General features: G+C 35.8%; 7 protein-coding genes and 1 pseudogene across 7 annotated transcripts; 6 read left to right on the top strand and 2 right to left on the bottom strand.

Moving 5' to 3' along the window:
- Positions 1 to 3164: 3164 nt before the first annotated feature.
- Positions 3165 to 13290, bottom strand: LOC132544215 (uncharacterized; annotated as a pseudogene).
- A 13940-nt stretch (positions 13291 to 27230) lies between these two features.
- Positions 27231 to 35752, top strand: LOC132544188 (uncharacterized). The gene is made up of 4 exons (XM_060207755.1): positions 27231 to 27537; positions 27959 to 28026; positions 33533 to 33869; positions 34846 to 35752. Exons 1-4 carry the CDS (start codon positions 27231 to 27233, stop codon positions 35145 to 35147), a joined length of 1014 nt encoding a protein of 337 aa, XP_060063738.1. The 3' UTR covers positions 35148 to 35752.
- A 228-nt stretch (positions 35753 to 35980) lies between these two features.
- On the bottom strand, positions 35981 to 49103 carry LOC132544110 (eukaryotic translation initiation factor 3 subunit J-like). Its single transcript, XM_060207677.1, has 9 exons — positions 49082 to 49103; positions 48917 to 48996; positions 47000 to 47033; positions 46596 to 46699; positions 43866 to 43971; positions 42716 to 42816; positions 42536 to 42593; positions 42040 to 42113; positions 35981 to 38995 (listed from the first exon to the last, which is right to left on the bottom strand). The coding sequence occupies exons 1-9, from the start codon at positions 49095 to 49097 to the stop codon at positions 38867 to 38869; spliced, it is 702 nt and encodes a 233-aa protein (XP_060063660.1). The 5' UTR covers positions 49098 to 49103; the 3' UTR covers positions 35981 to 38866.
- Positions 49104 to 49590: 487 nt separating this feature from the next.
- Positions 49591 to 54660, top strand: LOC132544208 (protein FAM221B-like). Its single transcript, XM_060207776.1, has 7 exons — positions 49591 to 49671; positions 50262 to 50412; positions 51371 to 51511; positions 51851 to 51961; positions 53061 to 53264; positions 53760 to 53879; positions 54408 to 54660. The coding sequence occupies exons 1-7, from the start codon at positions 49621 to 49623 to the stop codon at positions 54605 to 54607; spliced, it is 978 nt and encodes a 325-aa protein (XP_060063759.1). The 5' UTR covers positions 49591 to 49620; the 3' UTR covers positions 54608 to 54660.
- Positions 54661 to 59735: 5075 nt separating this feature from the next.
- Positions 59736 to 79558, top strand: LOC132544114 (aldehyde dehydrogenase, mitochondrial-like). The gene is made up of 14 exons (XM_060207681.1): positions 59736 to 59897; positions 63050 to 63154; positions 69247 to 69387; positions 70126 to 70205; positions 70513 to 70562; positions 71060 to 71121; positions 72454 to 72582; positions 73015 to 73128; positions 73322 to 73424; positions 73939 to 74123; positions 75262 to 75426; positions 75854 to 76011; positions 77797 to 77911; positions 78530 to 79558. The coding sequence occupies exons 1-14, from the start codon at positions 59778 to 59780 to the stop codon at positions 78560 to 78562; spliced, it is 1560 nt and encodes a 519-aa protein (XP_060063664.1). The 5' UTR covers positions 59736 to 59777; the 3' UTR covers positions 78563 to 79558.
- A 7645-nt stretch (positions 79559 to 87203) lies between these two features.
- Positions 87204 to 89474, top strand: LOC132544186 (protein toll-like). Its single transcript, XM_060207754.1, has one exon. It carries the CDS (start codon positions 87204 to 87206, stop codon positions 89472 to 89474), a length of 2271 nt encoding a protein of 756 aa, XP_060063737.1.
- Positions 89475 to 94961: 5487 nt separating this feature from the next.
- Positions 94962 to 110094, top strand: LOC132544102 (chondroitin sulfate proteoglycan 4-like). Its single transcript, XM_060207670.1, has 3 exons — positions 94962 to 95025; positions 100202 to 104830; positions 107558 to 110094. Exons 1-3 carry the CDS (start codon positions 94962 to 94964, stop codon positions 110092 to 110094), a joined length of 7230 nt encoding a protein of 2409 aa, XP_060063653.1.
- Positions 110095 to 121941: 11847 nt separating this feature from the next.
- LOC132544119 (stomatin-like protein stl-1) lies at positions 121942 to 130206 on the top strand. Its single transcript, XM_060207686.1, has 11 exons — positions 121942 to 122051; positions 123012 to 123152; positions 123896 to 123995; positions 124393 to 124451; positions 125387 to 125519; positions 125891 to 125947; positions 126595 to 126687; positions 127268 to 127366; positions 128237 to 128316; positions 128835 to 128963; positions 129539 to 130206. Exons 1-11 carry the CDS (start codon positions 122025 to 122027, stop codon positions 129695 to 129697), a joined length of 1077 nt encoding a protein of 358 aa, XP_060063669.1. The 5' UTR covers positions 121942 to 122024; the 3' UTR covers positions 129698 to 130206.
- The last annotated feature ends 13973 nt before the right edge of the window (positions 130207 to 144179 follow it).

Genomic DNA, 144179 nt, shown 5'->3' with positions numbered 1-144179 from the left:
ACATGGAATCAGTCGTTTCACCAATAATACACAGCAAACTGATACAAAAAGAAAATTAAATATGTTTTAATGTAATCATCCTATTTGGGTATGTAAATGACAGCAGCGTCTAAACAACAACAACCGATCTAAGTACATGTATATCTCAACGAAATAGTCTGACCACGCTTGGACATTGCACAATGTAACGAGCCGAAACATACATTATATAAAGTCCTATTAAAGTCGTCTGGTCTCTGTTATCACTATATGAGTATTGTAAATGTTAAATGTCTTAAAATATGCCAAAATCTAAAATTTTAAAAAGTCGCAAAATTTATTCCGCTAATTCAATCTCAGAACGTCAAACAAACTGCATCCTCATGATAAATATCGTCCTAGTACATTTTAACTATATACTGGAATATAACACAATTTGCAGCGAAACTTAAATCAAGCAAAAGTTGACATTAAGAAATAAAATATGTAAAAATTCTAATATCAAAATAATTAAAAATCGGAATTTGATTAATGAATCAAACAACCCAAAACACCATCAACATCATAATACAGGTGTATAATTATACACCGTCAGCATCCTAATACACGTGTGTAATTATACACCGTCAGCATCCTAATACACGTGTATAATTATACACCGTCAGCATCCTAATACACGTGTATAATTATACACCGTCAACATCCTAATACCAGTGTATAACTATACACCGTCAACATCCTAATACACGTGTATAATTATACACCATCAGCATCCTAATATCAGTGTATTAACATCCTTGTATACCTAATATACTTGTTTAAATATACACTATCAATATCCATATGTTAGTTTTAATCAATAACAAATTTGGGGGGGGGGGGGGGGGGTGGCGACCAGTCGGCAAAGAACTGACTCTTTACTGTACACACATTGCGATTTACTTATCTAAAATGTTCAGTCACATCCCGTGCTTTAGTTGTCGTTCTCCTGGATCACTCCTTGTCTACTATGCCGTACTCTAGCTGCTTTGCCGACAAGATTAGGAAACCACATCCGTGATATATATATACATAATATACTTGTATAGATATACACTAGAACACTTTATTACTTGTAGTAATCCGTAAACGAAGAAAAAGTTCTAGTTTATAAAGGTAATCCCATTTTACTCTGCTTAATGAACCGTACAACCTAAAGCTACTCTCAGCATCCAAGTACATATATCGATGCCGCAAAACTTATACAAATAAAAAAAAATGAACAATTAGCTAAAGGGACAATTCAGTCAACCGTCGTTTTTTTATTTTTTTTTTTTATTTCAAGTAGAATCGGAAGAATACATATCCAGATGAAAAAAATTCGTATATGAAAGTTATATGTTACATAGCCACTGTCTGGTGTGATCAGTTTAATTTTTGAGAAAGCCCGTGCCAAATATAGCAAGAATCGTCATATAGCGCGAAATGGCGCGCCCTCTGGCGGGAACAAAGGTGCTTGTAAACAAATCCATGCGAGTGGAGGAACAGAGTGATGCGCGGTAATATAAATCTTTCTCGGGGTTATGATTTACCTAGATATGTTGCATATAATACGTTCCATCCCTCATATTTTTGTCCTACAGTGATAATAGTTTATTTTTCGTATCCATTTACTGTGACTTGATTTACTCGCTCCCGCTTGGGGTTGGAAGTAATTTTTATTGGCGTTTAAGCATTTCATATAATTTTTTTAAATATGGTAAATGTAATATTGTGCCAATATAAGGACATGAATAGTACATAAGGAGTACAGAACTACAATTCCATGAAAGATTTTCCGACATGAAAAAAATATGTGAAAATTTGACTAATGTGTCCCTTTAAAATAAGTAAAACGAAAACAATAACTGCATAAAACTGACCAGGTTATTATATGGATATATTTGAAATAAATGTACACTTCTTCAATAAGAAACGTAAAATATTTCATATTAACTAACATTAGAGAAAAACTAGTTAATTCAATGAGTGCATGTATACATCTATGAGGAAATATATTAAAGAATAACGATTTAAAAGTTCAAATTCGTCCCTTTTATATACTGATATCGTGGTTATACTTTGTATCGTAATGAAATATATTAGTACATAAATCACCACGGTCAATACATACCAAAATGTATGTTTCATCGACAATGCAGTTACTTAAAGAAACATACATATGTAACTTGGACAGCCTGCTCACCAACCTCATAAACCGGAGTGACTGTGATGTTGTAATCAGTGTCATTAACCGGAGTGATTGTGATGTTGTAATCAGTGTCATTAACCGGAGTGACTGTGATGTTGTAATCAGTGTCATTAACCGGAGTGACTGTGATGTTGTAATCAGTGTCATTAACCGGAGTGACTGTGATGTTGTAATCAGTCACATCAACCGGAATGAATGTGGTGTTGTTATCAGTGTCATACTCCGGAGTGATTGTGATGTTGTAATCAGTCACATCAACCGGAATGAATGTGGTGTTGTTATCAGTGTCATACTCCGGAGTGATTGTGATGTTGTAATCAGTTTCATCAACCGGAGTGATTGTGATGTTGTAATCTGTTTCATCAACCGGAGTGATTGTGATGTTGTAATCAGTGTCATTAACCGGAGTGACTGTGATGTTGTAATCAGTGCCATAAACCGGAGTGACTGTGATGTTGTAATCAGTCACATCAACCGGAATGAATGTGGTGTTGTTATCAGTGTCATACTCCGGAGTGATTGTGATGTTGTAATCAGTTTCATCAACCGGAGTGATTGTGATGTTGTAATCTGTTTCATCAACCGGAGTGATTGTGATGTCCTAATCAATTACATAAACAGGAGTGATTGTGATGTTGTAATCAGTTTCATCAACTGGAGTGACTGTGATGTTGTAATCAATTTCATCAACCGGAGTGACAGTGATGTTGTAATCAGTGCCAGTAACCGGAGTGATTGTGGGCATACAAACGAATATAAAGAAAAAAAAACCTACACAAAAATGAGTTATTCCTACGTGAAAGGGAAGGTCTATCTTTAGGTGAGTGGACGAGTCCATGTATGATAAACGTTAAAGAGGTACGGGTATGTATCTAAGCTAATGGATGAATCCAAGTCTGATCTAAATGATGAGTAACTTCTTGAGTCCCATCCTAATTGAAATGATGTGCCCAATTCTTGGAATGGACTAGTTTGTCGTTAGGACCAGAGTTTGTGTTCAGGACCAGAGTTTGTAGTTAGAACCAGAGTTTGTGTTCAGGACCAGAGTTTGTCGTTAGAACCAGAGCTGTTTCCGCTTTACGTGAAGGAATGGAAGTACAACTGTTTTAAAAGTGTGATGTCGTCGAGGGTTAGAATTTTTTTCATTTCGATCAGAGGGCATTCAATGTAAATTTTCTTCATGCCATGTAACGTGGATAATGCTCTTCCATAGCTGAAAATACGAGAAAATTCAACGCATGATTTATCTTTACTTACAAGTACAATGTTTTTATAGTTCATATTTAATATAAATCATAAGATTATATATAATCCTTTTTTTTTGTCTTATATTCCATTCGCTAACGATTTATATGTGTAAATATAATAATATGGTCATATGATATACTGTGAAAAAAAGGAACATTTTTGTCTACTTTCAATATCAGGAACCGAAAATAAATGTGTGTAATTTAAAAAGTGTTATCAATAATTTACGAAGAACTAAATTTGTATTTCTGGTGCAACATCTACATTGTGATACATCATAGCAAAACAGTGAATTAAACTGCACCATACAGCTGTTTCATCCTTCTGGGTTTCGTTTGTTATTTATGGTGTTTAAAAGGATTCGATCTACCAGAGCAAAAATTTGCCATAGCCTCTAAAATTAATAAGACTAACACGTAAATCTTGGGGTGGGTACTAGCATCCGGTACGGTACTTACTCCTGTTTCACGAGCTGACCTTCGACCTCCTCAGTACATTTCAGAAAGTGATCTAAATTTTCAGGATCAAGCCCTGCAGTTAACAAAAAAATATTAAACAACAATAACACTTTAAAGTTTCTGCTGTCAAAACCATACATACAAATAAAAGTCAAAATAATTCCACCCATATGTCGAAACCTTACCAACTTGTCAATAGTCCAAACCATACCACACCTGTCAATAGTCCAAACCATACCTCACCTGTCAATAGTCCAAACCGTACCACACATGTCAATAGTCAAAACCATACCACACCTGTCAATAGTCCGAACCATACCACACCTGTCAATAGTCCAAACCATACCACACCTGTCAATAGTCCAAACCATATCACACCAGTCAATAGTCCAAACCAAACCACACTTGTCAATAGGCCAAACCATACCACACCTGTCAATAGTCCAAACCATACCACAATTGTCAATAGTCCAAACAATACCACACCTGTCAATAGTCCAAACCATACCACACCTGTCAATAGTCCACACCCATACCACACTTGTCAATAGTCCAAACCATATCACACCTGTCAATAGTCCAAACCATACCACACCTGTCAATAGTCCAAACCGGTACCACACCTGTCAATAGTCCAAACAATACCACACCTGTCAATAGTCCAAACCATACCACACCTGTCAATAGTCCAAACCATACCACACCTGTCAATAGTCCGAACCATACCACACCTGTCAATAGTCCAAACCATACCACGCCTGTCAATAGTTCAAACCATACCACGCCTGTCAATAGTCCAAACCATATCACACCTGTCAATAGTCCAAACCATACCACATCTGTCAATAGTCCAAACCATACCACACCTGTTAATAGTCCAAACCATACCACACATGTCATTAGTCAAAACCATACCACACCTGTCAATAGTCCAAACCATACCACACCTGTCAATAGTCCAAACCATATCACACCAGTCAATAGTCCAAACCAAACCACACTTGTCAATAGTCCAAACCATACCACACCTGTCAATAGTCCAAACCATACCACACCTGTCAATAGTCCAAACCATACCACACCTGTCAATAGTCCACACCCATACCACACTTGTCAATAGTCCAAACCATACCACACCTGTCAATAGTCCAAACCATACCACGCCTGTCAATAGTTCAAACCATACCACACCTGTCAATAGTCCAAACCATATCACACCTGTCAATAGTCCAAACCATACCACATCTGTCAATAGTCAAAACCATACCACACCTGTCAATAGTCCAAACCATACCACACCTGTCAATAGTCCAAACCATATCACACCAGTCAATAGTCCAAACCAAACCACACTTGTCAATAGTCCAAACCATACCACACCTGTCAATAGTCCAAACCATACCACACCTGTCAATAGTCCAAACCATATCACACCAGTCAATAGTCCAAACCAAACCACACTTGTCAATAGTCCAAACCATACCACACCTGTCAATAGTCCAAACCATACCACACCTGTCAATAGTCCAAACCTGTACCACACCTGTCAATAGTCCAAACCATACCACACCTGCCAATAGTCCAAACCATACCACACCTGTCAATAGTCCAAACCATACCACGCCTGTCAATAGTTCAAACCATACCACACCTGTCAATAGTCCAAACCATACCACACCTGTCAATAGTCCAAACCATACCACACCTGTCAATAGTCAAAACCATACCACACCTGTCAATAGTCCAAACCATACCACACCTGTCAATAGTCCAAACCATATCACACCTGTCAATAGTCCAAACCGGTACTTCACCTGTCAATAGTCCAAACCATACCACATCTGTCATATGTCCGAACCATACCACTTCTGTCATATGTCCGAACCATACCACGCCTGTCAATAGTCCAAACCATACCACACTTGTTAATAGTCCAAACCATACCACACCAGTGAAATGTCTAAACCATACCACACCAGTCAAAGGTCGAAACCATGCCACGCCAGTCAGGCAGGGTTCAAAGGCGGGAAAACAATATTTTGTTCCAAAATGCTACTCCTTTATAATGTCTGGGTAGATTTCAACCAAATTTGGCCTCAGACATTATCAAGGAATGGCAATGATATCAAACATGCATGAAGTGAGCCTGAGATTGTCCTGACCAAATCTTTTTTCGCTTTGGTCCAAAATCAAACATATCTCATGTTGAACAATTAGTCGTAATTACTTCTCTATAATATAGTTTCATTCACACCAATGAGAAAAATATTTGGAGTTTTGATTTTTTAAGGAAAAGAAAGGAAACGATTTGTTGTTATTTTTTAACCTGATGAAAACTTCAACATGGCTAAAAACAGTAGCCATTTAGTAACATGGTTATGCAAATGTTTCTTTCAACAGAAGTAATTTCATAAACTTATTAATAACAACAAATGAACGTTTATTGTACAGTTTTTTACTATGCTTACGCGTGTAAAATAAAAATGATTGATATCCCATATATGTAATAATAACTAAACTAACCTCCACTCAGAATATCAGTTTCCGGTACAAATCCCCTGTCCAACATGTTTGTAATTTCATCCTCAGCAATCACCCATGGCAAGGCAATAGTATCTTCGTTTTGAAATGTCATAACAGCACGACGCAGGTCACCTAAAATTCACTAAGAATATGTCATCACGTTTTCAGTAAAATGTCTTCAAACTCAGTAACACGAGTTGGGACTTGTATCGAGTTATCGACTTTTCATATAAACAGTTTGTCTATATCGATTTATTGTCTAAAGAATATCTATGGAATCCTAATTGTCTGGCTAACCGTTTTAAGTTTGTTTCCTAACAGTAGTTGTGCCCTGTTACAAATGAAATCAAACGAAAGGGAACTTCGCGCATTGGTCGAGCAAATAATTCTAAATAAATGATATATCGTCAACAACCTTTCAATCATCGACAAAAACTATGTGATATTCAAATTCCGATATGGACGTTTTTGCTTTAGTCCTCTACTTGTCGACCACTGTAGATCGGATACCTAAAACCTTTCCAAAAGAGTTATTTTACTAAAACAAATATCAATATCTTTAAAAACCGCATTGGTTTAGTATTAATCTAACTGACCTTACATCTGTCTACTCTCAGCCTTAAAGCAAATGTTTCCCCAGCTAATTTTCATGTTCAAATTAAATATGGTGTATAGATATAGAGGTAATTTGAATCAACATTATCACATATCATACTACCTCTGATCGCTTATTTAGCTGTGTCCTTAGGTATGACGCTTTATCATATTTGCTTTAGATAACACGCGACTGGCTTCCCGTATTTTGTTCAGTTAGGTAGCCACCACCTTATACAATAAGACCCCACCCTAAAATTACCCTGGCTGTTTCTGGGGCCATTAGCACACAAATCTGTTTCACTTGAAAGTAAAGTCGCTAAATCGCCCACCCTTAACAGAAAAGTCTCTTTCATTTGGCCGAACCCATTCTTGAATAATCCATTTATGTGTTTATTATACCCAGTGGAAATCAGACAGCCTAGAAAATATTTCTTTTTATAAGGGACATGCATGTGAATTACATTGTTTTATTACCTTGAAAAGATTGGAGCCTCATGTTGTTTGTTTCAGTCTTGTCATCAGTGTAATGGCTAGATTGCCAAGGCCCTGCTGTAACAGTCAAAATAAGTCCGATCAAATAAAGATGTCATCAATACGCGCATCTTATCTTCTTGTTACGAAAAAATAATCTAAAACGTTATCAATGAGAAGTACCAGTTCTGATCATAAATGCATTCCGTCATTTCCTAATGATTCACAGGGAGATAACACGTGTTTAAAGCTTCGAACAGGAGAAAAATGTGTTAAAAGATATGTATTTGACTACCTGATACCTTCGAACATGGTAATGTCCGGGCCTCTATGTAGGTTTTTAAAATCAGGTGACGTCAGGAACAGACTGGAATCGGGGCACTAGGGGTAGCATCCCAAAAAGCAGTCCTCGTGAGAGGACAGCCACTAATCAGCTACAAACTCCAATTATGAAAGACACCCTCAGAGTCTACCGAGAGGGAGGGAGGATGAAAGACTCACATGGACAGATTTTATGGAATCGGCACGGACTGCCCAATCGACAGCACCATGAACAGTTACCTGTTCATGTGGCAAGGTCTGCAAGAACCAACACGGTCTGCGAATTCACCAAGGGAAATCTGGTTGCCAACGTGTGAGGCCACGTGGACAGCGCTCAGCCGGTATGACTAGTGAGTACCTCAATCCGGATTCAACCCACAATATAGAGGAACTCTCCGTCCACGAGACAATGCAGGATGTCTTCAAGAACCCAGAGGTGGAGGAAGAGGAACCCCTACAATTTCTACCTATGTCTCCAGGAGATTGAACCCAGGAAGCAGAGCGGGAAACGGTTTTGGATATACCACGCCAAGACCTGGCCACAGGGAAAATAAGGATCAAGTGGCCCCAGGCACTTGACAAGAAATCATGGAAAATCCTAGACGAGGACTTAGATACCATCCTTGAAGCATCCATGCAAGTTCCAGTGAACCGGTTTGGAGTAGGGGAAGCTAAGGTAATGAAGGAACCACCAATGACAATCCCGCATTGAGAACCTGAGAATTGAACTCATACAGCTGAAGCGAAGGTACAGACAAAGTCCACCAACTGAGCGTCTTGGACTTTTCCAGCTGAAATCTTTGCGGAAAGCTGAGAATACAAGGAGAAAAGCACGGAAGAGAACCAAGAAGATATTGGCATTCACAGCCAACCCATACAAGTTTGGATAAAGAGTGGTCAGGGACACTAGAAAACCCAATGGAAGAGGTTGAAATATACCTGCACGAAAAACACTCTGATCCCAGAAGAGAAGACGCACTTGGGGACTGTGAACGCATAGAACCAGCAGCGCCTCCAGAGACAGAGCTCGTGACTTCAGAGCCAACAATTGGAGAAGTGAAGGAAGTTATCAAGAAAGCAAGATTTGTTTCAGCTCCCGGACCCAATGCCATCCCGTACAAAGTGTTCAAGATGTGCCCACTTCTGCTGAAGCGGCTATGGAGGCTCCTCAAGGCAGTCTGGAGGAAAGGTGAAGTACCAGAAGCCTGGAAGGAAGCAGTGGGAATATTCACACCCAAGGAAAAGAACTCCAGGAATGTCAACCAGTTCCGGACCATCTCATTACTGTATGTGGAAGGTAAGGTATTCTTTGCTATCCTTGCCAGAAGATTGACATCATTCCTGATAGCAAACAAGTACATCAATACCTCTATCCAGAAGGAAGGAGTTCCCGGTTTCTGCGGTTGTGTATAGCACAATAGCGCCATCTCCTAGCTCGTACGCGAGGCGAAGGCAGGGAAGATGGACCTCACAGTAGTCCGACTCTTACGGTTCCATTCCCCACCAGCTTGTCTACACAGCCCTCCAACACTATCATGTCCCCAGCCATTTACAAAAGATCATCACCAACTATAGACGGGATCAGGCTCCGGTTTACTGTTGGTAACCAGTTAACGGGCTGGCAGAAGTTGGAGAAAGGGATGCATAATCTGCGTGGTACTCTTTGTCATGGGAATGAATCTGATGATCAACGCTGCCCTCAGAGAGACCCGTGGACCAAAAACGGAATCAGGGTTACATCTATCATCCGGCCGAAAGTTCATGGATGGCCTTACCCTCACCACAACCACCCATGTACAGGCAAGATGGATGATGACAGCCCTGACAGACGTCGCATCATGGGCCAGGATGAAGTTCAAGGCCGCAAAGACCATATCTCTAATCATGAAGAAAGGGAAAACGTCAGATAGGTTTACCCTACGAGTACGGGACGAGGATATCCCGTCAATCAAGTGCCTTGGGAAGAGCTTTGATGGAAGTCTGCAGGACAGGAACAACGTCAAGAGGCTTGAGACCCAGGTGGATGACGGACTGAAGAAAATTGACCGCAGCAACCTTCCTGGAAAGTTTAAAGTCTGGCTATACCAGCACGCCCTACTACTAAGGCTAATATGTCTAATGATGCTGTACGAGGTACCCAGCTCGACTGTAGAAGCTCTAGAGAGGATCATCATCCGTCAACTGAGAAAGTGGCTAGGAATTCCACCTAGTTTCTCCAGTGTAGGCCTGTATGGAAAGAGCAACCAGCTTCAACTCCCGCTATCCTCGCTGGTGGAGGAGTTCAAAACAGCCAAGACGAGACTGGTCCTCACCCTGAGAGATTCCCCTGATGAGCAAATCCGTGAAGCAGAGATTGTTACCTGTACAGGCAGGAAGTGGTCAGCGACAGATACTTTTAGCCAGGCGGAGAGCGTACTCATGCACAAGGACATTGTGGGAATTATCGCTGTCGGACGGCAAGGGATTGGTGAAACCAAGACACTTCTGTGGAGCCGGGCAGCCCAGGACGAGAGACGAGCCATGATACAGTCAGAACTCAGGAGAACAGGAGACAACAGAAGGCAGGCTAGAGCGGTGGAGTTGGGAGCACAAGGAGCATGGACCTTAAGCTGATCTGGGAGGACATCTGGAAGTACGAACCGTTGAGGCTGTCCTTCCTCCTCCGGTCAGTTCACGATCTCCTACCATTCCCAGCTAGCCTCTGCCTTTGGGGGCTGACAACAGACCCATCATGCAAGCTCTGTAACCGCCCTGGAACTCTAGAACATGTTCTGTCTTCCTGTTCCACAGCACTGACACAAGGACGATACAGATGGCGTCATTACAAAGTGCTCAGAGAGGTGGCTGACTGGCTGGCAGTAGAAAGGAAGAAGGAGCGGAGGAGTAACCCCCAACAGCGTCACATCAACTTTGTGAAGCCGGGTGAAACCGCCAAGTCACAGCCAAAACAGAAGTCATCGATCCAAGTAGCACCACAGGTTGGAACATGGAGGTGGACATACAAAAGAATCTTGTGTTTACTGGCATTGTCAATGATCGAGCCAACAGTACCATGGGAAACAAGATGTGCAAAGGCCTACGAGAGGCAGAATGCCAAGTACACAGAGCTGTGGCTGTTCCCCATCGAAGTAGGCGTCAGGGGATTCTGTTCCCAGTCTGTGTGCCGCCTGATGGCAGAAATTGGGACCACTGGCAGGGAAAGGCGCAGGACGATCCAAAGACTGAGCCAAGCTGCAGAGCGCACGCCTAGCTGGTTGTAGCTACGACGCGAGAAGTGATGAAAGCTATCCACCTCCACAACGTAGACGGCGAGCACCATGCTGATGATGGAGGGCGATGAGCAGACTACTGACGACAGCCCACGACGAATCCAGGGTCTCTGGCCGGTGGTACCCTGGGGTACGCTCAACGGGCCTAGGGAAACTGGTCAGGGACAGAAGACACGTCACAGACTCAGTAGTATGTTTTTCACTTATTATGCTAATATTCTACATCATAACATGTTTTATAACATACGACTCACTACTGTTAAAGAAGGCATTAAAACAGAAAATAAAAACCATTGGATGGGTAAAATAAAGGGCATAACACAATCATTATCATTATTTAAGAAACCTCCGTTATTAAGATGATCTCACAATGAAGAGCAATACTATGTGGTGTCATGGACCATACTAGCAGTGAATTTCACCTCACTAATCAGATCACTGACTAATCACGAAGTCACATAAAGCGTTTTCCATCACATGAAAAAACAATGAAACTATATTTTTGGAGTAAGCTATTACAATTGCACTTACTATAAAACACTCTTATATTGAGTTACATATTTCGAATTATCAAAGGTTGAAAATTAATCTTTACCCGTAGACTGTCTTAGGTCAGAAAAAGCTTGCCGGTTACCAGCCATGTTTTTCCTTTCCTGAGAGGTTTCTAAATCCCGAATCCTCCGTAGATGACGATCGTGGTCTGAAATAAAACAAAATCATACTGTTTGAAAACGAATGAATACAAAACGCATACATGCTTATATTACATAAAAATATCTATGGATATAAAGCCATATGAACGCTTGTGTTACATATGTCAAAACTATCCCTTGTTCTGATCGGATAAGATCGTGCAACCGATGAATATCATATTAACAAATGCGCTGCATGTTTCTAAGTTTAGAACAGCAGTCAAATTTGTTGTTGCTTTACGTTATATTAACAGCCAATGTCATTTAAGGACATGCCAGGTTTGGGTGGTGGTGGAAAGCTGAGTTTCCGGAGAAAAGCCACCGACCACATAGACCTCGGACCTGCCATCCAGAGGTGGAGGGCAGGAGATAAAGACGGTCAGGCGCCTTCACCACCCACTCGGCCACCGCGATTCCTCAAGACAGAAGAACCATAAATATAAACAAAAAATAAACAATTGTTTTGATAATTATGTATTTGTCTCAATATTCAACTTTTTAGATAAGACTATTTCATAATATTTACAATGTAATAATCTAGTTACCGGGAGAAATATAATATGGAAATTAAAAACCTCGCTTAAGGTCTCTAATCAATCAATATCATACACATGTATAACAAACTCTACGCTGTTGAATATTTATATTTTTGTGTGAGCACTGACAACTTTTAATATTTTTCATATTGTCAAAATAAGAGAGAAAAAAAGAATCAACGGAATCCTGCATCGTTGATTTTCCGAGAGGTGGTGTCACCTAAGATATTGTTCGTCCTTGTGATATCACACCTCGAATAGGAGGAAACCAATTTCATATGAGAAGAAGAAAAATATTAAATAAACATGTTACTTAGTTTATTTAGGTTCATGCATCATTTGAAAGCAATAAACATATTTACCTATTCGTCACTTAGATATATCGACAGTCAGACATTACAACAAAAAGTTACTGTAGTTTTCAAACACAGACATAAGATTGTAAATAAACGACGGTTGGAACAAAAAAGCAATAAGATCTATTACATCTGGATGGACGGATTGAGTGTTAGTAACTATCGATGTGGACGTCACTATCCTTAATTACCTGTAAAACTTCCTTTTGGTTGTGGTACAAGACCACGAATACATTGGAAAAGATCGTTTGCCTGCCCTCCCTGAAAAAAAGATAGCAAGACTGTCTTTAAACATATACCTTCTAATTTTCCAAACCATTCCCCCCTCGTTTATTATACATATTAAACAATGTATAAAGCACTAAGGATTTGTGATTATTTCATATCTGTACAGCTTTGAAATACGTATACACCATATGGAGCTTGAAAGGTATTCATACATACCGAATACAGAGGTATTTCTAGTTTCAATTTCTTTGTTTCAATGGAAACTACTTTCGACTCATGCATTATCAACACTCTGTCAACACTCTCTGGCTTTTCTTCCCTCCAGAAGTACATCTGATACGGCGTCTCCCCCTGGAACTGGGACTTCAAAATCATTAGACATTCCCTATCCAGACAAAGATACATGGTCTTATCTTTCACTTCAGTCGTTTTTGTTGTCAAATTGTACAAGGACAATCCACTAACAGATCCATTGAAGAGGGGTGAACATTCTTTAAGAACTTTCCTAAATTCTTGCGCAGTTGCCATAAATTCTTTGTAAAGTATATACGACAGTCGTCTGAGGCCGTTCAGGGATAAAACCAAAATTTTTGCATTGTCAGGACATAGGATGTGTAGAAGTCGGATTTCATGGTTTTCCAATACATATGACAACACAATTTCATAACCAGACTTCGTGTTTTCAATCATATTGAGATTTGCGTATCTGATCTGTGCACTCGTTATTATCCTGTCGCCTATAAGTACTATTTGTTTCTCAAAATCCAACAACAGTGTTTCTTCTTTCGACAGCTCATGCTCCTTAACTACTACTGTGTGTTCTTCCCTTGCAGAGAACTTTGCCTCGTGTAGAAGAGCTGCCGCTGCATCCTTCATCTTGAAAACGTAATATTTAAGTAAACAGTGAAAATTAGTCTGATCCATGCTTTGTTTTCTTATTTTATTTTAAAAAACAACAATAAACACACTATACATTAAAGTTTCAATTTAGTCAGAGTATTTGGTAGTGGAGATGAAAATACGTTTCATTTCAGAAAGATAATTTTTTAGTCGATATAAAATGTGTTTCATTTCAAACATGTCATATACGTCATAGATAAACGCTTAAGATTTGAACAAAATTAGAATTGAAACAATGATTTTGAAAGTCGCTGACGGATGTGATTATAACATGAGCGACGCATTCTGGACGTAACTGCAAGTTAACATATTTTACGTATTGTAGGCTGACATCCACACCTACTACAGCAGTTAGACTTGCAGGTAAAATCTCTACATTTCCAATATAATAGATGGATAATTGTTATATGAGGCAGTAGTAAGTGTTTTCCTTGTCAGCTTGTAAAGGCTTAATAGACTTAAACCTTAAAGAATCGAAAACAAAAACGAACATAAGACATTCATATATCGTGTAAACATCAAACAATTAAACAAGTTGATCAACAGATATTTCCTTTTTATAACTATTAATTAATCTGTTTGTGCATATTTCAGCCAACTGTCATAAGGTGGTACATTTGATAAATATATGTGCAAATATGTAATAATAATAAAAGTTAAAAAATCGTGTTGCCGTGATGACGGTTTACCAACTGCGAATACCGTAAAATAGATGTTTTTATTATAAAGATGAAAATACGGCGTTGTAAATCATCGCATAGCAAAAATAACTAAACTATTTGAAAGAAGTACCTCTGGGCTGCGTAAATTGTCTGGATTCAACATAAAAGCATCCATTTCCTCCTTGCTGTATAAAACAGAAATGGAATCTAGCTGTCCCTCAGGTTGTCTCTCTGGATTTTCCTGATGGTCTTGGGTCTCCATGGTTTCTGTTTCAGCTTCCGTCTCCATATGATTTGATTCAGTACTGGGTTCCTTAATTTCGCTTTCTTCATTGTTGAATGTGGCTTGTGTTTCCTGGTCCAAGTCCATACTGAAAATCTTCTTAATATAAATATCCTGTTTATATATTATACTGACTGTATCTTAAAGCGACTATAATGTTAAAAAAACCACTACGAGAAAACGATATAAAACGTTCTATTTTCCAATAGTTACTAAACTAAGACTTTCTGTTAATTACTAAATTAAAAGTCACTGCAACCATCTTTTAATGCTATCTAAAATATAAAGAATGTAAAAAGTGCGGTCTGGATCTAAGTCATACATTACCGATCGTAACCCTGATGCCGCGCATGCGTATCAGTCTAGAAAGAAGCAATATGGCGGACGCAAATGCGAAAAAGCGACGAGGACCTAAATGTTACCTTATAGAAAGTGTCTGAAAGCGTAAGAGGAAGGAGTCAGGCCAAAAAAAAGAGGACAGGCAAGAATTTATATTAGACAGGAGATCGATAGATCGAGAAAGAAGAAGGAGGATCTTGGACTGAATACGGAATCGGAATTTGCGGACGTTAGCCCTACAATTATAACGTATCCGTCTGTCATTGATTATAATCCAATATCCAGCGTTTGACGCGTGAATATGTTATAAACAACACTACTAAAAGTGTTATCTGATAAATGTTGAATGAGAATAGTTGTGTTATTCGCTTGGATTTATTATCGACAACGTGTGTTTGTTGATAAACACTGGACCTTTACATAGAGCCCTGTGAAAAAGTAAGAATACGACCAGGTCTTTCGGGAAGGTAATCGTTTTCTACTTCATCGAAGACACTAACCAAGTAACACTTTATCAAATCAAATAAGCAATGTCACGTTTTCAAATTCATAGGCCATGATTACAACAACGAAAAAAGCAGGTAAACAAACGAGTATCGAGTTTGTCTAACACCATATCACAAAAGGAAATAAAATACATTCCAATTTGACAAAGACGGCGACATCAAAATTTTCAGCTTTTCCATAAATCATATAAATGAAAGTTTATAGCGTTAGAAAACATTAAGAATATGATTAAATGCGGACATTTGTAGTAGGTTAATCAGATATAATGTACAGTTCTCTGTTTTAAGTCTTATGATATTAATCTGAGCCCACCTGTACTGCTTTATATACAGTTGGATATTGTAGGAAATACTTAAGACGTTTATGGGTTGTATCAACATCTTATAATATCTTACTCAGAAATACTTCCGATATTTTAAAGTTAAACACTTGACCACGACACTGAGAACGTTTCTTTAACTGAAAATTAAGCTATTTGTTTCGTTTTGTATTCAATCGCTCAGATGTTAAACAATTAATTTCATATAAAAGGTTTATATTAACACTCCTTACATACCTTCAAAACTTTCACTCGAAATACAAGTAAACCAATGTAAAATACTGCAGGCAGTGTCAGTAAAACAAAACCGAAAGTAGGAAATCCCATGGAATTTCCTATACGATGCGGTGTACACACAAATAACTACCGTGCCAAAGGTGGCCGTCAACAGAGAAGTCAATGACCCCGAATCAATTTTGCCGCTTTATCGTCATAACCGAGCGTTCCAAGGCCCAGTTGTTCTTGCATAGACCCTGGTTTTCAGCAGGTGTATCTAGATACCTTGTACACTGGTTAATCGTTCATGATTTAATGTTTGTATGTGGAGTGGACTAGTCTGAAGTCCCATTATAAGCTATTTATTATTTTTCGCAGATGCAGTTTGCATACTGGTGCATTTCATATACTTTAAACTCCGCTTTATTTCATCGCAATATTATAAAGACGATAACATGCTAAGACATCCCCCAAAACAGCTATAGGGGCCCTTATACTTTAAATGTGTCCAGCCATCGATAATTAACGGAGGAGACTGGTGATATTAATCACTTAATGTTCTTAAATAAATACGAAATATAGACGCAAATACGAAAAAGCGACGAGGACCTAAAAGTTACCTTACAGAAAGTGTCTGAAAGCATAAGAGGAATGAGTCAGACCAGAAAAGAGGACAGACAAGAATTTATATTAGACAGGAGATCGATAGATCGAGAAAGAAGAAGGAGGATCTTGGACTGAATACGGATTCGGATTTTGCAAAGCTGCTGCCTGACTGGTTAGCTTAACGTTAGCCCTATAATTATAACGTATCCGTCTGTCATTGATTATAATCCAATATCCAGTGTTTGACGCGTGAATATGTTATGAACAACACTACTAAAAGTGTTATCTGATAAATGTTGTATGAGAATAGTTGTGTTATTCGCTTGGATTTATTATCGACAACGTGTGTTTGTTGGTGACTACAAAGTGGGACCAAATTGGGGGTATTCGTTCTAAGTGTAAAAACATGACGGTACTGGTATTACTTTAAGAATATAACAACCGTGATGATAAACATAGAATTCATAATAAACAGTGCAATACATATTAATGTGTACAGACAAGATAGCAATTCCTGTGCATTTCTGCACAATGAGTTTTTTTTCTTTTCCTATTGTATTTACCCCCTTTGGGCCCCACCAGTTTAGCGCCCGCGATTGACATAGATAATTCTCGCACAACAAAGCCAAAACAAAAGGAATTACTAAGATTGATTATTAAAAAATACATATCATAACACTATAGAATGATTTACTGTAAATAAGAATAAGCAGAAAGGCGAATAACCAAGTGTCATACATAAGACATGTGCGTTTGTTTACCTCGTAATCCATTTTTTCTTTGAGGCGGATGTAAATGACTTCGTTACGTGACAAGCCATGTGACCCACTCGGCTTTCATCGTAATAAACCGAGCGTGAACATGTTTAAAAACAATGGGCAAGATAAACAATGTTCCGACGCCGAAAATATGTTCAAAAACAACAAATCCACGTCATAGGCGCGTGTACCACTTTATTATGGATATATTTTATTATTCATAAGCCGAATTCTCCATTTCGCGATGTTGAAATCTAAGGTAATAGCCGCTTTAAGATGTGATTAAGAAGTTGCAGAAACAAAAATAAATACTGACTTGTAAACAAAATGTTAATAAAATCTAAAAATTATTTACATAGAGCCCTGTGAAAAAGTAAGAATACGACCAGGTCTTTCGGGAAGGTAATCGTTTTCTACTTCATCGAAGACACTAACCAAGTAACACTTTATCAAATCAAATAAGCAATGTCACGTTTTCAAATTCATAGGCCATGATTACAACAACGAAAAAAGCAGGTAAACAAACGAGTATCGAGTTTGTCTAACACCATATCACAAAAGGAAATAAAATACATTCCAATTTGACAAAGACGGCGACATCAAAATTTTCAGCTTTTCCATAAATCATATAAATGAAAGTTTATAGCGTTAAAAAACATTAAGAATATGATTAAATGCGGACATTTGTAGTAGGTTAATCAGATATAATGTACAGTTCTCTGTTTTAAGTCTTATGATATTAATCTGAGCCCATCTGTACTGCTTAATATACAGTTGGATATTGTAGGAAATACTTAAGATGTTTATGGGGTGTATCAACATCTTATAATATCTTACTCAGAAATACTTCCGATATCTTAAAGTTAAACACTTGACCACGACACTGAGAACGTTTCTTTAACTGAAAATTAAGCTATTTGTTTCGTTTTGTATTCAATCGCTCAGATGTTAAACAATTAATTTCATATAAAAGGTTTATATTAACACTCCTTACATACCTTCAAAACTTTCACTCGAAATACAAGTAAACCAATGTAAAATACTGCAGGCAGTGTCAGTAAAACAAAACCGAAAGTAGGAAATCCCATGGATTTTCCTATACGATGCGGTGTACACACAAATAACTACCGTGCCAAAGGTGGCCGTCAACAGAGAAGTCAATGACCCCGAATCAATTTTGCCGCTTTATCGTCATAACCGAGCGTTCCAAGGCCCAGTTATTCTTGCATAGACCCTGGCTTTCAGCAGGTGTGTCTAGATACCTTGTACACTGGTTAATCGTTCATGATTTAATGTTTGTATGTGGAGTGGACTAGTGTGAAGTCCCATTATAAGCTATTTATTATTTTTCGCAGATGCAGTTTGCATACACTTTAAACTCCGCTTTATTTCATCGCATTTTTATAAAGAGGATAACATGCAAAGACATCCCCCAAAACAGCTATAAGGGCCCTTATACTTTAAATGTGTCCAGCCATCGATAATTAACGGAGGAGACTGGTGATATTAATCACTTAATGTTCTTAAATAAAATTCATTTTTGCGACCAGGTCAATGGACAGTATTTTCGTATAGGCACATCATTAGTGACCCCTGGTGTGCCTCGTTACATTTTCTCATGGCGGCATGTTAATAACTGCATAGATTCTGCTCTCTGAAATGCATTTATATAACTTAGATACCTGAGCGATGTTATATCCATGTACGTATTGGACAGTTTTACACCATCCCATATAGAATAGGTACACCAGATCAGATAAGAATCTCTAACCATGTAGAAACTGTGAACCATACCCGTATCGTAATGATTGAACATTTCTGTAGTCGGGCAGTTGTAGTCGTCACACAGAAGACGTTACATCAGAGGGCCTGTCCACGACCTACGACAACTTGTGACCAGAAGCAGGACCACTAGAATTCTCTGTTTCCTTTGGTCAAGGAAGTAAAGAATATTTCAGGTAAAACAATTATACTCATCGATCTTGTAATACAGTCGTTTATGTTACCATACCCTTAGCACCACTGACGAGAAGAACGAAACAGATGTATGATGCAGTTCAATTAATCATCTGCCTCTACTGTATTTAATTCTTTATTTTGAAACTGAAATAACTTTAATAGCATTTTATGCATTTCTATTATGTACTGTTCAAAGGTAACAACAAAGATGTACAGATTTAAGCACGAGGTTGCTAAGGGTGAAGGAAAATCCATAGAATGGTTAACAATATCCTTTCAAACAACTCTTTTTAAACATACTTTCTCTGAAATTAGGTGGTGTAAACCATTTTCATATTTGTTACATTCTAATTTTGTTGAACGCCTCTCTTTGGTAAGTCATCTTTAGTGTTTCATTAAGATTTAATATACAGATTGTAAAGGTAGCTAAGAATTTATTAAAATACCGTAACAACTGAGCGTTTCTTTAGTCTATAGAAGACAAAGAATATCGGTGAAACTGATGAATCCTCCCCGAAAACAACATTGCACACAACAATTTAAGAAAGGACGAAATTAACTAATCAATGGACTGGTTTCAGGTACTAATTTTGGCACACTCTACATCTTCCTAGTATGACCACTGTAAAAATCAATTATCGTAATATAAATGAAAGCCAAATTATGTTACGGACATAATATTTTAAGGAAAGACATTCATTCTGTAATGAAGGAATTGAAGGCACTGAATTTGGTATACTGCATATTATTTTAGTATCATCGATGTATACACCAAACTTCATTATTCTAGTTTTAATGCAAACAAAGTTGTGCTCCGGACACAATATTTAACATAGGCATAAACTCTGTTATTGAGGGATCGCAGGCAGGCCTTAACTTTGGCACTCTACAAAATGCCTTTTGTATGCCCAATGTATAAACCAGTTTCCATGACTCTTGCTGAACTCTGGGCAAAGGTACGTTACGGGCGGACTAACTGGCGACTATATGGTCTCCCTCCTCACCTAAAAAACATTTTCACATTAATTTCGAGTCTCATAGGTTACAACAATTTAAGGCGTCAATAACGAGTTCTGTGAAAGTTATGTGATTCTAAATGTGTGTGAGGAGGTTTTATTCACTTAAGTGTCCTTTGTACAATCTACAAGACAACCACATCTGACGCCTGACCGACATTCCTTTATTTGGGTGATTAATTCTGCATAAACCGCTTATTTCGATATTTTCCTACAACAAAACCAACATGGACATCTTTCCACCAAACTCCATGATAGGCGCGATGATTTCAATTTCCCTATTATGAATTTTCCATTTCCAACCCCAACATATGGTGGCTGCATGTCGCAGTTGATTGGATATTTAAAGGCCTGTTCTCAACTTACAGAAGAAAGCTCGATCTTGGATTATGACTACTGTAACTGCAGAAATTTTCGCGGGGTGGGGGTGGGGGAAAATTCGCGATTTCTATAGGTAAACTATTAGCATAGGGTCTATTTTCGCGATCTAATGCCGTTCGCGTAATTAGTGATTTTTTTTTAATCAGTAAGAGTTGTCTTCCCTGACCTTGCTTGACAGAGATCTCTTATTGTCTGCCTTCTGGCACTTAGAATTCATACCTTTGTACAAGTACAGTGTATGTATTAAACAATAAAGTGTGAATACATATCAGGGTACTTGTTGTCTTTCATTACAAACTCATTCTCCGCAAATGCTGTCAGTCCTTTGGGCACTTGTGAATTTATACCGTTCGGTGCAGTCTTGTGTATATAATTTGTTGCGTATGTTTACATGTTGATATTTTCTTGCTGTTTTCCTGATCAATGCTTTCAACTCATGGTATACCTTTAAGAAACAATTTAACAAAGTTTGAACTTATGACCGTACAATCCTTGTGAGTTCATCATGTTTTACTTCTCACCACTTCGATGTTAACAATATTTTGTATATCCGGTCCAACGTACAGTGCCGATGATGACCACACCTTACATAAACGTCTTATTTATCATTTCCCTGAATCAGTATACTTTGGGAAATACTATGTTAGCGAGGCTTTCTCATCGGAACAAAAAAAGATCATTATATAAGTCATTTATTCATAAATCATAATTGTATTCAATTAACATTATACAAGTGATAAAGGCTATAAAAAGATGGTAGAAAAATTATCAAAATAATCATGGGTTTCCAAAGGCAAACTCCTAAACATAACAACAGGAAATATATGATGTTCTTAAAATATGTATAAATAGCAATCTGCAAAAAGTGAATATTATCTTATTTGAAAGATTAAATTATTCACTGAGCGATATACCAGCAAACAAACAATAACGCTAAAGCAATGTATCAAAGATACGCCTCTTTAATCATCTATTTATAGAAACTCTGAACTATTTCAGGCCAATCTTTTGGACTCTCTAGTCTACATTGAATTAAGCGAATCAAATTGGATCTTCAACTGCACATCAATCTCAAAAGTCCATATATTTACATTCCAATGCCTCATCGGTAAAATGCCTGCGCGATTGGATCAACAAACACGGAAATTTTATCCGATGTTCGGCGATAACATATTTCCAAGAAATGATTCAATATAACACTTTCAACACTTAGTCCTAACAATTCATAAAACAAGAAAATCAACATATATCTGGTACATAATTCTTCGGACAAAATAAAGAAACACTTCAGATTCAAGAAGAAAACAAAATAAACATTTTGACAATAAATTCACATAATTCACCGTGTGACTTAATTAAAGGCGTCATTTCCCATTTATAAACAAAAATTTTAAAAAGGTGTACAATAAATTTAACATATTCATTTTATGTACATAAAAGGGTAAAAAATAAAACAAAGGAAAAACCAAAAAAGAACAACAAAGCGAATAATGTGCAAATTGTATACAAATTGTTGGTCGGCAAAAAATGTTCATAGATACGCGATCCCCAAATTATTGAATGGGAAGTGGATATTTTAATATATAACTCCAGACAAATTTTAGCAGAAGCTGACATCTTCCGTGCTTAATACAACAAAACAGTATATAAAATAAATACATCATGTTACTTAGTTTATTAATAATGCATTTTCCTTGCTAAGTAACTTAAGTTAAATCCGTGATGACTCCGTATAAGATATCTTAATAGACAAGTATTCATTACATAGAGGCAGTATTTAACATACACTTGATTGTAACAAAGTGATTGTCATTGTTAGGGACAGCTCTTAAACACTATAAACTACTGTGAAATAATTAATTTTCAAGGGTGGTTTAAATGCGTTAATTTCGTGGGTATTCTTAATCAACGAATCTATCTGTCCAGGAACTGTTAAAATTAGTATAAGCATATTTGAGATATACCATTCCATAAAATCAAGTGTCCACGAAATAGTATTTTTTCAAAAACCATGAAAATTAGGCTCCATAAAAATGTATGATGTGATGGTACTACACGTGTTATTTCGACAAGAGTTAGATAGACAATTGTCAGATTATGACAGTCAACATTTTGTTATTTTCGATTGGTTCTAATTGTCAATATTTGTCAGGTTGAAACAAATTGTGAAAAACTATAGCCCATTTCAAGCACAGGCACTCGAGGCCAGGATATTATTTTTTAAACGTTGATTTTTGTTTTAGCACTCATGACTGACGTTATTTAAACGAAATATCAGCAGAATTCAAGTTTATGTGCCGGTTGACAAATCCGAGGTCCACGGTCATTAAAAATACACAAGGCAAGCAACTCCAGATTTTAAAAAATCGACCCCTCGCTTGGAAACTGGCTCAAAAAAAGTAGTTATGATAAGTTCCTTGTAAAACAATATGTATCCGTAGGTAGTGTGTATATTTACCTTTTATTTGGTGCATAACATTACAGGCAACGAGAAATTCACAATACGTACATGAGATTAACATCTCAATAATCGGAGATTTTATCGTCCATGTAATTATCTTTGACGGAAGTAACATGCCATTTCAAGGGCGGTCACTCCGACTTTTTGGGAGAGGAGTTCCGGATAGCACTATACCAGTGAACAGGTAAGAAAGGTTCCGATGTCATTACGCGCGTAACTTCAAAATAGATATTTTTATTTCTACAAATACATTTGCGGGGATGGAAAAATAATGGCTGGGCATTTAAAAAAAAAATAGAAAAAAAATCATTTAATTTAAAATTTCTAAGTTAATATATTTCCCCCACGATATTTTTCATAAATTGCGCCCTTTTTTCATTATCTGCATGATTTTTTTTTTCTATTTTTTTTTGAAAAAAAATTCTCATTACCGCCAGCTTGATTGAAATTTGATGCATTCTGTATAATCCCTTACCATGATATTGTATCCGAGTTGGCAACTGTGGACTTTCTTTGCCCAGCCATTATTTTTCCATCCCCGCAAATGTATTTGTAGAAATAAAAATATCTATTTTGAAGTTACGCGCGTAATGACATCGGAACCTTTCTTACCTGTTCACTGGTATAGTGCTATCCGGAACTCCTCTCCCAAAAAGTCGGAGTGACCGCCCTTGAAATGGCATGTTACTTCCGTCAAAGATAATTACATGGACGATAAAATCTCCGATTATTGAGATGTTAATCTCATGTACGTATTGTGAATTTCTCGTTGCCTGTAATGTTATGCACCAAATAAAAGGTAAATATACACACTACCTACGGATACATATTGTTTTACAAGGAACTTATCATAACTACTTTTTTTGAGCCAGTTTCCAAGCGAGGGGTCGATTTTTTAAAATCTGGAGTTGCTTGCCTTGTGTATTTTTAATGACCGTGGACCTCGGATTTGTCAACCGGCACATAAACTTGAATTCTGCTGATATTTCGTTTAAATAACGTCAGTCATGAGTGCTAAAACAAAAATCAACGTTTAAAAAATAATATCCTGGCCTCGAGTGCCTGTGATTTCAAGGTGTTCATCATCCTCGATACTCCTGGGGTTACGATCACTTTCATCTCTGCACCATTGGAACATGTCATGACAAGAAGGCACAAGCGAAGCAATTTGGTGTCAGCAGAAAAAAAGACCAATCACAAGCTGATACGCTCCTTTTGAAGATTTCAAAGGAGCGACAACTAACTTCGAAATCGTGTGATATCAAAGGATCTAACTAGTCCTTTCGTCCACAAGGTGTAGCACATTCAATTTAGTCCAGGGGTGCAGAGAGCGAAAGTTATCGTAACCACTGGTGTATTGAGATGGGTATTCATACCAATTTTGATTATATGTTCTGATAATACTACAAGAATTTGAACCAAAGGAGAAAACAACATTTACAGCATTCAGTACAGCCAGGAGTACGTAAATATACAATGACTAATATTTAATAGTGTGAAATACTTGAAGGCCGATCATCACGTAATCTTCATAGATTTTAGTTAATACGACACCATTATCTAGGTATGCCGCGTTACAACTTACTAAGTATCAGTATGTCATACTGGTGCAGTTTGATTATAAAATCGTATCACAATATATTCACCTTCAGCATTAATCGGTCATCGTATCGTTCAGGTACGAAATGTATGTTATTTATAATACTGTTTGAAGCTTCATCTTGACACAATTTTGGTCTTGACAGAAATTGATACTATCAACACGCATATCAATTCACGGAAGAATGCCTTGTACTATGAATTTTCTTCATAAGAGACTTTACCTCCTCGTATAAAGATACGTAAAAATGATTATTAAAACTACAAACAAAAGCACAAGGATTAAAATCGTGTAGAAACTGTATAGGAAGTACAAGACTGAAATGGTCGAGACAGTTAAGGTAAACAAAGTTTTTACATTGACTGATTTTTGTACTGCAAACAGGACCGAATGCCGGGTGACACCAAAATATTCTGCTCCCACATTCACATTGATAGTAAAATCCGGACATCGCACATAAGCGTGCAGAAAGACGGCTGCCAAAACATAAAGAAAATAGCATTAGGGCATGCCGATCCAATAAATTATCAATATACCAGGAAACTCGAAATGTATAGATATTATCTTGTTATAAGAAGTCTAAAATGAAGACATATGTACAAAAACATAACAACAAATGATGTGAATTTCTATTTATATATGCCGTTTAAAAATTGTAAAAATTCTACAAATGACACATATGCAAAAAATACGTTTCAATACAAATGAATTGTTATTAGTATAAACATAATACAATCGTTTCGTCCTTTCATGTCAGTAATGTTAAGGACTTGTAAAGGTTTAACAGTTTCTTTGAATTCTTATGAGTCGAACACAAAAATGAATGCAGGTTAAAAGTTTATGATATACAGACTTAATTCCCTCTCTCATAGTAAAGTACGTGTTGTGAATCGTAAGAGTTGTATTGGTATGATATTAAGGTTTATTTGTGTAATGCACTTGCTATTTGAGGAATTCCATTGCTTTTCAAAACAAAATAAGCAATGATCTATACTACACCACACAGCTGAACTTGTCAGTGATGCAAGGAACCTAAAGTGTCCAAATCTAGGCAGTTCGGCATTAGAATATTGTTAAAATTAAATGTTTATCCATAGAAATAACATAGCGGTATACTTACAACACATCGAGACAGGTATACCCCATAAATTCAGGTAAACAAGATACCATAGGGAGGTCGATTTATACAAAGCTGTTGAGAGTAAAGGTAGGACTCCAAGCAGTATCGTAATGGAGAGTGATGATTGCATTTGACTTGTGCAGCACAGGTATGCGATGATACAAACTATGCTTGCATTTAACATAAAACCAGTTTTTCCTCCGATGAAGTCATTAATTAAAATACTCCTGTAAAATAAAAACAATGTCGTGTGACGAAAAAAAAGGTATCGGGATAATCTTAAACGTATAGGCAAATAATTTTCTATCATAACAAAGAAGAGTTTTTTCAATATATGTTCCTTTTGATTTAGAATGTGACCTTCAGGAATGCGCAGTAGGATATAATAATTAGATGTACTCCATATATAGAAAAAGCAGTATCTATTTGATGATTTATCAAATGGAAAACATGCTCCTGCTGTACAAAATTAAGTTAACGATACATGTTTAATGGGTGAGTGTATAAAATGCTGAATATAAATATGATCCCTGTTCAATCCGCTATTTGTAATAACATGTCGCGCTTCAAGCAGAACGCTTTAAGTACCAGATATGCCTTGTCCTGGATATAGTACTATTATAATACTGTTTAGACTTATAATGATACAAGTGCTTTAGAAAATGTGAAAATTTCTTTGACTATCGACATATTTTAAAATTCTAAGAATTAAGACACGGTATATTTGTGTAAAGTCTATTTTCGTGTTGGTTTTATCGCTGATATGTACTAATCAACCCCCTTTTACTCTATCACCGCTATTTCAAACATCAAACGTTAACATAACATTTACCCGCATCGTATCATTGAAATATTTCCAATGGAAATTAAACAAATTATGCTCGTAAATATAGATTTCCTATATAAACTATAGTAAACGTTACCCCCTTTCCACAGGATATGTGAGACCCTGGGGCGTGAAATTCACAATTTTAGTAAAGTGCCTTAATATGCTTCCTTTCATGAAGAGCATTTGATTCCACCATATCTGTGTCTTGAGGAGAAGATTTTTGAAATCTGAGTCAATTTGACCCCTTTCAGCCCAATATTGCTCATATTGGTGAGGACCAGGCTAATATTAGTCATTTTTTGTCATAATGTTGAGGGCCTGGCTAATATGAGTCAGTTCTCTCATACTCGTTAGGGCCTGGCTAATATGAGTCAGTTCTCTCATATTGTTGATGGCTTGGCTAATATGAGTCAGTTTTCTTATATTGTTGATGGCTTGGCTAATATGAGTCAGTTCTCTTATATTGTTGATGGCTTGGCTAATATGAGTCAGTTTTCTCATATTGTTGAGGGCCTGGCTAATATGAGTCAGTTCTCTCATATTGTTGATGGCTTGGCTAATATGAGTCAGTTTTCTTATATTGTTGAGGGCCTGGCTAATATGAGTCAGTTCTCTCATATTGTTGATGGCTTGGCTAATATGAGTCAGTTTTCTTATATAGTTGAGAGCCTGGGTAATATGAGTCCATTTTTTTTTTTTTAGATTGTTAAGGGACTAACTTAAATGTCTAAGATTCTCTCCTATTGTTGTGAGCTTAGCTTGCATGTCTCAGATCTCTAATATTGGCGAGGGCCTAGCTGATATGTTTCAGCTTCTGTCATATATCTCTATATTTTGTGACACAACCTCGTGGAATTTTTACCGATAAAATATTATCAGACAGGGGCTATCCCAATTAATCACCTCCTCTCTGAATTGTAATCTGCGATCACTGAACATACCATATTATGTCTCAATAACATCTATTAATATAAACCTTTTTATTATATTTCGTTAAATATCGTATGCATTCTTATGCTTTCTATATTGAAATGTGATACATGACACCGGACTGGAATAAACATATTGTATCGTGTTGTATATTCCCCTAACAGCCACCTACATACATGTAGATATAAGGAAGTATATCAAGCCTCGTGTATTGGTCAACGTGAAAACGAAAGTAAGAAGATTGAGGAAATTTGGTTTATCCATATCTAAAATTTCGTGGAATTTCTGGTTTATCAATATTTTAAAGATGTTTTTTGAATTAGTATCATGATGAAAGATAATATCTGGATGATTAAACACGTTAATATAAGATAACCTCCAGTCATCCCACGATTAAGTGTATAAGAACGCTGAAAGCGTTCATTTTAGATACTTTCACTTCATATAATAAACATTTAAATGTATACTTACAAAATAGTCAAACATTGTGTTATCAGGAACATTAGAACATAGTTTGTCTGGAAATACACCAAGTTTTTCAAGATGTTTGTCTTCGATGTGGCTCTCTGATTTGCGTCAAATGGATTAGGCACGCAGAGTTTCGCTGGACTCAAAAAGAAATCTTCTCTCATAGGTGAAATAGTCGCCCCCATCTTGATACGATTGAATACCTGTAAATATTTTGTAAACATACATGTAATTCTTAAATATCCAGAGTTATTTTTCTCTTGAAAATAGGAAGTTTTATGAAGCAGTCTATATCCTTACCTGTAATTATCTCCTATTGTTCTACTTTTCACACCTAGTCTCACCTGGTCAACAAAATACCTTACCTGTATACCCCAAAAATCAAAATGTTGGCTAAGTGAGAAGACACCTAAATATTATACTACGTAGATTTTTATTTTAAGAATGGTTCTATTTTTAGAATTCCCTGAACACCAACTCTGCCTATGACAAGTTTCCATAGGAGGTCAGTTGTGATGATAGTGAGTCATATAGTCTGGTGCAGAATTGTTGTACAGGTAACTTGTACAGGTAAATCAGAAAATCAAGTTCTGATAACTGTTCAGAAAACTGTTAATAACTGTTAACTAAAGGAATCAAATATATTTATTAAAACTGTTCCAATCCCAAGCTGTTCAATAGGAAATGTCTCAGCACATTTTGGAGAATTATCATATTACAATCTACGCTTTGAAGCATCAATTTCTCATTGCTTGATTTATTACTTAACTTTTGTCATATACATTAGTTAATCTCGTACTTTTTTTTTCCAGTTTAGTGTAAAGTGTGTTAAATTTGAGTGATATTTTTATTTGTGTGGTTTGATAAAAGTACAGGATGACTAAAGCTCAAATCAACGATAAGTTCGCATAATGGATTCATCTACAGGCAGATTCGAAGGAACGACAACAGGACATTCATACCAGCTAACTCTGGAAGAAATCCACACGACCACGCCTCAGACCCAGTCAGTGTTGTAGCAAAACAGAGGGACATCGGACCATCTTGAATACCTGATGACCTATGTTGTTTTGTGTTTTCTAGTAGAGACTTATCTAGTACTTGACTATCAAAGGTTGCAAAAGGACATAATATCTGAATAAAGTGGATAATGTATTGCCATAGATAAACGAGTCAGTGCTAATTCAGCTTTATTTAGGGGTTTACTTTTAAATAATAGTTTATTTTAGTGCTATAATGTGCATATTGATTCACTATTATATGTATAAATATAAATTCAATTTAATTGCTTACATCAGTATATCAATGTGACTAGATGAATTTTATTTATTAATTAAACATAATCTTACATGATAATTATTAAATAATGAAAGATGATAATGAATATTGATATTTAATAACTATTTTGTAATACTTTTATATGCTAAAAATTGAGTTACAACTAATTAAGACAAATAGAAACTATATCTAGTTCCTTATTGATATGTAAGTATCCAGTTTACAAAATAAGTTGACATTCATAGTTGAAACAGACTTTAACTTTAGCTTCAAAGGATTCCCTATATAAACACCTTCCTTTCAAGTTGGCAGAGTTGGTGTTCTGTTAATGAGCCGTCTGTTTATCCCACATAGGTGACATTTTTTACAATCAAACGAGGTGTAATATTTTTTGACGATAAATGTTACATAATCTGCTTAAAATGTAGATCCAAATTCTCGCTCCATTTCTCTCCGAAAAAGGTGCGACAGCGCCCAATAAGGATACGTTCTAGTGAATGGACAACTCACAATTTCGCCTGCAACAAGTCATTTCGTCACAATATGTGGTCTTGATTATAATTTAGATCCTTCTTCTCATTCCACTTAAGAATGAGATATAGGATAAACACTGAAATCAGACTGGCATGTAAATATACTCTAAGTGTTGTCGACATATTGTGACGAAATGACGTGTGCAAAAATAAGATTATGCAAGCTTTTTCGCCAATATTCGTTCAAGTTTAATATTCGGTAATAGGTATTTTGAACGACTAATGCAAAAGTTCACCAGAACACGACTCCTTATGAAATATTGGATGTTGTCAGAGAGTAATGGATGAGAATTAAGATGTGCATATAAACCAGAATATTACTACATATAATGTCACTGTACCAATCTTGGAACAGTATCACAATGGGACTTTATTTATTCGGTGTATCATTTAAACTTAGAAAAACGGGTGAATAATAGTTTAAAAATTGAATAACTTTGTAAGCAAATAAATTAATTTCACATACCTAACATTAAAAACGAAATGTAAAATGTATACAATAATTGTGGGACTTACTTTACGATGATTTTTTGAACAGATCAGTGACATTAAATATTACTAAGGCATAAAACAATTTTAAAATTAAGAAAAATATGTGAAATTATTGTCAGCTATTTTGATATAGAAGCTTATATAAGGTGCTCTATTTAGGTACTGTCGTCAGCTCAGAAATGGTTGTGTGAGATAAACACGGTTATCTCTAAAAACGTTCAGAATTACATAACAAGTATTGATGTAACATATACATATTATAAAATGATGATGATTTTTTAAAGTGTCCCAATGAGGGTCCTGTGTTTTTTCAGGCATATGTTTTCACAAAACAGAAAACTTGTCAAAACAATAATTGACTGTACGATTCAGTGATTAACCTGCTGGCAACTGATATTTAGTGAAAACATCAGATTGTTACTAAAGAAGTTTGGCGAGAAGGCAAAACATCGTTCTGATAGGATAAGGAAAACAAACAAAGAAAGTGGTAAAAAGAATCACTAACCATGAACAAGTACCAGGAGAATAGGATCACTAACCATGAACAAGTACCAGGAGAATAGGATCACTAACCATGAACAAGTACCAGGAGAATAGGATCACTAACCATGAACAAGTACCAGGAGAATAGGATCACTAACCATGAACAAGTACCAGGAGAATAGGATCACTAACCATGAACAAGTACCAGGAGAAAAGGAGCACTTGTTCCGGAGGAGTAAATCTCTTTTGTCTCATCGACGACACCTGCTATGTAATTATTTTTTTTCAAATGATAACATGATAAACATCAACAGATAATACTAGCAAGCAAACAAACACATCCAACTTCATATCACATATAGAAACAGAAGGTTTCGCTATGAGTTCGTTACGAACTGTAAAACTTCCTCTCCATTTTTATCAATCAGTTATCTTGAATTAATTATTCTATCCGAGGGTCTCACTAGAAATGTGAATATTGGTACAAGTGATTTATAGCAAAGTGTCTGTCTAAAGCAAGAAGGAAAATATAGAGGAAGAAAAGGGTCAGTATTATTGAATCGATAAATGACAATATCTTATGTTAAGATCTTATATGTATAAAACCTATCAGCATATCCGCCAATCTGTATGAAAACCATTTCTAGATAATAACCCTCTTGCTTCCCCAACCTCTACCATTTACATGTATGACGCAGCTAATTCAATATCCAAGAGCTTGTGCCAGATATTATGATTTGTGTGCAAGATAAGTCCAAAGTTGACAGATAAACTCATGATCACATCACAGCTAGGGATTCGAGCGAGTTCGTGCCACAGAAACACACGATCCATATACTTTTATATATGAAAATAACATTAGCGTTCCGTCATTAATTCCGACATTAATTCAGACATACTGTGCATGTGTGTTATATGTGCTATAGCTGCACGTGTAGCATTTGCATTGTCGCCTGTACCAGCTGTTTGACGAGTGTTTTGAAATGTGTGAGTGTGTTCTGAAGGGTTCTGGTAGGACATTGCATATTTTTGGTACTTGTGACCAAGAAGATTGTTTTCCGAATGCCCTATGGTCCTACCATATGTGGTATGTCTGCTGTGTTGTGGTATGTGAAGGCTACGTATGGAGAAGTTTTCATCTTGGTAGCAACCAATGCTTGCTTTCATTGGGAAATATTCTATCTCATTTTGTGATGTGCTGTATCGAGTTACTGGGTAAGTAGACTACTGTATACAACGTGATTTCGTTGCTGTATATCACCAACTTGACTAGGCCTGACCGCATCAACAATTTAATCCTTTTCTCTTCATGTAAACATTTATTTCCATCTTGATTTTTCTATATGTTGACATTCTATCGATTTTCAACTTGATTTAAGATTCTAACATTAACATGTCGATATTGTATTTATATGTAGCCCAGAAAATATGTGTTTGGGGTATTAATCTTACATCACACCGGTAGCAGGAAGCATCAAGGTAAATATTGTGTTACAGTAACGATTCCATGTGTCAAAAACTAATTTATACGTTCATTGTAAACATATATCCACGTGAAATTTATTAATACATTATTAGACACTTATATCAGCAGCTGCGGTTAACATATCCGTTATTTTGTTCCTGTGAAATCATTGTAGTTTCCTACTTTCGTTTTGCATGTATATTATAAGAGTTACAGTACAGTAGGTCGAAATCAACATGGACAACGTAAAAGTTTGTTGTATTTGTCAATGTCTCTGTGACCACGGGTACTAGCCTTTTATCTGTCAATGAATTCAATATGGCTTAGGAAAATATTATTGATAAAGAGCCAAGTATTACAAGTGATGAGCTAAGTCTAATTTATTGTCAAATTACAAGTGCCATCCTCGCCAGTCGATACACTCCTTCTAAAACAAGTTTTATTATATGTGTATTGACAGATGAGGCAAGAGCCTATGGTTTAATTCAACAAGTTTATGATAAGAATATCGTCAAACGAGAGAGATACACTCGTTAAAACCATCAAACCAAATGATATTACTGAATATGTGGAAGCACTAATCTTAAGTAATTGAAGCCTCAAAGCGAATTTCTTACTTTACAGTGTATACACAAGTACATGTGATATCAGGGACGTATGTTGAGTAATTTTCTGATGGACTCCTGTAAATTTTGTGATACGCCACTTATTAGTGTTATTTTTGTTAGGAAAATGAGCTTCACTTCTCACTATATGACAAAATGGCTCTGATCAGGCCAGTCAAAGCAAAGTCTAAACTAATATACCATAGCAACACAGGTAACTAACATTAGAAAACAAAGAGTAGAAAGAGAAGACTTCATGGCTCAGTGACACTCCCTCTGTATTTTACATCCCTAGTAAGACAAGTCTTAGATATTGATATCTGTATCGAAGTGGCATTATTTTGACATTATCTTGATTTGTTCGATATATTCTTAATTAGCCATGTTGGCTTAAAACTACATTTGGTGTTGTAGATGAGTTTACCCCTGGAAGCAAAGAAACTACACGCAGAACTTATCAATGAACTCAGTGGACACTTGCATCCAAGTTTGGAACTGGAATATGACAAGTTTTTAAACTCCCTTTCAGTTTACCTCAGTCCTGTTGAGAGACATAAAACTGCAAGCCTCTTTCAAGTGTTAGAAAATCTAACAAGAAAGGGAAAATTTGGTGTGGGCAATTACAGTGTACTGAAGTCACTTACGACTAATCCAGAAATTTTATCAGTTATACATAAATTTGAGCAAAAAATCTATGAAATTCTACATCCAGATATGTCCAAAAGTGTCAATGAAACAGACAATCCAGCTGGTAAGTATAATTATACTGATCTGTACTGTTGTAAGCCAAGGCATCTTGGGTGCCTCATTTACATTTGTGCACTCTACGTAAAAAAAATGTATTAAAGAGGACCACAAGGTGTTTAGTTTCAGCTATAAATGTATCTTTTTTTGTAATTATGGCTGCTGGCACAGAAAGCCGCTCTAGTTGTCAGTTAGTCAGCTTATAAAAAAACCTCTGATGAAGAACCAAGGCATGTGGTTCAGTGCTCCTATTCTGGGTGTGTCAGTGAACAAGACACTTTGCCCTTATTGCTCAGGATGAGGTAAGAGCCACTTACAACTATACGGAGACCCCACCTCAAAATTACCCTGGCAGTTCACGGGGCTATAAATCCAACAAAATTTTGACAAAGTCTGCACATTGGTGTTATTTCTATGTATTGTTTAAAAATTTATTACAATGTATGTGATGCCAGATATGGAAGTAGATACAAAATCATACCTGAAGCCATCTATGAAATTATCTAGTCATTGTGACATGTATTATTGTTAAATCTGTCACTCGGTTGACAAAGCCAAAACATTTTTTTTTAAATGCTCATGTACCAACCAAAGGATTACCTGGATAATTGTCAAGACTTATCTCTCTTCCACTACATTTCCTGCTTTGTCCCATTTCTCTGCCCTTAGGTCAGACCCTTTACACAAAATTAAGCACCTTTAAATCAAGATCCACTAGACTGAAATTTCACAAAAGCCTCTTCACCAAAACACGTTTTTTTTCTCTCTTTAAATTGGCAACAATCTTTACCTTTTCACAGCTGCAGATTTGAGTCAGGCCATATTGATTTATTTCAAGTTCCAGTTTTGCTTTGAAAATTCTTGTTTATTTCTCAATGACAAGTTTAAATTTTTCACTAACTACTGACTAATTTTAACCCAAGCTTTTGAGCGACCGGGATCAGTTCTGTGTTCATTCTATTATTCTAATCTATCCATTTCAGACAGACTTCAACTGACAGAGCAGGACCTTCAGCGTCTGGCCCCATGCTTTGGCAATGGTTGGCAGATGTTTGTTGGGCAGCTGGGAGTTGATAGTGCCACAGTGGAGCAGAAGCAGATGGAAAATTCTACTCATGTTCCTAGCCAAGTGTTCCACTGTCTACTTGTTTGGTACAGGCGGTGTCCCAAAGAAGCTACCATCACAAAGTTTGACCACATTTTACACAATAGTCTTGACATGTGCACAATTAACATGGACAAATATGAAAGTTTGAAAAAAGAAATAGAGAATGGACAAAGATAGAACCACTTTAAAAATTATGTAGAAAATTGTACAAAGTCAGGTTGGCTGGTGGAAATATATTCTGTAAGTCCATTACAATACACACACCCTTCCATAGCAAAGTAAAATGAAGGAGTGATTTCCAAGTTCACTGGCAGCAGCCATTGCTTAATAATTGTATATTTTCAAGGGAAGGGATGCCAATGAAGATGTGTGGAGAACAGCATAAGATGAAAACATTAGCTAACGATTAATCATGACTAATGAGATAAATATGTGTACCTGTAGATTAAATAATAACTGTCAAATTGGAATGCCACGAAGAAAGTATAACTTCATATCTTTGAAAACCTGTTTATTTTAGGAATCTTGGTGCCCATCACTGTTTGATCTCTCCCTCCATCCCCCTCCCCCAACTTTTTTTTGGCACTTCATCATCAGATGGTGGACTATTAAAGATGGCCTATATTTGTAATCTGTCCATCTGTAAACAATTCTTATCACTATTTCTTGAGAAATACCCGATAGCTCAATCAAAGCCTTTATATGTAGGTTTCCCTTGGTCTGTAGTTAAGCCCTTTTGATTCTAAAAATGAGTCAAAAAAAAAAAAAAAAAAAAATGACTGAAAGGCAGTTACCTTGAATTTTGACAAGGAAAGTTAGTTATTGCTTTGTCTTGGTAAAATCTTGATGGATGTTTCTCAAATTAAATATGTAGGACCCCCTTGGTCAGTCGTGCCCATCTGATTTTGGGACTGATAAGAAAAACCTGAGACTAAAAGCATGGGCCTATACCTATAAACATAAAAAGGTGTAAATACCAAAACACTTGGTGACAAAAAAAAAACACTGAATTTTGTTTCAATGATTTGTTTTATTATTAAAGAGTTTTGCTTTCATGTTTAGACTCTACACATATGAAAAGTTGTCATTTCAATCAGACACATTTCTATCAAAAGTAAGCAAACAAGTCTGAAGATGTTCCAATGCTTCATTAGCTGGGATAAATTCCCTCCCCCATGTAAGTAACCACCAGTCTACTGGCAAAGAGATGTTAATGCTGTTGGGTACGGTATGACCAACATTTAAATAAAGTTAGAGAAAAAATGGTCTCTAAATTCCATTCCCCCTTGCCAACTCCTTCACAAGTTCTTGAATAAATAATAAGAGAGATGGCAAGTTCTTATCAACTAGATTTGTTAGAATAATGTGTTACTTTATGTATTTACATTGTTATTCATATTCAACATGCCAAATCAAAACTAGGAAAAAATAATTGAATGTTGAAACATGCACCACTGTTTTTCTCTGTAGGCTCCATGTCTGATGACGAGTATAGTATAATTCAAACTGGATCCTAAAATTAGATATGTAAAAGAATATAAAAAAACACTTCTCATACAGGTTCAATTAATAAGCTTTGAAAAGATAATCATTTTTGAAATAAGGTAATAAAATGTCAAATGGGTAAACTTGGAACTTGCCATGGTGCAATATACATAGAAGTATTGCACAGTAAATCAAAAATACATGTACATGGAGTAAAATGAAACGATGAATTGTATGAATTTGGGACAAATCAATGGATGATTCATCATTCAGTTACGATCAAAAAGCAGTTCACACAAGTAGAAGCTGAATTTAAATAAGTTTGTCATGAAATATTGTGCAAAATAAAGCAAAATAAATATGTGCTTTCACATTTTGAACAAAGCAAACTTTACAATGAATTTGCATATATCATTACTTGTACCATTTTGAGATCACCTCTATTTTCTTTCCGAACCTCAGCAATATTCAATTGGTGAATGCTATGTGTTAAACATTCTTTTAATACTACTGTACTCCATGCAATACTCTGTAACTGCAAAGAATTAAAATGAAGCTTTCTGAAGGCAAAAAAGCTATACAAGATCAGTTCTACTTATAAACCGAGGCATTTGTTTTGGCAAGTGTAATAGTGACAAAAAAACAGGAAAATTACAAGGCAAACTTGACCAGTGAGAAGAAACGACCTAGTTTCTATAGGGAAGTACAATTTGAACAGTGAGAAGAAACGACCTAGTTTCTATAGGGATGTACCATTTGAACAGTGAGAAGAAACGACCTAGTTTCTATAGGGAAGTACAATTTGAACAGTGAGAAGAAACGACCTAGTTTCTATAGGGATGTACCATTTGAACAGTGAGAAGAAACGACCTAGTTTCTATAGGGAAGTACAATTTGAACAGTGAGAAGAAACGACCTAGTTTCTATAGGGATGTACCATTTGAACAGTGAGAAGAAACGACCTAGTTTCTATAGGGATGTACCATTTGAACAGTGAGAAGAAACGACCTAGTTTCTATAGGGAAGTACAATTTGAACAGTGAGAAGAAACGACCTAGTTTCTATAGGGAAGTACAATTTGAACAGTGAGAAGAAACGACCTAGTTTCTATAGGGATGTACCATTTGAACAGTGAGAAGAAACGACCTAGTTTCTATAGGGAAGTACAATTTGAACAGTGAGAAGAAACAACCTAGTTTCTATAGGGAAGTACCATATCAACTTTTAAATATCATGCATGTTGAATATGGCACAATCAATTCATTAATCAGCACTTTTAGAAATTTCTCAGAGATTCCTTGTTGAAAATCTTTGTGAAACGAAAATTCTGCTAGAAGATTCAACCCTATTCACTTCAAGCTATTAAAATCTTTCTTGAAACTTGGATTTGACAACTGGCAAACACTGAAGTGGTATGTCCTGTTTTCTTACCCAATGAAATGGGTTTTTCCTGAATATTTCAGATTAACAACTCGTCATCTACAGCTGAAGGATGTCATTCTTGCATAAATTCCCCTCCCAATAGATCAGTATCACAGAATTGTAAGGAACAGCTTTTTCTTCTAAAATCATCATCAAATCATTTCCAGGACCATCCCAGTAAGTAATAATGTAACTGAACCAAGACAAGTTTAACAACTTATTTTTCAAATACTGTGGGTTCCATCAACAATATAAAAGGAACATGATTGGACACTAATAAAATCCCAATAATTAATTAACCAAATTTAACTCTCCATCAACAAATTTCAAAGAATGGACAGTATTTGTTAGATTTGGTTTACAAGAACAATTAGCTGGAAAAAAATGACAGCACTTTTCATATACTCAAACCTTTAAAAAAATATTTCTCAAAAACAGCAATTGTTCTTTTTATCTGCTTTTTCTGTTTCAACTCAAATCTATCAAGGAGACAATGTAAAAATTAAGTAATGAATTATGTATTTAGGTAATTTCAGAACTCAACCTGCATATACATATAAGCAGTAAGGGACATTTTTCTTCCAGACCTGCATGGTATAGCTGTTGAAATACCCAGGAGTACTTTAACACTTACTCCCAAAATATTACTTGGTCAGTTTGAATTTTAATATATAGTTGATTTGCCTCTTTAATAAGAACTAAAAATTTGCAATTTTAATTCTTTAAAGATTAGATTTAGCAACAACTTTCTCACATGGGGCATTTGTAACAGATGGAACCCACAGAACACGGTGTAAACATGTGATTTGTAAACTAGGGTTTACAAAGTTTACAAACAATAATAGCTAAATGTCTTGGGGATCTTGGTTGTACACTGTCATTCCACATGAATCTATCTTGTTGGCAAGGGACCAATGAGTTTATAAAAATAAGGCTTTTTAAACTGGTTGCCAAGCAAGAAATATGAGCACATTATGAATATATGGGTGTTATATAAAGTCTTCATCATAGAGGTCATCATAATGTCCTGATGATGCAGCAGCTAGATCTCCGAAATCTCCATCTCTCTCCGACTTTATCGTAACTTTCATTTTCTTCTTTTCTTTCTTTTTTAATTCCTACAAATGATAAAAATAAATTTGAAATATAGAACCATATCTTTATTCACCTAAGGCTTACATGTCTAGTCTACTGAAAATAAAAATGAATGTAACAGAAACTCCTGTTTAACACTTGCTTACTCCGATAAGCTGGGGTTGGTAGCACACAGGAACACAAATAACATGTGAACAGGCAAGGCACCCAAAACCTTCAGAAGTCTGTAAAAGACAGTCTTCATCAAGCAATGATGTGAAATAATGGGATACTCTTAATATTTTGTAAATTTAAACCCCACATAGACATTTACTTATAGAAAATGGGCAACATAAGAGGTTTTGTTTTTTTGTTTGCTTTCATAAATCCATATAAGGAAAAATCAATAAGAAGCCCAATGGTCCTGCCACGCTTATCTGGTATATAAATACCAGTTAAATATCATGCCTCTAGGCCTTTCAGTTCATGATAAGAAGTCATTTAAATGCTTTCAAAAATTTTACCCCCTAGACCTTGAATATAGGTCAAGGTCATTTCTTTTTCCGAACTTTGTCGCGCTTCATCCTAGGTACATACCAGCCAAATATCAAACACATTGCTCACCTAGTGAAAAAACTAATGCCTTTAATAGTTTTTTTCAGTGAACAAACTTTGTTGACGAAGATAATGCAACACTTCCTTGTGAAACAGTACCACCATATTCTTTACAAAATTTATATATCTCACCTAGAGATGTAGAAGAGTAATCAATACAAATAAAGCTTGCAGTCAAGATTTGGTTAGTCCAAAGTTACTTAAAGAAGCAGGTCATGAGTTATAAATACCATTGTCTTGTTTGTTTAATGCATCACTGTCTTAGAAAATATTTCCATCAGCCTGGAAGATTGCCAATGTGATTCGAGTTTATAAAAAGGGAGATAAATCACTGGTTTCAAATTCTCGACCTATTTCACTCATTAGTTGTATTGGGAAAGTATTTGAAAAGTGTGTTTTCAAACATTTGTATGATTTCCTACATTCGAATGAATGTATTACTTCTTACCAGTCTGGTTTTACTCCGAATGACTCGTCTGTTTTTCAATTAACCGATATAATAAATGTTTTCTACCAGGCTGTTGATAGTGGAAAAGAGGTTCGTGTTGTATTCTGTGACATAAGTAAAGCCTTTGACAGAGTGTGGCACAAGAGTTTGCTGTTTAAGCTTAAACAAAATGGAATATCTCGTAATCTTTTAGAATGGTTCCGGAGCTACCTACAAGATCTAAGCCAGCAGGTAATTATTGAAGGAAGTTCTTCAACTACTAAGGAGTTACATACTGGGGTTCCAAAGGGCTAAATATTAGGTCCACTTCTTTTTATTGATTTTATAAATGACATAATAAATGATATTGATGCTCATATTCGGCTTTTTGCAGATGATACATCACTTTTCATGATCGTTGAAAATCCTGAGAGTGCAGGGACTATTTTAAATTCTGACCTAAACTAAATTAGTACCTGGGCCAAGCAGTGGTTAGTTAATTTCAACCCCAACAAAACTGAAAGTATGGTCCTTACTAAAAAGAGAACTGCTACAGCTCATCCTCCCTTATTTATGAATAATACCCAAATACAAGAAGTCCAGCAACATACACATCTAGGTGTAACTATAGATGGAAATTGTTCTTGGCATGCCCACATTACTAATATCCTTGCTAAGGCATGGAAAAGGCTAGATATTCTTAGAGGGTTAAGGTTTAAGTTAGATGGGAAATCTCTAGAAATTATGTATTTTTGTTACATACGTCCCATCTTGGAATATGCTGATATAATCTGGGGTAACTGTACCCAACAAGATTGCCAAGAACTTGAGAAACTTCTTACTGAAGCTGGCAGAATCCTGGCTGGAGCAACCAAATCTGCTTCATCCAATTCCATTATGCTTGAAACAGGATGGGAAACTTTGGCACATAGGCGTTACAAGCATAGAATGTTAACTTCATACAAAATATTTCATGGTGCTGCACCATTATACTTACAAAATTTGCTTCCTCCTATGATAGGAAATGCCCAAAATTATAATGTAAGGACCAATTCAAATATGCATCCGCCAGCAAGTAGGACAAATATCTATATGAAGTCTTTTTTTACCTACTGCTATTAGGGAATGGAATGGCATACCAAATAACATAAGAAACTCTCCAACTTTAAACACTTTCAAAAAACACCTTGATAAACAAATTATTAAACCTCTATACTATTTTGTTGGTGAACGCTGGGCTCAGGTACTGCACACACGTCTTCGTCTTGGATGTAGCTCTCTTATTATCTGATGCAGTGTGTACACTATAATCGAGCTAGAGAAAATACCCTGGATACATTAAATTTCAATTTATCACTGGAATTACTCATTCATGGTGACCAAAACCTGTCTCAAAATGATAATATCATCATATTTGAAAAGGTACAAAGGTACATCGTAGAGTCGGGTAGATTCTAGGTGCCGGATGGAGTTTCTTTGTGCTCTCTTTAACTCTTCCTTTCTTCTATCTTACCAACTTATGTTATCTACGAATGGTTTACATATTAACGGTCAGTGTTCATCAGTAAATGTTAAGTTAAAAAAAAAAATCTTTCAATGTGTTTAAGTAAATTGTACTATTGTAACTGTTTTATATTGGAGATGGCTTAATATAAAATTTCTTATCTTGTTACCAGATCCATTTTCAATTTTATAATTTGTGTATGTGTATGTTGTAAATGAAAATCTATAAATAAAATATTGTTTCAACAAAATATCAAACTTTTAGGCATTTTAGATCATGAAAAGAAGTCCTTTAAATGGTTTAACAAATTTGATCCCTGTAACCCTGAATATAAGTCAGTGTCATTTCTTTTTGCAAATTTTGTCAGGTTTCATCCTAAAAAACATACCAGCCAAAGATCAAAACATTTGGTCTATTGGTTATTGAGAAGAAGTTGTTAAAATGAAAAAGTTGCCGTAGCACGACATAAGCTCACTTGGCCCTTTGGGTCAGGTTAGTTAAAAATGACTAAATAAGGTTCAGTAACAATGAGCAATACATACTTTTTGTTGTTTCAATTTCTCTTGATAAATAGTTGTTATACAGCTTCCCACCTTTTTCACATCTTCTGTTTCAACTGAAAATATCAAATTGACAAACTAGTTTTGAAGGCACAGTAGGAAAACAAAATGTGTACCTTATCAAATACAGGTAGCTAGCTTATCAACATAGGTGCAAACATGAAGAAAGATTTGTTAAAGCCATGTACAAAACAGATAGTACACTATAAAACAATTTACATACAATATGGCCATCTTGATAAAAAAAAAAAAAAAAAATTGTTACATATACCAACAATGTCATTCCCACACTTTTATGGAATTCAACAGAATTTAATTTATTTTTGGTTATTATTTGGTTTCAAATGTAAGAAATCTAACTACACGACAGTTAAATTCTTGAGTAGTTGAACTTGCAAGTTCTTCAGACCAATTTAGATATCTAATTAACTTCTTGTCTTGACAAAAGTCGAGCAATATAAGCATTGTATATACTTACGTGTGACTACTATATCTGTAAATAACTTTTCTATAAAGGAAACATAATGTTTGGATTTCTGGAAGAGAAAGAAATGATATATTAGTACCAATTTACATTGCTCCTATAAAATTTTTCACACAATATCTGATAATTGTTTCATACTTCATATTGATAACTGACAAGAACAAATTAACTTACATCAAAGTATGTAATTTTATTTTTCAACGCCTCTTCAAATTCTTTATATTCTTCTTCTGTTTCTGGAAACATGGCATCTATACCAGTAATGTCACTTGTACCTGTAACAGAAAATTCACACCATCTCAAAAGTTTCAGATTAGAAAATGAAACACTATTCTAGAAAGCTTTCATACAGTCTTTTTTCACTATTAAACAGTCATGGTTAATTACTATGCTAATGTTGTGCACTTCATGTACCTGCAGAGATAAATTCACCCTGCATACAGACAAGTGCTTCAAATTTATATTAAAATTGAAGTTTCCACAGAACATCCAAACTAAAGACTATCCGAACAGGCAACAGAGGGAGACAGATCAAATGAAATCTAATTTCTATCAATGGTATCTTTTTATTTCAGAATTGAATTCAATGTTATGTTTCAATGAAAAAAAAAAAAGAAATGAACAAACCCTTCAACAGACAAATCCATGTGGAGCAATACTAAACAAACCCTACATCAAACAAGTTCATGTCCTTTGCTCCCCATGAAAATTTTTAAAAGTTGACGAATATGGTGATGTTTGTGAACTTGTGAGTAAAGTATCATGGCAATTAACTGGGAAATGAAATGCAGCCTATAGCAGTGATGTCAAATTTTTTTTTGTCAATTTCTATCTACAGTAACAAAGACCTAATTTACGACTGAAGATTGAAATGCCAACTCCTACAAATGGTGATGTTTGTGAACATATGTGCAAAGTTACCATGTCAATCAGAAAGAAATGCAGCCTGTTGAGCAGTGAAAATTGCATCAATCTCTAGAAATAGTAATGATGACCTTGTTTTTGACCAAAGAAAGTTGAAACATGAACTTGTGAAACAGCAGATGTTTGAGAACACACATGTGAAGTATCTCCACCACTTGCATTTTACAGTCAGTAGAGTGATGTTGTTTGGTACATGCATGAAATTAACGCACAAGCAGATTCCTATATATACCCTTGATGACTTTTGTAAGGAAGGTAAAACAACAGGTGAGCATCTGCTAGGCATAGTCTAACAAAGAATTGAATACTTCATCATCAGAAAATGTAACTAGTTTTTATAGGCAGTTTTTCCTTAAAATTCACAGTAAATATCGGGATAAGGACTAAACTCTGTATGTACCAAATGCTTCTTTTGCTAGTTTTAGGTCCGATTCCTCTTGGAGTTTCCTCTGTCGTAATTTTTCTGAAAGCTCCTCTTCAGGTGTTAGAACTCTCTGTTCCTCTTCCTGTAGAAACAAATAAAAAAAAAAAAAAAAAACAAAGGGTTTGCTTTAATAAACAACTTCAAAAGACATAATCATTCATGTACATTTTGGCAAACATTCCAGCTTACAAGCAAGCTGAATTACAGAAATGGTGGCCAAAATTTAAACAAGATCCTTGAGGGATCATGGCGCCAACTACTGTTTGATCTTTATATGCTCTTTGAAAGCTTGATCTTTCTTTTCTCTTTTTGCTCTTAATGATAAGACATTTGAACATTCCTTTGCAGAAATAGCGATGATAATTTTTACCTGCCAAATCCAAACTGGCCACCTGAAAGCTGTTTTGTTTCTTCTGATCAGTCCAAAAATCAAACGATTACAAGGAGAGACCAAAGGGAACATACATATGAAATTTGAGAGATATCCATTCAGTACTTCTTTAGAAATAGCAATAACAATCTTTACTAGGCAAAATCCAAGATGGGTGCCTGTCGGCCATTTTGTTTTTTTGATCAGTCCTAAACTCAAAGAGGCACAAGGGACGTAAAGGAACCTATACTTTAGAAATATCAGGCCAATGAAAAGTGAATTCAGAGACCACTTTTGACAAATATCTAAGGATGAATAGCTAAAAAAGTATGTTAAGAGTAGGGATGTCAATTTGACAAAAATTATTATTCAATATTTCATTACTGAAATATTTTGTTTTCACGTCAATTTCATATGGTAAGCAACTTTCACTTGAAGTGTGTAGCAGTCACACACCAGGACTACTGTACTGACCATGTTTTACCAATAAAATACAGAACAGTACCTACGGTGACTCAGCAATGTAAACATGTTGAACATAAGACATAACTAGTTATACTGAAAATACTAGTTATGAGAAATGAGGGCAATTTCTAGGCATGCGAGATTGACAAAAATGTGAAAATAGCAGGAAACTAGAACAATGACAGATCAGCAAGCACCCCCTCCCCACCAACCCTTAGACACATAAACCCCAGAAGGAAAAAGTATGATTTCTTTAATTGGCCAAACATTTTTTATTGCAGGGAAACTGATTTTTTTTATTATAAGTAACAGTGACCTTGACCTTTGACCTTCAAGACCGTTTAGCAATCCTAAGCAAACACTTTCAGTAAGGAATTACTGTAAGAAGTTTGGGTTAGATTGGCCAAAGCAAACTCTAGTGTTCACATGAAAACTTATTTTCTATTCATAGCAAGTGACTTTGACATTTGAAACTGAAAAACAACCCCATGCCAGCACTTTCAATAAAGAAGCACTTATGAAGTTTGAGCTTGATCGGCCCTTGGAAACTCAAGTTGTTGAACAGAAACAAAAGTGCTGTTGGACGGACAGACAGACTGATAAATGGACGGACACCGTGATTGCTATAGGGCCCTAAATATGTCACAGGAAATGGTAAGATATGAAGACACAAATATGGACTCTCATATTTCAAAACTTGGTAAAAAGTTGTTAAAACATATGACCTTTTTCAATATAACAATTGTAATAGTACTTCTTAGCATAAATTATTTCACTATTCATTATTTACAAAAATTGTTAAATCTGATTCTTTGAAATTGGCAAAGAATTTCTCTCATTAACATGTTCATCACTATGCTCATTGTCAACATAGCAATTAAAATGTCTGCGGGAAGACAATATCTGACATCCGATTTTACCATCCAAAAACATTGAACAGAATATTCGTAGACATCCCTAGTTTATAGTAAATGTGACATCTAGCACTTACTTGGGGAATACAGAAAAGACAGTGATGTATGGGTACCACAGATATATATCAAGAACCATTGAAAAGACATGCGGTGGTGAAAAGAGCTACAATTCTCACTTCCAACTAAATCAGATAATGTATCAATCTCTGATTGAGTTGGATGACACATAATTAACTTCTCTGCAAATGACAGGATATTCATGAAATTCAAGAGGATGACAAGACCTAATTATAAAGGAAATATGCAAAAATCTGTGACAATCCAATGCTTATCCAGGGCTCTCGATCTGCCAGATTTTGGGCCGAATTCCCAATGCAAAATAGTATCTTTTTTCCCAATTTAGATCCGAAGTTTTCCCTATTCTATGGAAAACACCAATATTTTTCCCAATTCTAAGGGCCCCGGGCCCCAGTCACAAAATGGGGTGTGACAGCCCTGTGATCGTTTTCACCTTGGGAAATATCTTTCCCTACATCAAGCTTTTGTCCATGATTTTCAACTGGTTCTATATGTTCACTGCCACACCCAATTATGGCTCTAGTTTAATACAAAGAAGGCCCTGAACCCAATTTTTTAAATTTTATTTCATAACCGTTGATAGGAAAAACAACATCCAAGTCACTTTTAAGCGTGACTGACTGCAAGACAACTTTAGTTATTGTGAAGCACCATTCATGTTCTTAATATACCTATATGATACTTCCCAATAACAAATTGTAAAGATTGTTAAAGATAGTTCATGAGAAGTACTCTTTTTTTTTTGTTTCACTGATGGAATAAATTGCGACGTCATGATTTCTTAGAAAAAATACACATCCCCTTTCCTTCAAATTTTTGGTAAAATTATGACAATTTGAATCGCCAAAATAAGCAAACATTTACATTTAATTTTTGTACCTGTGCTTTTATCTTTGCTGCTTGTTTTTCTGCAATTCTATCAGCTAATTTCTTTTTCTTTCGTTGAAAAGCTTTGGTTTCTGATGCCTTTGGATCTGCAGATTCTAAGATTGATAAAGAAAAGATAAACAATGAAATTCAGTATACTACAAGCTCCATGAGGACTAAATAAAGCACTTTTTAGCAATGAGGTAAGCCTCCTTTCCTTTTTTTTTTTTGTTTGGCAAGGGAGGGAAAGCTGATTTTTTAAGATTTACAGCTATCTATGTAGATGCATTAAGACTACAGACGATATTGGTCCCATTTTTTTTACAATATATCTAACTAGTCTTAAATTTGTTTTTAAGAAAATAATTTTTTCTTTAATATTTTTCAATAGGTTCTATCATTAAAGATACCCTCACCTTTTTTCTCCTCTTCTTCATCTTCCCAGCTATCCTGTAATAAGACATCATCAGTATAAATAATAGGAGAATTTACAATATTTCATCTTATACCTTCTTTTATACAAATCATGCAAGATTCCATATTAAATCTGGATTATATCAGGCAACAATACCTGTACTCTTCAAATGTAACTGAAAGGGTGCAGATATTGTATCAGTAGCTTTGAATTTCACAGTGAACATTTTTTGCGAATAAGTCTTATCAAAACACTTGCAAACGAGGGGAAAATATACCTGCATTTTCTTTATTGTTTTAACTTGGTACAATCTGGTAAGATCTGTTCTTGTATTGTTTCTAGGGTCTGAATTTTTGGTAAATGTTGTGTCTTGAAATATTGGCTGCATTTTGACTGAATTCTAGTCATTTCGGTACCAAGTTGTTTCGGTACTTGCATGGGACAAGAAGACAAACACGCTGCTCAACATTTCTCTTTCTTCAATGTCACCAAAATATAGCTTACATTTCAAGACACTGACCATATCTGCTCTTATGTATATAAGTTAAGTTAATTAGCAACTGACTATTATTCGAAGGGTGAGGGCAGATAATTACACAAATACTATATATTTCGCATACTATATATTTCGCAGGTATGTCGCCTCGATTGAAAGCTTCGCTTGTAGGGAGGCATCTTCTATCTTCTTGTTGCGATGTACTTGATGGGGAACTTAATTCTCCCTTACACCCTACATCGACTATGAGTCCTGGTTGCACGCGCACGGTTATTACAATTGTAGAAAAAATTGTACAAATTATAAAATATTAAGTCATATAATTTAGGAAAATGAATTTTAGGTCTTGATTAACATTAACTAACACGTAGTTGGTATTAAAGGACAAGTGGCAGAACAATCTCCAGACACCATGTCACTATATATTCTCACACAAGTTATACAAGGATTAAAAGGTAAAAACAGGGATGTTAATATAACAATGATTTGGGTCATATTTGTATTCCTAATTTACTCACTTGACCTCTGTTCATCTTGTTTCAAGTAAAAATGTCAGGCTATATTTTTTCATTCTTATATACATTGTTATCTTAGTACTGGGCAGTAACAGTCAAGTAGCGGGGCAATCCCCAAACAGCTTGACGGTTACACTAAACAGTGAACTTATTGGGATGATCCTTAAAGTGGGTGTTCAGCCTGGTTTTGAAGCTATTCACAGAGTTTGCTGTAATAACACTATCCGGCAAATAGTTCCACAAATTGATTACGCAGTTGGAGAATGTATTTTTGCAGGTATTGAGCCAAAACGGTCTTTTGTACAGTTTATTCCTGTTCCCGCTCGTAGCTGTGTTTCCTGGTTGTACAAACATAATTCCTGAGTCTATTTGATCAATTTTATTAATAATTTTAAACAGTTGAATCAGGTCAGCACGTTTCCTCCTATACTCCATCGTTGGGAGACCTAACGTCCTCAGTCTCTCACCATAGCCTGGCATAGGTCACAGGTTTCTCAGGGTTTTTTGCACATTCTCTATTAGGGTTTTGTCCTATATTCATTCCGGCCCACCAGTCAATGTCAATATCGGTAACATTAAGTCATATACACAAGTCCGTGTGCATGGACAGAAAGTCAACTGTATTGTAGTAATGATACCCACAGAAACTGCACATATTACTGAACTGTCACACGCAAACATCTGTCAAAACCGACACATCTTGATTAAGCCAAGATACCGAAACGGACAAACACTGTGTATGACATGTGAATATGTCGTTCTTTGAAAAAGAAAAAACATTATAACAATATCAAACATGTTTACATTCACAAAATTATTCTTGATCGATTGGAATGTGACTGAATTGGGATGAGGCATTACACGTCATTTTCCCGCGAGTGGACGACCTGACGTCTGTCATACCAACCTTCACTTCCTCAGCGTCCTCTCCCGCCCAGGCATCAGTAGTTGAAGAAAATCCAGCATTAACGTCAAAATCCTCTGCGTCTGTAATAAATATAATTCCAATAAAATATCCAAAACATATACGATACGCAAACCAGAGAAAATATGGTAACACCCATGTGCTTACCCCATGCGTCCGACATTTTGGTTTTTACGACGGTGTATCGAAATCCCGTGAGTCCGAGACAAGGATTTTGTTTTGAATCAATAGATCTATAGTTATTTTCTATTAGATTTAGGAGGTTTACTTATTCATTTTTATATGTGAAGGACAGTTTGTTAATAATTAACGACGCATTTAAGTCATAATCAATTTTGCTGTCCAGTGTACATTCATGATAAAGTGGACCGGAATAGAATTGTTATCAGTAGTCATTATCTTTCATTTTGTTTGTATTGAATTTTAATTACTATCAATATCACTTCCATATTTCGTGTGTTCAATGCAACCAACAGCAGAAATTGTAAAAAGGTGATTATCAATTTTAACTGCGTTATTATTTGAATTAAACTTAACACCTTCTCTAGGAACCTGTTAACAGTGTGACCCTAAAGTTATATATAGATTTGTTTACAAATGGACGACAGTGTTTATCTCAGGAATGCATTATGTTTGAAGAACGTTAGTTTTTTGATATCCACGATATTGTATAGTTAAAACACACCATGAATAGGAAGACACCTAAGAAACCAGGGAATGGAACAAAACCTAAACAGGTAAGTAACACTCTTTCGTCGACAAATTATATTCGTGGCCTACAGTTTCATTTATTTTTTTCAAGAGTTATTGCCCTTTAAGCATTACTTTACTTTTAAAAAAGTGTTTTCTCACATGGCAGGTTATCCTAACAAATTTTGGAAGAGTTAGCCTTTTCCCCTTCGATCTGTATAATTTCTAGAGATTTCACATCTGATCTCTCATTTAACTCTACCACTTTCAATTTTTTTTATTTCAAATTTTGATGAATTCATTGTGAATGGCATGATTTTTTTTTCTCATTGGCGTGTAAGTTAAACAAAGTTCCACTTTGCATTTATTTGTTTTCGTTTCCATACAATACTGTATCACTTTTTTAAATTGGTTAATTGTAATACAGTGCAGTTATTTAACATGTATTACCACACTATTTAATTCCCGAAATATATATTTTTGTATGTGTATGGGATACATGTGGATTTTTCTGTTTCATTGCACTCTTGTAATGACAATTTCCGGCTTTTTTTCACAACTTGAATTTCCATTACAATATTCACTGAAATAATAATTTCTATTCTGTTATTAACGTCACTTAGTGAATTGGTTGTAGAGTTCTAGTCAGAGCAATAGTGTAGCCAGAGGAGGAGTAGCAAGAAGTCAGGCTATGGTGGTGCGAGGGACAGGGGGACAGGCCATGCAACTCCCTAAAGGAATGCAGCCGGTCCCAATGAGAGAGGAAGGAGGCATGCTCATACCAGAGGGTGAAGTTGATTGAATCTTACAAGTTCGGATCTGTTCTGTTGACTTGAAATATATCTCAGTCCAAATGTAAGTTGGCTGGTCATCATGAGTCTTTATGATGCTGGCCAGCTGAAATTTAATACAAGGGTTTGAGATATTAAAGTCTACAGATTTGACCCATGTTTGATTATTTTTCTCACATACTGAAATGTACAAAGAAAATTGTAACATAATTACCCAGGTATATTTTATATACAACTTTTTTATACTATGTATTTCACTCATGCCAGGAGATGAGATAAATCTTCTCTGCATCTTTGTCTGAATAGAAGTCTTTTGTAATGGTTTAACTTACTGTGAAAACCCCTGTAATGTGCACAGAAATTAAAGGTCCAAATTAGGGAGTGCATACATTACGTGGCTATACAGAATTTTTCAAGTTTGTTTTCATGGTATATTGAATGCAGGAAAGTAACTTGGAGGTTAAACTGTCACTAAATGCTGGAAGATTGTGTCTTAAAACATATTGATTTATGTACATTTCTTATGCAGTAAGCAAGTTCTTATATTGGAAAAACTAAATTTTAGTGTAGAGAATCAATGGAATGGTGTTGTAGATCATTGGCCCCCTCCCCCTTTTTTATATTACTGAAAACTTTTCTTTTTCAAAATCAAATTTTTTCATGTCTGTATAATCTGTAAATATCTTTAATGTATCTATTAACAATAAAAATACATATGTTATGATATAAGCAATACATTGTTATTGAATTATAACATTTTATAATGTAAGAATATGTATTTATCATGAGACAAAAATTTGCACTAAGAACGATGGCTATGGAATTATTTGTTGTACTGATCTGTTGTCTTATATATTTATTCTGAAGTATGCTTTGAAGCTGGATATACATATTGACTGTTCTCCCAAATGTCAGTTGTCTGTTAGTGCATGACAACTGCCTTTTGTATTGTCAGGTTACACAATGAGGAAGATAGAACCAGCCAAAAATTATGATGTTGTATCATTCGCTAAGGCTATGAACCAAGATTTTGCCCCAAGACTGAAGAAATTGTTTGATCCAGAGACAGAGGCTGCCCTTGAAGCACAGAGGACAGGTAACTGGTGATGATATAAATTATAATTCTCCACAGTTTTCAATTTTTTAAAGATTAATTGAGAAATGTTAAATATATCAACTTGCAAAAAAATGTACGCTGTTGCTGTTGGCATAATCCTGTTTCTGATAGAATAATATAAGCTCATCCATAGATATTGCTATGCAGAAGAATTACTGAAAATTGTTAATTCATTTTCTGGTAATCAGTCAGACAGAGGAAGTCAGTTATAGACTGGAGATCCCTGTGGTTTAAAATGCTATTAATGGGATAAATATGTTATGAATTTTTATTTTAACAAACACTCCATGTTTTGTGTTGTTATTTTTTCTGACACAGGTATCTACATAGGATGGCGCTGTCCAGAATTCAAGCATGATTGTCAACGGGTGAATAAAATGTCCAAGTGCTTCTGTGGTCACTTGTTAGGGGAACATGCCCAATATACAGGTAATCTTAACACTGACAAGGGAGCTTGTACAATATCATATACAGGTAATCCCTGCAGTGACCAGGAAGCATGCACAATACATACAGGTAATTCCAGCAGTGACTAGTGAGCATGTCCAATGTATACAGGTCATCTTAGTAATGACTAGTGAGCATGTCCAATGTATACCGGTCTTCCTAGTAGTGACTAGGGAGCATGTCCAATGTATACAGGTCTTCCTAGTAGTGACTAGTGAGCATGTCCAGTGTATACAGGTCATCCTAGTAGTGACTAGTGAACATGTCCAATGTATACCGGTCTTCCTAGTAGTGACTAGGGAGCATGTCCAATGTATACCGGTCTTCCTAGTAGTGAATAGGGAGCATGTCCAGTGTATACCGGTCTTCCTAGTAGTGACTAGGGAGCATGTCCAGTGTATACAGGTCTTCCTATTAGTGACTAGTGAGCATGTCCAGTGTATACAGGTCATCCTAGTAGTGACTAGTGAGCATGTCCAGTGTATACAGGTCTTCCTAGTAGTGACTAGTGAGCATGTCCAATGTATACAGGTCTTCCTAGTAGTGACTAGTGAGCATGTCAAATTAATACAGGTCTTCCTAGTAGTGACTAGTGAGTATGTCCAGTGTATGCAGGTCATCCTAGTAGTGACTATTGAGCATGTCCAGTGTATACAGGTCATCCTAGTAGTGACTAGTGAGCATGTCCAATGTATACAGCTCATCTTTGTAGTGATCAATGTGCATGCATAATACATAAAGGTAAACCTAGCAGTGTCTAGGAAGCATGCATAATACATACAGGTTATTCCAGCAATGATGAAAGGATGCTATTAAAGCATATCAACATGAACACCATATATAATATATCATAATATATATAAAAAAAGAATCAGTCAACTTCTAAGCTATTTGCTGGTAGAGACTAGTCCTACTATTGGGAGAAACTCAGTTTTGCTACATGGCATATCTATGTTATTTGTTTGGAATATTGATGAATTTTAACAGTGAAAGCAAAATGTTCATACAAATTGGTCTAAACATGGATTGTTGTGGTTTAATATTGTTGTTGATAGTCTGTATATGAATTGTATTAATGCAGCAAAAAGTTTGCGAGTCAGGTGTGCTCAGGGTGGCTGTAAGTGCAGGGCCTTCGTATGGATACCTTCTCGACCAGAGGATGTGGGCGAGTTCTGGCACCAAAGACGCAGAGACTTCGATCCAAGCACATGGCGTGCAAAGTGCAGATGTAAACATACACATGAGGAACATGACCCTGCTGGCTCACGACGATGTATATTTAGAGGTTTGTTCTCCTTACACATGTTATCATATATTTGATATTAAACCTGTAATAAAAAAAATGTCAGGCACTTTCTTGATTATGTGGAATGGCTCGTTTTTATGCTTCCCGAAGGGAGAGCATATAGTCATGGCTTTGTCCATCCATCCGTCTGTGTCCATCTGTTTGTCCATCCATCATAATTTTATCAGGAGCATAATACAAAAACTACAAGAGGAAACAACATATAAATTCATAAGTAGATAGATCTCAATGAGAAGGAGGGCAGTGCACAAGAATCATAACTCTCTCATTTGCCTAGGTAAATTAAATTGAATTATGTCCTATTCAAGGAGCTTAACACATCTCTTACAGCCCTTGTTATTTCTTTTTTAGATTTTATATCGTCAGCTCATTTACAACTCCTATACAAAAGCAGTCACACATATTGCATTGGGTTATGTCCCTTAGACCTTATTTAGGTTTGTACATGTCGTGAACATTTAATCTTTTTCCTAGGTTGTTCTTGTGGACATTTCAACTCTAATTTCCTGTGTGCAGCATGTGATAAACACTGGGAAGATCATGAAACATTTTTTGAGAGTGAGCAAGACCGCATTGATAAAGAACTTCCTTATGGTAAATATAACAAAATTCTTCTCCACAGTTAACAGAGATATATGTTACGTTCGATATGTATGTTTGAAATCCAGCATTACATCCAACAAAGATTTTTGATTTATCTGTTTTCAATCTTTCAGTCAACATTCTCAATTCAAAAACTCAAAGGCAAAAGTTGTGTATTCCAGAAATCTCAAAAGAAATCAACATGTCAAGAATGATTGCCCGTTATGTTCTGATAAAAGTAGCAGTGAACTTTGGAATCTTCAAAAAATAAACTCAACTTTACCCTAATTTTGGAATCCTGAATCATTGACTCACCCTAGATGCTATCTTATTCAACGGGGTAGACATTCGTAAATCCATGTGTGACCCATAAATTGACTGGAGTAGAAAAATTCTGAGCTTAACATTGAAGTTGTATTGAACTTTTATTTTACTAAAGCTTATTTTGATGAAAAATAATTTGATAAAATATGATAATTCAAATCTTCCAAAAACGATGATGCACATTACAAAATATGTTCTTGATTTTTGTCAATAAAGGAGAGATGTACTTGCCATTTGCTGAGATGCCAGACTTGCGTAACATTGCCTTAACAGGAAGAGAGGATGACGACTCCCCATACAGGGCCCTGACCCAGGGGGAGGGGTCGATTCCAAGGAACCCCCGCCCTGTTGGAAACAATGCTCCTGTGAACTTTGGAGGAAACCCCAAAAGTGGCTTCAAACCAGTCTATGACTAAGGAATTAGCTATCCTTGCACCTAGATAGTTCCACAAAACCCTGTTTATCTTCACTGAATAGGATTGTTACTATTTTCTTACAATACCTGATGTGTTACAGGTTATATGACTTCTGTAGTTTTGTATCTACAGTTTATAATCAGCATTTTGTGTAGCAGATAATGGACTTTATTGATGTATAAGTCTCTATATATCAAGTTCTTCTGTGTCAAACCTACAGCTTTGGATTACTACAACTTCACAACTTCTTGTTGTTTCCACACTAACTAGGACATCACAACACATTATTGATGCTCTGAGGATGATTTCACTTCGATTGGTAAATTCAAAATTTAAAATTATATGGTGTTTTTAATTTGGTTGGGAAAAAAAGGTAGTTTCTGTGCCAAATTTTACGTTTTTCACAATAAGTGCTACATAGTAAAACCTGTAATTATAGAAAGATATCGGCAAGATATCATCATGCCTGTATACAAAGTGTAAATAGAGGAAAATACTGAACTGACTGTGATAGTATCACATAAGTCAGTTCATCCTGAAGACAACGTAACACTGTTGCCTCAAGTACAAACCCTCGATGTATGATAAATAAACAAATGTGAGATGGCCCTTTACATGATTATCAATCCATCAATCATGCGACACTTTTTGTCACCCTTCTTTTGAAAATGAAAGTCCCTTAATTTCACTCCAAATACTCTTTAAGTTATAATTGTCTCACTATTCCCCATAGAAATATTGCAGGTATAAATAAGTTGGTGCAGAGATAAAGATAAATCTGTGTACCTGTAGTATTGATGTTCGTGTGTTTAGAGCATTGTCTCCCGTGGTCTGTAATGAATTAGTAACCATTTTGCTGTTTTTAGCAGGTATGCTGAAATCTGAGTTCTTTTGTGAGACATTGTATAATCTTTCCAATCAGATCACAAGTAGACTGGTAGATTCTTTATTAATTTGTAACTTACAATGGTGCTGAACACATACATTTTATATAATATGCACATGATGTTTGTTGAAAGTTCATAGCCACTGCTGTCCGTGCCTTATAAATGGTACACTAAATGTAAATTTATAAATGCCCTTCACCAACCTGTAACATGAAAGTTATCAGGTGATTCAATATTCAACATCTGTCAAAGCTTGATGTAAAAAACTGAAAAGATTTATTTATAGAAAACCCTCTGTTGGTCCTTGGACTTAAAGTTGTTATGGAATTCATTGAAATAGCAAGAAAACTTTAAAATACCCCAAAAATAAAATTTGTTTCTGAATCTACAACTTAGGTCTTTTTTTTTCTGGCATGAAAGATATTATTTCTCCCATTGATAACATTGATAAGACAATGGAGTTTTTCTTCTTTTTTGTTATTGTAAAGAGAACTGTTATAGTTGTGTTCTATTATTTAGATAAATATTGAGGTTTTTATTACCAAAATATGAATACATATCTTTTTGTTTTCATGTACTTGTATTTAAATTCCGTCCTTGAGATGTCTGTGATAAATTTGTATTTTTCAATGTATTTTAGAAAACTTAAATGACATATACATTCCTTGTTTACCATGAAAAACAGAATTGCTGTTTCCCATAGTCCATATTAATTTGTTTTTATCTGAAGGTTACAGAACAAAAATGCTTACTGTTCAAAGGAAAAATATCCTGTCTTACAGATATATATTACTTGTGTATTATTTTGAATGTGTTTTTGGAGATCTAAATTGGTTTTAATCAAACTATTTTTTATCAAGAGTATGGGTACATGAGTAACTTTTGATTGTGATATTTACATTAAAACATTGGTTATATAGTTTTTATTTGTTTGTAAACAGGTTACTTACGTTTATGTCTGTTTCTTTACCAAGTTCTCTAAAGTATCAGTGACTTTACTGATCTCAATTACATCACATTGTCTCTGTTTTTTAATACTGTAAATACATTGTCATTTTCAATGGTAAATTAAAAAAAACCTAGTTCATTCTATTATTACTCCAATTACATATGTTCTTGTCTGATGTGCAATGTGATAACAGTGTGTCCTTAATCACTGATGCTGAAACAAGCTCATTTAGGTAGGATTAAGACCTATGTTTATTGTAACTTGGGTTATTTGATAACTGAATTGTACTCAGTGGAAAATTAAACCATTGTGTGAATGATATTTGTCTATTGTTAACAAATTTGGCATACATTTCTGATAAGTGCATGCTATGGTTTTTAATTGATAGTCCTAGTCCATTTAGTGAAGCAGATTAATTTAGACAAGGATCACATTCCTATTCAATTTGTGGAGTGAAGGAAATAAAGGAAAGCATGTTGATTCAAACATTTGTAATTTTAAATGGGCACAATTAAGTTATTAGACATTTCAATATGACACGCTAATGCACATTATTTGAAATATCTTTTAAAATGCAGTGCACATTCCAGTAAACAATTAAAAAGGGAAAAAAAATCATAAATAGCCATTTTTTGTTGATTTAGTCCAACTTTTTGATGGTATTTATACATGTTTATATAAGAGACTGTTTTGTTACCCAGTGAATAGATTTAACAAAACTGTAAGATTAGACATAAGTTTAAGAAATTGTTATTAAATATCCACACAAATATTTTTATATACAGTATCTACACATAGTATAATGTTGTAACCCTCCTGCTCAATAAACACAGTACTGCTACAATTTTGTGTTTCCTTTTTCCTTGTTTTGTTCAACAGGTTCAATCTGATCCGTCTGAACATATATCTACAGCTGTGAAATGATAGATAATGTTCCCAATTATGTTTGTTTCATGTTGGACAATTTTCACTAGCCATTGATAGTCTCTATCCAGCATTTCAACCAATGATGCTATCCGCGGCAAGTGTTTTCGTAATCGCCAGAGGTGAGCTTAGTTATACCGTGGCAGGTTTCAACTTCACCGAAACTTCATTTCTTAGCTAATAAAAAAAACCGCCTCAAAGACATACTACTTACAAATCCTAGTGAGAATTACCGACGTTACTTCCGACTAAAAAAGAAAGTTTTAACAATCAAACGTTACGGGAATTATCCTGCCACCAGGTAGATACACCAGGTACATGTAACTAGCGTGGGCTCTGATTAGAGAGGTGGAATTCAAAGCAGACCTGTGGGACTGTATAAAACTAGTTATAACTGCGAGATGATTGAACAGTGAAGCAAGAAATACAATCACGTGAACTGAAGAGGTTATTTTTGGGAATGAAAGAAAGTTGTTTTAATAGCCTGGTGGTCTTTTGTAAGGTTTCGCACTATTGTGATGTAGTTTATTAATCAAGAATTAAATTCACTGTTCATACCCCGACTATTTATGAGTATGAAAATAGTTCCTCTTAATAACTCCTTCAAATTCTACCCGTGTCATGTATGTTCCCGAGGGGACCGTGATGGCGGCGAAAGCGCGGTAAACGGCACCCATTCCGTGACCATTCCTGTCCGCGCTAGTGCGGTTTGGTGCGGTTGGGATCCCATATGTGCGGCACATTGTAGAACACCACCACCTGTAGAAAACACAATCGAACTTCTAAATTGATGTGAAGAGAATTCGAAGTTAATATTGATCGCAAGTGAGAATATGTTAAAGTGAAAAGGATGCGAGGATAATGTTAATTTTCGTGTCATTTGTATCTTGCCATCTTATCGAGAGAGAAAAAATCACACCGTATGCTGTAAATTCTTTATAATATACGTTTTAGGCATTTTTTCTTTTCTATACATTTTTTCTTGGAATATTAGTTAAAAGGAAAATGCTTTTCAACGTAGAGGACACCGAGTGTGTGAATTAGCGTGGTAGGGGTGTGGGGAGACTCCATGATTTCGGGTTGTAGAGGACTGTTTGGTATGGAGGGGACATATTTGGTATACTGTGGAGTAGACTTCTGAATGAGAGAATCAAGATCTATAATGAAAATGCTATGTCAGGGAACCATAAAATGCCGGCTATGCAATAATATGTCTTAATGTTAAACTTAGTAAAGATCGAAATCATAAATTGATTATAAAATGTGCCTTATCAATTCTTAGTTGATAAGAATATGCGGGGATAACACATACAGAAGACCCATATTATTATAATTCGAATTACCTACAACAATTTACCATTACTTCCTATAATTTTGTGATTAAATCGACGAGGTCTTGTGTGACAGTACTGGTAACTATGTTACCGAAGCACTTCAAAGAAGCTGGTGTCGAAATTTACACTCTTTAGACTAAACGGTTTTCTCGCGGTGATAACTTTAGATATTCTAACCTTTGTAAAGTGTCAGCATTAAGTACGAGTTTCAGTTCTGAAATTTCATCCATGTAATATGTATTGTCTTTGTTTTCGCGTCTCCTTTATCGTATAATCCTTTGCCGGTATTCATGTCTTTTTCAGTGACTTTTAAAGTGTTCGATTTGAAAGGATATCAGAAATCGGAACTGTACTCCAACATCAGAGGTGATAACCTCGCCAGAATAAAATGATGTAAACAAATACAGGGACGTGTGTACTATAGGTTTGTATTACGTGTCCCAAACGAATACGACCCCAAGATCTTTTCCTTCGTTTGCAATTTCAATCATGACTTTGTTCCCCTTTCATTGCCATGTTCTAAGTATATATCGACTTTGAGAGCCATCGAGTTCCAGTTTTTGACTCTCTGAGTAACTATTTATGATAAACTCGGTTGGGTTTTATATACAGAAAAAAATCCACATCAATCTTCCTCTGGAATAATGCTATTGTTTTAACATTATAAGCAATGGATGTGCATCAAAAATTTAATCAGAAAGAATTATAATTCAGATACGACAAATGCCATTCAAACCCATGACCATCGACATACTTGGGCATGCGTCGGCGAGCTTTCGACGTTAAAATGCATTATGGTTTATTTGAAATTTCTTTCAGCTAGTGATTCAGCATTAAAGCGATCTTAAACGCCATATCACGACTGTCCAGTTCTTGATTAAATGTAAGGACACGCGTTCCGTTTATCGCGTACCCGTACCTTGTACGTATTATGATATATGTGTTTGCTATCGAGACAAACAACTTTAGTAGTCGTTCGTACGTCACCGCATGCCATACGCTATTGCGCACGTCTCGTGAACTCTAGGCCTCATTTGTGACCTGTTAGACCAAGTGTTCAGCCGCACGGAAGCAACATGGCTCTTCTACAGAGACTTGTCACTCGCAGGGGAGTTTGGAAATTGCTGAAAACTCAGAAAGCATGCTTGTCAGCGGTTCCTCAGCCCCTGGTGAAACCTGATATAAAGTACGAAAAGGTAAAATAGTTTTCGAGTTGCTGTTGTGCAGCCCTGCTGGCACCCCAGCATTGGCGTCAGGCTCTTGTTTACATACTGTAAAATGAAATTAATTTCATATTTGTTTGCAAAATGTCATGTAGTGAAAATAATAGACTTTTTGAATGCGTTAACGCGACTGTTGCTTTTAATAATTTCTAAAACAGTTGACATGCACATGTAATTACATGTAGTGCATATGAACCCGAACGGGATCAACATGTTCTCCAGGCTGGCAGCACGATGTTTTGTCTTTGCTCGATCGACCACAAAACGTTTTACAGGGTACAGCACATTGCGACTAGTATTTAATAGGGTTGCAGACATACAGGTTTTCTACAGTTACATGAAACTATCGCAAAATTAGGCTTAATTAAAGCAAGAGTATTGATAATAATGATACCAGATTGAATGAGATATCCTTAACGAATTATCCCATGGTCATGACTGTGTTTATCAACATCTCTAATTATATCAAATTAAAGCGATATTTGGTCAATGAAAAAAATTGATAATTGTTACAAGATATACAATTGAATATGATTTGTGTCTGGCTATATATATATTTATTACGTCTGTGACTAGGAATAGAAAGGAGTTATGAAAAATACCCTGCCCCACTATGGTTGAACTAGCAAGTGTTCATTCTCCAAAATTGTTTTACTACATAAATCTTGATTGAAACAAGTCTTGTGCTTATGATTAAACTTTTAATTAACCATAAATATATTTTTATCCAAAAACCTGTTTACCTAAGTGTGTGCCTCTATTAGTTAATGAAAGTGCAGGACAGTATATCTTTTATATTGAAGTACTGCTTTTCTGAAAGGTGAAATTTTTTCACATTCAAAAGCGACTGACTTTCTTAAAGAAAAAATGCCCTCTTTAATAAATAATGCCCAATTGTCATTTCTGGAAAGAAACTCATGCTTATCCATGTCCATGCGATTTTCACTGCAAAGCATTTCTGGTGCAGCAAATGAAAATTACCTGACAGTTTGAATTCAGATGTTGTGAAATACCCTGCCATGTGGAAACTGTGGAAATCTCCCATGGTTTTTAAACAATCTTTTTCAGATATGATGGGCTCTATCAACATGACATGAAAATATTTTCTCATGAACGGCAATATGTTAGGAAGAGCTACTACCCCTTGTTGTTTTCATGATTTTAAACTTTTCTGAAAATCTTTCTCTCAGTTTTCAGCCAATTTCTGCATCAGCTTGATCATCATGCCAGGAAGTTGTGTTTTTCTTGTATAGCAGTTTGATTCCAATATATTTAAAAGAGTTATTGGCCCAGAATGTTTTAATGTTAATCTTATCTGAGAATCTTTAACAGATTTCAACCAATTTTTTTTCATGATAATAAATAATAAACTTTATTTATTTTACAACAATTGTGAAGTAAGTTTGTCTAACCTATATCAATCACTCTTGTTGGCTTGGATGGAAGTGCGAGAGGGGTCTTAGTGTGGGAGGAAACCGGAGTACCCAGAGAAGACCCACATGGTCGGGCAGGTGACCCCATACCTTTTCACATCCATTCTGGGAATTGAACCCCGGACGGCTAGGTGAAAGGCGAGTGCATTACCACTACGCCACCTGACCACCCTATAAATTTTTTTCATACTTAGTAAGCTTACCACTTTGACATGAAGTTTCGTTTTCCTGTATCTTAACGAATCATTTAAAATATCACTTTCAAAACTGCAGTTTATACACCAGTACACAACAAAAAATTTTCTGACTTATTAAATAAGTAACATTTAAGTCGGTCAAGGGCAGATAAGATCTTTCTGTGAAGTTTCTTCCTTCCCGAAGAATATAATTATGATGTTGATTTAAAGGACGGTCTTGGGACTGGGAACGGTGAACAGTTGATCTGATCTTCACCGACATGTAAGTCTCACATGTAGGTAACAGATGTGTGCGTTTCACAGTAAAAACACTGTATAAGCAGATCTATATCTCATCACAACAAACAGATCCTGACCCAAAAATATCCTGTGATATCACTTAGCTTGAGATTAAAATGTTTATATAATAACCTTGCTTCAGTTATCTGGTACAAATATGGGTTACAGCTTTATACACACAGATACTGGGTGATAATGTGTGAGTCCTTCTGAGATTGTGGGTTTTATCTTGCTGTCTAGTCTAAAGAAGGTTATATATCTAGAAGTACACGTTCAAGGTACTTGTGGTTCAAGGATACAAACATGTGTACTACACAGGTAGTTGGGTGGCCCAGTTGTAGCGCACTTGCCTTTCACCTAGCCGTCCGGGGTTCGACTCCTGAAACAAACGTGAAAAGTTAAGGGTCACCTTGCCCGTTACAGCTTTATACACATAGATACTGGGTGATAATGTGTGAGTCCTTCTGAGATTGTGGGTTTTATCTTGCTGTCTAGTCTAAAGAAGGCTATATATCTAGAAGTACACGTTCAAGGTACTTGTAGTTCAAGGATACAAACACGTGTACTACACAGGTAGTCGGGTGGCCCAGTTGTAGTGCACTTGCCTTTCACCTAGCTGTCCGGGGTTCGACTCCTGAAACAAACGTGAAAAGGTAAGGGTCACCTTGCCCAACCACGTGGGTTTTCCTCAGGTTCTACAGTTTCCTCCCACAATATGACCCCTCAAGTGCTTAATCAGGACCAACAAGAGTGATTAGTATAAGTTGAAATAACTTGTTTCACAATTGTTGTAAAATAATTAAGTTTATAGTTTTATAGTGTACTACACATTTTGGTGATAGTGAGATATATTTGACCTATAAACCATAATACCAATTACCTGATTTGATACAGGGGCTTTCATTATAACACTTCATTTTAGAATTTTGATACAGATCAAAATGATTTATGAATTTGAAAAGGAATCCTGTTATGCAAATAAAAGAGTGAAATATATACATTGACAATTACTGAAATTTTTCGTGCTTTTTATCTAACCTTCTTTTGAACTGACCAGGTGTTACATTTTATGGAGAAAAGCAAGTGCATTACATGCTCCTGTACCTTGTTAAAGAGTTGCTTTCCTTTGACTGGTGTTTTGTGATGATGATGATGATGATGATGATGATGATGATGATGATGATGATGATGATGATGATGTATTTTATTTATTCAGCTTTTCATCAACAATGAGTGGGTAGACTCCAAATCTGGAAAGACATTTCCAACCATCAACCCAGCGACAGGCGAGCAGATCTGTGAGGTTGCTGAGGGTGACAAGGTAGGTCTTCTCCAAAAGGTCTTGGTGATTGTTAAAAGAGATAAGGTAGATCTCCTCGAAGGTTTCTAAGATTTTATAGTAGTGGTTGACTGATGATTGAAAATAATAAAAAAAATAGTCCAGGAAAAAAAAACAAAAGAAAACTGATCATCAGTGCTCATTTTGAAAAAGACAATCAAAAATGTCCAGAAATGTTTGTAAATTTTCAGCTTTGTGTCATGAAACTTTTGTATTTTGTTATTTAACCTATAACCACAAAGTCTTGTTGATTCTTTGTTTTACTAACACATTCACTGGTAGTTTACAATTGATTTAGGAGATAAGATATGTTAACAACCATTACATTGGTGCTTGTGTTCAGCATTAAAATGTATAAAAATACTGACACAAATAGACACAATTCAGACAACACAAAATGGCAGATGGTACAATTGGCGATACTGCTCTCATTTATTTCCTACAAAAGTGCAATTATGTACTAAATTTAGAGAACCAGTTGAAATTGATAATTGATCAAGTTTGTTTTTTCAAGAATTGATTATGAAATGAAAGATAGGTCTTCTCCAAGGTCTGTGAGATAACAGTGGGTGACAAGATAGGTCTTCTCAAAGGTCTGTGAGATAACAGTGGGTGACAAGATAGGTCTTCTCAAAGGTCTGTGAGATAACAGTGGGTGACAAGATAGGTCTTCTCAAAGGTCTGTGAGATAACAGTGGGTGACAAGATAGGTCTTCTCAAAGGTCTGTGAGATAACAGTGGGTGACAAGATAGGTCTTCTCAAAGGTCTGTGAGATAACAGTGGGTGACAAGATAGGTCTTGTCTGAGGTCTGTGAGATAGCCGACTTTGATAACATGGGTCTTCTCATAAGGTCTCTAAGGTTGTAAAGGACAATAAGTCTACTCCAAGGTCTGGGTGGGAAGTTGCTACGGATAATAATATGGGTCTTTCCCAAACAGGAGGTTAATGAAGATGATAAGGCAGACCTTCTGCTAGTTCTGTGAGGTTGCTGAGGGTGACAGGTCATTTTTCCCCCCAAGGTCTATTATTATGACATAGGGAGGTATTGTAGGTTCTCTGCCATTTATCAACCAAAGATCTCGTACAACTCAAGATTTTTGATGCTCTCGATTCTCGAGTGGTCAATCAGGGAGAAATCAGCTTACAGGCTGACTGAAGTCTAATGTACTAATTTTGTAGTTGATTAAGAAAAGCTAACAACATAAAACTTTATCTTTCCTTTTTTGTAAGTTTTAAAACTCAGATTGTATGGTTAAAATTCTTCCAGGTTCGTTAAATGGAAGAAATTTGTAGGACGGCAGTTTTCTTTCAACTTGTTAATGCATGATGCTTAGTGATCTGCTGGAGTGAACACATGTTTATACATATAAACAGGCATGTACAATGACCTTTAAAGGTGAAGTTTTTCATCTCAGAAGGCAATACCTAATCCTCATTCAACTCGTTTCTACAGTTTAGAGATTCTCAAAAGGATAAGTGAAGTGAGGCATTTCTGATCTTTACTACTGTAAGTGACATTACAACGATTGAACAGCCCACAACAGTGTTAGTATAATACAGCTATTTGTAAAGTGTTCTGTGATACCCTGCAAACAAAGTGTACCTGTTAAAGAGATGTTTGTCATAGGAGTAAGATGTGGTTCTGACTCTTTATTTGTATCCGTTCACACACACATTTCATACTAATATAGATCTGAATCACTATGCCAAGTGCAATAACATCTAGGAATAACAGCCCGTCTAGGATGCAGAGAAAAGTGGCCTTAATTGGCAGATAAAAGGTTAAATTAATATGATGTTTATTACAGTAAAGGAAAAAAAAAAAACTAGATGCCTTATAGGAAAGTATTAAGGTTACCTTGAGACAGGATTGACTAGTTTAGATAGAGGCAAGTTTTGCCTGATGTTTAAAAAGTAAAATATCAGTTTCAGTATTATCTAATATTTTTTATTAAATTCATCTCGCAATTGCAAGTGTATGGCTGGTAATAGGTACACTCAGAAGTGTTGGTAGTAGAGGTAACAAGTCACTCAGAAGTGTTGGTAGTAGAGGTAACAAGTCACTCAGAAGTGTTGGTAGTAGAGGTAACAAGTCACTCAGAAGTGTCGGTAGTAGAGGTAACAAGTCACTCAGAACTGTCGGTAGTAGAGGTAACAAGTCACTCAGAAGTGTTGGTAGTAGAGGTAACAAGTCACTCAGAAGTGTTGGTAGTAGAGGTAACAAGTCACTCAGAAGTGTTGGTAGTAGAGGTAACAAGTCACTCAGAAGTGTTGGTAGTAGAGGTAACAAGTCACTCAGAAGTGTTGGTAGTAGAGGTAACAAGTCACTCAGAAGTGTTGGTAGTAGAGGTAACAAGTCACTCAGAAGTGTTGGTAGTAGAGGTAACAAGTCACTCAGAAGTGTTGGTAGTAGAGGTAACAAGTCACTCAGAAGTGTTGGTAGTAGAGGGAACAAGTCACTCAGAAGTGTTGGTAGTAGAGGGAACAAGTCACTCAGAAGTGTTGGTAGTAGAGGTAAGTTGGAAGATCCAAGGTTTGTGGTACAATATGCTCTCTACAGATGGCGGTTGTTGGTAGAGTGTTGCCCACACAACCATTTCACCTTAGTTGGAAGATCGAAGATTTGTGGTACGATATGCTCTCTACAGATGGCGGGTTTTGTATTCAGGAAACTTAGAAATAGTGTGTTCTATGCTGTCAAGGTTGTGTCCTTGGACAAGATATTTTACCATAATTACTTTAGATGCCCTGTGACGGGCCTCCCTTATGTTTTCAGCGAGTTAGCCATCAGCCAATATGAGGAGAGCCCACCTCAACTGACCAGTGCTGTTGGTGTTAAACCCAGCAAACGACTATTATGATATGTTTAACAAGATCAGTTGCAATATACACTAAATATGTACTAAGCAGGGTCATTCCAAATGCCACATGTATTTAAGGTTTATTGATATCAAATCATTTGGTCCATTTAACCTGAATGTAGAAGAAAATAATATATTCCTGACTCTAAGCCTTGCAAATCAATGTTAAATGCCTGAGAAACTATTTACTGAAGAAATCTATAGTGAGCAGTTAAATTGTATCTCACCTGCAATGGTGTTTATACCAAGATTCACTGATGCATAACATATGTCTGTAAATTGAAATTAATCATATGATATTAACCTTCTTACCTATCATATTGAGTACTTGACATTTGCACTTGTATAGTTACAGATGTAGTATTGTACTAGATGAAAGAACAAGAGCTACCATTTATTATATGATTTTTCACATTTCTAAGTGATAGTTAATGTGTATGATGAATTTCTATTTTTCCAGAGTGTAATCAATATTTTCATCTAATGATTAAAGAAATTTTATTTCTCCTGTGAACAGTTATATGTAGCTCTGTAAAGTGGACAGTTAAATGTGTCTGTAAAGTGGACATTTATATGTGGCTCTGTAAAGAGGACAGTTAAATGTTTCTCTGTAAAGTGGACATTTAAATGTGGCTCTGTAAAGTGGACAGTTAAATGTGGCTCTGTAAAGTGGACAGTTAAATGTGTCTGTAAAGTGGACAGTTAAATGTGTCTGTAGAGTGAAAAGTTAAATGTGGCTCTGTAAAGTGGACAGTTAAATGTGGCTATGTAAAGTGAAAAGTTAAATGTGGCTCTGTAAAGTGGACATTTAAATGTGTCTGTAAAGTAGACAGTTAAATGTGGCTTTGTAAAGTGGACAGTTAAATGTGTCTGTAAAGTGGACAGTTAAATGTGGCTCTGTAAAGTGGAGAGTTAAATGTGGCTCTGTAAAGTGGACAGTTAAATGTGGCTCTCTAAAGTGGACAGTTTAATGTGGCTCTGTAAAGTGGACAGTTAAATGTGGCTCTGTAAAGTGGACAGTTATATGTGGCTCTGTAAAGTGGACAGTTAAATGTGGCTCTGTAAAGTGGACAGTTAAATGTGGCTCTGTAAAGTGGACAGTTATATGTGGCTCTGTGAAGTGGACAGTGAAATGTGGCTCTGTAAAGTGGACAGTTAAATGTGGCTCTGTAAAGTGGACAGTTAAATGTGGCTCTGTAAAGTGGACAGTTATATGTGGCTCTGTAAAGTGAAAAGTTAAATGTGGCTCTATAAAGTGGACAAGTAAGTTGTAGCTTTGTAAAGCTATTAGTGAAAAACATATAAAGATAAGGGTAAAGGAGATATACCTGTATGCAAGATAAAACAATGTTAGATTGATATAGAATGAATTACATAGTAGCAAAATATATCACAATAAAATACATTGATATTGATTTTGCTGTTGATGATATATTCTCAATATCATTTATAATCTTTATTAATAAATGTAGCAAATATCATAAAGATTTAAATTTAAAGCCTCAGATGAAGTTTGTACATCAAAGGTGTCTTATTTGACAATCTTCAAACTTAATTTAATGTATGTAAATTCATTGTTCTGGGATAAATGATTTAGGGATATTGATATGAATATGACTCTAAACTTATCCAAACAATTTGAGGTCTTTTTCCAAAATAAGGAAAATTTTCAAACATTTTCAGAAGCTATAATGAGTGATCGATCCATTAAAAGCGGACAGTACAACAATAGACAGAAGTCCTTGACCGATATATTTTTAGAGATATAGAGCTGAAACTTGTGGCATACTGGAACAAAGGGACTGGTTAGGCAGGACAGATTTAGCAATATCAGTCAAGTTGACTGCTTTTTATCCTAGGTACATACCAGGTATCTAGTTACACTGAATATTGATGGTTGATGTTAGGGTTAGTTTAGAAGTGTTCCTGATTGTGGATGGTTACCGTGGTATGCATGTCCTTTCTTTGATACCTATTTTGAAGGATCCAGAGACCAGTACAGGTTGTTTAAGATTTTGCCCTTTATCTCAAATATCCAACACTGAAACTTAAATGAAATGCATTTTAATGTGTTGTCCAATATGACTGCCAGAGAAGCTAATAAAAGTTATATATAAGTATCTTTATTTGAAATTCTCTTCTAGATTTTTTAATCTAATTTTCAAATAAATAATTTATTCAATATTTAGGGCCCCGCATCGCGATGCGGGTGCCCTATAGTAATCACCTTGTCCGTCTGTCCGTCTGTCACGCCGTCTGTCTGTCTGTCCGTTTCGCTTTCCGCACGATATCTTGAGAAGGAATGATGAGATTTCGATGAAACTTGCTTATGATACTTGGTACATAAGTCCCTCGCTCAACTTCGATGTTCGCCAAATTCTGCGCATATTTAATGAGGCTGCTGCAATCTGATTGGCTGAATGTTTTACATGTCTGTCGGTTTCGCTTTCCGCACGATATCTTGAGAAGGAATGATGGGATTTCGATGAAACATGCTTATGATACTTGGTACATAAGTCCCTTGCTCAAGTTCGACGTTCGCCAAATTCCGCGCATATTTAATTAGGCTGCTGCAATCTGATTGGCTGAATGTTTTACATGTCTGTCGGTTTCGCTTTCCACGCGATATCTTGAGAAGGAATGATGGGATTTCGATGAAACTTGCTTATGATACTTGGTACATAAGTCCCTCGCTCAAGTTCGATGTTTGCAGAATTCCGCGCATATTTAATGAGGCTGCTGCAATCTGATTGGCTGAATGTTTTACAGAGAATATCTTCTGAAGGAATGATTTGGGATTTCTTTAAAACTTGCTTTGTGATACTTGGTACATAAGCCCCTCATTCAAGTTCAATGTTCCCTCTGTCCGTCTGTCTGTCCGTCCGTTTCCCTGTCTGTCGATCCATATATCTGTCCATCTGTCCATTTTCATTGGATTTTGATGAAAGTTGCTTTCAATACTTGACACCTGTCCATATATTTCTTAATATTAAGAAACTCAATCATAAGGGGTAGGTATTATGCGGGGCCCTTCCTCGACATTGGTCTAGTATTAACTATTCTGCAGTATGATAAAAGAAGTTGTAGTTTTGTCTGATTCACTCAAATTGATTACTTTAAAGATTTTGGAACCTGTGTTCCCAGATTGGCAGTTAACCCTGGTATTACTGTATGTTATGTATCATAAATTGTTTGACTTAATTTGATGCAGGCTGATGTAGATTTGGCTGTAAATGCTGCCAGAGAAGCATTTCGGTTAGGTTCACCATGGAGAACAATGGATGCTTCTCAGAGAGGCCATCTGCTGAACAAGCTGGCTGACCTGATCGACAGAGATCGCCATTATATTGCTGTGAGTAGAACTCTGATAAAGTTTTGTGCATTATTAGGGTGTTATTTTATCAAGGTCATATTACATATACTGTACAGTGTTTTTAGTCTTTCATATGATACATTTTCTCCTAAATGTCTAAATGTTTTTCAGTTGTCTTCTTATTAAATTTTGCATTTGTGTTAATAATTTAATTATCTTCACAAATTTGCATTTTCATTGCCAAATCTTTTAGTAACCCGGTCATGGTAGAGTGATAGAGAAGGTAGCTGTAATGGTAACTGAAATCAAATTTGCTTTTTGGAATTCATGGAATAATTTTGTAATGATATTCAGTAGAAAAATTGTTCAGAATCAAGCAAGTTTTGTGATGGAACTTAATTTCCTTTAAAGTCATTGAGTCATATCGTCAAGATCATGAAATTTAAACTTTGTATTAATGATTTATTTGCTTGTTATTGATAAAGCCAACCAGTGCAGTATAAAGTGTACTGGTTTTTTTAATTTCTTAAGGTTAACATGTCGAAAATCTAATTAAGTCATTTATCCAGAGACTTAGTCAAGTAAAAATTAAGTTTCATCAGAAACAAACTTTTTCTAAGGATTTTTTTTTAAAATTTTTTCAAAAGGTATTTTATTACAATACTTAAATGAAGATATTCTCATACTTTCACATTGCTATCTAATAAACTCATTGATTTGTACAAAATTTTGTTGTATAACAGATGAACTTAATAAATGTATAATGAAATGCTTCAGTCTCTGGAAACATTGGACAACGGTAAACCCTACAATATTTCCTATGCTGTTGACTTAGATCTGGTCATCAAGTGCTACAGGTAATATACTATAACTACTTTTATATATTTGCTGGTGTTAAGAGTTCACGAGGTTCACTGATCAAAAGAATTATTGTGAAACTAGGTAAATACACATTAAAGACTTTGGGGCTAAGATCACAGCTGTGATATTGTCAGGTCTATTGTATTTATATAGTAACAGAGGTTCTAACACGTCATCCATGACTCTTCTGAACAGTGATAGATATAGTTGGACTTATTACTAAGCTAGCTGTTGAATAAATGGAGTAGATAATAAAGTGAATTTGTCAAGAACTGGTAATTAATAATTATTGAACTGTTACAGATACTATGCTGGATGGGCAGACAAGAACCATGGAAAGGTTATCCCAATATGTAAGTATTTATAAATATATATAGGAGTTAACTGAAGTAATTTATATCTTAGTTCTCTCATTGTTTTTGGAGAATATATGAACAAAGTCTTCTTTATATGTACTACAAGTTATCTCTACCTTTTATATGTACAGTGATAATTCCTCCACCAGACACTGAATCTGTCCCTGTCTGTCTTTCTGCTATGCTTGCATCAGAGACGTATATATCACGTGATATATACGTCTCTGGCTTGCATGAACTTAAGTTTCTTGTTTCACAAAATATAAAGTTTATATATTAGCATGTATATGTATATGTATATGTAATACATGTATCACAATGATTAGTTCAAAAGAAAGTGTAGTTAATCATGTGTTGAAAGAGGTCTAAAGTGTATGATATCTATTAAATATTAGGAATACATGTACCATGTATGTACAGTGTACTCTCCCCTGGAAAATTGGTATGAATATGTTGGTGAATCCTGTTTTATATACATATATAATTACTGACAGGTGGTGACTTCTTTACCTACACAAGACATGAACCTGTGGGAGTGTGTGGACAGATCATCCCAGTAAGTAGCCAGTACTGTCCTGCACAGTGTATATATATGAAAACAATTTTCTCTGTGGAAAGCATTATGCAATTCTAGCTTTAGTTACAGGGATATTGTCTGCTGCTGTATAACTATTTGTAATATCTCACATGGTCTCTCCTTCTGTTTCTGGTATTAATTTCAATTACATGATGTCATATTGATCAGTTACTCAGCAATATTTTCACTTCACTTAAATCTTTACATAGTTCTGGATCTGCTGGTTACAGGTTGTGGTGACATTAAAACCACCTGTAATTGACTAGTCATGGTTGGTTGGTTGTGGAATTTTAATGAAGGGTAGGCAGCAACGCTTCAGATATCATGCTAGTAGTCTCATACATACAGTTTTTATGCTCATTCATAATGCAAATTTTAAATTTCTTGTACTGGTTGGTCGTATCTCTATTCAGTGTTTGATAGGCAGGTGGTGGGCATGATATAACTTATGACTGGAAATAAAGAACTTTATTGTAATCACAACAGAGTTTAGCGTTTAGTGTGGGAAGGCGAGGTGGGGGTAGTTTTACATGCTCTTTAAATTTCTTGCAGTCATAAACTTTTGCTTCTATCCCTTTAAAAGTACATAATACCTTGTATCTTATGTAGCCACAAGTCCTAAGGTGTACGTCATTTTCCTCATAATTTGAATGGTATTCATTACATGTGCATATGCAGGATCAGATTTGGTTTTCATTGTACATTTATATGATTTTATCCATTTTGCTCGTCCATTTGTTGGAAGGAATTTCTTGCAATAGAAACTAATCAACAACAGAATATGGTCTGGTCCTGCCAAATGCATCACAGATAGCAGTGTACGATAATTTTTGCTTGAATAAATATTTTGATACATACACTGTAATATTCAGGGATACAAAAGAACTACAGAACTTTCAGTGGTGACATTGGATACAAGTACTTACCACGATTATTTACTAACAAGCCTATGTTTGATAATAAGCCCATCCTTATATATTGTTATACAATAGAATTCTGTAATAAGCACATGTCTTTTAATATGCCGATCCTTATATATTGTTGAGTTGAATCCTGGAATAAGCAATCCCTTTTTGTTGTTATACAGTAGAATTCTCTAATAAGCCCATGTGTGGTAATATGCCCACTCATTTTTATTGCTTTACGATATTTCTCCTGCAATAAGCCAGGGGAGGCAACAGATCTGACTTAATCTCAGAGTTGAACTTATTACAGGACAATGAATTGTATTCATTAGCAATGTATATGGACAGCTTGTTACCAGACATGGGCTTGATGCTGGATAAGTACAGTATTAACTTTATTTTGTAGTGGAACTTCCCCCTGCTGATGCAGGCATGGAAGCTTGGTCCAGCCCTGTCCATGGGAAACTGTGTAGTAATGAAGGTAGCCGAACAGACACCACTTACTGCTCTGTACATTGCACAGCTCGCCAAGGAGGTACTCAGATGTTCAATTTAATATTTATTTGTTTTTATGTTTTGTTTTTAATCCAATCATTTATATTAGAAACAATAAACTTTATTAATTTTGTTTGTTGATGTAAATATACAACATACTTTTGTTTTTAATTGATACCCTCATTGAAACTTTTGTGTAATGAAAATGATGTATTGAACAGAACTATGCTGTAAATGCTTATTTAGGTGCATTCAAATGAAGAATTTGCAACAGTTGCTTTATCAAGGATAGAAACTGCAATTAGCGTATTAATATTTCAGCCCAATATCCTAATCACATTAAGTGCTGAAATAGGATTACCTCTAAATTGCACACACTTACAGTCTATACTGATGATTATAAAAATTATTAATTCTGGTAAGATTTGAATGTGAGATAGAATTACACACATCATGATTTCACAATTTTTAGGCTGGATTTCCTCCAGGTGTAATCAACATCATCCCAGGATATGGACCCACTGCTGGAGGCGCCATTGCTGAGCACATGGATGTAGACAAGGTCGCATTTACTGGCTCAACAGAGGTAGGCAGGAGGTGTGATGACTAAAACCATTCATCAATACATGTTATTTTTGGTTACAGCTTGCTGTATGAGCATTTCTGCTTAGTTCATTAACACTTGCTTAAAACCTAAAAGTCTATTGGAAATATAGTAAATATACCAGGTTTCAAGTCTGACATTACTCTCATGATTGGTGTATACTCTGTATCTTCAGGTAGGACAGCTGATACCTGTCATGGCAGCCCGTAGTAACCTGAAGCGAGTGACCCTAGAATTGGGAGGCAAAAGTCCTAACATTGTCCTAGCTGATGCTGATAGTAAGACAAAATAATCTGTATTTTTGAGCATGCATCCATCTCACTACCAATCGTTTGATGAAAACATCCATTTCATAATCATTATTTTAACAATTACATTAATCTGACAATATTTTTGTGTTATTTTCCAACTCTATCATTTTAGTTAATGCACCTTGAAATTCTGAATCGAGAAGCTGTGGGTTACTTAATTTTTTTCAGGACCTAATTGACCTATTTAAATATTTGCATTGTATCACATATTAGAGATAAAGCCAAACTCACCGAAAATCATTATTGTTTATTTCCCTATTTATTTTACTGATACAAGTAATAAGATGGTGTTATTTAGTAATGATTGTTTTTCAAAATTACATTTTTATGGTCGAATATAAAATTAAAGAGAAACTGCCTGCAGTTTTGGCTGACATTGAAGGAGTTACTTCTCTTTAGGCCTTGTCTGATGTCCAATTCTATTGACCAGCTTTTTTCTCGGTAAGATATGTTGGAATTTGTATTGAATCATCTTTTTCAGTGGCGCAAGCAGTGGAGAACTCCCATTTTGCCCTGTTCTTCAACCAGGGTCAATGCTGCTGTGCAGGATCCAGGACATTTGTGCAGGAAAGTGTGTATGATGAATTTGTTGAGCGTAGTGTTGAGAGGGCAAAGAAGCGCACTGTCGGAAACCCCTTTGATTCTGCAAATGAGCAAGGTCCTCAAGTAAGGAAAACTCAAAAATGTGATGTTAAATGACATGTCATTCTGTAGTTGTAATATTTGTCAGATACTGATAACAGGTGAAATGAAATGGTAAATAAATTATTTTGATCATTAGGGAATTTTTTTTAAGTATTGATTATGGTTGTGTAAACAGTAAATGATGAATCACAAATCGTTTCACTTTTAATCTTTGAATACATCTACTTTAGCTTTAGACTGTAAAATCACCTCTTCTCATACCTAGGATGTCAATCACATAAACCCAGGTTTCAGTAACTTCCTGTCACATATTTTGGGATTTTATCATAAATTTATATCCCCACAAACACATCTCCTCAATTTTTTATCCTCAACATGCAGTGTTATCTAGGACCAAATTGCTTCAGTCCTACATTTTTAGGTCATCTGACCAGAAGGGTCATGATGACCTATAGCCATCGTGCTTTGTCCGTCGTCTGCCATGCATGGTTGGCTTTGCATAATCTTTTGACATTTCAAACTCCTCCAGTGGGATTGAGCCCAAAATTGGTGGGAATGTTAAGGAAAGGTAGCCAGCAAAGTGTTGTTATTTTTCGAAACTTGGATATGGCAGCCGAGAGGCCATTTTGTAACATGATTGTCCGATCATGGTTTTTCTTAGCAACACCTGTTTCAAGCTTCTTCTCAAGTTTCACCGGTTGGATTGAGCTCCAACTTTATTGTCAAAACATAGGTAACACTTGTTACAGTTACTTACTCCTCACCAAAACTACCATTTGCATCATTAAGATTTAATCATTGGGAACTTAGGAGTTGTATGATGTCACTTGCTCATGTTTATGCATTTTAGACGAACATTTCTGTCATCAGGCTGACAATGCCCATTGGTGGGTTAAACCAATAGATTATAGCTAATAAAAAACAAGAAAATGAATACCTGGTTTGTTGTGATTGATGTACTCATTTAGACAGGAATATTAATAAAGTATAATACTGTGTGTTTAACACAACTTAATCACAGAAAACTCCATGCAATCTATAAATCACTGAACTTGATCGCTGGGAATTCCTTGTATTGTTGAACTCTTGATAGTAACCAAGAAAGAAATCTGTTTTGTGATATGTACAGTTTAGTAAAGAGAAATGGTGTTTGTGATAGGTGGACCAGGAACAGATGGAGAAAATCTTGTCTCTCATATCCAGTGGAAAGCAGGAAGGTGCCAAGCTTGCAACAGGGGGGAACCGTGTAGGTGACAAGGGCTACTTTATAGAGCCCACTGTGTTCACAGATGTACAGGACAACATGAGGATTGCCAAGGAAGAGGTTTGTGACATTAATCTCTTATCCATATATGGACATTGACCATTTATTGGCAAAAGAAACTTATGGCTGCATTTGATACGTTTTGTTGGTAATATTCATGGGAGATTTTTAAATTTCTGGTATTCATGGTTAATAAAGGTAGTGCAAAATTAAATAGGCGGTAGCACTCAAAATCTCAGAAAATATCTGTTATGCCGAATTTTCTAATGTATCATGATGAGGCATGCATGTTTTCATGCTTATCAAGTATTGTGTATTTAACAAAAATTTTGCATGGCACACAAGGTCTTATCTACATATATTAAGTTGATGGAACTATTAAATGTTCAGAACAGAGTGAGGGTATTGTTGTTTACATGTTCTTGCTATGTTACTTTTATCAGTGGATAGACTTATCTCCACAACTCCTACTGTATTGTTTTTCTAGATTTTTGGCCCTGTGATGCAGATCATGAAGTTTAAGACAATTGAGGAGTTGATAGAGAGGTCACATGACACAATCTATGGTCTTGCTGCTGCTGTCCACACCCAGAACCTGGATAAGGCATTGTACTTGGCCAACAGCCTGAGGGCTGGCTCAGTGTGGTAATGTTCTTAAAGATCTCTCCCGATACTGTCTAATAATGACATTTTAGATCCTCTGTCTACTTAACACTGACCTCCATGATAACAATCCTAGATCCCCTGTCTACCTCACACTGACCTCCATGATAGCAATACTAGATCCCCTGTCTATCTCACACTGACCTCCATGATAGCATTCCTAGATCCCCTCTCTACGTCACACTGACCTCCATGATAACAATACTAGATCCCCTGTCTACATCACACTGACCTCCATGATAGCAACCCTAGATCCCCTCTCTACGTCACACTGACCTCCATGATAACAATCCTAGATCCCCTGTCTACCTCACACTGACCTCCATGATAACAATACTAGATCCCCTCTCTACGTCACACTGAGCTCCGTGATAACAATACTAGATCCCCTGTCTACGTCACAATGACCTCCATGATAACAATCCTAGATCCCCTCTCTACGTCACACTGACCTCCATGATAACAATCCTAGATCCCCTGTCTACCTCACACTGACCTCCATGATAGCAATACTAGATCCCCTGTCTACGTCACAATGACCTCCATGATAACAATCCTAGATCCCCTCTCTACGTCACACTGACCTCCATGATAACAATCCTAGATCCCCTGTCTACGTCACAATGACCTCCATGATAACAATACTAGATCCCCTGTCTACCTCACACCGACCTCCATGATAGCAATCCTAGATCCCCTGTCTACCTCACATTGACCTCCATGATAACAATCCTAGATCCCTTCTCTACGTCACACTGATCTCCATGATAACAATACTAGATCCCCTCTTTACGTCGCACTGACCTCCATGAAAGCAATCCTAGATCCCCTGTCTACCTCACACCGACCTCCATGATAGCAATCCTAGATCCCCTGTCTACCTCACACTGACCTCCATGATAACAATACTAGATCCCCTCTCTACGTCACACTGACCTCCGTGATAACAATACTAGATCCCCTGTCTACGTCACAATGACCTCCATGATAACAATACTAGATCCCCTGTCTACCTCACACTGACCTCCATGATAACAATACTAGATCCCCTGTCTACCTCACACCGACCTCCATGATAGCAATCCTAGATCACCTGTCTACGTCACACTGACCTCCATGATAACAATACTAGATCCCCTGTCTACCTCACACTGACCTCCATGATAACAATGCTAGATCCCCTGTCTACCTCACACTGACCTCCATGATAGCAATACTAGATCCCCTGTCTACCTCACACCGACCTCCATGATAGCAATCCTAGATCACCTGTCTACGTCACACTGACCTCCATGATAACAATACTAGATCCCCTGTCTACCTCACACTGACCTCCATGATAGCAATCCTAGATCCCCTGTCTACCTCACACTGACCTCCATGATAGCAATCCTAGATCCCCTGTCTACGTCACACTGACCTCCATGATAACAATACTAGATCCCCTGTCTACCTCACACCGACCTCCGTGATAGCAATCCTAGATCCCCTGTCTACCTCACACTGACCTCCATGATAGCAATCCTAGATCCCCTGTCTACGTCACACTGACCTCCATGATAACAATCCTAGATCCCCTGTCTACGTCACACTGACCTCCATGATAACAATACTAGATCCCCTGTCTACCTCACACTGACTGATAGCAAAATTGATTAATTTGTTTTTAGTTAATTGAGATATTGATTATTGATAGGACTGATCTATTCTGAGTGAATAGTGATCTGTTTTTGTTTTGAAATTTTACTGTTAAAATCTATATTGCAGGGTAAATTGTTTTGATGTTTTTGATGCGGCCCAGCCCTTCGGTGGCTACAAGATGTCTGGTAATGGTCGTGAGTTGGGAGAGTATGGACTTGAAGCCTATACAGAGACCAAAGCTGTAAGTCCTTCAACTTTATCAGAATTGATTTATTCTTTTAGATTTCTTTTAATAACATTGCTGCTGTATTTTGAGGTTTGTAGTTCTATATTTGCGGTTTTATGAACAGAACTTCAGTTTTCAGGACAATGATGATCTTGGTCGTTGAAGGGGAAAAAAAGCAGTTGTAAAATTACATGCCAACTATAGAAGTTGGAAAATTTTATTTTTAAAAATTTGGTCTGTAGAAAGTAGATTTCATCTGTTTGGTCTAAGATAAGACTTTTCGTGTCATCATTTGGAGTAAGGTACACAATCAGAACATTTTGGTGCCAAATTGAATTTGTTCCATTTAGAGACAGGTATAAACAATATTTCATGGGCAAAGTTGGAGATATTTGGCAGTTTGTGGTTTAGTTATCCAAACAAGCAAGGAACAATGAAATTTTACACATTATAAAAAAGTTATGCCGACACACACAATTTTGTCTACGTTGTGTTGATATTTTGTCTGATGTAAGCGCTCTGTATAAAAAAAAAACTAAATTGATGCTGAGGCAAATTACACCTCTGTTACATCTCTCAAAAACATATCATGTCTAAACGTCGAGAAACAATTTTTTTATTTTATCATTTCAGGTTTGCATCAAAGTACCTCAGAAGAATTCATAAATTATGGAGCAAGCACCGGATCTATTCCAAAAGTGCATTTTTGTTTTCATTTTGCTGAAGTACTGTTTTATATTTCTGTTGAAAGCCTTCTTCAAGGACTAGAATTTATGACTCAAATCAAGTTTGGTGCAACACAAATAGGTATATTGAAAGATGTTTTATGATAAATTTATATTTTATGTGTTTGATTATGTGTAAGTTCAAGCTGTTAGAAGTAGTAGGATACCTTTGCAGGTCACCATTTATATTGGTAGGTGGTGTCAGTCAAACCCACACCAGATAGTGTACAAGATATCATTTGTCCAAGCAGACAATGCAAATAATTCTGAGGAGATGATGTACCTCTTGAAATGTAACACCTTTACATTTTTTTTAATCATAATTATGTTTCATACACTTTACTTTCAAAGATTTAATGTGTTGAAATAAAATATATGTATATAAAAAAAATTAAAAAAAAAAAATACGGTTTCTTTACTATGTTTCTGAATTATTTTACACTGTTTGATTCTACATTAGATTTCAATTTTAAACACCTAAATGTAGTTGTCATTCAGGGAAATTGGATCGCATATTATTTAGTAACCCATTAATTAGATGAGCTTAATGATTTTTTTTTTGAGTTCTTAACCTGATTATAGCATATCAGAGTATATATGTTTTAAGTTAAGTGGATATTGGAGTTTGACAATTGAATGAACACAACTACATATGATTAACCAAGAAGGTGTAGAATGTATAGCTGTCTTTTACAGCCATATCCTGGAGATATATATACGATGTAGGCTTTCTGGAACAGCCTTTTTGATTGTCTGTTTCCCTCCTTTAGTCACAACTGGTTGTATTCTACAGCTGATATGTTGCGGTCTTTCGACAATATGTGAACACTTAATGTTAAAGAGACGGAAAATTTACTGGAATGTCATAGATTAAAGATATATTGTATGTCAATATTATTTTCTATGGACTTTTTGAATGAAAATTGAAACATTCAAATGAAGTATTTGGTATTTTGTTGATCTTCTCAGTATTGTTAAGTCACAGTATTGGATGCCAAATTAGATGGTCACCACTTAGCAAGTCCTACAATCAAATCAATTCTAAAAACAAGAAATATACCTATGTTTATCTATTACACCCACGAGGAGCCCCGTATTAACTTGTGGAAATACTTGTGCAAGTAGCCTCTATTACTCAACCACTTCTTCTCCAGAAAATCCATCGAAGAAGAGCGTGATCAAATAAACCATTCCTGTCTTTTGTGTCATTTTTAGCTCCACTGTCCCCAAGGGGTCTCTTGCTCTAAACTAAATTGGAATTCATGATTTATTTCCAAGATATTTTGGTAACTAACTTTTTTTGCTCAGTTGGAAGATTTGTCTTGTAAACACTTCAGGTCATAACTAAGCATTTGATGGTGCATTACCCCATAAAAAATTTTCAAGAAATTATGTACTGTTGAAATTAACAGAGTTATCTCCCTTCTCAAGGTACTTTCCTGTGTAAACAGATCAGGTTTTCGTTTTACTCATGAGGTAAATATATCTTCAGTACCTGCCAAGTATTAATTGTTTTAAACTTTTTGAAATCTACTAATTGAATGTCTCTTCATGCAAACTTACAAAAATCATGATTGTACCCCTAGTTATAGTGGCTTACCAATGTTGAATGTAATGTTTAGTCTTTTGGAATAAGATGAAATTATCGAGACGAATAGGCACTCACTCCAGATAACTAACATCTGTAGAAAAATGCCACATGACTAAATATCATTGAATGGCCCGCATATCTAGCAGAAAGATGAATTAGACACAGTTTGCTACATAAAACTGTACTAGATGTACACATCATGATATTCATATAGATCAATTTCTCACTGAAATACAATGTGTTTCTGCTTATAATTCATTAAGCAGAACTCTGCTTCCTTTTAAATCCATTCTTAGGGCCTTGACCTCTCCTAGTCATAATTTCTGCATGCATATCAATTATGTCGCAATCCACATGTTGAGGCCATATCAACTATACATCTGGGTCTATCTGAAAGACAGATTGCCAGCCATTCTTTGCATATGCTAACTGGGTTTGATGGTAGACATTGTGTTCTTGCCAGCTTTAGGATGGGCGATGTACATATATATAGCAGTTTTTGTCAGGCAGGTAGGTCAAAAAGGTACATTAAAATGATGACATGGCACAGTGTCCAGTGTCCATCAACTTCTCAAAAAGTGCTGCTAGACATGAACAACTGAAGAGAATTTGACCAAATTTAGTCAGAAATGTCTTGAGGGGAGTAGGAATTAAGTTTGTAAAAATTTTGGTTATAGACCCACAGGGGCCTGTCATGCAGAGCTCAAATTGGGAAATTTAGCAAGTTCTTTAAAATCCTCCTCCTGTAGGAATGAATGGATAGTGCGCAAATTTTGTCTGAAGCATGCTCAAGTAAAGAGGAATCAATCTTGTATAGATGTAAGGCCCTTAGGGAAATATAGAAAATTAATTAGAATCCTACTCCTCCTCTAGGAATGATTTGATTTTGCTCAAATTTTCTCTGAAGCATTCTTGGATGAAGGCTAAATAATTTTTAGCTCATCTGGCCCAAAGGGCCAAGTGAGCTTATGCCATAGCGCGGTGTCCGTCGTCCGTCCCTCCGGCATCCGTCAACTTTTCATTTAAACAACTTCTTTTGAAATACTGAAAGGTGTAGAGTTATCATATTTGGCTGGAAGGTTCCTTTGATGAAGTCAAACAAAGTTTGCAAAAAGAAATGACCTTGACCCATATTCAAGGTCACAGAGATCAAATGTATTAAAACATTTAAACGGCTTCTTCCAAAATACCGGACGGCATAGAATCATTATATACAGCTGGAAGGTTCATTTGATGAAGCCCAACAAAGCTTGCAAAAAGAAATGACCTTGACCCATATTCAAGGTCACAGAAGTCAAATGTGTTTAAAAAAATTTAGGCGACTTCTTTCAAAATACCGGAAGGCCTAGAATCATTATATTAGGCTACTCTGTTCCTCTTATGGTGTTCTACAAAGTTTGCTAAAAGAAATGACCTTGACCAATCTTCAAGGTCACAGGAGTCAAATGTGTTAAAACATTCAAACAATTTCTTCTGAAATATCGAAAAAAAGCCTAGAATCATATTTCGCCAGTATGTTCCTTTTATGAAGTCCGAGAAAGTTAAAGAAATGACCTTGACCCATAGTCAAGGTCACATGAGTCAAATGTGTTAAACGTGGAACATATGCACAGATATAGTAATGTTGGTCATAAAGATCCAGGTGAGTGATGTAGGCCCTCTGGGCCTCTTGTTTTTATATACGATGGGTCTCGGTCCCTTGGGGAGAAAGTGGAGATGCCCAATATGGTAAACGGAGCAAATTCTTCGAAAAACCTTCGCCTCCTCCAGGATTTTATTTTGTGTAAATTTGGTTTGAAGTATTCATGGGTGAAGGGGAATCAATCTGGTATGAAATGTGGACTGGCATCCTGGGGCGAGAGGCGCAGGGTCCTGTTAGGGAAAGGGTAAATTATTTATACTTCCCTTGTAGGAGTGGTTGGATTTTGCCCAAATTAGGTCTAAAGCATTCTTTAGTGAAGGGGAATCAATTTTGTATTCCAGGTAAATGTTGGGTCTAAGCCCACTTGGGAGGGAGGGATGGGGCCAAATAGCGAATTCTTTTTAAAATCATGTTACTCCTGTAGGAATTATTCGATTTTACACGAGTTTGGTTGTTGCATCCTTGCATATATAAACAGTGGACCTAGGCCCCTTGGGCAAGAGAGGTGGGGCCAAATTGGAGAAAATTAGAAAAAAAATTCTTCTTCAGTATGTCTGATGCATGATTGGGTGAAGAGAAATCAATTGGTATAAACGATGGATCTCTACCCCTGGAGTTCGAGGGGCTGGGTCGAAGAGAAGAAATAGAGCAAATTCTTTAAACTCCTCCTACAAAATGTCGGGACTGAATTGTGAAATTTCTCTAAAATCCAAAATCTCAAAAATGTAGGGCCCAATTGGGGGATTGTAAATTCTTAAAATCCTTCTTCTATAAAAGTTTAGTGGATTCTGATGAAGCCTCCGTCCTTATCGCGTCAAAAACTATGCAGGAAGTAATGGCGTTCTTTCTAATGATCAAATGACAAGGAAATGTCCAGATGGCATAACGCTTCTATATATAGATATGAAATTCTTTTAACAATTTAATGGGCACCATAGGGTGTGTATTACAAGTGTCGGTGAGTGCAAAATAATTCATATTTTACATACTGTTTGGAAAAAAATGTGCTTCCACGGACTTGCACGTCTGAGATATTAAATCTACATACGTTCGGAGTGGAAGTATCGGACCTTCGACCGTCCGAGTATCAGGCCTTCGACAAAGGTGTCTGTGAGGCCATTGTCTTGTTCTATATCTTTCATTAATTCCGTATGATTTGATGGTCCACTATGAGATGCCTCGTTAGTAAACTGTTTAGTGGACGACATCGCACGTTCATAGTTCACTTGAGTTAAATGCCGTGCACAGCTCGTATCGCAGTTACTATATTTCACTGACTTTGACATACTCGCGACAGAATGGTTATGTCTCATCAGGATATAAATAGTTTTCTAGAATAAGTATTTAAATTCATTAGTTTATATAATGTGCAAATACTTGTCTCTTACACATGGAGAATGAAATAGCAGATCAGCTTGAAGAAACAAGCCAGCACAGAATTCACTATAGATGGGACATTCACAAAGGAAATTATTTTTTGACCAGAATATGAATGTAAAGAGGACAGAAACCATGGTCCTCTAATAAGTTTATATAATGTCCTGACTAACGTTATATGAAAACATTCGAGACGTAATTTGGACAACTGACAACGGAAATGACGTGGGCTTTGCGATGTGACGTAATGTTTGACACTGGTATCATTTCAAAAACATCTGTTTATTTATTTATTTTTTTTTCGTCTGGTTTATTTTTCCGCGGCTTAGTAAACCACATAATTGCATCCCCTTTTCTCTCACATGACCATTACCATTCACTATATGGAATATATTTGATTTTGTCGCACGCGCTTCCCAAGAATTGCCCCTTCAAGTATGTGAGGTGTTTTCCTTAAACCCAAGTATACTTTCACATCACGATTCTGTCTATGTTAATATGACGTTGATCTGAGTGACTTAATTATACTTGCAGTGTACATAAATATAGGTTTGACAAATGATTCCAAAAGTTTGGTATAGACTCTGTATCATTCCTCTAGTAGAGTAGAATTTACTTCAGAGAATTCCTAGGGCGGCACTAGCAGATTTTCTAAGTTCTTTCAACGCAAATTTTAAAGTAAGATATTAATTGAACCACAGACCGAGATAGTGATATTCATCTTTAACTTTCACAATTATATCGTCTAAAAGAAGTCAGGAATCTGTAACAGGTTGAGATGGATGACGGAAGTGAACATTTGACTTGCTGATGATTACTGATAGTTTCCATTTTTACACTAAGTACTGACAAAGTCTAGAAGTTTCTGAAGCTTATCTGATGCAGACGCCATAAAAACAATGCCATCGGCATAAAACAATGACATGATGTTCAGATCATCACTTGATACTATTATCGAACTGACGTAACCCTGCAATAAAAGCATTGATACATAAGGAAAAGGTGTCGGCGAAGCCTGAATTCTAATAAAATTTGCTTTACCTGTTTATACTTTCATGGGGTTTTTCCAATAGACATTGAAAATATAAAATCTTTCCTTAAAAAAAATAAACGACTTCTGGGAATTAAAAAAATGAAATTATACTAAATAAGAAGCTGGGGTTAAATGTCAGCAGTGTCAATACACACTTCCTAATTTGGGGTTTTCCAAGGTGGTTACCTGTTTATTATTTAGCATTCAAAGTTTAAATCCCAACCTTACAAAACCAACAAGATAGAACGTGTGGATTCGCCGTTATTCGTATGGCTAACAATACACGAACGAACACTGCGATCAATATGTATTTGTACTTATAGGTAATCTAAAATCGTCTCGTGGGTTTTCCCTTACGTCAGTCTCTTCCTTCTTCACACGTACAGTGGTCAACCAATGAGAGTGCTCGGCAGGAACCTATAAGTAATTGTAAATCGTATGTGTAAGCGTAATCAAGTACTAGGTTCTAACCTGCTTACGTCCAAAAGATTGGATTAAGTACAGGTAAGTTGATGTTACTTCAATAAGGACGAGACTGTGTGTTGCTGTTTAATTCAGTGTTTGACTATGCTGTATCAAATTCTGAAAATATCACTACTAATCATATATTTTCGTGGGGCTAAATTTTCGTGGTTTTTATTTTTCAAAATAACTACTTTTTTGTGGACACTTGAATTCGTGGGTAGATATAGACCAATGAGTTAAATTGTACAAATTGTACAGATTGTGGGCATATGAATTCGTGGATTCAGAATACCATGGAAATCAACGAAAATAAATGATTTTATAGAAATTTTCCTACCTTAACGTTAAATATACACGATTATTACAAATATATGTTTGCATTTCGAGCAGTGAAAAATGAAAATAACAATGTACTCTAGAAATAGTGTCATTTCCAATTAATGACGTCAATGTTACAGACGGTGTATTGCTACATAACGTAAACCATGTGTGTTGAAAACATAGGGTTCAAGAAATGTTTTATGATTCATGAAATTATATTTTGTTGAAATTAATTTTCACGTGGTTTTTAGTTTCTGTCAAATTTACGGTTGAAATCAAATCTTTCGCGTATTCAAAATATACGAATATCAAAGAGTGTCTACAAACTTTTTGATGAAAATATTTTAGATGTATCTGGTTAACTTATTTTCTGCGTATTGCTTTAAGAATGTATGAAAATCACGTTTTACCGGAAATAGGGTGTATTTCCATAAAATATCAATTCTAACGTAATATCATAGACTTATGCATTTTGATGCACTTTATTTCTTACCGTTGTAATTTTTTTTCCTTAACAAGTTGTAGGATATCGTTTTGTGACAGCGTAACTGACGTTGTGATTCCGTTTTAGCGTGAAAAAAACAACGTTTTTTCCGTTGCTAAGGATCATTTCTCGAATATAACCCTGGAAGGCTATAGACGAGTTCAACGAAAATCACGGAAACTAGCATTTTTAAGTTTTTTTCTTTTTGCTTATTATCATTTTTCTGTATTTACATGAAAAAATAACTTTACTGGAGGTTTAAATTTGTGTCAAAGAGTGTAAAAGCACTGCGATTTCTCGATACCTTTTAAATAATCGATAAAATTCGTGAAACGACTGGTTTAAAATACAGTCTTTGTAGGAAAACGTGTGTTTGACACGTTAACTTTGTAACTAGATATGCGAGTACTCAAAACAGAAAGCTGTACATTTCAAAACATCTAGCATAATATGATTATTCCATTGAAATATACACTCAATACATGTAAGTGTTCTTTATAGTTAGTATTTTAGTTCACCTGGTCCGAAGGACCAGTGGGCTTATGCCATGACGCAGCGTCCGGTGTCCCGCAACATTTTATTATTTAAAAAAATAAAAAAAATTATTAAAAATTGCTGCTAGCCATAAACGACTGACTAACTTTAACCATTTTATTCAAACGAAGGGGAACCATGTTTGTTAAAATGGTAGTTTTCGGCCCCCAGAGGCCTTGAAGGTGGAGCCTAAAATGGAATCATATAAAAATTGCTTTGAAATCCTTTTCTTCTTTAGGAACATGATTTGATATTTTCCAAGCGTGGTCAGAAGCATCCTTTGGTTAAGTGAAATCAATATAGTATAAACGGCGGATTTCGACCCGTTGAGACGGAGGGGCGGGGCCCAGCATGGGAAATAAAGAATTGCTTTTCTAAATCCTGCTTTTGTGAGAATTCCTGGATTCTGTCGAAGTTGATCTGAGAGATGAGAAAGGGACTCGATTTTGGATCAAGAATCGGTCTCTGCCCCCTGAGACGGGAGGTGTCAGGCGCAATAAATCCTACTTCTTCTGAAGGAATGATTGAATTTTGACAAAATTTGGTCTGATACGTCCTTGGATGAATTCGATTCGTTCAGTAGAAATTAATGGATTATGTCCTTGGTTTGTCTGAAGCATGCTCTGGTGGAGGGGAATAAGTGTTATATAAACGTTGAGTCTCGCCCCTTCCCAAATCCTTTAAAAATACTTCTTTTCTTGTAGGAATACCTGGATACTATCCCAATTTGGCCTGAAACATTCTTGAATAAAGTGGGTCAAGTAGGGGGAATAAAGCACTTTGGGTGAAAAAAAACTAAGTTTTGTATAAACGGTGCATCTGAACACTCATGCCCATCCCCCATGGGACAGAGGTGCGGTGCCTAATAGGGGAAATAGATAACCGGTCGCTTAAATACTTCATTATTACTTTAAGTGAAGCATTTTCAGTTAACTAAACCAGGTGAGCGTTACCGGCCCTATAAGCATCTTGTTTTCTTTATGTTATATAATAGAGTATCAGTTGTCAATATTGTTCATTTCATCGTCATAATATATATATCCATTGTCTTTTTTTAGGTTACGCTTCCGGAACGAGTACCGTGTCAGCATTGGTCCCTGTGAGACACTACTTGTGGCAACTGCACAGCGATAATATGTCTATCGTTAACGTGCTACTAGGCGTAGCTTTGGTGTGGATGTCAGTCCTAGCGTGCTTCACAACACTCGCTACATGTCCATACAGCTACGTTACTAACATCATAGACCTATCGGGTGGTTTGAACTCGGGTATAACTGTTCTGCGAAAAACGGATTTAGCCGACTGTCCAAAAAACGCCACTACCTTAAATATATCAAGCAACAGTATACAAACACTAGATGGCGATGTCTTTGACGACTTCTGGAATCTTTTCAGTATATCACTATCGTATAACCAAATCAGGTCCTTTCCTTCTGGGCTTCTGAAGAACATGCGTAGTCTGAAGCATTTTGAGGCCAACAACAATGCACTGGAGGCTCTGGAAGATGATCTCTTTATGGGCTTGTTGGACGTTCCTCTTGTCAACCTGGTTACCATGGATTTTTCCCACAACAACATAAGTAATATTGGTTCAAATGTGTTTCACGCAGATATGGCGTTAATCCTGAACGTTGACCTGTCATTTAACAGCCTGGTTTCCTTCGAGCCCTGGCCGTATATTCCACAGACCGATCAGAATGATGGTGATGAAGTTATCTGGAATTTTCAAAACAACTTCATCGTTAATTTCACAAACAACATGAATTGGGTGTACAATCTAATTGAAGAATATGAACACGAGATATACCTCCAGAACAATCAGCTGAGCACAATCAATAAGGACATGATGAACATATACAATCATGGATTTATCGGGGACTACCTCTCTGAGTTTCTAACTTTCCATCTAAATATAACACAAAATCCTTTCTTCTGTGACTGTAAGCCCTATGTATATGTTAAAGCACTACACGAGTCAGTCATGTTTTATCTACAAGTAGATGAACACCGTTTCATTTGTAATGGTCCATCCAATCTCCAGGGTATCGACTTCATGCATGATTTAGAACTTGACGAATTTCTCTGTAACCTGACTGATAATTGTCCTACAGGTTGCTTTTGTCAGGAACGTCCACATTCACGCGATCTCTTCGTGGACTGTCGAGATGCGAGCATAACGTCACTTCCGCTGATGCTACCTCATGCAACGTATGGAAATATATCACTTCATCTGGACAACAACAACATTAAGTATTTGACAAAAACTAACTATTCCCATCAGATAAGCAATTTGACTGTTAGCAATAACCAACTGACATCTATCGATTCCAGCATCATTATGGGTATGAAAAATTTAAAATATCTGAACTTGGAAAATAATGGAATAAACTACATTCCAAAAGAGCTACAGCTACTTGCCTTCTCCAACATCATTATTTCCGGTAACCCCTTGTTATGTGATTGTAATATGACATGGATGGCAGAGTGGATGAATCTTTCTCCAGGTGCGAAAGATTTGCAGGCCACGTGTGATAACGACGGAGAAAGCCTCTCAATATCTACAATCACTGAAGACGATCTCATCTGTAGCTACGACAAGATCATTATAATTTTGAGTGTGACGCTTGGCGTGGTAATTGGGTTGGTTGCCATGGTTATTATCACTGCAAAACGATGTCCGTACGAGACCAAAGTACTCATGTACAAATTTTTCAACATTCATCCGCGAGACAAGTACAAAGTAGATCAGGAGCCGAACAGAGAGCACGATGCCTACATCTCTTATTATCAAGGTGAGAAAAACGAGAGTTGCCAAGTGAGACAATGGATGAAAAAAGTATTACTCAAAAAGCTTGAAAAAGCGTCAAAGAGGAGGTATACTGTCTTTTGTTACGAACGGGATTATACAGCTGGTAGGTGGCAAGCTGAAGAAGTGATGGAAAATATGGCTAAGAGTCGAAGAATCCTGCTTATTCTCTCACCCGAGTTCATCGCAGACAAATGGTGCACGTTCGAGGCAGATAGGGCGGAGTATGCACACATCAATAGCAACGGTGTTCATGGTACGATTATATATATATTGTGGAACAAACAAATGCGTTTTCAACTCGAGAGTGAGCCGTGGAAGTCGCGGCTGAAAGATAAAACTGTCTTGTGCCCCGACGATAGATTGTTCTGGTCTAAAATAAGGTATGAACTTCCGGTAAAAACGATGAGGATAGTAAGAAGGAACGAAACTATGCCATTCAGTAACGGTATAACTAAAGAAGAGGATAACGAAATTGTGAATAATAGACAAAATGGTATGAAGGGCACTACTTTTCCGGCAAGCACAGATTCTCTAGACCCATCTGTAGTGATAGTCGATGAAACCAGTGTCGGAATAGAAGTATCTCAAAATATATAAATAACATTGTCAGTGACACAAAACTGGAACATACACGGTCGATCAGACACTCTAGACGTAGTCTGAAGTAACATTTACAAAAAATTCTTAACAACTATGTTCATTTGAAAGCGGACGAACGACGGAAATACTAATTATACAACTGTATAGATATTTCTTAGCTCCAAGTAAGCGGGCATAATAAAATGAAATGGATTTAATTCTCGACTCCATTTCTTTTGGAATGCCAACACCACCGTTAAGCTCTAGGAACATTATTATATCACCCTAGAACCGATAATAACTGAGGACATTTTCACACTTCAGTGACTTAGTGAGGTAGAATTTTATATCGTAATGATCTACTCTATCTAACAACATTGATTTACATTATAACGAATTTAAGTGGGCAAGTAGCAACTTTGTATGCAGAAACAATTAAATCAAGACATAACCTTCTCTATGCTAATATATACTTCACTTAAAGTTATAAAATATCAGATCCATTTGAAAATACAGTTTAGCTGTTCATGTACTCGAGTCCAAAACGGACGACGTGCCCGCTTTAAAATGTTATTGTTTTTACAATAAGGACAAATACTCTACTTCTATATCAATATCTAGAAGTATCGTAACATATTTTAGAGATTATATATTAAGTATTTATTAAAGTTATTGCTATATTAGCTGCGTGATGTTTTTGTAGTCATTCTAACAAAAATATTTGACGCAAAGCAAGAAATGTTAACAATAAAAATTATCACTATTATATGTATGTACATGTTAATGTTTTTGGGTGTGGTTTAACATCGTTCGCAATAAAAATAATTTCATAATCAATATACGATTCACTGTGTGGTATATATAAATATGATGATTACTTATGAAATAGAAAAACGTTGCCAATGATAACTGCAATTTTTAAAAAGAAACATATCCAAAATGGAAGCTGCTTCAGTAACATTATGCATCGAAAGAGACTGCTAGCTTGTACCAAGTGTACAAAGTTCCAGGTAGTTCTTACACACTTTTGTTGTCATGCTCTGGAAACCGTGACTATTGCATATATGTTTCTTATCCGTTTCCATGGTTTTGGGGAAAAAAGAGAGTGAAACCCTCCATTGCAAGAGGCACCTCTAGAATGACCGGATATTAAAGCGGTCAAAGTTATCTTTAACGGTTTACGTAAACTAAACGGCAAATTTTAGTTTGGCCTGTTTCAATGGCAACAAAAACAATCCATATAAAATGTGAATTCGTGGCAAAATGCGCAACCAGAATGCTTACTTGATAGTTGTGTAAAGTTTCGGGTAGTTGTCTTGTGCGGTCTCCAAACAATTGAAATTTGTTGCAAGTTGGCCTGTCTTTTCCCAGTGAACACAAAAGAGGAGCTTACAATGCACTGCCAAAGTACAAGCTTAATGACTGGAGAAAGAATTGATAAGTTATCTTCAAAGTTCTGGTCGGGATATTTGAAATTTGTAATTTAGCCTATTTATTTTTGCATATAACAGAAAAAAGTATATAAACGGAAAGTTTTTATGTGGCAAGATTCACACTGGAGTACTAGCTTGAAAACAGTACAAAGTTTAACCAATACTGTACCTACCAACTAGTCTCTCATAGCAAATATACAACGAATAAATAGATAAATAAATAAATTCATTTCCCTCTTTTTAAAGTTAAATGCCAGTTTTATGTTTATCATCGTGGTTATGAAGTCAGTGTACGTCCTAGGAGAAATCAAAGACATTTTCAGACATTGGAGAATGTACTGGCTATTTTCCATCTATCCCGTAAAGGGGAACTAGTAGTTGTTACAAATTCTATCAAGTGTTTTATTATACGCCATATTTTATTACCCGAGTCTAGAAGTTTATTTAAAAGGCTTCAACAAGTTTACTAGTATTCCTAAATCATATATTAACCTCACATATTCCAGATTTAGATGGTCTAGGTTATTGATTCGGTGTACATTTACATTTTTGTTTACATATACTGCTACGATGTATACCCCCACGTGTCTGCAATTTAAAACGGGTGGGTAGTATTTCTATTCCATACATGATATTACCTATTTTAATTTAAATACTTTAAACATTAAAATGAGCCGATGATAATTCGTATCTGTTATCCCTGTTACGCTGTGCCATATTATCAGGTACTGCTGTATTGATCAACCAGCATTCAATGCCTACACAGCCATGTACACATGTAGTAAGTATATACCACGGAATTTTATCGACGATAGTAACAGCACTGTTAAAAAATGATGGAGGAAAGTGGTGTTAGTTTGGGGAGTGATTGGTGTTGTTATTTGACATTATCACAACATTCTAAGAACGGAAATAAAAATATAATAACTGGGAAAGACCCAAACTTTTAAAGCCAAAGTGGATTCATCGTCACCAGAAGACCTAGTATGATAATCTTTTTGGGTGTGGAAGTTGAGCTCTGATGCCGTGAATATTCACACTTATTCGGTAAAGATAATACAGGCACAGATAGTAAACTTGTGAAAAGAAGGAAATACTTTGCTCATAGCACAATGATATATACGACAAGAAAGATATAAACACTTGTTACAGATTTTACATTTTCAGTGCGTTTTTGAGGTTAAAAATAGGTTATTGTAAATAGAAGTATGTCACCTGATACACGACATATACCGCAGGCAAATGGTAATACTGGTATTCCAGTTCTAACCGATCATATGTTGTTTCTGAAAATCTCATCAAGTTGGCATCGTTCAGCAGAAAGCTCTCTTCAATAGGCATATATCGAGTGTTGTTTAGGTTTCAACGGGAACGAATGATTTCCTAAAGAACATGAAATCAAGGGCACGACAGCTTACCACTTACGTTGTGTTATAATCATGATGATCTCGGTTTCGCCATTGACAATCAACTATTAGTAGACAGGAACGTTGCTTCTAAAACCTATAGTGTTTAAACATGTTTCGATGTCCATGGCCTAGTTTCTGATAACAAGTTTGAAGAAGAAGATGATATCGATTATGATATTAAAATACGATTCTTATTTTGAGTGTCTGACATTTTTCGTGTTGGCCTACAGTAGAGGCCATCTTTTCGGCAGTGAAAAGCAAATTCAATTTTAGAGATTAGATCCTGGTTTTTGACCCTCGACCTCGCTGTTATTCTTAAATTCAAAGATATTAATGACTGACATTGTTTTTTACCCATAAACACTTGAGCTGTCAATTAAAGAAGGATGTCAATTAACTTGCCAGTGTTTTTTCTGTTGTTAAACCTGTGAGTCTTTTGTAATCATTTGGAATTTCCATTTAATAATGTATATATATATACGTATACATATGCACGTGTATTTTTCTTCCGCGTAGAATAATGAAATCTCAGTATAAATACTTGGCAGCCTTGAAATTACATTTGAAAATTAATCTTTACAATTGTCACTCGGTGACATAAGCCCAATAAAGATCTGTGTCCCCGAGACACCAATGATAATTGTTTGTATGCTATTAGACACTATTGAATGTAAATAAGCTGATATTAGGTGCTAACATACCCGATAATTTTCTATATGTTCGATCATGATTTGTTATTAGCCTAACTTGACAAAACGTGGATATATCAAGTTCATTTCATCTTTAAAAAAAAAACTTCCTGGAGGAACAATGGAGAAACAGATTGTGTAAGTCAAGCACTAATTGGTTAAGACAGTTTCATACAAGCTGGGATTTTAAACACTAATTAAAAAGAGTTTGCCAATTGGAAAAATCGTTCCGTTATTATCAGCGTTTTTGATTACGTGCCAATACAAATCTTACAACAGATTATGTGTGTATACGTACGTTCACTAATATAACATGCTTTGTTTCTTAATTCCGGGACCCAGCAATCACATACGATATCAAAGCAATGTCGGCGTTCCTTTCCCGTTGACGTTGTCACTACAAAATAGCCTTATTTTTTGTTATATCTTATTTTTTCATTAATTTTTTTTTCTGCAGAAAGTAGTCCCTATTCTATGACTCAAAATTCAAAACGTAATAAAATCATTACTTTGAAAAAAGTGAAGCCAATGAAATCTTACATTAGATATCAGCTGTTTACTTGGATTGCGTAACCTATCTCATTCTGTACCGATGTGAAATATTTGTTTTTTCTGAAAAGTGATAATGTATGTTTTATCTAAAGCGAGAAAAAACACCGGGATTTCGCCCTTTTTAAATGGTACAGTTCACGTGAACCAGGAGCGTGCAATTGACAAAATTCGCAGTCTATATGAAAGGTGGCCCTATAGCGAGTTCTAAAAAAATCCTGTGTCGATACATCTTATAAACTGAAAGTACAAAACTTCTTATAGTCTAATGATCTTGGAGTGAGGCCGTTCATTCATAAATGAGTTTGGCCCACATATTCGGTCCAAAGCCACATTCAAGATGGCTGCCACTTACAGACAGCCAGAGAGGCTCAATCGATAAAATGAATTAAAAAATGAAGATTCGTTAGATAAATCTCGCTTTGAATGGAAAACTTGTACATAATCATAGTTCGAAGAGTGCTGGTCATCTGTCCGAGGCTTTATTGTTGCTTTAGGTATCCTATCTGACTGGCCATGAACTCGAGTATAGATATTCGGAACCAATCGGAATATTGTAATCCTAGATTTCTCTGTGTGTGTGTTCGAGACTATATTTTGGTATATGATTTGATATCAAATGCTATTAGACATGGGAAATATTGGGGAAATTCAACCCTTGTCTTCGCTGGGGAGTATCTGTATTGTAGAATCGAACCTTTCAGAAATTCTGGAAGCTGGAAATCGTAAAACTTGAAACAAAGTTTACTTTAGAGAATTAATCGGTGAATTCAAAATTAATTGTGGAATAAAGATTTGCTGTAAAACCAAACGTATAAAATTATTCCACTTAAAGAATGATATGATTTGCTTTAATGCTGTATTGACGGTTGATATGAAATAACTAACTAGTGCTCAATTTATTTCAATAATTGATGGTACACTGTTAGTGATCTTATTATCCGTGCAGATAGATAAAGCCGGCATGAAGCCAGCGAATAAGTTTGTCGAAATGTAAAGTATTATTGCTTAATATTGGCTGCCTTCTTCTGTGTAACAGCAGCCACAAAAAAATACAGACACGTCCAAGTATTGATAATCAATATATAACCAGTTACAGCATTTTCTTCATTTATTCAGTCTACATACATACATGTGTGTGTTTAATGTTAAAATGTTTAAATATATTTTATTTTATATGCTTTCTGCGTCAAACAAAATTTCACGTTTACTCCTTGAATTATATTTAGCAAGAAATTGCTTACTTCACCTCAGCTTCCTTAGTTTTGCCTATGGTCATTGAATTATCTGCCCTTGATTCGAACGAGAACGAGGATTGCACAAAAAACATGGACGATGGGTTGACAAAAAGCACGGGGCCATTGTCGATCTGATCGCTTCCACAGTCATGCTAGAGGCTGCAGGATAAAATCGAGAGTTGCGGAAATGGCTATTAACCATGTTGCATTTCTTCTGGCGTTACTGTGTTTGTACCGCACGTCGGAATCAGGTGAGAGACATGTTGTGTGTATATTGGAGTTGAGAAGAAAGGGGGATGATTCTGACAGATCTATTTATCTGCTTGTGTTGTCTCGGATGATAAGTTACCACAGTTTACATTTCGAAAGTAAGGTTGACTACAAAACGCGAAAACTTCTTATGCATGGACTATGATATGAAGAATGCATTTATGTAATATTGTAATGTTGTTTACGACATATTTTCGCGATAAACACGAAATGGAGGACTGCATAATGAGACAATGGTATACAGGTGCTGGGATCTTGTTGACAGTGACGGAAATGTTTAAACGTATCAAATAAACGCTGGAAAGATCATTTCCAATTAAATATAGCAATTGCTATATTAACTGTAAATTAACACTGCTAACGCAAATTATTTTTTATAAGTTAATCTGCCACCAAATGTCAACAAAGTCCTAGGTGGTGAAACCATCGAGACAATTAAACGTCACCAGTTTTGACGAAAAATCCAAATTGAATTATCGCATGAAGACTATATGACTCTCATCGACGGAAAATTATGTTTCGTGTATGAGTTGCCCAATATATTGATATACTGACGCATGATAATAATTTTTAATGTCTAGTTTCATTTTGTGCTGTTGGTTTTGTATTCCAATTGTTGAATGATGGCCATCACACATTTTGACCTGTAAAGTATATACATTTATTAACTGGAACCCAGAATATTTCTCAACAAAGTCAACAGTCTTGAGTTTGATGGAAGATAGCTTAATTTGTGTTTGCAATCAATTTATATAATGCATATACATGAATCCAGGAGTCCAGGACACAAATATTCAAGTTCCAAAAATCACTAACTAATTTTAAAAGGTATGTATGTTCATGTACATCAAATGTATGCAAATTACCGTATTTGATCCAATAAGTGTCCAGGCCACTTAAAAAATTGCAATTAAGGTGGGGAGGGGTGTGCTTATTAGAGACCATCTTGGATGTAAAAGAAACACATTCAGTAATCAAAAATCTACTGTATGATTCATGTATTAATGAAATCACTAGTTTTTTATATGCAATAAAACCATCTTGGATATAAAAAGTTTTTTTTACGTTTTTCTGAAGTACATCTCCTTATAAACCGACTTAAAACAATTCTTGATCGTGATTAAAAGGTAAGTAAATCTTGATTTTTTGGTTTCCGAAGGGGGGAGGGGGCACTTATAGGGACATGGGCGCTTATTGGGTTGAATATGGTACATGTTATGGATGTACATATAATAAATACTGATGCGATCCAATAAGCGCCCAGGGCGCTTAAAAAAATTACAATTAAGGGGGGCGCTTATTAGAAACCATCTTAGATGTAAAAGAAACACATTCCGTGCTAAGAAATCTGCCTCCATCGAGAAAATCCTTTTTGAGGTGTTTTGTAAAAAGGTTTTCAATTCACTCTCTTTTTGTCTCCAATCGTGAATTTGCTTCCTATCTATACTGTACTGCTTTGATGCTTTGCTATTTCCCCATTCCTTGGCAAGCTCCACAATTTTTAACTTGAAAGAAATTTCATACGACTTGATTCTGCCCCCTTTGTGAGATTGTGATGTGTCTGTGGTCGCTATAATTTCAGTGTCAACCTCTATGTAACAAGGTGCACTCTGTCATTATGTGCTCGTCGATAAATTGTTTCAGAACATCTTAACATGATGACACAAGAGGGAATTTGTTTATGATAAAGATATAAAATTCCATTCGTACTTGCCTGTTTTAGCACAACTATTTTATTTGTCATTTGATATCTAATTGCTTCATTTCTTTCTGTCAGATAATCTATCACATATGAAAATATCATTTCTTAATCTGCTGTATCAATGACTATCTTACCTGTTAAGTAATGGACTATGCCTATTCAGTCGTCGTTACTGTGGCTGAGCACGTGACACCAAGGTGCAAAAGGTAAAGGTCATCTACCAAGTGGTTTAGGAATGTGTGAAAAAAATGTCTTTTATGTATGAATATTCGTCTTTGGTCAGGGAATATCATGTTTATTGGGTCGAATACGGTACTAATAATACATGTGGATGATGCATCAATCCTATGTACATAATTGTTTTGACCTCTGTAAATTGTAAGATATAGTAGTGCACAATATGATAGATGCCTTCAAAGCTCTGTCATTAAGGATGACCAAAAAAGCCATAAAAGACAAGTCATTGCTGAAATAACCAGTAGATTAAACTCTAAAGTTTATCAATATATTGAATAAAGATATACAATGAATGTATTGATATACACTACTTATGCAATGTAATAACATTTGTCTATGTATGGGATGAAAAATGACTATTGAAACCTACTTAACTCTAACTCTAACACTATCTGTTTAGTTCCTGATATATACATTTTGCCTTAACATTCAGGAATACACAATGTACCTTCTTGTACAACTATTGCTACAACTAGTCAGCTTTACTAGAACTAAAGATGAAATAGTTTTTGTGTAGACTTTCATTGTTTTTGTAGCAAACTTCCAAATTGAAGAATTGTGTTAATAGATTTTAATTTTAATAAAAGATTTTACATGTACCCTGGAAGTGAGGAGTAAATCATGACAGAAATACTCATGGAGATTTTATGTTATATATACACATTTAGTACAACGATCATAACATTGATAAGCATCTAAAACCATTGTGATAGATAAGAGTAGAAACATGCATTTTTCATATGAAAAGATTCAATGTAAGTTATATTTTTTGAAACAAAATTCTTAAATTTCATCAGATAAGTTGCATATAATTTAAGTCCAGAAAAATAGGTATTGTTAAGTTTTGATAAGGAAAGGATACACGCTGTATATGTACAATTTACTGGCACTTGACTTTGTCAAGTACACATACTTAAAGTCGTTCATAATGATGTAAAAATATGTTGGCATTAATTATGTTACGATAGAAATATGATATTTCCGTGAGATTGGATATTTCATAAAGAGATTATAATTAGACATAAGATTGTGAATACAATTAATGATAGGAAAAAGATAGAGTGCTGTTTCTCATTGTGTTACCAAAGATCTGAACAAAGATATGTTAGCAATGGAAGTAAAGTAGATGTGATGAACAGTGATCTAATGTAGACTTTCAGTTTCTTCTACCTGGTCTTCAAACAGATCAGGCCAAGCTTTCAGCTTCTTTTCATTACTATTAATAGATATATAGTATATGCTTTACTCTAAATATAACATAACATGCATGACGAGTTACGAGTTCCTTTGTCCATTATGATTCTGTAATTTGTTGTTCTCGCCAAATGTTACTTGTAAAGCCAGGTATGCACTGAGAATATTAAATACTGTACAGCTAGTATATACTTCAGTTGATATTGCATGTACATAACGTCTAACAATTGCAACCCTTTTCCTTTCATAGGAAGAACAGTGAGAACATCATATAACAAGGCCTAATATTAGACCTAATTTGAGCTCCACAATTTCCATATCTTGCATAATGTGCTGAAAATTAAGGAAGTTTTTTATTTAGATATTTAGGGGCTTTTAAGTGAGAGCAGAACAGAATAATGTTAAAAATGTATTTATTCCATATGTTGTGTATATGAGAGAAAAATAATCAATACCTAGTACTGCTTGTTCATATATGTATGATGTAGGACCTAGCAATTGTTTGAAGATTATGTAAGATTATTACAGAATCAATTTAAGTTGTTGGGATTCGTCAGTATAATTTTCAGCTTTTGTCATGATTAAAATATATAGACATTTGTATATATATATATATAAAAAGTTAAACACTGGAAAACACATGATGTTTTTCTTAATACATTATTTAAATTAGATAAGATATACTTCTGCTGTAGGAAGCAAAATCTTCTAGACAAGCATGAGGACATATATTGATGTACACGGTAATATGAATGCAGATCACTAAATAGTTTTGATACTTAACAAGAATGAGGGTACCTTTAGAATCTTGCTCCTCTACATACCAGTATACAACCATGTTTTAAAAGCGTAACCCAATCATGGGATAGTACATTGTTATCTCCTTATATGTATGGAAGATCATGCTCACCAATTCAGCAATAGTTTCACTATAATCTCATTGCCATGACACTATCTTGTCACACTACTGTCCATCTTTGTGTACAAAAGATAAACTATAGGTAGAAAGTCGTGTGATTTTATTACCATCTTATATACTTTATAATTCCAGGCTTCAAACTGGTCATTTTTCTGATCAAAGTGAAAATGTTGTCGTCAAAAAAACACCCATTATTTTGATGAATTTTCTACCTGGATATGATATGAACACACATTTTAATTACCTGACTTAGTAATTTCAGGTCCAGCATTTTAAACTGTTTCCCTTGAAATTTGCTAAAAAAAATTATAACAAGCTAATAAAATGTGTTGCCAAATATCCATATGCGCCCAAGCATTCATACGATTAAATTATGATGAAGCGTCTTTCTGATAGAATGTCTGATATAAACAGATGACTCCTTTCCTTATTCTTGACATGTTTTACATATGTGCAGACAGACAAGTTTGTTGATTTCTGATCAAGAATGGTCTATATCAGATTATTTTTTGATAATTCAGGTAACAAGACACATAGCTCAAGCCTTTAATATCCATCAACACATAAACCTATTTCCCTTTGGTGTTTGGATAAATATGAACAGTTTCCCTTCAAGGCTGCAGAACTAAACAATTAATTGAATTGAGTTGGTACCATAATGAGAAATGGTCTCAAAACTGAAGAGAAATAGGTTCAACTTTTGGCAAAACACTGGGAAAAAAACAAATAAACCATGTACATAACCAACCTTAAGAAAATGTTCCTAGATACTGTCAAGGCTGGATATTTTCCAAGATGAAAAACAAAATGAAAAAAGAAAGAAATGAAAAAATATATATATACATGTAATCAGTAGATTCCTGAAAAGTGAAAGTAATATAGAGAATGAACCATAGTCAGTTTCATGTCTTCTGTGAAAATCAGATCCATTTTGTTTCAAGATTTTTGTTAAACTATCAAAATTTGAACCATCCAAAACCACTACTTTTACAGTATATTTATAACTGCTGTTGAAATCAGCTGCTTTTAGATTCCAATGCTTGTATCTATTCCAGTATTTTAATATTTTGCCAGTCATTAATACCTGTTGTTTTATGTTTTCCAGCCTCCTTCTATGGGGACAGCCATGTGAGTCTTCCATTCTCCGATGCCTCAACATCCACAGCTATACAGCTGCGCTTCAAGACTCGCCGACCAGATGGCCTCCTCTTGCTGGCCGCAGGGACCATAGACTACCTGTCTATCACTCTCAGTGGTGGGGTGGTGCAGCTGCAAGGTGATTTTGGCTCTGGAAAGATTGTTCTCACGTCTAGTTCAGATGTTCGATTGGATGATGGGAGATGGCACCAAGTCATGGTCACCAGGAACAATGCTGTCAACACATTGCAAGTGGATACAGGCAGTAAAATAAGTGCTGTTAGTCCTGGGCAATTATTCGAACTGAATATACAGAATGCAATTTATTTAGGAGGAACTGGTGGTTTCCAGGCTCCATCTGGCATTGAATATAAATATTTCCGTGGGTGTATGAGCAATGTTGTATTCAATCGGTACAATATCATCAGTGCCGCACAGATGTTACAAGGCATGGAAAAGACATTCAAGGTATCTTGGGACTGTGATGAGGAGTTTGATGCCTCTGTTTCTGATCCTATTAACTTTACAACAAACCATTCGTTTGTTGCATTTCCACATTTACGTTTAAATACTCAAGGCTCTCTGTCTTTAGAATTAAAGACAGTGTCCCATACATCACTGCTGTTGTTTAACATTGGTCATGGCTCTCCTAGAACCAGCCTTGTGATATTGGAACTTCTGGAGAGACACATACAGTTAGTTGTGGACCGTGGGGAAGGGGCAGTAACTGTGAGAAGTGACAAACTTGTCAGTGATGGCAGATGGCATCAGGTCACGGTACGATTTTATGCCGATAATGTTATATTAGTGGTTGATGGTGAAGAGAAGACAGGGGAATTTCAGCCTGGTAGGAAAAATTATTTCTCTCTCAGAGGTCACCTGTTTATTGGAGGGGTGGGATTACATGCTACAGAGAAGGTCATCAAACAGAATCTACAGTCAGTACAAGGAGACAAAGTCAGCTCTACAGCAGGTTGTGTTAGGAATATCCAGGTTAATTCACGTCCGTTAGGCTTCCCACAAATTCAGATAAGCAAGAGTGTGTCTAGCACATGTGATTGGACATTTTCATGTGCTGATGACCCATGCTCTTCAGAAGAGACATGCCAAGAGGAGGGCGATGTGTTCCAATGTACCTGTGATAGAGACAGTTGTCAGCAGGGATTACGAGATCTACCCTCACAGCAAGATGCTACAGTAGACTCGGGGAAGAGTTCTACAAAGGAGGTGAAACTGGTTGCTGTTAAGGCTCTAGAGGTTAAGGAAGGATCACAGCAGGTCATCAACACAGAAAATATTAATGTTGTGTTTGATCGCCAATCTTATGGTATTCGTGAATCTGCTATCCAATTTCATATTGTCACACAGCCTATAAATGGCAGAATAGAAAACACTTTAGGCCGACGACGAAACAGCAATGTTTTTACTCTGTTGGACCTTCAAGGAAGTAAGATTTTTTATCAGCATGAAGGGTCTGAATTACCAGCAGATGAAGTAACTTTAGAAATGGATGTTATATCTGATAATGAAAATATTCCAGATGAACTAGTGAGGAGATTTGCTTTTGTTCTGCCTATAATAATTATACCTGTGCCAGACCCCCCTGTGTTAACAATTCTCAATAATGGCCTTATCAAAATTGTTAAAACAACAAAGATTTCTGTCTCTGATTCAATGCTGATGGTTGATGATCCAGATTCGGAGCCTAGTGAACTTGTTTACACTGTCATGTGTACCACAAATTCACAGGGATTCTTTGAGAGGTACAGCGATCCAGACCAGCGAATCACAACATTTACACAGCAGGAAGTCATAGATAACATGATCTGGTTTGCCAACAAAGGGGAATCACTCACTTCCTGTTTGATAAGTTTGACAGATGGATCTAACACCCTCAGAGACATTTCTATGGAGATGGAAGGTGTCACTCTTTCAATACAGCGGAAGGTCACTGAGGGAGCTAGGCTAGTTCATGGCAGTTTTGTTGTGTTAAGCCCAGAAAACCTACTTGTGGAGACCAATGTTCCAACTCAGGATTTGGATATACAGTATGAGATTACCCAGCATCCTTCCTATGGACAGATACAACGACTGCATTTAGCTGAACAGCGATGGATTCCTGTCAGTGTGTTTGCCCAGCGCCACATTAATAATGGGCAAGTGCGGTACATACACACAGACTTGACCAATCTTGGGGGGTCAGACCAGTTTGCCTACATTGTCATCTGCATGGACCAACAAATTAGACAACAGATATTCACAATTCAGCTAGAATCTGTAAGCATTGATGTGGTCACTTCTGATACGATCAGGATTACCAAGGGCAACCACAAAAAGATAACATCCAATGAACTCTGGGTTTTGACAAACAATGAGAATGTGGCTCAGAATGAGATCACTTTTACATTGCTTCGTGCTCCGATTCATGGCCATTTGTACAAAGCACCTGACAGTATACCTTTGTCACGTATTTTATCTAACACAGAGCCATTGCATAAGAACAGCGTGTTCACACTATTGGACATAGAAAAAGGTGGTTTGGTCTACCAGCTTTCACGTAACTACTACAGTAGCAGACATGACTTCATGGACCTCAAAATAGCTGCACCAGGTGCACGTCCAAAAATTAAAAGGTTTCACATGGAATTTGTGCCTGAAGAACAGGATGTTCGATTTGTCATCAATCGCCTTGAGGATGTAATAGAAGGAGGACAGCGTGCTATAGAACGCAGTCATTTGTACCTGGAAACAATGGACTACAGGGAGTTTGAGTATACGATTGTCAGGTTTCCCAGACATGGCGTACTACAAATTGTAGACCCTCATTCTACTGCAGTTATGAAGTCCAACATATCCAGGTTCACAAACGAAGATGTCAGAAATCTTAAATTAGTATACAAACATGATGACTCTGAAACAGATACAGATTCTTTTACATTTACTGCCCTGCCAATAATTAAAAATCTCAACCAGCTACCAACACAAGTCAACGAGATATCAGATACACTAGAAATCAACATCATGATGAGGAATGATAATCCTCCTGTTAGATTAGTAGATAAAGTGTTAAGAGTAGTGACTAACCAAGAAAAGGTCATCACATCGGACGACCTTGCATTTACTGACCCAGATATAGACTATGACACTGACCAGCTTATGTATACACGACGAGGAATCCCTAATGGAGAAATTGTGTACACATCAAATAAAACTAAGACTTACCAGTTCTCTCAGAAGGACATCAAGGACGGACTTATAACTTTTCAGCATTCAGGTGATCTCTATGGTAGGACGGTCATTTGGGTCAGTGATGGTCAGTATTACACCACAAGCTTACTTGAGATCCAAGCCTCCCCACCGGAGATCAGTTTGACCCGGAACACAGGTCTCCTGGTCAACAATGGTCAGGCTACACCTATCACTAGTCAAAATCTGAGTGTGGAGACCAATATAAACATTTCCCCAGCCAGCATCAGGTTTGTCATGATAGAGGAACCCTTACACGGCCAGTTGACCATTGGCAGGCAGGAGGTCACAGAGTTCACACTGGAGGATTTGATCACCAGTCGAGTTATGTACACTCATAGGGGCACCAGTGTTAGTGAGGATATGTTTAAATTTGCTGCTGTAGCTGGAAATGTACAAGTGCAAGACCAATTTGCTATTCGTGTCTTCCTCAAATCAAGACAACACCCTCCGAGAATTGTTCATAATGAGATCCTAGAGGTAATGGAGACAGGTGTAGCTACACTCACATCAACTGTCCTGCTTGCAAGCCACACTGATAGTCTTCCGTCAATGATTGAATATGTGGTAAAGACATCCCCACAATATGGTCAGTTACTGGTAAATGATCAGACAGATAGGACTTCATTTACACAGTCTGATGTTAATGAAGGTCTTGTTAAGTACAGCCATTCAAGAGCAGGGCTAGAACAGGACTCCTTCATGTTTGAGGTCAACAATGGATTTCAGACACTACGGGGCTTAGAGTTTATCATACAGGCTATTCCTACAACATTGCATCTTAATGTTCAAAACTTGACAGTACGAGAAGGAGGCAGAAAAGTACTGACTCCTTCCATGTTGAGACTGCAGGGACGCTACTATGATGGTAAAGATACTGCATTTCTGATAATTCAGCAGCCTCGCCAAGGTTGGGTGGAGCATGTGAGGGCAAGGGGACACCGCCACAGATTGACATCATTTTCTTCAGACGACCTTCAACAAGGGGCCATTTTCTTTGTGCATGATGGTGGTGAGATGACGTCAGATCAAATGATAGTAAAAGCTAGGATAGAAGATGAAAGAAAAGAGAGTAATGAAGCAGTTATGTTTATTATAGTTGAAACAGTTAATGATCAAAGCCCTCGTATAGTGGTTAACCTCGGGTTGGATGTGTGGCGTCGCTCTATCACAGTCATTACGCCAGAGGTGCTGCAAGCTGAGGATGTAGATACTGGACCAGACTTTCTCACTTACAGTATAACACAGCCTACGAATGGTCGTGTTGCCCTGCTCAATAACACCTACAGGCCTATTTCCAGATTTACGCAGGCCCTCATTAATGCTGGGCAGGTTGTATTCGAACACAAAGGTAAGTATTCACAATTAGTCCATCTCCAGAACAAAAGTTATTTCTCTAAGAGGATTGGGCCTCTTAGCTTATATCTGACAAAAATACTGTAGTTATTAGTCTCTCACCAGGAACTGAAGTATATGAGGAATATTTCTTCAACTTCATGTAAAGGTTCCCCTATCTTTCAGGTTGTGCCGGTTCAATTTTGAGTTCAAACAGTGAAACAAAGTGGCTGATAGGCAGCAGTCTTGGATTTTGAAAGTGATTAGTCTCTCAACAAGGAAACGTATTGATCACTTTTTCTGAGAAGTACACTAGAAATGTTTCTCAAACTTGTTGTGTCATGTTCCTCATAGTCCTTAGTTGTGCTCGTTTAGTTATAGCCCACCACCTTCAGATAGTAATCTCCCTTCATCTATAGTCTGTCATCCAAGCAATTCTTCTTTTCACTATTTCTTGAAAACAGTGGATGGAACATTTTCAAATTTGGAAAGTAGGTTCCCTTTGGTCCCTAGTTTTCCATAGTCTTGTTTTAGACTGATCTGAAAATATAATGATATAGCTGACACGCAGCCATCTTGGATTTTGGCAAACTTAGATTGTATTGCAATTTCTGGGAAATTATTCAATGCATTATTCTAAAATTTATTTCTGGAGTAGCACTGGATCTTCTAAATTTCATATGAAGGTTCCCTTTAGTCCTGTGTTGTGCCCAACTGATTTTGGGACTGATCACAAAAATGAAATGGCTGACAGACAGGAAATCTTTTATTTTGACAATGAGTTTTGAGTAGTATGGGATGGGTCTTTCTCAAATTTCATATATTGGCTCCCCTTTATCCCTTGAAGTGCCTGTTTGATTTTAGATCTGTGATCAGAAAATAAACAGCCATATTAAATTTTGACTGAAAGTTCATATTGCTATTTCTGTTGAAGATTTTACTCCAATTCTGTATATAGGTTCCCCATGGTCTCTAGATTTGCCCTTTTGACTTTGGTAGTGATCAGGAAAAAAAACAAGCCAATTTTAGTCTCTTGGTCTTGAAAATGAAAGATTTTATCACTATTCCTGCAATGAATTTCCAAATTTCATACGATGTAGAGCAAAGCCACATTAAAGTATGGAATAATAAGGAAAAAGAACCCTTTTAAAGAACATGTTAAGACCTAGCTATGATTGGTACCAAGGTTTCCCTGGGGTCTTTAGTCATTAGATAATTCTTAGATATCATATGTAGGATTTCCTTGATAAAAAGGAAAGAAGGGAAAAGTAGAGAAAAGATCAGATCTAGTAAAGATCATTCATTGAATATCCCTTTGGGGTCTTAAAGTGCTGTATCCTTTTCAAATCAGTGATATCACTTGTTTGAACCTATGATATTGCCTAATAAGTGGTAATACATGGATACCATCAAATGAAATTAAATAATCAATTGCTGTGGTGATAAGGTAACATAAGGTAACAAGATGCAATTTTATAGTAAAACAGCGCTACTTACAAGTGCACATCTAGCAGATTTTCAGTTGTAACAGTGGTTTTCTTCTACATGAATTCAGTATTTGTGAATTCTTGTCATTTAATATCACATTTGTTGGGAGACTACAATTAAGCAAATTGTCTTACTAGTGTATGTTTTCCCATGATTCTAAAAACAAACATTAAGATTTAAGGTCTTGTCTAACACTAGGATCTTCATGTATGCAAATATATAAAGTTATGATGTCACATAGTTGTCATTTTTAAGATGTCCTAGAATACTGCCAAATAAAAATGTATCGAGGCAATTTATGTAGCTAAGCATCATAAAGATTCAGAAATAAAGTGCAAATGTTCATCAAGTTAATTTTGATATCATATATATCATCAGCTCAATCATTTGCTTTTCTTTAATAATAGGACGTTAAATAAAAGTAGATGAAATGATCTCGTGGTGCTCTGTTGTTAGATATGAAAATCCCGTTTACATGTATGTGTTTGGACTTTTGGTCACAAATGTGTACGTTTTACTGCGATTCATATTGGGGTGTTGGTGGTACTTTGTGGTAATGCTAATACAATTATATTTTGTTTGATTTGCAAAGATATAACTTTTAAAAGGAAGTCAGAAAAGATTAGGATATTTTAGTCTTTCTGAATCCTAAGTGCAGCATATAGTAGTATGTACATTGTACATAATATTAACACCTTTTCAGGTGTCTCTATTGTGGAAAGAATTGTAAGCAAAACAAAATAAAAAACCTATTAACATGTTTTGCCTGTTGGTGAGGCCATCTTTACTAAATCTGTATGTATATAAACATTTGGTAGAATTTTAGAATCATTTGTTTGAAGTACACCTTGCTATGATGGAGGGCTATTAGTTTCTTTAATTTCATTGCTCTGGCATTTATTTAAGTTTGCAAACAGTACTTAGTTCTGTGATGAGCTATGATGAAAGGTTACCAATAGTATTCAGATATATATGTATAAGTTATATACGCTGTTATTGATAGTCACAGAAATGAAACGGATAAAAAGAATGAGTAACATTCACCAGGCAAGGGGGTAGCTATTATACATATGTCATAGTTCTGTATTCCATAGCAGTCACTGCTGGTCACCCCTCATTTTTGCTAAGAATTCCACTTGTCTCTAGAATTAAGGTAAAAGTGAAGTGAAGGTTAAAGGAGGCTTTTTTAGTTGTTATGTTTTAGTGTATAATATATGTACTCTGGTAATGAATGATTTTCAAATTTCTGTTACAGGAGATAACCTTGGCGGATTTGATTTTCATGTCAGTGATGGTGTTAATGGAAACAGCCGCCCTAGAAGATTTGAAGTCCGAGCCCAGACCCTGATGTTGGAATTGGTATTGAATCACCAACTCAATGTGTATCCAGGTCAGACCAAACAAATCAGCAAAGAACATCTGTACGCTAGAACAAACGACCCAAACCAGGAGCGCCCCATCCTTTACAACCTGGCATCGCGGCCCCGTAAGGGTCGAATAGTAACAATGTTTAAGGACCGGGCTGTGGAAGTACAGTCATTTCAACAGGAAGATATAAACAATGGAAACATCTACTATGAACACACCAGTACAGTATATGGCTGGTCACAGGTTGACCTCTTCTTCTTTGAGGTCTCCACCCTCTATGCAGATTCTCTCTCTGATGAGATGTTTGACATCAGTGTGTCGTATCGACATTTGGCAGAAGGAGAAATAAGTGATCTTATTCAAGTCGGTGATATAGTTGTAGGTGAGGGGCAGGAGGTGACTTTGGAGCGAGACAATCTTGATGTGTCAAGTTACTTGCAACAGCTCCAACATGATGGTAGGCGTGCATCTATTGTGTATGTACTGAATAATCTACCAAGACATGGTACTCTAGAGATGGACGATCAGCCAATGAGAATGGGACAAATATTTCAACAAGTAAAAATTGACTCACGAAAAATAACATATAATCATGATAATTCAGATACCCTATTTGACTCTTTCACTGTGATATTAGATATTAAGAATCTTGATGAGGAAGATCGACAAACAGACGAAGAGGTCAGATTGACCGTAAATATAACAATTGAACCATTGAATGATGAGAACTTTGAGGTGATTACACGAGAACCTGAAATCAATGTGGTTCAGGGCCTTCAGGCTTATATCACTAGTGATGACCTCCAGACTATTGACCCTGATACCCAGCCACAGGAGATAGTATATGATGTGACAGCACCTCCTCAAAATGGATTCATTTCCAATATAGGCTCCTCAGACACACCCATTTCTACCTTTTCACAAAAGGATATTGACGACAGGAGGATAATTTTCAACCATGATGGCATTAGTGGTAGCTCCAGTTTCAGATTTCGTGTGTCAGATGGAGCTTTCCCTGCAATGTCTAAAGTGTTTCTTATTAATGTTATCCCGATGACTTTAGACTTCGTTGGAAACAAGACTGCTTGGCTACTACAAGGAAAAAGCCAGGTGAGGTTGAGTCCAGATGTAATAAATATTAGGACTAATGGTATACGTAGTAATTTGATGTTCAATGTTACAAAGCAGCCAATGTATGGAGAGCTCTATAAAGGGCAGACAATTTCTTTATCCCAATTTACTCAGACAGATGTAGATAGCAACCTGTTAGGATACAGACAACAGGATATGTCATCACATATGGACTACTTCATGTGTGATGTGTTTTACCCAAACTCTGCATTGCTGTTGCGGGGTCAGAGACTCACCATTATGGTCCAGCCCCTTGTCAGACAGAAACCTCTTCAGGTTCGTCCAGGAACTTTGCCCAAGATCACACTACTTATATTAGATGCAAGTGAGTTAGCCAATAAGACCAACAGTAATCCTAATTATGAGGTGATTGATGCTCCACGATATGGGAAACTTTTGTATCATATACGGAGTAAGCGTGATACAAGCGAGGGTGAATTGTTCTCCTCAATAGACAGTTTCACTCATGATGATGTGATGTCAGAGCGGGTACTGTACCAGCCAGAAAATGATGCAGGAACCAACTGGAATCATGACAGTTTCACATATCTGTTGACTGCTCCAGGGGTCCAGCCAGCCAAGGGTACCTTCCTTGTAGACATAGACTCTGATAAAGGGAAGGTTCCCTTTACTGGAAGTGTGACAGTGACCCCTCATAGTCCCCACATGGACAATGACACTGATATTGGAGTCACTCCGAAACAGCTAGAGGTAGTCAGTCCTAATGTCAGTAATGACTTTGTGATTGTTATAGCTATAATTATTCCCCTTTTAGTGCTTATAGTGATTGCTGTAGTCATTGTGATTGTTCTGTGGAGAAAAAGACATGAAGGAGACTATTTACCAGGGGCGCAGAAGTATCTGCGGCCCTACAATACTGGGTCTATGCACCAAATAGACCAGCCCCATGTTCACATAGCTCCCCAGTCTCTGTCAGCAGAGGAACAGGCCCAAGCTGGGCAGAGTTACTACAATGTCCCTGTGGTGAATACGCCATCTGGAGGCCATACCTACAATGGGTACAGTCATTCAGAGCTGTCACCTAATGACTGGGAGTTACAGGCACCATTGTTAGACTCTAGTAGGACTGAAGTTAGCCCCACTGTACCAGAGTGTAAGGTGACTCCTCTTGGGAACGAGGATGCGGAAGAGAATGTGTCTCTGGAGCCTAGTGTAACAGACAAATCTACAACCAGTCTAGACCTGTACAATTGGTCGTTGTCAGATCCAGAGTTTATTCAGCACTGTCGTACAACTACGCCCGTCCTCAGGGAGAATCAGTACTGGGTCTAAGTCATTACTGGACTTGTGGTCTGTGAGAACTTGTCTGCTTCATCTTTAATCTTTTTGATATCTATACATGTATTAAATAGGACTTGGTAATTTATACATATGTGTGTGTTTTGAGAAAAAAAGTAGTAGGATTTCTTCAAATGAATTTTCAAATTTTGATGGTTTTTATATAAAATTATAACTCTGAAATGCAATAATATTTAGTATGACTTAAATACTTACAACCCTTAATTACTTTGCTGTCCTGTTTTCTTAGGTCTTTACTACGCATGTGTATATTATGTACATGTTCCTAAAAATAGAATTGTCTACAGTCAGATATTTATGTTCCACTTTAAAACAAATTTACTACTGTTTGTAGTATGGTGGTTATCATAGTGTACACGCCCTCCCTTACTTTGAATACATTATTTACAAACATGGTTTAAACATTTTATCTGGGTCACGTCCTTGTGTATGTGAATTGTATGTGAATGATGTGGTGTCCTGTTAATATTTATTCTGATACAGTAGCTGTGCGATAACTTTTCTCTTACCCTGGATACAGCCATGCCATATATCCACACCTTAACAGTTTAGATATTTCCTTGTCCTAAGCTAGGAATGAGATTTGGGTGGAGGGGTTTAATGAGGTCATGAAAACAAAAAATAGAACATTTATGACAATATTACATACATATGGAGACAAGCAGGGTAAGAGAAAATCAATCATGTGGATAACCACATTGCAAGATAAATTTGTGGATGTGATAGGATCTCAACTCTCTGGGAAAGATTATTAAGTTTCCAAACACTGGGTAGCCCCCGTGTTTGGCAACTTGAAAATCTTTCTCTTGGGGTTGAGATCTCAATATCATTTCAAAGAGAGTGAAAGATACTTTTAAACCATTAACTGTGTAAATGTTTAATGCACACTCCAGTTTACCATTGAAGGGGTTTGTACACTCCATAATTAAGTCTTGTAGAAAATTTCTGCATGGGTAGTATGGTTTGAACTGAGTTGAAATGATATATACATGCATTTGAGGTGAAACTACAATATGTAAGCTACATTGTACTGTGTATTAAGGAATGACATACTCTTTGTTGACCCTGATATTAATTGTCATATAACTCTTACTGTGATTTTTTCATATATTTGTCTTTGTTTTAATGAGATTCTTTAATTTTTTCATGTATTAAAACAATAATGATTTGGTGTTTTGAATGTGAGATACTTGCACATGTAATAATGCTAGTCAATTAATATATACTACATGTAGTATGAATGTATGTGCATATATTCCTTGTGCATGTATACCTGGTGTGTACATTAGTGTGTATATAAAAGGTGAGTTGTAATAAGTATTTAGTAATCACCATTGATGAATTACTCTTCCCAGCTTTCATTTTATACTGTTTATTTCATTTCAAGCTTATATATAAAATCTGATGTTAATATGCTATATGGAGATTGCTGGAAATTTGATTAATATTTTTTTTTTGTATATATAAGGTGTTCTCAAGTTGGTGTTAAGTATAACAATTGAGAAGAATTTAATAGATTATAGAATTTTAAATAAGACTAAACATCAGCAGTTTAATAGATTCATTTCAATCAAAATTCTGTCTTTTCGTAATGAAGAGTTATCTGCTCTTGTAAGCAGGTATTGATATCTATGTCATTAGTTTGTATGTGTGAAAGTTACATTATTTTCTCTCATAATTTTTGACATTGCTTTCACAAACAAATGATGTAACATGGAATACCTGTTGACAAGAGCTGATAATTCTCCAGTTCGATACGACAGAATATTCTTCAGGTTGGTATTGTCAATAGAATAGAAGCTATTACAACACAACCAGTAGATGATTTGAATGTGATGTTTTGATGACTACACAAGTGTAGCTGAATTGACTACAGTACATTGTTACCTTCTTGTGTATCTTTTGATTTATAATCTGTTTACCATCTCGTCATACTATTTTTGACCTTAGTGTACATAGGATTATAGTGTACATCTGAAATTTTTGTTTTACCATCTCTTACACGTCGGTGCTTGTGCACATCCAATGGTCATTTGTCTGATGAAGTTGAAATTGTTGTTATCGAAACATCACTCCAATCTTCTACTGATGGTGTTGTTAGAACTTCTATTATATAGGCTTTGTCATTTAAAGGAAATTTGATGATTTTGATCATTTTCCTTTCAGCTAGTTATGAGGATGTGTATTGAAAAGTCTATTTAGCTGTTTCAGTTTTTGTTTACCAGCTTTTGCCGAAATATGGCATCCATCCCTTTGTCATCTTTTAAATTCAATTGAAACAACTTCTTTTGAACCAGGAGGTCTAAGTAAATAATATTTTGTTGAATTAAACCTTGATGAAACTCGTCAAAGTTTATGAATAATAACTTATTTTCAGGCATTGAGCTCACAATGTGTGAAAAAGAAATGACCTTGCAATTGACTCCTATTCAAGGTCACTAGGATGAAAATTTGAAAATCATATTGTGAACTTCTACTTATGAACCAAAAGACGTAAAGACTTTGAATTAGAAAGTGGTAAAACTTAGCTAAGTGTTATGAAATTATCAATCTCTTGGACCCATGTTGAAGATATGAGAAATGTGTTTGAGAAAAGAACAAACACCTTGTGAACCCATTTATTCTCTTTTCTCTTTCTAGAAACTTAGCTGTAGTAATAAAAGTGAAGATTCTACAAACTAATTGCTACCTCCCTCACTTAAGGATAGAAACATAAAGCTTCATCATTTAAAAAAAAGGTGCATTTTAAATTTTCAATCAGAATATTTATTTAGAAATTGTCTTTACATGTATGTGTATGGATCTGAAATCATTTGCTTATACTTATTATTGGTATTCATTTTATTGTGTGTATGTTTTCATGTATATTGCCAGTAAGAGGGTATGAACAAATACTCAGAATTTTAATCAGGATAAAATGGCATTTAGAGATGTAGACATAGGTTGGAACTATATAAATGGCTTTGAGTCAAGATACAATTAAGGAAGTTGAGGAAGTCTGTAAGCTTGATCTGTCTTTGTTTATGGATTGTTAGATGTTATGGAATCCACACATTAAAGACTCTTGATTGCTATATAACATATAAACCTTGTGGTTTAATGGTGTATATATACAATCTTAAATGAGTTTTCATTTCATGAGATTTTTATTAAACAAGCCTTTCAAGTTTTAGTTTTTGCTGGCCTTAGCAAGTAAAATTCAAAATTCTTTATGAGTTTATTAATATATCTTGTATGAAAGTGGAAATGTGATGACAAAATTAAACCAGCCATTTGGTTGCACCATTTTTGATTCCTTATGTAATGTTTTAGTCTGTATTATGACATCACAACCAATTTCTGATAGACCTAGCCAATGAGAAATGCTTCAGAGTAGATTACACTGGTGACATGCAAAATTATTTCATGGGCATAGTCATTGAGTAACAGGACAATGATTAATAAATTATATTTTCAAATTAATTGAAATGTTTCTTGCTATAAGAGATGGTACAATTTCAGAATCACCCTGCTAGATTTTGAAGGAAATACAAATGAAACCATTAGCATACGGGTTTTGGATGTACAATTCCTTCTGAAAAGAGTAAGATCACAAAAATTTAGTCGAGCACAGTTTATTTTTTAATTCATTTGTTTCTGTCAGACTGCCTTCAAATTTGTACTATATTTTAAATGTGATATGATTTTAAATGTTTCTCAGGAAGAGAACTGTTAATTCTGTTCTAGCAGATTACATTCTATAAAATTGAAGGTCAGTATATTAAGTGTCAATGATTTTGCCCTGTGACCTGTAATAGGGTTCATGTCTGTTATAGTGATTATATAACTTACTTTCCTTTGGAAATGGATTGTTTAATTGTTTCAGCTTTTTACATATGGTTGTCTTCCATTTCTCTGGCAACATAACCTTCTGTATACTTATACCGCCAGATTCCTATTAAAATATATCACATTTAAATTACTGACAAGTTTTCCACTTCAATTTTGGTTCTAGAATAATCACCTATATATCAACTGAAATGTGAGGGGCATTTTTTCTGTAACTTTGGATTAATTTCATTTTGAAACCTACTGTTATTTCATTGTAGGCTTTTTTAATGTCAATATCTATATTGCTGGTGTTTGAAGGATTTTGCTGATGCATTTAGAAAATCAACAGTGATTATGCTTTGTGTTAAGGAATTCTTAATACATGTTTTAAAATATTGATTTTTGGCATTGTCCTTTTCAGCCTTTATGTTGATGTTAAGCAATTTTTAAAATCTGACATGCTTTCAGTTCTAGGGTTTCCTATTTTGACTAAAATTTGTACTTGACTCCATTTCCATCGATGTTGGAGTTTCACAAATATTTGAAGGTTAAACGTGACAGATATTTAAATGTATTATGAACATTTCTTTTCCATTTGATGGTATAAAGTTTTGTTCCAGGTGAAATTCAGACACAAATGTTTAAGGAAATCATTTATCTCAGGAATGATGACACAAAGCTTGTGAAAAAATCAATGTTTTTGAAAGTTTAGGGACTTCCTAGAATTGTCATCATTGTATATTTAGAAAAAACTGTTTTGGTGATGTATGCCAGATTCAATACAACTCTAGGTATGAATATAAGAGAAATCTGGTTATCTAGTGTTGCTTGAACTTTAAAGTCTTCTCTATAAATAGGGCAAAAGTGTGGAGTCCCTAAAATACCGAATAGGTCAGAAAATATTGAAGTAATAGATAATTAGTTGTAAAGCATGTTTACAGTTGAAAATGCCATTGGCTTTGTTGTATATCTTTTGTGTACATGTATACTATTGAATGTGTTATTATATTTAGATCTTAATATTTTTTCAGTGAATGAATGACTTTGTTTAATTTTTTTTGTCAACTTTATTGAGTGGATTAAATTGACTTGTTTTTATACTTGGGAGTTGGACAGTTGTAAGGGTACTTGCTTACTCCATGGTCAAGAGATGTACACATGTAACCAATGTTATTGTCCCCCAAATGAAGATATTGAGCCATTTATTATTACTAGCTTTTGTTATAGTAGTTTTAATTATGCATATTGGTGCATTATTTTTTGTTAATCTGTTTTTATGAATCTCCTGTTATAGGATGCCATATATAAAATCTGCTTTTGAAAGGTACAGAACATATTTTTTCTTGTACAAAACAATGTGGCTTACAGATACAATTACCACACATTAGTACCAGATATACATTTACCTGTATGTAGCTTACAAGGAATTGTTTGAATTTGCTTCTAATATAAGACCTCACGTTTAATAAAAGTTCTAGATACGCATGATTAGGTAAGATTGTTAGACAGAGAAGCAAGAGAAATACAGAATTGTCGGTAGTAAAGGTTTGTACAAATTACATATCCGTGATATTATCAGTTCTATAGCAAGAGGAGACATTCTGCACTACAAAACTTGTGATCTTATCCTAATGCCTTTGTTAGTGATATAAACAGCCTGTTAATGTCCATGTTAGCTGATTAATACATACAGATCAGGTATATAGAGAGACCAGTATGTAAATCTTAGATTAGAAGGAAAATACTGTCATAGATATGATCTTTATTTCTGATGAACATGTATTTCAATATCTGCCATATTACTGGGGACTATATAAGTGGTCACCGGGGTATATAGACTACCGCATTCCAATGTTAGACTAATGCAGATATGTCGTTTAAATCCAGGGTATTCTGTGGCCATGCCATGGTATAGATGCATATGATAATAGTTAATTAGCTAATAAGTTAGTGTTTATATACAGAATTAGCATTCTACAGAAAGACCTGGCTTAAGGGAAATACATAGTCCATTGTCATGCTATTTTTACTCCAGCTGATTTTTCCATCAAGATATATAATTTTGTAGTTAAATATTTACCTGTTAGATAGGTAGTGTAAAAGAATTTTCCAATAACATGTCGTTTACTGAATTGCTCATCTTGTCATGGTAAATTGACACTGAAAGGGGTTGCAGACTGTCAAGTGACTCAGATTGTACAGATCTTGTCCCTACTTATCATGGTGGAATGATGTTGAAAAGGAGCTCATACAATTAATTCAATCTAATTCACTTGATTATAAGACGACAGTAGTACATGGCCTTGTCCTGCCTGTTAAGATCATCTGTTCTCCCCTATGTAACAATCTTGATACAGTGTCATCCTGTCATGTGATATTGGATTAATATTGATGTCAGTACGTAGTAGTTGGTGATGATTATATGTTGGTCAATACTGTAAGGTTGTTGGAATGTGGAGGAAGGTTTGGCCTAAAGTCAACTTAAAGATCATTTTGTATAGTTATTATTTTATCACGCTTAACAGAACAGAGACATATAGTACTAGTAGTTATTTGCATATATTTTATCCGTGCATGAATGGTGTCAGATGTATAGATTTTTGTGGCTCTCCTATATTACAAATCCTAGACTTCATAAATTATGAAGTGACCAGCTTTTATATACCTATCCATGTATTCTGTCAAGGACTTGAGCGAATTGTATTCAGTTGATAATCCATACTTATGTAACATTGGAATTAAAAATGGAGAACCCATATTTATGTAATACAATATTTTCATTGAATTTGAAAAGCCTACATTTACATAGTGCTGGTTAGTAGAATTGCTAGCAGTGGCTTTGTATTGTCATGTTAAAAGACCATCTTGTGCTAGCAGGCTTTGTATTGTCATGTTAAAAGACCATCTTGTGCTAGCAGGCTTTGTATTGTCATGTTAAAAGACCATCTCGTAACTTTAAGTCAGAGTTATTGTAGTCAGAATATGATATTAGAGTGGAGGATCCATGCTAGTATTATATCTGAATAGATGATCGAGAATCCACACTGATGCTATACATTAGAATAGGTAATGAAGAATTCATTTCAATGTACAATATATTAATGAGTTATTGTAAAATTGTGCCAAATTTTATTTTCTAGCTTTAACTTTTACTGTAATGTACTCAAAAACAATTTAAAAGATATGTGTACCAATTATCGTTATTCCATAAACTTAACGCAGATTGTTTTTATTTGCTATATTTGGAGTTATGATAAATGAATCTGAATTCAGCATTGAAATATTCAGTAGCTTTAAAAGCTTTAGGGACCTTCAGGTCCAGCATGGGCTAGGCATGTTTCATCTTTCATGAATCATTGTAGATATTTACATGTTCATCTTTGCCCATGTAGATTCCAGTACTTAAGTTACAAAAGAAAGTACTTGTTTATGGTCAAATTATTTTTTATCTTCTGAACCCAATGCATTTTGTAATTTTTTTTTTAAAGAGAAATTGGACGTGTATGTGATATATGAAGTGTAAAATATCTGCAGACATATAATACATGTGTTATGTATACTAATTTGAGGAGAAAAATATTTCAATACTTCAATATTTGTAATGAAAGTTAGTTGTGATTGCGTATGAAAAATTAATTGCATAGATGATTTATAGCTTAAACCATATCATTTATGTAACTAACATGATGAATTGAACGACAAACACTCTGTCAGCAACAAACTACAGCCTGTAAGTGTAAAGGAGGATTTTTATTACCCCCTCTGTTAATCAGTTTGTTTTATTGTAAAGAAATTATTGTGTGATAATTGAAACTATGAGGAATGCTTCATTTTTCTTTATGTTACTCATTGCAGCAAACATTTCTTCATACTTTTATCCAAAATCATTTCTTATCATTAAATGTTGATATATATATATGTTGAGCATGTGTTTTCAAATAAATATCATTAACTTACCACCAATATTACATACAAGAGATCATGTTGATGTGGATCAGTCATCTACTATGCTCGGGATAGTAGTTAGTGCTGATATAAACACACAATTGAAAATATTGACACCCATTAGACATTATATCATATTGAAACTTAAGCTCAATTTATAACATGTTCAGCTTGAGATATTTGTTACACTGAAACTTGTCCAAAACCTGCTGAATACAAGCTAGCGGTCAGATTTAATGGAAAGTTAGTGAATGGTATGGAGTATGGTAGACTTCATGAAAAAAAGATTACTGTTTATACTGACTGACAGCTGGGTTATTTGAAAACTTAGACAGGTTTCTTTGTATTTTGACTTCAAAAAAATGACAATTTAACACTTGCACATTAGCCATATTTGTTTATAATGTCTTATGATAACTGCTATTTTCTCATTATTTTGATGTGTTTGAGAATTTTGTTTGAAATAATCTCCTCCAATAGTGTATTCAGTTTATAATGCATCGGCTATATAATACATAGTACATGTACATTGTACATAGTTGTATGTGAACATAATATTTACTGCACTTAACTTGTACACAACTTCATATTGAGCTAACATTTCACCTGGTCATCTCTAGCTACAATACTGGTTACAGTGAATTCCTAATGAGGACTAGTTACAATGAATTCCTAATGAGGACTAGTTACAATGAATTCCTAATGAGGACTAGTTACAATGAATTCCTAATAAGCATTAATACAGTGTATTCATAGTGGGTGCTATTTACAGTATATTCCTGGTGGGCACTTAATACGGTGATTTGCTAGTGAGAACTAGTTACAGTGTATTCCTAGTGAGGCCAAGGTAGTGTGTATACCTAGTGAGGCCAAGGTAGTGTGTATACCTAGTGAGGCCAAGGTAGTGTGTATACCTAGTGAGGACTAGTTACAGTGTATACCTAGTGAGGACTAGTTAGTGTATTCCTAGTGAGGCCAAGGTAGTGTGTATACCTAATGAGGACTAGTTACAGTGTATACCTAGTGAGGACTAGTTACAGTGTATTCCTAGTGAGGTCAATGTAGTGTGTATTCCTAGTAAGGACTAGTGTATTCATATTGAGCATTAGTTACAGTGTATCCATAGTGAACACTAGTTACGGCTTTATCTAGCTAAATTTAGTTAAAATGTTGCTGGTCAACATGAGTTACACTGTATTTGACTAAATATAGATACACTGTATCTAGTTCACTCTCACATGACACTGTTAATGTCTAGCACTAGTTACTTTGTATCTTTTTCAAATTTAAGTTATAATGTTACTTTTTAACTTCAGATATGTATCAATTTGTAATTGAAAAATATCTGTGGAACTATTTACAATCATTGTTTTCTAGCTTACACAGGACAATAAATCATTGTATTCATATACAGCATAGTTTCATGTAATTAGTCACCACAAGGACATTGTAATTATTCAAGAGAACAATGTAACCGTTTCCCACGATTATACTGTGGATATGATAGACACTATAACTACAACAGTGTCACTAGACAACACTAGGACAATGTGAACAGTATCATTTACCACCGCATGTATCTGTATTGGGCTTTCATGTCACCCACTTGTACTTTGTTCTAAACAATAAATGCAAACCTGATATACATTAATGTTATTTTGTTGTTTTTTATATATATATATATATATATATCTTGTACTTTTTCAGTCATTACTTTACAGTTTAATGATTGTATGCCTGAATTGGATTTATATAGCACTTCACATTTTGTAAAAATAGGATTTTTGTTAATAACTAAAGATTATGATTTTTACACATATGTAAATGTTGGAAAGAAGTTGATGGTTCTTCAGCAGTTGTTTCCCAAGAATGTCAATATAGCAACGGCAGCTCAAGTAGATTTAATAGATCAATTACATCTTAGCTCACCCAGTCAAAGTGATTGCTATTTCTCAAAATTTACACGAGAATCTCTCGGATACATTCCTTGGTTTCTAGTTGTCATGCACTACAATATTTTCTGATCAGAAGAATAAAGAAGGTGGTTAGTAGCCATCTTTGAAAATTGATATAATGATTTGTTTGTATGGATAGATTTTTCTCATGTGATGGTTTCCTCGTTCCCTAGGTTACATATATATATTTCTCATGTGGCTGATGGAAGATAGGAGAAGCTACTTTCATGCCCTGGTCCCCTGCTTATTCTGTCAGTTTGCATCACCATAGTTCACTTACACTGATCAAACTCAACTGCTTATTAGATATTGCTTTTAGAGTTACAAGGTCAAAGGTGGCTGGACGGTGCAGTGGCAATGTAATGGATTTGTCCTCTATCTAGTCCTCTGATCTGGGTTTCTATTCCCCGAACAGATGTGAGAAGGTAATTGGTTTTACCCTGGTCCTCTGGTTCCTCCCACAGTAAGATGTGCACTTAGATCCGCGCCAACAAGAGTGAAGTTGGAGTAATTTGTTTCTCAACTGTTGTAAAATGAATAAGTAAATATTCTATGCATATTCATATGTTTTTATGTTTATATAGGTAATAAGTCAAGGTCACTAGCTTTAAACTAAAATTGTTTCCACCACATGACTTGAGAAGTAATCTTAACCTTTTACACATGGTACTTCTGTACAGCCACTGATTTCCTTCAAGTGTGGAAGGTCAAAGGTAAAGTTCCGTCTTTGTAAATATATTTTTTTCTGCTGAAAAAACAATATATACAATGTAACTAGAGTGTATAACTATAATGAACATCACTTACTGCTTTCTTAAGTGACTGTCGATTTGGGTCAATGTCATTGTTACTATAAATACATTTATTTTGACTGCAGTCTTATCAATCTAAACTAGTTTACATATAAACCACAGAACATTCCCTGGACAATCAACTGGTCAGGAAGAGGTTAGCTAGTATCGTTCAGTGATGTTTTGTTACATTTTGAGACGAATGGAATGAACTAACCAGGCATTATTGATCCTGGCTAGAATATACATACATAATGTTCAAGAGCACCCTTGGACTTCTTGATCAATACTTTCAATTTAAATTACATGGTTGAAATATTGATTAAATACATCTAAATCATTATCTCATTGTCTAATTGACAATTAATTAATAAAACAATACTAATCAACTATAGAAATGAAAGTCTATTGCGCTCTAGGAAGCGAGGTAGCCCCAGACAATGCGTTTGTTTCCATGTAAGAGATATTAGTATATTAATACTGGTTGAGGGGGGATTTCTGGCTTCGTTGATGTCCATTCTGGTGTGCCCCAGGGATCGATCCTTGGACCAAGTTTATTTCTTTATTTCATCAATGATATCCCTGTGGACCTAAATGCTACCATCTGTTTGCAGACGGCACCATTGCATATCTAGTTGTCAAGTCAAGCAGTGATGCTGTAAGTTTACAGCAAGACTTGGACAAACTGGCACTCTGGGAAAATACATAGGAAATAGCTTTCCACTCAAGTAAATGCTAAGTGTTGTTTATAAACAGGGGGACGAAAAACCCAGTTCTCCAAAATTACACACTTCATGGGCATACACTGAAACATGTAGACCAAGCAAATTACCTGGGTGTTACAATTCAGTCCAACCTAACATGCATTACAGCATTACCAACAAAGCAAACTCTACACTTGGCTTCCTCCGTCGTAATCTAAAAATAAATTCAACACCAGTTAAGGCACAGGCATACAAATCTTTAGTTCGTCTATCCCTAGAGTATGCATGTCCTGTTTGGGACCCATACACCCAAGATAACATCAACAAGATAGAAATGGTACAACGCAGATCTGCACGTTATGCGCTAAATAAAAACATATATTCTCATTGACCATCAAGCGTCTCTGATATGATAAACCACCTTAAATGGCGCCCCTAGCCGATAGACGTAGAGAAATAAGCCTGTGCATAATGACATTATCTTCAACTTGTTGAAATCGGTCATTATCATTTAGAAACTAGAACTACTACATTCCGGTTAGACGATTTACAGGATCGGGCAGGATCGGGCAAAATCTGGACCGGTATATGTGTGTACTTCCGGTATCCATTATTGGCACACATGGATCTGCTTTCGTAACACTTGAAGAGGTTACATCAGTTTATCAACGAGTCACAGTTTGTTCAAATTATCAAAGATGCTTCGAATACCACGGAACGGCCTGGTAAATGTTTTTGGATAGGATAGTTGCTGTAACATCTCCGATAAGTTGTCTACAAAACTCGTGAAATACATTTTTCTAGTTGTTAGGCCGTCATAATCCTCGCTTGATACTCGTTCCTTCGTTACGTTTATGTACATGCACCCTTATAAGTTCAACGGCATATTGCAGAACTTTGAACGCAGTCATCACATCAAAAGTTTTGTATGATGTAATCTGCTGATCTGGTAATGCATACAACCCCGGATACAGACATATGGCAAATAGTCTTGCATGGGGGATACTTACAGTACTGCTTGCAGTAAACAATGGATAATGAAATGCAGGGGTCATTTTGAAATAAAAATACAATAAATTCTTTTAAAAAATTGCATCAAACAAGGGCTTGATATTTTTGGTATGGCTAATAACCATTGCTACAGAGTAAATTTTCACACAAAAATCAAATTTTCATTAGAAGTCTCACTTTTTGCGAAAATAATAACAATGAAAAAAATTATCACCTTCATTGGTTATCGTGTACTTAAAAATAAACAAGGAAATTCATATTCATCTACATGTATGACATTTACACTAAATGCTACTAGTAGTTGGACAACAAAGTTCGTGATATAAATGTTGTTTTGCCAAAAAGTTTGATAACAGAAATTAATATTTCTTGTGCAAATCTGTAGTGAAGGTGTGATTTGTGCATTCTGATTGAGTCCACACTGATATTATAAGTTTCCTATCATTTGATTTACTGTATGATCTGAAGGAACCTTCTCCCTTGAGACTTTATAACAAAGAATTGTATTTTTAAGTGAAACCCATTTGAAGTGATAACGTCAAGGTAAAGGAAACAGCCAGTAACATTTGAATATAGTTGAAAGTCAAATTACAAATGTAATGAATTATTTAGCTTTGACATGTATCTTTACATTTATTCTCAAAGAATGAATTTCAAACATATTCTTTTTTAAGGTACGACTTGTATCTCGAGATATATACCACCAACAGAAGAGATTTCAAGGAGCCAGACCTAATTTTGGAGTGATATTTGTTCCCCAACAAGAGGCATGGATTGTAGAACGTTTTGGAAAATTTTTCAAAACTATGAATCCGGTAGGTAAAACAATCAATAAATAGATTGTATTACATGGATATGAGATTTAGCATGTCTAATGTTTAGTGTCCAAATTTTCATTCAAAATAAACACATTAGTAAAAGTTATAAATACATGTTCCACAGAAAGCAATTTTAACTTGTTGACTTGTTTCTTCATAAGAGAATGGTTGATTTTAGAGTCTTGGGTAAAAAATGTCATTTGGTACACACAATATTATTGATCGTCAACATGATTGAAATTATGGATGATCATTAAATTTGTCTTACCTGTTCTCCTTAATGAAGGAACTAACCCTAATAATTTTCAGGGACAGGGGTCAAAGGTCAATGCCACTTAAATCATATATATGTACATGTAAAATAATAGTTACCTTGTATTACCATGACCCAGTGTCATGGAAGATAATCTGTCTTTGCATTTGTATGCATGTTGTTTTCAGGGTCAGAGATCATAGGTCAAAGTCTTTGTATAGGTCATATAGCAAAACAGATTCAAGATTAAATGCATATTGCCAAGGAATATTGTGCTTTAGGTTCGTTTGTATAATTATGTTACACATTATAAAGTTGTTTTGTACTTTTGTCTATCTTCATTGTAAATTATTATAATAAACACTGCAGTGAAAAGAAGTGACTTTAAATAATTGTAGTAATTTTAACCTAGAATTGTAGTTTGAACCTATAATTCAGATGTGATAACTTTGTCAGCTTAAGTATAATACACTATTTTTATTTTCAGGGACTGAATTTACTAATTCCTATCATAGACACAATCAAACATGTTCAAATTCTCAAGGAAATGCCCATAGAAGTTCCAAAACAGTCTGCAATTACTGCAGGTATGTAAAGTGTTTCAAATGACACATTAAAATGACCTACTTTATACAAAAATTTTACCTGGTGCTTACATTCTTGTAGGAAGGTTGGCTAATATTTTTTTTCAAATGAACACACTTTCCAATTCAGAAAGATCAAAATTATTCCAAAATCATGATGCTTTTAGACTGAGTAAATATATTTAATATTAAGTTTGCTGAGTATATTCAGAGTGTCCAAATGACCTGGCACAAGAATAAAAAATGTTTTAGAAAACTAGGAAAACCAGGTGATTGTTATTTCAGTTTAAACCAGAAAAAATGAATTTGATTGCTTATGAATTTGGAATTGAATTTTTTACATCACTTGAGAAGAAATAAAATTTACTTGAAAATTACTGTGACTGATCATATTTTCCAGATAATGTTGTATTAAGTTTGGATGGTGTATTGTATGTCAGAGTGATGGACCCTTATAAGGTAAACTAAAACACATTTTATGTTTATTATTTTAAAAATGTTATCTGTGTATGTCAGAATGTCACAGCAGGTCTAGCTTGGTGAAGGTGTTCAAAAGTTTAAATGTATCTTCATGAAATTTTCCAGATTGTAAATGTATATATTATTTTATTACATTGTAATTTTATTTTTGCACTTTTTGCACCGAAAGTATTGCACTGAAATGTTATTGTGCTAATTGCAAGTTCTGAATGTTATTTACATAGCAATCCTTGTGGATGTGCTGATTCATCATTGTGCTAATTGCAAGTTCTGAATGTTATTTACATAGCAATCCTTGTGGATGTGCTGATTCATCATTGTGCTAATTGCAAGTTCTGAATGTTATTTACATAGCAATCCTTGTGGATGTGCTGATTCATCTTTGTGCTAATTGCAAGTTCTGAATGTTATTTACATAGCAATCCTTGTGGATGTGCTGATTCATCATCGTGCTAATTTACCACAAGGTGATAATACACTAAAATTTTACTGTACCAAATTAAGTACCTCACCGATGACTGTGTTTTCATTAGAAAACCTTGGTTCTGTGGAAAAGCCAACTGCAGTGTATGATGAAGTTGTGCAATGCAAACTGCTTAATATCACGTCCCATTTGTCAGTACTGAAAACTGAAACATGATATTAACAGTTTGTCAGTGTATCTGAAGTACACAATTGAATGTGTCTATCTGACTTTATTCTTACAGAAATTGTTTCATGAAATCATTTCATTATTCAACTTCTTTTTCACGTAGTACATGTAATAGTTAAATTTTCATCTTTTATTGATTTGTTTATTTCAAATAACACAACTTTTTATCAGAAAGGTGACATTAAATGTCATTACGTAAACTGGTTTAACAGTTCCTTTCGAAAAGCTAGAAACATTAAAGTTTGTTGTATGTATATTTCAGGCAAGTTATGGTGTGGAAGATGTAGAATTTGCTGTCACACAATTGGCACAGACCACTATGAGATCAGAAATTGGTAAAATTTCCTTGGATCAGATTTTCAGAGAAAGAGAATCACTGAATGTGGCAATTGTCGGTAAGTTATTATCAGTAATCTCAGCAGAAATCATTGATGTATTTAGACTATACCACTATAGCATGTATCGCCACTTATCTAGCACGGTAGTTACTTCTGTTCAAAACTTTATGAAACTTACATGATCCATTTGTGTTTGCTAACTCGTGGAAACTTATTTACATTTTGAGAGTCATTCAGCTGACAATACTTTGATCTCATACTTTAAAACCTATTATGTCAGGTTCAGTTACTATGATTTACCCTGTATTTGTGAATCTAAGGTTTATCACTTCCATATTTCTCAGAGTTACAAGGTAAGCTTATTACAGGACAATGTATTGAACTTTACCCAAGAGTCAACTTTTACTACTGATGATCATGTATTTCAGCTGCAATAAACAAAGCTGCAGAGGACTGGGGTATCAGATGTCTACGTTATGAAATCAGTAAGTAAAACTAAAATCGTCAACATTACATTGGATTTCTTAATATTCCGGAGCTGGATAATTGAACTGATTTAAAGCCCTCTACCACAGTGTTGTAATTAGTTTAATTTTGATATGACAAGTAATGAAAAATGATGTGTATTAGCTCACCTGGCCTGAAGAAATTTGAAAGTTTGATTCATAAAAATTTTACTGTATTTGGCTGGTTGGTCTGTGGGATGAAGCCCGACAAAGCTTGCAGGAAAAAGAAAATGATGTTGAACCATATAAAAGGGGTCACATGGGTCATATTCGTTTAAACCTGTAAACATCTTCTGGTAAACTAAAAGTCCAAGGGGCAGAAATATCTAATAGAAAGGTGTTTCTAAGGCAAAGCCTGACAAATTTTGGAAAAAAAATAGAAAAGAAAAATTAAATGACATTTACATAACTGGCTGTAGTTAGAGCTGAGTGTTAGAAGCTTAAGTTTGTTGTTGAATTTGGTTAAGATTGATTGGGTGTGTCTACTTTAAATGGTAATGGTGTATGTGTTAATTTGAAGAACATTGAATACAAGGTGAGCAATGCAGGCCTATTTGGCTTCTGTTAATATAACTCTTCCTTCATGATATGATAGACAATGCTAACAAAATGATTTTTGTATATAGGAGATATTAAGCCACCTACTAAGATCCAGGAAGCTATGCAGATGATGGTGGAAGCAGAGAGAAAAAAGCGAGCAGCTATTTTAGAGTCAGAAGGTAAGATAAACAGTCTCAGCATTCAGCCAACACTGTTTAGTTCACTTGATTGACATAGGTAAATACTTCATAGGAATAAATTAAACCAAATTTAAAGATGACTGTAACTTCATATCAAGTGTAGTGATACCAGTGATGTTATATTTGGGTTGCAGCTTACATAGAAAATAGACAACTTAATTTGTGGAAAAGATGACCTTGGTTAACAATGAAACATTGCAGCTGTATGATATGCTAACATTATTTGATGAAAAGTTGTGTATACAAGTCAAGCAAACTTCTTGTTTTCTTACTTACGATCACTTAAATAAGTACCCCTAACTTACGATCACTTAAATAAGTACCCCTAACTTACGATCACTTAAATAAGCACCCCTAACTTACGATCACTTAAATAAGTACCCCTAACTTACGATCACTTAAATAAGTACCCCTAACTTACGATCACTTAAATAAGTACCCCTAACTTACGATCACTTAAATAAGTACCCCTAACTTACGATCACTTAAATAAGTACCCCTAACTTACGATCACTTAAATACGTACCCCTAACTTTAAATGTCATTGATTGATTTGTAGGTGTGAAGCAGTCAGAAATAAACATAGCAGAGGGTAAAAAACAGGCAACAATATTAACCTCAGAAGCCTTCAAAATAGAACAAATCAACACTGCTGAAGGTAGGTGTAGAAATCAACACTGCTGAAGGTAGGTGTAGAAATCAACACTGCTGAAGGTAGGTATAGAAATCAGCACTGCTGAAGGTAGGTGTAGAAATCAACACTGCTGATGGTAGGTATAAAAATTAACGCTGCTGAAGGTAGGTGTAGAAATTAACACTGCTGAAGGAAGGTATAGAAATCATTACTGCTGAAGGTAGGTATAGAAATCAACACTGCTGATGGTATGCATAGAAATTAACACTGCTGAAGGTAGGTATAAAAATTAACACTGCTGAAGGTAGGTATAAAAATTAACACTGCTGAAGGTAGGAATTACAAAAAAATGAATGTTAGTGGTTGTAGGTTTAAATTGAGAGAATGGCCAGAGTATGTACAAAAAACAGCATTCCTTTAAGGATAAAATGTGATATTTTTTTTAATGTTACTGTGCAAATACAATCTGGTGACCATTAATGGATAAGATATACATATATCACACTACTACGACTACTACATTGTTCAGTGACAATGAAATCTGGAATATTAATTGATTTAATATTTCATACACATTAAATCCATGTGATTCATTTTTCACTCTCTTTTTAATGCACTCTTCATACCAGGAAATCATGTAGTCTTACCAATGGCTGTTATGTCGTGCTGTGTGTTCCATTAGAAATCAGTCTCATATTTTGAGATGAGCACTGCTGAACAGATATGATTCAAACTGACCCCATAGCATCATAACATCAAACTCTATACCTGATCAGATTCTGGTTTGTAGAAGGTGTGTCCTGCCTTCAATACGTTTTCAACTTTCTATTGTTTAGATTTGTTTCATATTGTTGGTTTTAAGATTCATTCTATTTTTGCCTTTTCTGTTTACAGGTGAGGCTGAGGCATTGAAAGCTAAAGCTAACGCTAAGGCTGAGGCTATACGAATGGTGTCCACAGCCATCAGTCAACAGGTGAGACAATGTCAGAAACATTATTCCAAATCCTTATTGTCATGTGTCTCCTGTAAATAATAAAATTTAAAGTTTTCTTAATTCAACCAAGCCAAGAGATTTTAAATGTCTTCAATTTGTTCAAGTGTTCTTAAAAATCTGCATCAGGAAAAAGCACATGGACAAACAATCCTTTCATATTTGCAAATAATGGAATATATATGGTTCACTCTCTGCCTGTTTGATTCATTTAACTTGATAGGTTTTGTCCATTTGAGATAACAATGTTCGACTATATTCATGACACTGGATTGTTTTTATCAAAGATCATCAATTGTTGAATATGTTGGAATTAGTTGAGCGAAAGTAAGTTGCGTCCATATTGTTGTGTAATTAAAATTTAATATATCTTAATAAGATTTGGTATGGAGATATTTCAGGTATTGTAATATGCATATATTAAATGTTGATCCTGTTAGAACAAAAGATGAAATGAAGTTGTAAAATGTTTGTTATTGAAGGACTTGTTTTCTATGTAGAATGGTAAAAATGCAGTATCCTACAACGTAGCAGAACAATACGTGGCTGCCTTCAGTAATCTGGCCAAAACCGGCAACACTGTCATCCTTCCTGCTAATACCGGGGATGTCTCTAGCATGGTAGCCCAGGTAGGTAACAAGACAATGGATAAATGATAAATGTTTCAGTGTCATTTATGTGCCTCCACCCCATCCAAAATAATCCAGAAAAAGTATCAAGTGCTGTATATTATGAATCATACATCTTGTTCTTCTGAAATGTTTTCATCACAATAGTTGCAGTGTTATTCAGGGAATGTACTCATGCAATGTCTTAGCATATGAACTTATAATTTATGACCTTTTTGTTTATAGATAGTGAAAATGAAACGATATTGTATAAATGCAAATTAATTCACATAGTGTGTATTTACATTTTGTGTGATGGCTCTCTATGAACTCCTGGTTCACCTGAGTTGAATTAGCTGTATTATAAATAAATTCTATATCACAAGACAATAATAGGGTCATGATGTTCTTTTCGGAATCATATTGACCTAATTTACGTGAAATGTTGAATATCACCTCAGATTTAACAGCTTTATGTAAATTATTCAGATGATGATGATTTTCAGGAAGCTCTTACAGTAACTAAACATACAGGGAAAAAGTTTTATTATTTAATGACTAGACATGTTAAAACCTTTATCTCATTCCTTTTTCAGGCCATGTCTATCTACCAGAACTTGTCTACTGAAAGTCAAAGTGCACCAGAGCAGTCTACTGAAAATCAAAGCGCACCAGAGCTGCCGAAACTTGATTCTGTTGAGCCTGAAGTACATACAGATATGTCTGACCATGACATTCATGATGATAGCAAATGATGGATCAGGATATGTTAAGGATAATAGTTACTAAGGAGATTTGATTGGCCCATATGATTGGGGTATCTGTTACTATGGTGAGGGCCATCTTCAGGATAATGTTGTCTTATTCAGGATAATTCCTTTGTTTTCAGTGTGGAAAGATTGTTTAATTTAAAAATTTTTTAATCTGGAGATCACTGAAAATGAAAAATCTTGAAAAGAAACTACATTTAATGAGTTCCTGCATGCTATGATACTGACTAGTAGAAGCATGACATGTTACTTAATGTTCAAGGTTAATGAAAGAGTGTCTGGTGTAACAGAGGGTAAAAACATTTGGAAAATCTGTGTTTTTCTGTAGTGTTTGTAACAGCTGCCACTGCTTTCACAGTACTATGAGAATGGCATCATGCCACATCTGTAACCTTGAGAATCAACATTACAAAATTTACACTGGAAGTGTTGTGTACTGAAATCTGTGACAGTCAGCATTGTGATATTTCAAATAAATTATATTGCACAACCAATTATGGACTTTGTTGTTCTGATCTAAGGCAAGGGACAGGGTCAAATAGCAGTGAAGGAAAAATGCCTGACTACATTTGTAACCTTTAGAATCCAGCATTGTGATATCTAAAATAAATTAAATCGCACAACCAAACCTGGACTTTGTTTTTCTGATCTAAGGCACAAAACGAAAAGTGTCAGTAACCAGTGAAGGCCAAATGCCTGACAGATAATTGAATGTGTGACATATCCAGTTGGATTTCTGCTTATTAGCTGATGTGAGCAAGTTACATCAGCAGGGACAAGTTGCTGTGAGCTGATGTGAGTGACATCAGTGGGGACAAAATCCTGTGAGCTGATGTGAATGACATCAGTAGGGACAAAATCCTGTGAGCTGATGTGAGTGACATCAGTGGGGACAAGTTCCTGTGAGCTGATGTGAGTGACATCAGTCGAGACAAAATCCTGTGAGCTGATGTGAGTGACATCGGTGGGGACAAAATCCTGTGAGCTGATGTGAGTGACATCAGTGGGGACAAGTTCCTGTGAGCTGATGTGAGTGACATCAGTGGCGACAAAATCCTGTGAGCTGATGTGAATGACATCAGTGGCGACAAAATCCTGTGAGCTGATGTGAGTGACATCAGTGGGGACAAATCCTGTGAGCTGATGTGAGTGACATCAGTGGGGACAAATCCTGTGAGCTGATGTGAGTGACATCAGTGGGGACAAAATCCTGTGAGCTGATGTGAGTGACATCAGTGGGGACAAGTTCCTGTGAGCTGATGTGAGTGACATCAGTGGGGACAACATCCTGTGAGCTGATGTGAGTGACATCAGTGGGGACAAAATCCTGTGAGCTGATGTAAGTGACATCAGTGGGGACAAAATCCTGTGAGCTGGTTTGTATTTGTGACATTAATTGGGACCTATGTTTGTGAGCTTTTGTAAGTGTGTTATTCAGTTTGGGCCAGTGTCTGTAAGCTGGTTTGTATGTGTAACATTAATGAGGGTTTATGTCTGGGAGCTGATCTAAGTGAGTGACATCAGTGGGTACCAGTGCCTGTACGTGGGTGTAAGTGGGGACAGTGTCTGTGACATGGTGCAAGTGTCATCAGAAGGGGCTAGTGTCCTAACCTGATGTGAGTGATATTAATGGGGCCAGTGTCTGTGACATGATGTGAATGATGTAGGAGGAGCCAGTGTCTGTGACCTTATGTGAGTGACATCAGTGGGAGCCAGTGACTGTGACCTTATGTGAGTGACATCAGTTGGAGCCAGTGTCTGTGACCTGGTTTGAGTGACGTCACTGGATTCGAGTGCAAAATCAAAAGAAATTAGTGCCTTGAGGTGGTCTGAATTTATGGCATCAGTGAGACCGAGTGCCTGTGAGCATTTCGGTGTACGTGAACGACCAAGTGTTCATTAGGAGTTGAGGAGCCAATGCCAGTGAAATTATCTAGTTGTATGATATCTGAAGTGTGGTAACCGAGTGTCTGAATTTTTGTTTGTCAGTGGATGTTTCCGGTGTCAGTTCGGGCTCGGTGTTTATAATATCTGACGAGTGATTTATGTCCTTTGTCTGACTTTAAACTTTTTAGCAGCAAATGATCTTGATATACATTTACAAGAATACCAGTATCCAAATGCAGAAAGTTTGCAGGCCGCATATTTTCATTAATATTGAATTTTTGGACATATCCCTGGAATCCCTGCCTAATGTTACTGTGACCTACATAAATAAAACCTTCTATACATCATATACAGCTTACCTTCCACGGTAACAGAGAAAATACCACATTTTAAACAATCATTTTCTTTGTAAAAATATCGGAGTTCTTGGCATGGTCGTGCCATTCTTCTTTATTACAAGAACAGATACTTCCATGCACAGCTTTTTATTTTGTGTTGTTTGTCCGAAAATGGTCAAAATTTAGCATGATACAATAACTCAGTATGCCTTATGAAATTCACTTTGATTTGCCCTTTATTTATATGAGATGTGACGACAAGTTGGATACTAGATTTTGCGGGTTATACGGCCCACGGCTAAGTTGAAATACCATCAACCTGACAAGAAGATGTTGCAATATTATGCTGTGGTATACATCTATGTTACATTTTACTTGAAGCAGTTTCCTGATTAAACATTAGCGTTTCTTGTCCAGGGCACTGACTTAACATGATAATTTATGTCAAAGTCCGTTGTCTTGGCCACAGCAGCCGACACCGTTTAAATGTTAAATGACCCCGCCCCTTCCCCTTGGCTATTTCAAGAATACACAAAGAAATCTAGTTAAAAACTCTTATCAAATACACTATAATTGATCTTCAGTAATTAGGTCGTAGTTCATTAATCACGAGTTAATTGATAAGAAAGCTGCAACAAGTAAAGCGGTTATTTTGGAAGATCTGAGCGAGATATACAAGGGGAGATAATTCCTCCTATCTTCTGCTACGTATACGTACAGGTATTGCATCTTTACAAGAGCCGCGGGAAATCTCAGGTAAACGCATGCCGCATCATATGACGGGGATTTATTCGTGCGCTATTCCTTGAAGTGTCTATTGATCGAGTCCATTATATGCAAATGACAGCAGCTGTTCCACTGTTCACGCGTACCCAGGTATTATCAGTTTTACACTCGCCATAACGTAAGGTCGCTTTACATCCTATCTGGACTGAAGTTTTACTATATATATAGATGATACTAAGCTCTTCGTTACAATGTTACATGTGATCGATCGCAGGTGTATAACGACAATGGCCTTACCTGGAAAATTTGATGATCGTGGCTCGAGGTCAGGGGTCAGCTTGCGCTCGATAATCAGGCAGTAACGAGCATCATGGCGAAGCACAGGTAAGTGTTTCTCGATTTTTATGGGATTTTATGAACATTTGTAACTGTAGAAAAATTGTCTTTTAACCATGACTTTGAAATGGTATTTTATAATTTACAAAATGGACACGTGCGAGTTGTTGTCTCGCTAATTGGACGTCAACTCGATGACAACAGTGTCCAGTATATATAAGAGTACGCCCTCCACTATAACGTACGTATTGTCTCATGTGTTGATACACAACAATAACAATAGAAAACAGGCTCCTCACGTCCGGTATAACGTGTCTGACTTTTGTTACAAAGTAAATATAAACAATACACCAACAAATGTTATCATTGTAAACTTATCCAAAAATCTCCAGGTCGAATGTGTTGTATTGAAAAATGTTCGACTATAAATATTTTATGTTAATTCTTTCATAATTAAACGCGATACGGGACCTCTCTCTTGCCTCCTTAATCCTACAGGTGCTTGTTGACATGGCTGTGATTTTTTTTAATGTTGGATATGGTCAGGTTTGTTTGTAAAACAAAGTCACATTCATGTTCACAAACACTTGCGTCTAAACCACATTTTCGGTAATCAGGTTTAATATTGTTAATCTACGAGGCAAAGACTGAGGTGTTTTAAATGTAAATCTTGAAAATACTACGTAAACTCCATTTTAATGCCGTCCGAAGGCAAATGAACCTGGTAAATGGTGATCGGATATTTGTAGTATCTGTAAATTGTTAAGATGTATGGGCGAGTATTTGAAGGGGTCTACGTGATATCCTGCCTCGGATGGTCGAGGTATACAGTGATGTATTGTACGAACTGTTGGGAAATTTGATAAAATGGAGAAGTGTTGTTCTTGTGTCGATAGTATTGTGAAGTGTTGTTCTTGTGTCTATTGTATTGTGAAGTGTTGTTCTTGTGTAGATAGTATTGTGAAGTGTTGTTCTTGTGTCTATAGTATTGTGAAGTGTTGTTCTTGTGTCTATAGTATTGTGAAGTGTTGTTCTTGTGTCGATAGTATTGTGACGTGTTCTTGTGTTGATAGTATTGTGAAGTGTTGTTCTTGTGTCTATTGTATGGTGAAGTGTTGTTCTTGTGTTGATAGTATTGAGAAGTGTTGTTCTTGTGTCAATAGTATTGTGAAGTGTTGTTCTTGTGTCTATAGTATTGTGAAGTGTTGTTCTTGTGTTGATAGTATTGAGAAGTGTTGTTCTTGTGTCAATAGTATTGTGAAGTGTTGTTCTTGTGTTGATAGTATTGAGAAGTGTTCTTCTTGTGTCTATTGTATTGTGGAGTGTTGTTCTGGTGTCGACAGTATTGTGAAGTGTTGTTCTTGTGTCTATTGTATTGTGAAGTGTTGTTGTGTCGATAGTATTGTGAAGTGTTGTTCTTGTGTCTATTGTATTGTGAAGTGTTGTTCTGGTGTCGATAGTATTGTGAAGTGTTGTTCTTGTGTTGATAGTATTGTGAAGTGTTGTTCTTGTGTTGATAGTATTTTGAAGTGTTGTTCTTGTGTCGATAGTATTGTGAAGTGTTCTTGTTTCGATAGTATTGTGAAGTGTTGTTCTGGTGTCGACAGTATTGTGAAGTGTTGTTCTGGTGTCAACAGTATTGTGAAGTGTTGTTTCTGTGTTGATAGTATTGTGAAGTGTTGTTCTTGTGTTGATAGTATTGTGAAGTGTTGTTCTTGTGTTGATAGTATTTTGAAGTGTTGTTCTTGTGTCGATAGTATTGTGAAGTGTTCTTGTTTCGATAGTATTGTGAAGTGTTGTTCTTGTGTCGATAGTATTGTGAAGTGTTGTTCTTGTTTCGATAGTATTGAGAAGTGTTGTTCTTGTGTCGATAGTATTGTGAAGTGTTGTTCTTTTGTTGCGGTACGTCCCTTATTTTTCTTAAAGTTTTTGAATTTTCATGGAAAGTGGTGCCCGATTAATTTCTTTTATCATGAATCATTATCCGTTACTGTTGTTTCATCGCTCTATTTATCAGTCTAGGATCTATTCATTATATCGTTACACATGTACACTATTGATCTCTTGATAAATTACGTGCCATCTAATTAATGGGACCAATATGGTCTATGTTGTTGCGTCAGATGCCGTGAACCATGCATAAACTTTTCATATTTGAAAAAAAAAATCTGTCCTGGAGATTTGATAAAATTATTCTGACATGGTTTCGGTCAAATTTTGGTCGTTTTGAAATACAAGATTACCACAGCCTGAAAAAGTATCATTGAGCACATTCTTGAAGAGTTAACAAATGGGTTCTGTCAAGGCGTGGTCTTTTATATTTCTTGCTTGGTCAAAAGTTCAATATGGCAGCTATTTGGTGGTCAGATAGTTTTTGATTTTGTGTCCTTTTTTTTTAGATTACACAATCACGATTTTCACACGTTGAAAGTTTCTTTTCAAGTTTTAAAATTCTTCACAACAGTTGAGATTTTGTTTAAACTAGGGTATATGAATTGGTCCGAAATCCAAGACGGCTGTCATATCTTACATTTGAAAGAAAAAAAGAAAACATTGAGAAATACACAGTTGAAATACATGCTGTTTTTGTTTTTATATGAAATCCGAATTATTCTGACCGTCTCGCTCATTTTTTTACATGTTAAACCTATTCTTTACCCAAAGATGTCGTTCCTGACACCTGCAGTCAGCGTAAGGAACGACAACTCTTGGAGCGAACGTTTATAAAACAGTGATGGACAAACTGATCTGACCAATATTTTCAAGCAATTTGGAGTTCTACAATATATTATGGAAGAGATTGCGTCACGCTTAGGACTTTCCAGGTCTGTTGAAGTGTACCATTGATTTCGGTCATTGTCCTTTACACTAGGTCACACCAGCTTGGTCACACTAGGTCAATTCGTCTTGTCACACTAATCTAATTCCTGTAGCGTGGATGGTGTCCTGCTTTGAGCGGATCGTCGATTTCTTCATTTGACGTAATATTAAAAGATTGTGACAGATAGACAGCGATAAAAAGGCTACAAAAATAAATATCACAGTGGACACGAAATGACCCATGCGCGGTACGCATATCTATCAAAATGTGACGTATAACACAGAATTTCTATTTTTGCATTTAATTCCTCGATTGATATACACACATATTTATATAATTAATGTGCATATATTCCAGTCACAGGCGGAATTTAAAATTTTACAAGAGTAGAATGACTAAACATTTGATAAATAAACAAAAACAGAAATGATAATAGCTTTTGCTGTCACGTGACCACGAGTGATTGGCGACTTTAAAACAACAAACAAGTATTATCGAGATCAATACAATGTCGATGTCGAAGACAGATCTATAAAGAAATTGATGATTGATGATTTTTTTTGTAATTACATTGGGATGGACATGTCCAGCGAGCGTTCTCTGTAATAAACCGACTTATTCCTTTATCAGTTTGACTATTCTCAGTAACGTATAAGATAAATATTCTGTCTAATATTTAATGCAGTAATATGCTAGCATCACCTATGGATAAGTTGGTGAAACTGGGAAACCTGTTGTTAGGTCATTTGATGTGGCATATTAAAACTTATTTTTAATAGTTCCCTGGGGGCTTACATAGTGTACCGGGTATACCCGTCTGACGAGAATATGTTGTGAAATGGACTCAGTATTTACGTACTATCACACAACGAATGAAAAAAGTGTTACAACGAATAAAAAAAATCATGTATAACTTCACACTTAATTTATCGGAGAAGTTGACAAGGCTTTATCGCAAAGGAAATCAATCGCGTTTGGTCTGATGACATTTTAACCAATTACTCAAGAATTTACATTAGCATAAACGCTCATATTACGATGGATGTTGTCGAACGGACGCTCTCCAAGTAGGTTAGACTCTGGTGGTGTCCCGTGCTATATTACACCAGAGACAACTACGTATTCTACAGCCCACTCGGTGACCCAAGCGGACCTCTGGTTTTCCAAAGTAACTGTGCTGGAACTCTAACGGTGCTTATCGTAAACAACCGGACACTGATAAGCTAATGGCCGGTGTATAATATATTAATGAATAGTTGATGGGAACAGAATTAGCTGTCGCTTGACTTATTAAAGGTGATGGTATATTAGTGTAACATCATAAATTATAGGCACGGTATAATTTTAGTTAAATTCGGGTATCCACAAATCAACAGTCGGAGTAAAATTTGACATGAATGTTAAGTATGGTAGGAATTTCATGACTAGTGATCATTCACGTATCAAATGTCAACAAAGTAAAAGATTGGTAAAAAAAAAACACAATTTACGATAAACAAGATCAACATTCATAGGACATTGTCGGTCTTTTACTTCACTATAAAGTTCGTCTCGCGACACAAAATACTTCTCCAACTGGCTCCTCAGTATGTATGGGATGATTCAGGGAAGACTTGACCAACTCTAGTCGGGTCAGTATAAGACAACTGTTTTGGAGATGTCATAATGATCTGTTGTCGGAGACAAGCTGCTCTAAGAAATAGATAAAACACGTTAACAGTCAATGATAGACCTAAAAGCTTACGTCTTACACTAGTGATGATTAGCCTAAGTTATATAATCCAGGGTAACCATTCGTTGTATATTGTCTGTATAGACATGTATGTCACTATCCCTCAGCTGATGAATATTACATAAATTAAAAAAAAATGACCGTAATGAAGTTGGAAACTTGGAGGAAGGAATATTTCTGTACATATTTAATTAAATCATATCAGCTGTGTGCTACATAGATTTATAGTCGTGAACTAATGTAGGTAACTTCTCAGAATACAAATATCCTTTACTAATGGACCTCACGGCGTCTTATGTAAATAAACACTCTAACCATAATAATATTGTTGTAAATGGTGTTGACAAACTTTAGGTACAAGTGAAGAGGAAAATCGATAAAAAGCTGATAAAGACAACAATGTTATACTTGTATCATTATGGAGTATCATTCAAGTGTATCACAACACTGATGACTTTTACCGACCACGTGCGCGCGTCTATAGAGCAGTCAGCATGTTATCCGCGATGTTTTTGTGGTGTTGGAAGTTAGTGTTTCTCATGAAGATGGAAACAGGACTGAACTGTCGCAGTTTTGCGATTTGACAAGACACATTATCGGTGATCAATCTGCGCTATATTGTCATGATTTTTTTCCATTTGTATTACTAAAAACAATGAATCCCACAATGTAACATTTAAGTATTTCTGGAAATTCTGGAGTACCATCAAAATTCTGCGCGACTCGGGACTCGCATGTAGATTTATCACTCTTTAACCAAATGGCTGTGGATTGCGCTCATGTATTCTTATCAGTGAAGTATCCGCCAGCTACAACAAGAAGTCTCTTACCTTAAATTATGACATTGGCTGTTCCCATGGTGATAACCTGGAGGTACGTTTTATATCAGTAATGATAGTTTATTGACGTGACTGCAGCTGGTGGGTGTGCTATCGTTATCGTCAACAGATTATCTCTGATTAGTAGCCTCGGTGATGGACATGTGGACACCTTTAATGATAATTTGGTACTATTCTTTCATTGTCAACTGAAAATGATTCATAATAAAGAGTGAATTGTGTTTGTGAAATATTCTAAATGCAGATCGTCTCTAAAGCCACAGGCAAGGGTAAAACACACTGAGAAAAGTTACGGGCAGGGGACAGTTATAGTAAGTAAACGGACAGGTATAGTTAGTAAACGGACAGGTATTAACAGAGAACACTTACTACCGATAAAAGTTGTTAAAAGAGTCAATAAAGTTAGACTACTTTTAGTCATTAGTGTCCTCTTTACTGACAATACGACAGAGGAAAAATACTTCACTCGTCCCAATATTTAGAGAACGGAATCACAAGTGCTTAAATACGTATCTATATAGCTTTATCATATACTCCGCCTATGATCCAGTAAATTTGGCAATGTAATATCTACATGGGAGAGTTCTAATTTGGTTTCACTAGTTAGACGTCATTGTGATGTCACATGGACAATGACGTGACGTCATGAATAGAACAGGGTCCAGTGGAGTGAGTGCCTCGTTTGATTTTGTCCTCCATTTTGACTTTATACTTGCCAAAATAAAGCTTTTCTGAATTATGTGGTAATAGTGTCTTAGATTTGTTTTCATGTCATGAGATTTGATGAAACTCGTCAAGGCTCTCACAACTTTTGAGATTCGTTGCAAAACAACTCGTATGAAATAAAAACTAATTTAAGAACTTGTGTTCATGTGAGATTAGAATAGATAATTAAATATATTCCGACAGTTTCAGGAATTTAGTGTAACTATAAAGATTACTGTCCTCAGTCCGCCTTACAGGAACTTAATTTCCCGTCAGCCAATTAAGTAAAATCTTCTCCTAATTTACGTGATAATAATGTCAGTTAAGAAAACGATAAGAACAATTTTCGTTTAAAAGTTGTATTTGAAGAAGAAAATATCAATGTAGCCTTTAGCGGTCAGCTTTCCTTCGTTTTGATGACTGCTTGAAGAATAAACAAGAATCATACATGAGATTTAAGGCATTTTTGGCATCAACATAAGAATTCACGCTCGTGGTATATAATTCAGTCGAGAAGTATATTGTTGTCGACATTATTCCAGTAAACATTCTTCCAGCTCTAAATGACATAGTTTTGCTGACAGAGTGCTGTGTAATAGCGACCGATGCATTGTGTTTCCCTTGAACAAAAGACAACTCCTATCGATGTTTTAGTCACTTCATGTCCATTTTATGATGGCCAGATGGGCACGATGTCCAGATAAATGGCCCCGTGGATCCTGCTTTCTTTATTCTACTACCTGGCTACGTTTGTCGGTGAATGCTGCATTTCGTTACAGATAGTGTATTCGTCTAGCAAGCCTCCAAAACTTGTACTTTAAATATGTTACTATTTTCCAAGTAGACGTACGCAATATCGCCTCCAGCTTAGCGATAACGACCAACAGAAATATACTGTTTACTAATTTGTTTTATTTGACAGCAGATTAACATATCTTCACATTCTAGCCGCTCGGTATTGTATAATTTACTCCAGGACGGCAATGCTTCAGTATCACAGAGTACAAAATAATGACGTCATACTATTGTCCCGGTGGCGAAATTCGGAAAGGTCGCTTAATTTCCCATTTACATATCTTCATGTGGTGTATCAAAAATATAATTTTCTTAATTCAACTCTTTCACATTTCACAGCAATGTTTTTTTTTTCACATTCGTGTGAAGGGGTTTCGACAGATCAGGTTTAGATCCGAGGTGCACAGTTCGATTACAGGAAGTTGAGAAACGGACCAGTCTGTGCTGTGTGTGACCTTAGGCAAGATACTTCACCCGAATTGATCGAGTCTCGGCAGGAATTGGTCCTCCTGCTATATCTACTTGTACCTCAACACAAAGTTATATCAAAGATAAAGACGGGAATAGATGTTAACTATTACTTCTCGACAAGCGAAATTGTTTCAGTGAGAGAAACAAAATAATTCTATACGAAGCTATCAAAGATGACTACAATGGAAACGTCTACCATAACCTGCCTGATTTGAAGCTTTTGACCAAATTTAGATTGTGTGAACATAAATTTAAATTGTTGACACTAGAATAAAAAACATTCACGGAACACAGGGATTACAATCTGTAATTCACTGGATGATGAATTACATTGCTTTTTCATTACTCCACTTTACCAATTACAATATGTCGTCATACAATACTAAAATCACACTTCATACCTGTTTATTTACTTAACGGTCATTAGAACTGAGGAAGACAGCCCTGCAACCTGTTTTATTTAATATTATTTGGCTGCAATCTTTTTAGTTTGTGAACTTTTATTCGTTATTTCTATGCAGTTCGTGTTGGCCATCAAATTACACCTGTAATTATGCTAATAAAGTTTAATTAAAGTTATATTCTGTGAGGTACTCAGAATGACCCTGACTGTTGAATAGCGATAAATTAAATACACAGCATCCTAAAAACATGTATTTCATTTACATATTTATCAACAATCGTAAGTAAAGCTTCATATATATCATTCATTATTTATCAATTAAAAAATTGTGGAATTCAGTCGTGATAAGATACTAAACTGTCTGTATAGTGCACCTGTCTACTGACACGCACAAACTGCTTTTTATAGACCGTTTTACTGCTGATTACTTTCAAGAACAGAAAATTTTCCCTGCAAACATTTCTGCAAAATATTTGAATTTACAAGGAACATCATAGTGTATGGGTGGGAAGATTGTTGATTATTGTCTCGTATCTCGGTTACACGAAGAACAAGCCGTTTGTTCTATAAATATATAGACGAAGATAACATTACGTTCGGATGTCACGAAACATCAAGGGAGATAAACGAGACAAGCTGTCTTTTAATTTGCCCAAGTTCGACATTTTTGTAACATTTGTCTCTCGAAACAGATTCGTTGTATTCGCTTTTGGAAGATTTTCATGTAAACAATCGGATTTTCTCTACTCGTTTCTTGGAAACAAAAGCATGTTTACACCGTCAGTAAGAACAGGGGTGCGACTAAAAACTGAGAAAGGTGGTATTCCAGGTTTCGATCGCAACACTGTTTACAAACGTTAACATTCTACCATTTTTATCAAAATCATCTTAAGTCCGTGGTCCGTCTTTCCGTCGTCCGTGCGTTATTCATTAAACAATTGATGTCATCGCTATTCTGGAGAGTATTATGTGGATCTTTTTCCTAATATATTGAGGTTCCCATTTGTCCCTAGTGGTCCATTGTCCCATTTTCGGATTGATCCGAAAAACAGCATGGTCGACATGCGTTTATCATGAATTTTGACAGTTATATAGTTTGTTATGGCTATTTCTGCAGAAGTTACTGAATGGACCTTCTTTTAGGGACAAGGGAATGGAGGTGGGCCTACAGAATCTCGTACATCTATAACCAAGAGTTAAACAATGTATAGCTAAGTTGACTACAGTACTACAATACATACGATCACGGTGCAGCCGAACATTTGGTCGATACTGTCTCGTGCACTACGTACGTCATTGCTAGTACGCTCCACACTGGTCATTGCACGTCTGATGACGGCGACCTTGTAGTAATCGAAACGTCACACTCAAATCTTCTACTGGTTGTGTTATAAGGACTTTCATTCTCCCAAATGCATCTTCTTCAAATACCATATGTAAGGCCCCGTGGCCCCTGGTTGTACTCAGTTATTTTTTTAAATTTATCAGAGAAACAAACTGGTTTACAAGCGACCATCTCGGTTTTTGACTATGACCAGTTGTTATCGCTATTTCTTCTGAAGTACCGGATTGATCTTTCTCAAATATCTTATATAGCTTTCCATTGGCCCTAAGATGGTATGTGGTTCCCCGTGATCCCTAGGTTTGCTCTTTTGATTTTGGGACTGATCATAAAAGCAAAATGGCGGAGATTGGCCATCTTGGATTTGACAACTAAGTATTATTATTGCTATTTCTCGAGAAGCACTGGATAGCTCTTTCTCAAATTTTCATGTATGTTGCCCTTCGTCCCTGTGTTGAGTCCTATAGAAATTTTGAATTTCATATAATTAAGAAAAGTTATGAAAGAAAACAAAAGAATGAAAAAAGATCCAGGTTTTAAAGAACATATAAAAGACAAAACAATGATGTGCGCCAAGGATCTCTTTTAGACTGAATTATAATTACTGTTGACTGAAGTCGAAGCAAAAGAGGGAATATAATTGATATAAGTAGTGACTTTTTAACTTAATATAGTAGAGGAATGTATAATAAAACGTTTATGTATGTACCCATATGTTTCATTACCAGTCGGACAGTTGTACTTACGCCTGAATGTTTACCGGGTGTGTGTTAATTTCCTATAACAATTATATTCTAATCGCCATTCAAGTTCGCATGTCCCTGTGATTTAGGGAAAGGATAATACTTATGACTAGCAAAATCAGTTATTGCTGAATGTTGCAGAATCCGGGTCTGCACACGAGGGAGTGATATCTCTTCTCACGACCAAGTAAATAAACACTAAACAAATAACGACAGATTCATGCTGCCGCAGTGATCAATCAACAAGCTACATGTACGTGTTTATGTACCTGTATATACCTGTACGTGTTTATGTACCTGTATATACCTGTACGTGTTTATGTACCTGTATATACATGTACGTGTTTATGTACCTGTATATACCTGTACGTGTTTATGTACCTGTATATACCTGTACGTGTTTATGTACGTGTTATACCTGTACGTGTTTATGTACCTGTATATACCTGTACGTGTTTATGTACCTGTATATACCTGTACGTGTTTATGTACCTGTATATACCTGTACGTGTTTATGTACCTGTATATACCTGTACGTGTTTATGTACCTGTATATACCTGTACGTGTTTATGTACCTGTATATACATGTACGTGTTTATGTACCTGTATATACATGAACGTGTTTATATACCTGTATATACATGTACGTGTTTATGTACCTGTATATACATGTACGTGTTTATGTACCTGTATATACATGTACGTGTTTATGTACCTGTATATACCTGTACGTGTTTATGTACCTGTATGTACCTGTATATACATGTACGTGTTTATGTACCTGTATATACATGTACGTGTTTATGTACCTGTATATACCTGTACGTGTTTATGTACGTGTTTATGTACCTGTATATACCTGTACGTGTTTATGTACCTGTATATACCTGTACGTGTTTATGTACCTTTATGTACCTGTATATACCTGTACGTGTTTATGTACCTGTATATACCTGTACGTGTTTATGTACCTGTATATACATGTACGTGTTTATGTACCGGTATATACCTGTACGTGTTTATGTACCTGTATATACCTGTACGTGTTTATGTACCTGTATATACCTGTACGTGTTTATGTACCTGTATATACCTGTACGTGTTTATGTACCTGTATATACCTGTACGTGTTTATGTACCTGTATATACCTGTACGTGTTTATGTACCTGTATATACCTGTACGTGTTTATGTACCTGTATATACCTGTACGTGTTTATGTACGTGTTTATGTACCTGTATATACCTGTACGTGTTTATGTACCTGTATATACCTAAACGTGTTTATGTACGTGTTTATGTACCTGTATATACCTAAACGTGTTTATG

Source organism: Ylistrum balloti, unplaced genomic scaffold (genome assembly GCF_031769215.1).
Source record: "Ylistrum balloti isolate Yb309-2 unplaced genomic scaffold, AGI_CSIRO_Ybal_v1 Utg369782, whole genome shotgun sequence".
Classification (NCBI taxonomy): domain Eukaryota; kingdom Metazoa; phylum Mollusca; class Bivalvia; order Pectinida; family Pectinidae; genus Ylistrum; species Ylistrum balloti.
Note: the sequence above shows the minus strand (reverse complement) of the source record. Positions and strands in the feature narration are given on the sequence as shown.

What these genes read in the sequence shown, in the direction of transcription:
- LOC132544110 (XM_060207677.1), bottom strand. An exon ending in CAGCAAAGATAAAAGCACAG is followed by an intron (nt 43,972 to 46,595) that starts GTACAAAAATTA and finishes TTGTTTCTACAG; the next exon opens with GAAGAGGAACAGAGAGTTCT. An exon ending in ATAAAATTACATACTTTGAT is followed by an intron (nt 42,594 to 42,715) that starts GTAAGTTAATTT and finishes TTTCTCTTCCAG; the next exon opens with AAATCCAAACATTATGTTTC.
- LOC132544188 (XM_060207755.1), top strand. Translation starts at nt 27,231, where the DNA reads ATGAGTCAGTTCTCTCATATTGTTGATGGCTTGGCTAATATGAGTCAG. An exon ending in TTATATAGTTGAGAGCCTGG is followed by an intron (nt 27,538 to 27,958) that starts GTAATATGAGTC and finishes TTCCCCTAACAG; the next exon opens with CCACCTACATACATGTAGAT. An exon ending in TGGTCAACGTGAAAACGAAA is followed by an intron (nt 28,027 to 33,532) that starts GTAAGAAGATTG and finishes TTGGTGTTGTAG; the next exon opens with ATGAGTTTACCCCTGGAAGC.
- LOC132544119 (XM_060207686.1), top strand. Translation starts at nt 122,025, where the DNA reads ATGCTTCGAATACCACGGAACGGCCTG. An exon ending in GAATACCACGGAACGGCCTG is followed by an intron (nt 122,052 to 123,011) that starts GTAAATGTTTTT and finishes TTCTTTTTTAAG; the next exon opens with GTACGACTTGTATCTCGAGA. An exon ending in ACAAATCAACACTGCTGAAG is followed by an intron (nt 127,367 to 128,236) that starts GTAGGTGTAGAA and finishes TTCTGTTTACAG; the next exon opens with GTGAGGCTGAGGCATTGAAA.
- LOC132544208 (XM_060207776.1), top strand. Translation starts at nt 49,621, where the DNA reads ATGAATAGGAAGACACCTAAGAAACCAGGGAATGGAACAAAACCTAAA. An exon ending in ATGGAACAAAACCTAAACAG is followed by an intron (nt 49,672 to 50,261) that starts GTAAGTAACACT and finishes AATTGGTTGTAG; the next exon opens with AGTTCTAGTCAGAGCAATAG. An exon ending in AGGCATGCTCATACCAGAGG is followed by an intron (nt 50,413 to 51,370) that starts GTGAAGTTGATT and finishes TTGTATTGTCAG; the next exon opens with GTTACACAATGAGGAAGATA.
- LOC132544186 (XM_060207754.1), top strand. Translation starts at nt 87,204, where the DNA reads ATGTCTATCGTTAACGTGCTACTAGGCGTAGCTTTGGTGTGGATGTCA.
- LOC132544102 (XM_060207670.1), top strand. Translation starts at nt 94,962, where the DNA reads ATGGCTATTAACCATGTTGCATTTCTTCTGGCGTTACTGTGTTTGTAC. An exon ending in GTACCGCACGTCGGAATCAG is followed by an intron (nt 95,026 to 100,201) that starts GTGAGAGACATG and finishes TATGTTTTCCAG; the next exon opens with CCTCCTTCTATGGGGACAGC. An exon ending in GGTTGTATTCGAACACAAAG is followed by an intron (nt 104,831 to 107,557) that starts GTAAGTATTCAC and finishes TTTCTGTTACAG; the next exon opens with GAGATAACCTTGGCGGATTT.
- LOC132544114 (XM_060207681.1), top strand. Translation starts at nt 59,778, where the DNA reads ATGGCTCTTCTACAGAGACTTGTCACTCGCAGGGGAGTTTGGAAATTG. An exon ending in CTGATATAAAGTACGAAAAG is followed by an intron (nt 59,898 to 63,049) that starts GTAAAATAGTTT and finishes TTATTTATTCAG; the next exon opens with CTTTTCATCAACAATGAGTG. An exon ending in CTGAGGGCTGGCTCAGTGTG is followed by an intron (nt 76,012 to 77,796) that starts GTAATGTTCTTA and finishes TCTATATTGCAG; the next exon opens with GGTAAATTGTTTTGATGTTT.